We start from the raw sequence: 144179 nt of genomic DNA, 5'->3' as shown, positions 1-144179 counted from the left end.
TTCCTTTTGTTATGAATTGTGATGAATGTGATCCAATGTCTACTATTTGATGATAAGATGGCAATTGTTTTCCATGTGTGCTTATAATTGTTTGGGTTGGTGCAATATCGAAGCTCTTCTCAAGGAAAAAACTGCCAGCATTTTCTTGGTTTTGTGGATCTAACATTATCTGGTATGTGGTACCATATAGAGCATCTTGTTTGACTGTTTTTCGAGGAAACAATTGTGTCTAGTATGCTAGAAACCTTGGGAACGGCACTTGCCTGTGGCCTTCTAAGGATTTTGTTTCATTTTCCCTTTGGGGACTGATCCATATTTAGACCTTCAACCTGATCTCAAAACGTTGGATCTCGACTTTACTCTTAAGAAAACAAGATGAATCAAGTCGTATTAAAAATCCAAATTGGCGTTCTCAAGCTCTATGTTTTTGCTGATAAACTAGAAATTTCCGAGGGCAGTGGCAAACGGTTTGAAATTCAGTGGATAATGGTCCGCCTCTGTCTCAAGCTCTATCTTGAGCTTTGAATGTATGTTGATTTCTCGGCATTATGCATTTTCAGCTTAATCTTTCAAAGTTTGAATGTTTCCTGTGTGATGGCTTACTCCTGTAGTTCTCTTGGTCCTCACTGGAGTTTTTGGTATTGTACTTTTCTGTGGTTCTTACAAATTTTGCAGGTGGATAGACTCTATATTTGTATGCTTCTTTCTGTTAAAGTGCTGATTGTTACTGATGTAGACTAATGCTAGAAACTTTTCCTTAAAGGATTACAACTTGCAACCCTTTTGTGATCATGGATAATTATCTTAGCGGGCTCCATATGCTAGTCGAATGACTGAAGTACCAATATTGCGGAGTAGTTTCAGCTCATACATGTACTCATCCCAGTGCCAGCTTGTCAGCTTTTAGATGGTTGGACTGACAGTTTATATTCGGTTTTCCTAGTGGACTTGTATGCGATGATTAGTTTGTGGTATTCTAGAAATAGTGATGCGCGACCTATTATTTAACCTATGATCCTGTTATTGATGATGTCTCACTATTTTGTCAGGGTTTATCAAACTCAACCAATGGCATGCGCGTGGTCTCTCTGAGGCAGAACCAAGACCGAGTTGTATATAACTGTTATCTTTGAACCTTTGGCTTTAAACCAGCGGATAGGGATTGATCCTGTAGGTAGAAATGGAAACAAAATACGGAAAGGTATTGGATAGGAGCCAAAACATTGTTGTTGACTTGAAGAGAAAACGGGTGGCTCGATGCGAGACCCATCTCTCCGGGGCTACCCACATGATATTTCCAGTCCGATCCTCGCTGAACTCATCCATCCGCCCTCTTGGAAAGCGGAGGAAGCTTAATGGATCAAACAGCACGTGTGGTGGTTGTGCGTTTCACCCAAGAGAATCTTTGCGTAGATATTATCTCAATTTCAGGAAAAGTGGGCTTCCACAACGTTTGATGTACTATCAGAAGGGTCAGTGGACTGATTTCCCTGAGAACATTGTTACAATGGCTAAGAAAAATCTCCGGATAAAGAAATCAGTGACAGAGGTGGAGTTCAATGGTAAAAAATTTGTGCTTGATTTCTTCCATATGTTGCGGTTGGACCTGAAGTCAGGTCTGCAACAACCTATTGCATGGATTGATGAAGCAGGCAATTGCTTTTTCCCGGAATTATTTGCTAATTGTGATGAACTGCATGAGTGTTGTCACAGTGAACACAAGGACTCCATAGAGGTAGATTCTGAGACAGAGGGATCCAATGATCTGGAGATGCAGCTGGAGATTGAAATTAATGGAGCGGATATGTCAAGTTTGAAGGAATCTAGTGGAGAGTCCAATGCTATTGTTAAGCAAGTTAACTTATGTCACAAACCTGCAGCAAAAAATTGCACTGCAGAAGTTGGTGTTAATTGTGTCAGAGTCTCAGATACGAAATCCAAGGATGACTCCGCGGAAAATCATCAATTGGTGGAATATGCTGCGGGCTGCAAGTGGGAATATCTGGACCCAGATGTTGTGGGTGAGATATTTCTCAAGGGTATCAATTCACCTTCTGGTGCAAAGATATTTGAATTACATCGTGTTTCAAGTACTTTCATGGAAGTTCGAAGGGAACTCTTTCAAAAGCAGGTGGAAATTACGAAGAAGCAGCGTGGGGGTGCCAGTCTTAGTTGTGCTTGGCTTCCTTCTTCTAAAGGAATGATTACGAGTATTATGAAATATGGGCTTGCTAATTATGATCTATCCAAATCCAAGTCCAGATATGGCGTTGGTGTTCATCTTTTCCCTGCTAACTGTACTGAGATCAGGTAGTGTTGTTTCCTCTTTTGCTTTTTTCAATCAACTGAATTTTCGAGCAACATGGCCAAAGTTGCAAGAAGACACATACAGGTGCATTTTAGAAATAATGATTTTCGGTCGGTAGAGCATATAGGTTTTCGAGCAACATGGCCAAAGCTGTGAACTTTTTTATGAGAACAGTGGGGTAGTGGCAACATTCAAACCTCAAGGTTTGGGGTAATCTGAATCTTCCCTATAATTTTGCTGGTAAAACAGACTGAATGCTTGTCGTGCTGTATGTCTCTAAAATGCTATACAGATTCAGATCTGGAAAAGTAGGACCAGTCTAATGCATATTGATTTCATTTTTTGTTTACTCAATTTATAATTTTCCCCAGTGTATATCATCAGTGATAGGAATATGAATCAAGTTTGAAAGTGGCAGTTACTGCTTTCTGTTTTTTTCTTCCGGTATGGTACCTGACTGTTTCCTGTAGGATTGTTTGATTGCATTGCCAAGTTGATCTCTATTGCTGGTATCCAGGTTCAAATACTAGATTTTTTTGGGTCTTGTCACAGCTTTTACGACCTTTCACGGTAGTTTCCTAAGAAGCTCCATGAATTGATTCCTTAGTGCTTGTCAAATGAGTAATGACATAAGTCGCTTTTAAAAGATGCAAATATTGACCTGTGTTATGCGTTGATATAACTCTGGGTTTACTAGTTTCATGTTGTTGTAGAGGAATTTCATGTGGAATGTTTGATGATATGCTATGCTAGTCTTGTGTGTTATTATTTTGTGTCTTGAAATTTCACTTGTTCTAGTCGTCTTGTGAGATTTGATAAGATGTCTTTTGATGCGTAAAGGAGCTTGTTATAGTTGGTCGCTTCTCTTTTGATGCTTTGAAGTTTATGCCTTTTGTGGCTGACCTGCCATGATCGTATTTTCCTTTTTGTCGATTTGTTTGTTCTCATTATGAAGCTTATTGATGTTGTTGCTTTCATTTCTTTACAGTGCAAAGTATTGTGATTATGACGAAAATGGTGTACAACACATGATATTGTGCCGTGTAATAATGGGAAACATGGAATTGGTTTATCCTGGATCTAAGCAGTTCCATCCCAGTAGTGAGGATTTCGATAATGGCGTTGATAATCTTGAAAATCCGAAGTGTTATGTGGTCTGGACTATGAATATGAATACTCATATCTTTCCAGAATATGTTGTCAGTTTCAAGTTGTCTCCTGATGCTGAAGGTGATAATTTAAGTCCTTTCCTTTATGGTTACTGTTTGCATAAGTCAAAGGAAAGTTATTCCCCTTAGCTAGCTCGTGTTAAATGTTCATGAATCCGTCTCTTAAATACTCCAACAGTTTATTGGCTGCTCGGGGAGGGACGGATGTTGTTCATTTTTGCAGATAAGGAAGTAAAAGATCCTTCCAGCTTTGTTCGAATATTCGTCCGCCCCTTCCGACTTTTGAAATCATCAAATTCATCCCCATTTCTTAATTTTTGTGGGTGATAGGACAATAAACAATAAATATTTTATACTTGTTAGTGCTTATCAGTGTTATAGCATTTGTATTTGTTATTTTATGTCCATGTTAATCCTGTTTAGACGATTCCTAGGATTGCCTTTACCAACATTATTGTATTTTTCATTTAACGTACTACTTTTGTTCATATTGTACTGAATATTTCATGTAAAGATTGATTCTTAATGTGTTAATCTCTACATGTTGGTTAATGATGGGAATTGAGAGCTGGGTTAATATGACTAATTCTAATGTTCTAAAATTTTGGGAGGGACTGCAAATTTGATTAGTGTTGGATGGAATTTGATTTGTAAAAGTTTGAGGGCAATTGAGTTACGGGATTTTTGGTTTTCAGTGTTCTGCAATTTAGACCTGCCTAGGTTCTTGAATGCCTGTTAATTTTTTTTTTTTTTTTTTTTTGTGTGCCTTTTTTTGTCTGCCTTCCTCTAACTGCAGTTTTTATTGTGTTTGGCGTTGTACAGATAAATTATGCGCCTTTCTCTTTTGACATTTTAAATTTGAGGAATACTTGATAGATATTGTTTTACAAAATAATGTAGCCGTTGAATTATCTTTACCATGTTTGCCCTTACAGGATATCTTGTTGGAAACGAGAGCCCAATTGATGTCTCTGCTGTCAGTACTTGTTGTAATCAGGTACCGGCAGATACACTTCCTACTGACTTGGTAAGTCTATTGACAGCTATAAATAATTTGACTGCTGATTTATGTTTTTGGTCTTTGATTGAACCAAAAGATGGGGTAAGTTGGAGGATTTTATTGGATATGAAGCACATGCGAAATAGTTTGGCAGATGAGGCAGTAAAACTAGGATTTTGAAAAAACTTTGAGAGGAGTCGAGCAACACAGAGGGAGTTCTTCCAACTCAAGGACCACCTCGTGAATTTCTTGGCAAAATAAGCAAATGTATAAGGGCAGCCTCCTACTTTAAGATGTTTGTGCAAATATTAGCACCTCCAATCATCTCCTGTTTATATTCCTCAATTGCATGCTAGTTCTGTAGGGGACACAATTGACTTCATAAGCATTGCCCTAGTGCTACCTTGGATACTTGAGATAGTGTGTGGCGCATGCCACTACAGAATACATGCTGCTACCTTGGATACTTGAGATAGTGTTTGGCGCATGCCACTACAGAATACATGCTGTCACCTGGAATCTGCATAAGCTACTGGAGACGGTTATTATTTCAATGCACATGCTTAAAGAACTCTTATTTATGTTAACAATGTATATAAATAATTGCTGCAGGTTTTTTTGTACATATACTTAGATCTTGAACTCAGTTCCAATAATTGCTGATACTGAAGTTGTTGGTTTCTAAACCCAGCTTCCTGATTCCTATCCTGACAGTTGTTTAGTTGTACTTCATCCAGCAAGCCTTACTTGATCCAAATAGAGGAGAGTGAATGACGTGCTAGTATGGCGATTCTGCTTCTTCAGCAACATTCTCATTTTAGTGGTCATCTTTTCATCAACTTTGTGGAGTTCCTTAAAGCTAACAATTACTGTGTGTTCTTATAGGGAACTGACGGCTATCAGAATTCACTGGGGTTGGCCTCGAAAAAGGCTGCAAGAATGCCAAAGTCCCCTTGGATGCCATTCCCCATGTTGTTTGCAGCAATTTCGAGGAAAGTGCCTCAAGAGGACATGAACCTCGTTAGTAGCAATTATGAGTTATTCAAGGTATATATATTGCATCTGCTGAAAATTGCATATCAGAAAAAAGTAACAATTGCTGAATGTTTTATTTCTCTAATTTGTGCCTGGATTGTTACTGAACTGAAAATTTTTCCTCTTGTTTCATTTATCTGACATCGATAGGACAAGAAGATAAGTCGGGATGAATTTGTCAGAAAGTTGAGGTTGATCGTAGGGGATACTTTGTTAAGGTCCACAATAACGAGTCTTCAGTGCAAGGTATGGTCTTTGCTTTTTCTAAAGAAATAGGTGCAGCTGCTGTGCTAGCTGGTCGATGCTTCATTCATAATATCATACCCTGTCCATTTAAGAATTTTTCTCTATGTTGCTTATCCAAACGTTGAGTTAGATTTTGGTTAGACAGACTTCCACACAATCTTTGGAAAAATGTTCATTTGGGTCCAACTAGTAGCAATTTCAACTGGGTTTGCACATTTTATCTTTTCGTAAGGCGACGTTAAGTGTTTCACATTGGTTAAGGGATAAGTTGTTATCTCCGTGTATGTCTTGCTCAATCCTCACTTTATGGGCTAGCTTGTGGGTTGAGTAAGGCTTAAGGTCCATTTTTTCATTACATGTTATCGGAGTCTTGACGTATCCCTATTCCTGGTTTACCAAATGTTGGGCTTCCAATGTTATATGGTTCATGCACCCTGATGTCTATTATTGGTTGCTGTTAAGGACTGTAGTCTATGTCTAAACCGGCTTCCACAAAATCCTAGGTCGCCACTGGCTCATTATTTAAAACTCTCTTATGTGAATTTTACTGCTTTGAATGTTTACAATAGCATTGGGGTCGTGCGACTCGGGTTCCTCTTAGCAGTCTTTGTGCTAAGGACTGCTTTCATTGTTAATAAAATACCTGTTATCTTGTTCAAAATAAATGTTTACAAAGTATGAAATGGACAACATTAGAAAAACCAACCATTAAATTGAATTTGACATATTATAGTCTATATCTTATAATTATAAGGTACGATTGTTATAATTACATTAGGGGGGCCTAACAATGGAGCATATTTGTTAGTTCGATGTAGTGCATAAAAGTCGAAGGAAATATGCTGCAACATAGTTGCAAAAGATTTATATAATCATAAAATATCGAAAATATATGGGATCATAATTAAGGTCTCACAAGCATATATGATAACAAAATTTTCTTGAATCTAAGTAGCCATTAGGAAGTCAATGTGAACAAAGATATCTTCTGTACTTTTAAGTGGTAGGTTACTCAATATTGGATGTTTTTCCGTCTATAAATAGTTCCTATCGTTGGTCTGATTTGACACTAATGTCGTCGTTGGTCGACTTGCGTACGTGTGTAATTGTTCAGTTCTAATCTTTGTTGGCACAAGTATATGGTGCTTATAAAAGAGTGGATTTCCCTAGGATTCTAAAGAATTGATGGCTTAAGATATTTGATATGCATCATATTGAGATGCGTAATGAGGGACGGTTGCTCATCTCGTAGCATCGGATGCTTTACTAACATTGAACCACAATATATATTATATGATTGCGGAAAATTTAAGAAACTGCATCGGATGTTTGTATGTTTCTTAAAATATGAACATCAGAAACTTTAAAACTGGAAATTTCTAGTTTCCCATACACTCTATGTCCCATAGTGTAAGCAGAATTGCTTGGAGAGCTGGATACGTTACTGAGTGCATTATTTCGGTTTCATTTATTTTTCTTTGAAGACTTCCTTTTGGTGCTATTTCGCAGGTGCCACCTAAATCAATGGAATTGGTCCCCGTAAAGCAAGAGCAGGAGAGTGTCTGCCTGGAGTGAAGGCTTCTAGTGTTTGCTTCTATGAACAGCTGTTTTTTCTTAGCTATATAACAAGTGGATAGAGTAGACGTCGCTGTTGCTTTTTCCTTGAATGTCGGATCGCGTAGCCCCGTTCATCTTCGGCGCAAGAGCGCTCGATTAGACATAATATAGGTTGCTACTTTTTGTGAAAATGTGTTAAGTGCGTTTAGCTTTCACCTATCCAGAATCTACAGAGTTCTGGGATTTGATAGATGAAGTGAGCGCATAAAAACTTGCACATTTCAGGTTTCTATCTCCCTTATATTTTGGCAAGTGGTACGTCTGTGTCAAGTGTGTTGTAGAGTTCATACTGAAGTTGCTTGTTTGTACTCTTAAACGGTTATGACTATGCTTGAAAATTGGGCGTTACCTGGTGTTTCTGTGTTGACTATGCATGAAAAAATTGGATCTGTGAAGAGCTTCGTTTGCGTGTAATTCATTGTTCTTGGTGTGGTGGATGAACTTGATCTTTTACGAAGTGCCTAGTGATCAATGAAGTGGGAGAAGAATTATGAGATCTTAGGTTCAAGTTTCATCGGAGGCAAATTTTGTTTTAGGTATTTTCTTCCCATCTAAGTATTGGTAGGTAGATTTATCCGGTATTTGTGTTTGTGGGAGGCAGGTAGTAGGTAAAGGGTATAATAGTTGAGATGCGTGCAAGTGGGATTAGGCATTAGCAACAAAAAAAACTCAACCACCACCCAGTGGAGTGTATGCAGACCTTACTCATACCCGAAGGTATAGAGATGCTGTTTTCCGGAAGCTCTCAGCTCCGGAAGCTTTCAGCTCAGAGACAATAGATCCGTAATAACAGAAATCAGAAAAATAGTATCACCATCGTAAAATACAGCAAATAAATGGAAAGGCCAAAATGTGAGACAAAAAAATGTGGAACATAATAAAAACCACCGCTAGCAGTCCTGCCGGCGCAGCAAGGAGAAACACTTGACTACCCTTAATCTACAACTGTAATGCTCGACCTCTGCACCTTTCTATCAAGGGTTATGTCCTCGAAAATCTGAAGCCGTGCCCTGTCTGATCACCTTTCACCTCGCCCCAATACTTTTTATGCCGCCCTCTACCTCTTCTCAGATCAGACATGAGCGTCACGGAAAAGAAGTTACACATACTATTGTGATTTCGGTTTATTTGATATGAATGTTAGCTGGGAAGGCCATAAAGCAAAATGGTTGGCTGCAACGTCTTGAGAGGAGTTGCTTACAAGCCTAAGTATTATCACCAAAAAAATATTTGTGCGTCTCGTCGGCATGCAATGTTAGACCTCACATTATTATATATAACAAGTTGCAGTCAACACGATTAACATTTCATAAGGTGAGTTACGAAGTTACTGAAGATTGACTTTGATATTACTTGAAAAAAACACAAGTATTAACCCAAAAAGTTTGATAACAGATGGAACAGCTTAGAACAATTGCAGAAAATCCGAGGAAACACTTCATATGTGAAATCAAACATTTTGGAGCTACTAGGTAAAAACTTTCATCTATATGTTCTGTCTATTTTAAGGTTCATCTTTGATACTATGCGGAAAGATGTAAGCATCTAACCAAAATGAAGACATGGGGTGGAATTGTTGAATAACTTAGAACAATTATGAAAATATTTGGAAACACTTCTATTGATAGTTTATGGACCCATCACTGCTGCTAATGTCATTTCTTGCCCTTTCTTGAAGAGAATACAAGTGAGAGAGGTAAATGTGAGAAACATAGCATGTTAAAAGAAAGCGCGCTTTCTCCATAGTGTTGTCACACAAGATAAGCACGCCGCCCATCTGCTGGCTAGGAGAATTGAAGTTATCTTTCGATCAACTGCCAACTTAGTGGTTGAGAAAAATGCAACACATTATCTTGGTTGCTTTTGTAAAAAGTTATGTTTCTTGTTTAGAATTTTAGTCTTGCATATTGATTGTTCCTATCTCAAAATTGATAAATTTTTAGTTTTAACTTCTTAAAAAGAAAAAAAGTTACTTGGTGTCTGATTAGCTTTCATGTGGAGAAAGTGTTGATTTTTATTCAAAGTGATTAGCAGTCGTTAGGTTATCAACAACTTTTGACCTATTTGTTGTACCTTTGGGTTAGGAGCGTTTCCAATATGATTCATTCCCTATATTTCTTCCATAAGAAATGCGAGTTTGTTTTGTTCACTTCATCCCCCACCATCAAAATGATCAAAAAGGAGGGCGAGCTTTCTTTCTATTCCCGAGTTTGATCTCCTCCATCTCTACTTCGAGACCCCATAGCATAATAAAGTCGTGAAGTGCATAAGCCCTTTTAAAAATAGGGGCGACTATATCGTTAATTGCTATACCTATTTGTCATTGAAATCACTATGATTTTTACAACAAAAAAAAAAATACCCAATGCAATTCCACAAGTGAACTCTGAGAAGGATGGTGTATACGCAGCCTTAGCCCTATCTTGTGAGATAGAGAGACTATTTCCAATAGACCTCAGCTCAATTGAAACACAATCACAATACTATTTAAAAGAAATACAGTAGTTAAAAAGCCATGAAAAAGAGGTAGTAATAACAACAAGATGATAAGATAATTGAAACAAGAGAAACAACAAGAAATAATAAAAGTCAAAGAATAAAAAAATATGAGAATAATACTAAAATTCTGGCATGACAAAGTGATACGCTCCACCGCTATGGGTTTTGTTGGCTTGAAAAACGAATGTCTCCCGCTTGTGTTTTAACGATTGGTAGTAGTCATTAGTCAAGCTACATGTTATACGCCACATTTTAATTATTAACTATTGTAATTATTAGTAAGAATATCAGTCAAAATAATATATGTAATTTCACTTTACTTTTTCTTAAAATAAGTGGTTAGTGAAAAACGAAGAATAATTAGACAAAGGTGTTTTTGGGTTCTCTTGTCGAGTAATCTGAATATTATGTTCATCGAGTTGCTTTCATAAGATATGTAGGTCATTTTCAACGAGGTTAAAAGTCTTTAGAAAGATTCATTATGTTTCCAACTTATTGCTGCTTTATGCTAGTCTTTATAATTAGAGAATGCTATAAGCCCTTTTAGGTTCAAATTCCAAGGGATGAAAAAATACTAGGTCATTTATTTCATATGTTAAAGCTTTGGTGTATATAATTATTCGATATCTGTGCTAATAGGATGTAGCAGGTACCTCTTAAAATTAGGAGGTGCGCATAAGTTGGTACAAGCACCACACATATCAAAAAGGGGGAAAATCGACACAGTATACTCGTTTTCAAAAATAATAGCTGAAAAATATATAAAACGACACAATATATATATTATACATATTTTTTATATATTTCACTAGCGGATATAATTAGTTTTTGGCTGACTCGCCAAATGTTTAACTTGCCCCAAAAAATCAAAATAAGAGGATGCTTTACCTAAGCCTTATATACCTAAGCCTAAGCAAGGTAAAGGACCTCATAAAACGTAAAAAGTGAGAATTACTACTTTAAGTCATGTTTTGTAGTTATGATTGAGGAAATGTTCATACTTTTATTCTTCTTTTATTTAACTTGTTTATCTTTCTTTCTTTCAAATATGGTCAAGTCTTCTTTGAGAATATTTCTTTTTTGCTTTTTAGGAAAGAGACACTTTGCATCAATCCTTTTTGGAAGTGTTTCAAACCTTAGAGAATAGAGAATATTGTGAGAAGAATTTATGTTACTTATTCTTAGTAAGGTTTATTTGTGACCACGAAAGGATGTGATGCAGCGGATGAGCTGCACTTCCTTTAACTAGAGGTTTCAGGTTCGAGCCCTGAGTATAGAAAAATCCTTAGTAGGGAACTCTTCCTCCCGAATGGGGCCGTACGCGGCGCGAATCCGAATATAGTCGGACTCCAATGCATGTGACAGATACCGAACACCGGACACCGCGTGAAAAATAAAAAAAAGGGTTTATTTGTGACTATGTTGATAAGAATATTCCTAATAATCACATAGGTATTGGAAGTTGGAACCATAGATTATTGAGTAGGAATTATATATTGATGATGTACTTGAAAAAATAAAAGTGAAGCTCTAAAATTAAGTAGTTACACAATTAACATGAATCTGTTCCAAAAACTATGACGGTAGTCAATGATCAATATTTAAGAACCCAAACAGACGTATTGTAGCATTAAATAGTGACGAATAACAATAAATGTCATTTATGTAAATAGAACGAATGAGTCACCCGAGAAATGATGAAATCAATAGATGTTCTTTCTGACAATGATGAATGATGGATAAGCCTTTGGATATCCAAGTTATTCTCGGATTCAGTGAAAAAGTATTTACAAGAATCTTAGTGAAAATGTTGTTTTGTAGGCTTGCAATAAGACCAGATTCTCTCTATAAGTCAAAGTATATTTCACAAATGAATATCCCATGTCCCCTATCATTGTGTCTCTTTCTATTTATAGGGAACATGTTCCTAGAAACCCTAATAGTACAAGTACAAAGAATATCCACTAGAATATTTTCTTTAATGTCCTATCTTGAAACTAGTCGTTATAACTCTGTCAAGGGTATTCGACCTCGGTCGCGATCCTTGATGACTCCTCGACTTCAGCCCTTGTTGACTCTTCGACCATGGCCTTCATTGTTTCTTAGATCGCTTCGACACGTGGCGGCCTAGGAATGTTTCACTAATGCCATTTTGACTTAAGTATTCTAGAGATAAATTTTGACCCATACATTTAGTCCCTCCGCTTGTTGAGGCTGGCTTCACGGGAGGTTTTGATGAGCGGATCATGTTGTTAGTAGTCGAGCTGATCAAGCGGACTACACGGGTCGTAGTTATTGCGACGAGCAGGCGACGTGGCCCTCTGTGTGCCGCACATTTCAAATGCTTTGAATTTCCTGGGTGATTTGCTGGAGTTATGTTGTCCACGGGTTAGGATGATGTCGGGATGATGTCGTGATGATGCATATTCCCGATGCGTCGTTTTGTTTTGGGTGTGACCTTTGATTAGACTTGCCGCTTCAGTTCCGGTGCCAATCATGATAAACCGTTTTTGGTTTCGGTGCAAATCATGATAAACCGTTTTCGATTTCGGTGCCATGACCTTCTTAAATAGAGATCCTTGAACCCGATTTTGGAGCTTTAACCTTCTAACGTTTCGAAACACCATACCTTTCTCTTGCTCTCTTCTTCTCCGAATTTCTTTTCTCCGTCTCAGTGATCTATATTGTTCTTCATTCCCTCTCGTTCGTCACTCTCCTTCACTATATTGAATCATGTCTAACGTACCTTCGGATGCTGATGAGGGGAGTCATGTTGCTCCCTTGGCAGTGGTGTTTCCCTCCCATGGGGAGAGCGCTTCTGCCATTGTTGAGGATGAAACCTTCCCGTCGGTGGAGGAAATAATCCCACGTAATCCCAATTCCAGGTCTGATCTTACCAAAGTACTGGACGTTGCGCTTGGAGTTTTTAAATCAATGATGACGCATAAGGAATTGGCGGAACTTAAGGCCAAACTCGGCGTTCCCAATAATGTTGAGCTGATACCAACTGAGGGGGACGTAGTACAGGTCCATCGTCCTAGGTACTGTGCTCTTTATGCTTATCCCTTCCTCATTGGCTATTCTTTCCCCCTCCTCCCTATAGTGATTAAGATGCTGACTAAATTCGCCGAGCTGACCGGGGTGGATCTAACGTTACAACACTTGATATACCTATTCGCCCCTGGCTTTTATAGAGGGACGATGCTGAACATTCGCTATCGAGGAGGCAAATGTTTGGTGGTAAATATGGAAGACAAAGCCAAACGTCTATTCTGGCTTAACTTCTTCTTTGTCAGGACCAAGGACGTCGTGGCCAAGTCAACAGCTTTCCTGAAGCTTGGAACTACACTCGTGAGTGCCCTGTCGCTTTCTGCCTTCGTTTTTGGTTCCGAACTTTGATATTTTTTCTCTTTTGCAGCCGACGGACAGCCTCTTCCTCTGGTCCCTCATATCTCTGACTGGGTCGAGCGACTTCTCCCTCACATCGTAAGGATCTGTGACTGGCTAAGTTTTTTCAAGAAATTCAAGCATGCTCTCCCTTCGACTGGTAATTTCTGATCGTGACTGCTCCATTTGCTATTGTGTATGGATTCTTTTTGGCAACTTAATGTTGTCTTTTTCTTAAGCAAGGGTTCTCGGAGGAGCCGGGCACCAGTGCTCTCTTTACGAAAGGCGGATGCTGCATCGTCGACTTCAGCTCATGTTGCGACTACTATGTCGTCCGTATAGGTCTTAACCTCAGATGTCATAGTTCGGGAACCCGTCTACGTCCCATCTATAACTCCTACTCCCTAGCTCTTCTTGTTAGGTGATGAGGACGATGTCTCTCCTGATGATGGTGGTCTAATGCCTCGTAAGAGGAGAGCCGTGGATACGGGTGAGGGGGGGGGGGGCATTGATATGTGAGGTTGTGGCTTTGTCCTTCAAGAAATGGCTACAGTACATATTGGAGAGAGCTTCGAGGCAAGTCCCGAGGTCCCTCACTTGGAGGAAACGATCATGCGTCCTGTGGGGGACACGGTCGAGGGCGTGGTGCATAATGATGGCCCTGCACTTCCGAGGCACGATGAGGCCTCATCTTCCGGGGTCGCGGAGGATGTGCCTTCTTCGACTGATGATAGAAGGAAGGTCGTTGCTGAGGAGGACGTTAGATCTGACTCCGACATGGATATGAATGAGTTGAGGATGATCGATGAGGGGCTCACTCAACTCGAAAGTGAGGTTGGAAGGGGGTTCAAGGACTATTGCGATCCTGATGGATCGTAACCTACTTGTAAACACCGAGGAAATATTCCCAGCCCTTGGTTCCCTTTGTTCTTAAATTGAGGGTACGACCCTCGAAATGATAGATGACAATAGTTTGTCTAATAACATTCCTGACCTTGCTTTCCGAGTAAGTACAACCACTGTTCGTTCTTTTTCTTTATGTTTTATTTTCTTTCGTAAGCTCTAATTTCTATTCTTTGTTTTGTAGACGGTTACTTTAGAGATCGAGAGTGCTAGCTGGGAACAGAAGTGTAAAGATATTTACGTGAAGTTGAAAGATAAGTATTTCAAATGTCTTGAGAAGTACCGGTAGCTCCGGTGTCGGGTCCGCGAGGGCGGTGATGTGCGACAGCTGATGGAGGATTTGATTGAGCGAGACGAGGAGTTAATGCGGGTCGTGGAGAAATGCAGAGCCTTGGAAGGGGCGTTGAGGGGCAAAGAGGAGGAGCTCGAGCTTAGCAAGGGCGTAGGAGCCTAGTGTTGTGATCTCCAAGCCCAAGTGGTCCTGCTGCGAGGCCAACTCAAAAAATGTTAGTTTAGGGAGGAGGCTCTTAGTGGAGAGGTCACCGAAAAGAAAGATGAGCTAGAGAAGGCAGAGTCCCTTGAAGTGGTGATCCGAACTCTACGTTCTGAGTGGGAAAATGACTTGTCGACGGTAAGGATTAAAGAAGAGTGGCTTAATGAAAGGATTGGAGAGTTGGAGAAGGAGACCTCTGACCTTTATGATCGGGTTGCTGCTCTTGAGGCCGAGAAGGTCAAACTACTTGATCGGCCTTCTTCATCTGTGACTTATGGCTTCCCCAACATTCCTTGTGATTTGTACGAAGAGTGGATTCGCGCCAAAGCCTGACTGGATATGTTTCATGAGTTGCATATAGCGAGCTCCGTTTTTGCCATAGACTTCGAGGGTGCTCGTGTCAAGGCTCACGAGGCTCAGATTGCTTGTGGCTATAATTCGACTACTCCTCGTCCTGGCGAGGAAAATGAAGGCGATGGGGATGATATAGATCGCCTCGAGGACGAGGCCTGGTATTTTTCCATATACCCTCTGGACGAGGATAGAGAGGGCGCTGAGGGTCAGACCGATGAAGGTGTTGCGGGCCGTGATGGTAGTGATCAACAGTAGTTCTTTTTTTGCCTTTTCTGAAGTAGTTATTTTTTTGCCTTTTCTGAAGTTATTGTATATTTTTGCTGGCGTCTTTACGAGCGTTTGCAAGAAACTTTTGTTTATAATATCAGAGTTGGCTTTTACTTTTATTTGCACTTTTCTTATTTGATGTGGTTTATTTCTGTACTTTGCGCATTTTTTCCTTCATGTTTTTATTGTTGTTCTTATATATATCAAGGTTTATCGGAATGAGGCTGAGGATTAATAGGCGTTATTCGAACTTGGTCAAATTTTTACTTCGTTAAATCGTGGCCGAGGGCCGGTGGGCGTTGTTCGTACTTGGTTGAACTTATCTTTTAATAATCTTGATCGAGGGCCGATAGGTGTTGTTCGAGCGGAATATAACATAACCTTTTCATAGTCGTGGCTAAGGCCCGATAGGTGTTGTTCGAGCGGAATCGAACATAACCATTTCATAGTCGTGGTCGAGGGCCGATAGGTGTTGCTCGAACAGAATCGAACATAAACTTTTCATAGTCATGGCCGAGGGCCGATATGTGTTGTTCGAGCAGAGTCGAACATAACCGTTTCGTAGTCGTGGCCAAGGGCCCATAGGTGTTGTTCGAGTGGGGTCGAACATAACCTTTTCGCAGTCGTGGCCGAGGGCCAATAGGTGTTGTTCGAGCAGAGTCGAACATAACCTTTTCATAATCGTGGCCGAGGGCCGATAGGTGTTGTTCGAGCGGGGTCGAACATAACATTAACACAAAAGGTGTCATGATAGACGTAAGTTTCTTATTACTTCGACGTCCTTGTTTTGGTTACATACTTGGATAGAATTACAGAATTTGAGTGTTGGCTGGCGTTCCAGTCCCAATCCCAGTCTACCTTCATTGTTTGACTTGGAGAGTATAGAGGAGTCGAGCAATGAAAGAGTAAAAATAGTCCCTCCCTCGCGTACTTCGACTCGAGGTGTTCCCTTCGCCGTCTCATTAAAAACCTCCTTGAGAAAATCCAAATGGGACAAAACTCAAGTGAGGGAAACAAAGTACGACTTGGGGGACACTTTTGCTCTTAGAAGTTGAAGTATTTGAGGTGGATGATGTTCCAATTATTTTGTAGTTGCTTTCCTTCCAATGTATCTAATTGGAAGGAACCCTTATTTACTTTGGCTGTGATCTTGTACGGACTGTTCCAGTTTGTTCCGAGTTTGCCTTCCTGGGGTATTTGCTCGCTTGAGTTTTGGCTTTTAGCACGTAGTCCCCGACTTTAAGCGGTCGGACATTTGCTTTCTTGTTGTAATAGAGTTCTGCTCACTATTTTTGGGTGATCATTCTTATGTACGCCATATCTCTTTGTTCGTCGATTTCCTGCCTTTTACTCCCATCATTACTCGTACCGCTTTCATGGGAGTACCTTAGGGTGGATTCTCCGACTTCGACCAATATTACTGCCTCGGTCCCATAGACCAAAGAGTAGGGCGTCTCTCCTGTGCTAGTCTTTGGAGTTGTTCGGTACGCCCATAATACTTCTAGCAGTATTTTCGGCCACAGTCCCTTAGCATCTTTAAGCTTTTTTTTTCATGATGTTTAGCTTAGACTTGTTGGAGGATTCTGATTGTCTGTTATCCGCTGGGTGATATGGGATTGAAAGTAGCCTCTTGATATGTCATTTATCGAAGAATCCGACAGTTTTCTTTCCCGTGAACTATGGTCTGTTGTCACAGTTGATCTCCTTGGGTAGGCCGAATCGGCAGATGATGTTCCTCCATATAAAGGTCATTACCTCTTGTTCCCGTATTTGGGAGAATGCTCCTACTTCCACCCACTTAGAGAAATAGTCAGTTAAAACAAAAAGGAATCGTACATTACCTCGCCCCGCTGGGAGGGCGCCCACTGTGTCCATTCCCCATTTGATGAACGGCCACAGGGAGGTGACCGAGTGGAGGTGTTCGCCTGCTTATTGAATCATTGGGGCGTAATTTTGGTATGTTGCACATTTCCTTACTTTACCTCGCCCCGCTGAGTGCTCGATTGCGGGAGTGAGCACCGCAATGGCCTTCATGGACTTCTGCAAGAACGCGCTGGGTCTGGTTGGGGACCAAACATTTCTCCAAAGGGCCGCCATAAGTTCTCTTGTACAGGTCGATGTGGAGGAGACTGTATCTGGCTGTTTGCATTCTTAGTTTCTTGGCTTTGTTTTGTCGTCTGGAAGTATGCCGTCCTACAAATAGGAAATAATACGATTGCGCCAACCCCAAGTTAAGCTTACGGTTCTTACCTCAATTTAGTCTAGTGATGAGTTAAGGAGATGGACTACACTTTTATCCCCAGTCGTGATGCTTCTAGTAGCTGCGGCTAGTTTGGCGAGGCCGTCTACTTCGGCATTTTGCGCACGTGGGATCTGGTCAAGCTGGCATTCGTAGAATTCAGGCAATAGCTTGCAGATCTCGGTCTGATACTTTTGCAACCTTTATTACTTGATTTGGAAAGTCCCTATGACTTGGTTAACTACGAGCTGGGAATCACAACAGAGTTTCAACCGCTTCGCCCCATACTCGAGTGCTAGCCTCAACCCTGCAATTACGGCTTCATACTTGGCCTCATTGTTAGTCATATTCGGAAATCTTATGGACTGGAGAATTACTTCACCTGTGGGGACCTCGAGTACGAGTCCTAGCCTGGATCCTGATGCGTTGGATGTGCTATCGGTGTATAGGACCCATAAGTCTTGTGTTTGGAGGGCAGCTTGGCGGCCTCCTTTTCGATTTCAGGCATTATCTTTGCGCTGAAGTCTGTGACAAAGTCGGTGAGCACCTTCGACTTTATCGTCATTCGCGGCTTGTATGTGATATCGTGCTCGCTTAGCTCGATGGCACATTTGTCCAGCCTCCCCGATAACTCGGGTTTATGCAAAATGCTCCTCAAGGGAAATGTTGTAACGACCGAGATGGGGTGGTATTGGAAGTAGGGTCTAAGATTTTGTGAAGCTACGGCCAATGCCAGAGCCAATATTTCGAGGTGCGGGTACCTCATCTCGGCGTCGATGAGTGTTTTGCTAATGTAATAGATGGGAGATTGCGTATCTTTGTTTTTGCAGATCAGGACTGCACTTACCGCTACTTCAGAGATGGCTAGATTGACGAGGAGATGTTCCCCAGGTTTGGGTTTTGAAAGCAGATGTGGTGACGATAAGTACGCCTTCAGTTCTCGTAGAGCTTGGACATACTCGGGAGTCCATTCGAGGCCGTTGTCCTTTTTGAGTACGCAAAATATTTTATGACATCTATCTGACGACCGTGAGATGAATCTCGATGGGATAGCAATTCGACGGGTTAACCTTTGGACTTGCTTTTTGGTAGTCAAGAGCTCCGGTATCCCCTCGATGGCTTTGATTTGATCTGGGTTGACCTCAATCCCCCATTGTGACACCAAAAAATCCAAGAACTTTCCCGAGGCTACGTATTTCCCGTACTGTCTTAGTATGTCGAAAGCTTCCTTCAGATGATCGATGTGATCCTCTGCCTTTACGTACTTGACCAACATATCATCTATATATACTTTCATGGTCTTGCCGATCTGGTCTTTGAACATCTTTGTGACCAATCTTTGATATGTAGCCCCCGCATTCTTCATCCCAAACGGCTTGACCCTATAACAATACGTTCCTTGGTGGGTGATGAACGTGATCTTCTTCCTCCATAAGTATTTGGTTATAGCCTGAGTATGCGTCCAAGAAACTCAATAGCTTGTGCCCTGCCGTTGCGTCGATGAGTTTATCGATGTGGGGTAATGGGAACGAATCCTTCGGACATGCTTTGTTCAAGTCTGTGAAATCCTCACATATCCACCAATTCCCATTTTTCTTTTGAACCAGTACTACGTTGGCGATCCATTTGGGGTACTATGAATCCTTGATGGAGCCATTTTCTAACAGTTTCTATACCTCCTCGCGGACTGCATCGTTGATGGAGGGTTTGAATTTATGCCTGACCTGCCTTATTGGAGGTAGAACGGGCCGACGTTTAATTTGCGTGTGGCGATTTCCCTGGGGAAGCCCGACATATCTGCATGGCTGAAGGCAAATAAATCTGCATTATTTGTTAAGAATTGACTGAATATATCTGGTTCCCGGAGTTTATAGCCGATGTAGGCCTTTTTGCTACGGTCGTTGAGGTCCAATTGAATGGGGTTGAGGTCTTCTATGGTCGAATCCGCATCCTTTATCATTTCGGGATTCACGATGACGTCCCTGGTTTCTTCTTGCGTCGACCTCAGTCCTGTTGATTGTTATGCCTCTTTTTCCTTGTCTTTTTTCTGTTTGGTCACCGTGCTGTCTAAGGCAATGCGGTGGCACTCCCGGGATGTACGGTGTTCTCCGCGTATGTTGAATATTCCCTATGGTGTTGGGAATTTAATTACTTGGTATAGGCTAGAGGGGATGTCTCTCATGAGATGTATCCATGGTCGTCCCACTATGGAATTGTACGCAATGGCTTGGTCCATGATGTGAAATGTCGTCTCCAGAGTCACGCTGCTGACCAAGACGAGGAATGTAATTTCCCCTAACATTCGCTCAACTGCATTATTAAAACCGGTTAGCGTGATGCAGCGCAACACTATCTTGTCCTCGAGTATCATTTGGGTGAGGACTCGGGGATGGATAATGCACGCTCCACTTCCATCGTCCACCATGATACATTTTACATCAGTATCTAAAATGCGTAAAGTAATGACAAGGGCATCTTTATGAGGGAAAGTCAAACCGTCGGTATCTGACTCATCGAAGATGTTACTTTCTTCGAGTTTGTCGTACCGTTCGTGGGTGATTGATTGCTTGAGCTTGTGAGTGGTGGTGAAATTCACGCCATTGATAGAGGCATCTCCGCCGCCGCCGATGATCTTGTTGATAGTACAAGCTGGTGATGGCGGCTTTTTCGGGCCTTGGTGTTCACGTCCTCTAGCGAAGTTATTTCTCCCCTTGTCGCTTAACAACTCTTTGAGGTTCCCATGACGCAACATGTTTACGACTTGTTACCTTAGGGCGAAGAAATCTTCCGTTTTGCGCCCACGTTCCTGGTGGAACTCACAGAGGGCATCAGATTTTCTGGTGTTCGGATCGGATCAAATCTTTGGCGGCCGCTTTACCTTTGTTCCGAGTTTCTCAAGAGCATAGACTATTTCTGTAGGTGACACACAAAAATTATGAGTTGATAATAAGGGGGCATATATCTCTCATCCGAGGGAGTCCCTAGATGGGCCTTCTTCATACCGGAGGGAAGGTGTGACAGGCGCCCTAACATATGGCCGGTGTCCCCGACTGATGTTGTCTCTTCATTCTTTTCGGGATTCAGTTTGTACCGAGATTAGCCGATGAGTTGGTCCGTTGAGTTCGTCCTCATCTGCTCGGACTTCGGCACAATAAGAATTGTGGATTTCATCCCAAGTGGTTGGAGGATATTTCATCAATCGGCTCAATAGTTTTCTAGTTGCTCTTGAACTATCTCTACTCAACCCATTTTGGAAAGCAGCGACCGCCATCCCTTCAGACATGTTTGGCAAAGTCATCCTTACTCTGTTGAATCGGGTGAGGAAGTCCCTTCCCAAGGACTGCTTGACGGCGAATATGTCGTTTACCCTTGTTTCGGTCTTCTTGGCTCCAGCATGTGCAGTTACAAACTTATCAGCCATTTCCTCGAAAGTTTCTATAGAACGAGTTGATAGCTGTGAATACCATGTTAATGCTCCTCCCGTAAGGGTTTCGCCAAACTTCTTCAACAAAATAGAAGACATTTGTTCCTTGGCGAGGTCGTTGCCTTTCACAACGGTGACATAATGGGTCACGTGATCTTCGAGATCGGTCATTCCGTCGTATATCCTGAGGTAGGGGCGGCATTTTGAAGGTCTTTGGTATGGCATGCGGGGTTGCTTTGTCGCTGTACGGTGGCTCTACAAACCTGCCAGCGTCTTTTTTCGGCAACAGCTTAGGAGCGGCCGGTATCTTGTCGACTTGTTCTTGGTGTTCTTACATCTAGTCACAGAGTACTTTTTTTTCATTCTCCGTTTTATCCATCCTATTTAAAACGACCGCGAGGGCACTGTCACCTGCACTGTTAATAATATTGAGAGTTATAACTGTTGTTGGAGGATTTGGTCGGTTACACTATTCGTCTGCTCGTTGTATCATGCAAGCTCTTGCGGTTTTCTGTGGTCGTGCCTAGAGCGGGCTTATTGAGCACGCTCATTAGCATATCGGTCAGCCATTCTTCGTGAAGCTTTTTCACAGCGGGGGGTCCCTTCTTCTACGGACGTGGAGGCCCCTTTTTCCGCTGGGTTTTGTTATGCTACAATGGGCGGGGGAGGTGATCTCTCGCGCCTAGAGAAAGTGGCATGCGTCACGTCATCGCCTACTGTTTCACAGCTTTCGTTGATAACGTTCATGAGGTTGCTAGGGAAATCACCTGTTAGTTTTATTTTTTCTCCTTGGTTACCTGCCATGTAGGTTTTCGCACGTACAAAGAAAGAAGAAGATCTTGGGGTTTGTAAGGTTAGTGATTTGCATTAGCCGTAGATCTAAAGAAAACTAAAAAATTAACTAAAAAATCCCCACAGATAACGCCAAATTGTTTGACAAAATAATATAGATCTTGGTTCAACTAATTAAATTTACATAAATGAGGGTTAATCTTAGTTAATAATAATATCCCAAATATAAAATTCTCGGTAAAATGATAAATAACATGTAGATCTGTTCCAAAAACTATGACGGTACTCAATGATCAATAATTAAGAATGCAAACAAAAGTATTGTAGCATTAAATAGTGATGAATAGCAATAAATGACATTTATGTAAATAGAAAGAATGAGTCACCCGAGAAAGGATGAAATCAATAGATGTTTTTTCTGACAATGATGAATGATGGATAAGCCTTTGGATCCAGTGGAAAAATGTGTACAAGAATCTTAGTGAAAAAGTTACTTTTGTATGCTTGCAATAAGACCAGATTCTCTCTATAAAGTCAAAGTATATTTCACAAATAAATATCCCATGTCTCCTATCATTGTCTCTTTCTATTTATATGGAACATGTTCCTAGAAATCCTAATAGTACAAGTGCAGAGAATATCCACGAGAATATTCTCTTTAATGTCCTATCTTGAAACTAGCCGTTATAACTCTATCAAGGCTATTCAACCTCGGCCTCGATCCTTGATGATTCATCGACTTCAGCCCTTGCTGACTCTTCGACCGCGGCCTTCATTGTTTCTTAGATCACTTCGACATGTGACGTCCTAGGAACGTTTCGCTAATGCCATTTTGACTTAAGTATTCTAGAGATGGATTTTGACTTATACAGTAATTAAGTAATTAAAGTTCAAAACTGTGTATCTTTGATTATATAACCTGAATATCAGATACAACACTTAAATGATTATGAAACAAATGATAAAGTAAGTCAAAATTATGTGCCAATGAGAAAATATGTCCCTCTATATATAGAGATACCTTTCTCACCTATCATTAATTATGTGCACTGATTATTGTTAAACCTTATCACTTTATTAACAGCATCTTGTCAAGCTGTCAATTCTTACATCTCTTTTATTCCTTTTCACCTTTTGGAATCCACAAGTTCTTTGACTACCAAGGAGAGGCGGAACCATAATTTTATTTTATGGTTCGGTATTTTAATTGTTTTGAGTTATTTGATTCTAAATTAGTAATAATTTTTATATAATCTAGTTTTTAAGACAAATATAAAATTCGAACTAAAGCTACTAGGTTCGTTCGAACCCGCTCTCGACACTCTAGCTCTGTCCCTGCTACTAAGTATGTTAAGAATTTAGTGCTCTTATTGTTATCTTTGTTACTCCCTTCGATCCATAATAAGTGATCTTTTGGCCTTTTTATTTTGGTCCAAAATAAGTGTCCTTTAATTTTGCATAATCAAGAAGGAATTAATTTTTTTTTTTCCAAAATATACCCTTATTACATATCCCAATATGTCAAGGTAACATTATGCAAATTTTAATTAAGGGTAATTTAGTCAATTTTTTTCTCTCTAGGAGTTAGTATTTTCTTAAGGGGTGTGATAAAAACCAAAAAATTACTTATTATGGATCAGATGGAGTATTATTTTTAATAGTAGCCGTTATTATTATTATTGTTATTGATATCATTATATTTATCATAACAATAATTGACATAAAAGGGGAAGATAGTACGTACAAATATTCCTCGATCTTGACTCATGATATATAACATGTCTGGGAGCTTGGTTGATGAAAATAAATACAATAAATTAATGAAAAAAAAGAAACTAGAAACTTCAATCTTGAACTAGCAAACACAATATTTTCAAGCTAAATACAATAATTTTTCCTTGAGTGATCAATAAAATCTAGTCGTTATTGACCTTTAGCAATGACGCCTATGATGACAAGTTCGAGCTCTAAAAATAATTTTTTTTGTATGAAACGCTTCCCTTTAAGATCTTTATGTTCTACGAATTTAACTAATTGGGGCTCCACTATAAGTATCGAACGTCGAGTCGGAAATCAAAAAAAAAAAAAAAGTTCCTTTCAAAGTTTGGAGATCATAAACGGAAGGAATAAAAATCAGAATATTTGTCCTTTTTTGTTATGAAAATATTTGATCTTATAATGATATCCAATTTGTGAGGTAACTATGAGTCCTTTTGGAGATGTGTTATTAGGCTAAGTCTAAGGTAATAACTGGATGTTCCCTTGAAAGTTATTCATGCATTTTATATGAATCCTTTGTACCTGGCACTTGGATTTGGATGTATTTTTGTTTTCAATTGAAAGAATATATACACGTTTCTCTTTCGCGACGCCTAAGATCATTTAAAGGGAAAACGTTTCCTATTATTTTCATTCTTAAGGCTCGAACCCGAATCGCTAATTAAGAGTTCACCTTTACATGTTATCTCTATCCATTCTCTTACTATTCACGGATCCTCTCCTATAAAAAAAAACATTTGGGAAAAGCAAAAAGGATATCTATATATTCCTCAATTTCTAGCAAGAAGGGTGAAAAATAAAAAGACACAGAAAGTCACTCAATGATTTATAAAGCTGAAGTAATATACGTAAAAGTATATATGTACTTGAATTTTTGTAAAACATATGAGGTAATTTTGTAATGAGACTATAAACTTTCTCTAACAATGAATAAATTATATTCCCCTTACAATGAATAAAATGGTCAGACACTCCATCCATGTACCATACAGTGATTTTTCCCTTTTTGGTGGTTACTTGCTAAATATGAAAAAAATGAAAAATTGACCTAAATAGACGTCCACCCAACCGCTTAAACTAAATACAACTGGTGGATGTATAATATATGTATAATTCATGTATAATTTATGTATAACCGTGTATAATCAGCGTATAATCTATGTTTATCGAATAAGAAAAGTAAATAGTGAATCCGACCAACTATTTGTGTAAAGAACCCAAAAAAAGGACAAACATTATAACAATGCAAATTAAAATTGATCATATTTGAGTAATTGAAAGTTTTATTGAAACTATTTGTCATGACCCCAAATTCCCTCCGAAGGATGTCGTGATGACACCTAGTCTCTAAGACTAGGTAAGCCTATCAATGCAAAATAACAATAGAAATCTGAAATAAATAAATCTGCAATTCACATAATTATATGTAACGACCCGGCTGGTCGTTTTGAGTATTATAACCCCGTTCTACCATTTACTGCTAAATTTATACTTTATAGTTATTTTATGACTTACCGGATTAGTGGGTTCGGGTCCGAAAGAAATTCGGAGTGAAATAAGACACTTAGTCTCATAATTAAAAATTTAAGCTAGAAAAGTGGACCGGATATCGACCTATGTATAAACGACCTCGGATTTGAACTTTGATGATTCCAATAGCTCCGTATGGTGATTTTGGGCTTAGGAGCGTGTCCAGAATATTATTTGGAGGTCAGTAGAGGAATTAGGCTTGAAATGCCGAAAGTTAATTTTTTTGGGAAGTTTGACCGGGGGATTGACTTTTTGATATCGGGGTCGGAATTCGATTCTGAAAATTTGAATACCTCTGTTATGTCATTTATGACTTGTGTGCAAAATTTGAGGTCAATTAGACGTGAATTGATAGGTTCCGGAGTCGTTTGTAGAAACTAGAAATTTTAAAGTTCATTAGGCTTGAATTGGGGTGTAATTCATGGTTTTAGCATTGTTTGAGGTGATTTGAGTGTTCGACTAAGTCTGTATGATGTTTTAGGACTTGTTGGTATATTTGGTTGAGGTCCCAAGGGACTCGGGTGAGTTTTGGATGGTTAACAGATTATTTTTGGCCTTGGTGAGATTGTTGATATCTATTAGTGCATTTTTCTGTTTCTTTCTTTCGTGTTCGCGAGTGGGCCCTCGCGTTCGCGAAGAGTGTTTTCTAAATGTGAGGTTTTGTTCTTCGCGTCCGCGAAGGGGAGGATGCGAACGCGAAGGTATGGTCTATGTGTGCATCGCGAACGCGTGAGAGGTGTCGCGTTCGCGAAGAGGAGTGAGGCTATTGGGGACCCCCGAGTCCTTATTCTACGCGTTCACGAGGTGGCGTTCACGAAGGTCTGAGCTGGTAAAGCTGGTAAAGCTTCGCGTTCGCGAAGCTACGGTCGCGTTCGTGAAAAAGAGAAGTCTGGACAGAGAGTTAAAGTTCTGAAAAGTTTTTGACGGATTTGAGCTCGGGAGGAGGCGATTTTCGGGAGTTTTTCAAGAAAAATGATGGGGTAAGTGTTCTTAGCTCAATATTGGTTAAATTACCCGAATCCATGATTGTTTTTATCATTTAATTGGTGAATTAAGTTGGAAAAGTTTGAAAACTCTCTTAGTTTAAATTGAAGATTTGAAGGTCGAGTTGGGATCGGATTTTAATAAAATTGGTATGGTTAGACTCGTGGTTGAATGGGCTTTCAGATTTTATAACTTTTGTTGAGTTCCGAGACGTGGGCCCCACAGGCAATTTTTGAGCTAAAATTCTGATTTTTATGGAAAATTAGCATTTTCTTATGGAGTTAATTCCAATAAATTTTATTGACTGAAACAAACTATTTGTGACTAGATTCGAGGCATTCGGAGGCCGATTTGCCAGGCAAAGGCATAGCAGAGTAAAGAATTTCACGCTCTGAGGTAAGTAACAGTTTTAAATCTGGTCCCGAGGGTATGAAACCACAGATTTTGGTATCATGTGATTATTTTGGAGGTGACGCATATGCTAGGTGACGGGCGTGTGGGTGTGCACTAAGGGGATTGTGACTTGGTCCGTCCCGAAAAACTGTAAAGTTGAATAATTTTTTGTTAGCTATATGCTCTCTATGTGTTGATAAAATTTGACTGTGAATCATGTTAGAAATCATGCTTAGGCTATGTGATAGTACTGTTAGGCCTTTCGCTTCTGTGCGTCCTTCGCTTCTGCGGTGGGTTCAATCGCAGAAGCGACTTCTCTTTTGCGGAGCTCTTTCCGCTTCTGCGGCTCCAACTGGGCAGCCCTTTGTCCACTTCTGCGAGCCACAACTCGCTTGTGCGAGTCCGCACCTGCAGTCAGTCCCTCCGCAGGTGCGATAACACCAGAAGCTACAAATTTCAGAATTTTTCTAAGTCCAAAAATTGATCCGATTTCGATCCGGATCACACTCGGGGTACTCGGGACCACGTCCGAATATACCAACAAGTCCTAAAACATCATACGAACTTAGTCAAAACTTTAAATCACATCAAACAACGCTAAAACCACGAATCATGCTCCAATTGAAACTTAATGAAACTTAGAAATTCCAACTTCTACATTCGATGCCGAAACCTATCAAATCAAGTCCGATTGACCTCAAATTTTTCATACAAGTCATAAATGACATAACGGAGCTATGAAAATTTTCAAAACTGGATTCCGACCTCGATATCAAAAAGTCAACTCCCCGGTCAAACTTCCCAAAATTTCAACTTTAGCCATTTCAAGCTAAATTTCACTACGGATTTCCAAATAATTTTTCGGACATGCTCTTAAATCCAAAATCTCCATATGGAGCTATTAGAATCATCAAAACTCTATTCCGGGATCGTTTACACATAAATCGATATTTGGTTACTATTTCAACTTAAACTTTAAACTTTGGAACTAAGTGTTCCAATTCATTCCTAAAACCTCATCGACCCAAACTAATCACTCCGACAAGTCACATAATAACTGTAAAGCATAAATTGTGCAGTAAATAGGGGAATGGGGCTACAACTCTCAAAACGACTGGCGAGATCGTTACACTATTGTATTGTCAGTTCTAGTGACTGTAAGTTATTTTGAGTTTCACATTGTTTTATGAACCTGTTATGCATAATTCTAACAAGCAGTAGAGGATGGCTTCAATTAAACCTACCATTTTCAACTTAAACTTGATATATATGTTAAAAAATCTCGAAAAGTAATATAAATATTAAGTTTTGAGTATATGTTTTTAAGAAACAATGGTTTTATTGATAATTGTGGTATATCCGGACTAACTCGCGCGAAACTCGACTAATTTCATGAAGTACTACTAATGTTCACTCATATTATTTTACGTTTACGTCCACTGAACTAATTTTATGAAGTACCAACTAACGTCCACGAGTATGAATATCGGATAACTTTGCACACATTCATCACTAAATCTTCAGACTATTTGAGCGGTGCATGCATCACAATATAATTTATGTCTCTTTTCGTTACACAATATTCTATGACAACTCCTTGTTATATTATGAGTGAATGAATGAAAATGAAAGAAGGAAAGAGAAAGAATGACATTTCATTAAGACATCAATCAAAATTACTATTAATTCTTGAAATTGGGTCCATATATGTTTAAATTCACTGCCATTTTGTGGCTCAAAGGTTGGCTAGTGAATGAACATGTTAACCCATTTGTTCACTTATCAATTACAAACCTTGTCAGCTAGAGATAGTGACATCTAATTTTTGTGTCGGTAAATTCATATTTTTTTAAATGGTGTGGTCTGAATCAACTTGTACGACATTGCGATGTACAAAGCGTCCCGCATCCACACAGGATTTGAAAAAAGGTCGCATCCTAAAGGGTGTGATGTAGATAACTTACCATAATGTAAGCATTAGTATTTACGTAGCTCCACGGCTCGAATCCGCAACCACAATTCGAATTAGCTTGCGTATATTTTGACTAATTTAATTACGTATTTGTTATCTTCCATCATTATATATGTCGAATATTTTAGTTATTATTTTTTCTTCTTTACTTGTGATTTACATTTTTGGTTAATTAACTACACTAACATCCCACCCCCTTTTCCACAAAATATTCCAGTCTTTATATTAACGTTATTTGTTTCATTAACACTATCACGTGACCTCAACTCACAAACAGATCCTCCTTATGAATTTAATTTTCAATAATAGAATGAGTTCAAGAGATCTTCAATTCACAAGACATTTGCACCATATATGGGTCTTGTCAGCGTTATTCGAAAAACTCATAAACTATACTATTATAAAGAAATATCCAAAATCAAATTATGTATATAGTACTTCCGGGTGTGATCTGGTGATCAATAAAGTCCACAAAAATTATTGAAGATTAGTGTTCAAATCACAATTGAGAGCAAATATTAGGTGATTTTTTACATCTACTCAAGCCTTGATGATGGGTCAGTTGACACGTGTGAGTGCGAGGAAGAAAATACCCGACGAAATGGTCAGGATGTGTGTAGACTAGCTAGTCTAGACAAAAGAAAAGGGCAGTCCGCCACGGAGTATCTCGCGTTCACGAAGGGTTCGAAAAAGGACCACACCCTTAGGGGTGTGATGTAGGCAACCTACCCTGATACAAGCATCAGTGGCTCATTCCACAACTTGAACCCGTAACCTATAGGTCACACAAAAATAATTTTATCGTTATAAAAGAATATAAGACTATGTGAAAATACTTCTTTCAAACGTCACTTGTGTTTGAGTACATAGTTATCGTATAGTCTAAAACTGAATTTTTATGTCATTTTTTGTCTAATTTTGTGAGGAATAAACGGATCTCATTGTAAAATAATCACATTTAGAATATGATATAATTGCTTGTACATTGAAACAATAACGGTATTAATATAAGATTCCTTCTTGTGTCTCTACCATAATCTATAGCCAAATTTATTGGGAAGCTGAGAATTAATTAGCATTAAAAATAATTAAAAGAATTCTTGATTACAGCCAAGCTTGAATGCTTCCAAGCTACATTTCTTCTTCCTTTTAGAAACCCCTTAAAATTTGGAATATATGATTCTAATTCTCAATATCGAAGACATTAATCCCACTCTCTTTTTTCACCCGATGTTTTATACGCATATTGAGGTCCGATTAAATTTAAATTTGCGACGAAAAGTCCCATAAGCATCCACTAACAAAAGCCACTCCTTATCCTTGATGTCTAAACCAGGACATCTGCTTAAGAATAAAAAAATACTACTCTATCATAACCTTCGGTGATTTTCTTACCTTGAACCATATAGCTAGTAAACTAGATTGAAAAAAAAAACTCACTTATAATCAGTATTTACACTAAATCAATCTATCTTTTACATACATGTTTATAATCATTAAATTATGATTAATTGATGTGTTATTTTTATCTCAATATATTACTTACTCATAATTAACTTATGTTATCGTTAGAATTTAAATAATCAGTTATCATACGAAAGCTAACAAAGCATACGTTCAACGATGATAAATCGTTCAATGATGATAAATCAGACATCAATAGAGAAATATATTAAAAGAGACACAAACATTTAACACAGTTCAATCAATTGACTTACGTCTACATACGAAGATGAGCAATCCACTATATATATATAAAAGTACAAAATATCAAAAAAAAAATAATCTCGCATAAACAAACATAAATGGTAGGATAACACTTGTGTTAATACTTAGAATTCCGTTGCTTGCTGCTACTGATTTCTAATTGAGATCAATTCCATTTGCTGCAGAAACCAATGTTGTCAGTCTTCTAATATTCTATTTTCCCGCATTGATCGGTTCCACGATATTAAGTTAAATATTTAATTTTGAATCAAAAAAATTAATTAAAGATTGATCTTAGGTTAATTTATAAATTTTCTTAATCTGTGTCTTTACGTTGCTTCCAATGCTGTCGGGAACTCTAGGAAATCCAACTTGTAATTACAATCAACATTTTGCTATGTAAAAAAGAGTTTAAGTTTTCTGCATTAATTCTATATAAATATTTTTAAACTATCAGGTTAAATTGATATATAATTAATTAATTAGTAATACTTCGTAGCAAACCTACTATGATAAACATAAAAAATAAAGTAATAACCTATTATATACTCAGTTAAATTGCATTGACATTATAAAAGATTTTATACTCTCAATATATATATAGCATAAACTCATAGGATTTCTTTTTCTCCGGGGATTTTAAAAAGTTGAAATTTAAATCAATAATTTTCCTTGAAATAGAAAGTCTTTTAGAACCTTTGTTTTTCGTGTCTTCTGTTTTAGACATATAATAATATTCTGGGTTGGATTTGATCACTTTGTAATTAAAATTTTCCACGCAAAAGCATTGTGTATTAAATAAATTATTTCATTCTAGTCTACCTTTGAACATGAGCAAGAGACAAATAATACCCTTCCTTAGACTCTATAAAACCATAACCTTAGCTGCATTAAAAGTTTAGAATGTACCTATGTTACGTTGTCTCTGCATTAAATTAAATAAAATATATTTGACTCACAACGTAATGGCCAATACTCGAGCTACTCTTTGCTAATTAAAACATGCAATTTCTCATGTGAAAATTTATTCCATGGATTTACGCGAATTCAAATTAGTCGAGGCTCCATTACACATCGAACATTGAGTGAGAGAAAAAGAAGTTTATTTAATGACAATTTGTAACGAGGTTAACCTTAGACATTAGTTGTTTATTGATTTTTTTTTTATTATTTAAAATATTGTAGAATTCGTAATTTATCTCTTATATAATATCGTTTATGTACTTCCTTATAATCCAATTTTGACACTGCAGTAAAAAATTCCAAATAGCATGGCCTAGCTATCGAAAATGGACATTGAGGGTTTGAATATTGATGCCTAATAAAGGATGTTGGTTGAGAGTTTGACCGTCCTTTAAATGATGGAGAAAAAAGAGGGTTTTGAAGGGCGGGCACGTAAAATTTATATTTTACACTAAATTCACATTAACTTATCATGGTTAGGTTATTTAATAAGGTAAAATTATACATTAATCTACTATAGTTAGATGAAAAAAATACTTATTTGTAAATATGTGTCACACATCTGTTTGTTTGATGTAAACACCCGACACAAATAAGTTTTTATCGAACGGGGGAGGAATGGGGTTAAGGGTAAATGTGTACTAGAAAAAAATTATTCGTGATCTGTCTTTATATCAAACAAATTAATCCAAGATGTGTCATTTTTATCAATTAATCGTGGTTAAGCGAAAGATATACTCTTACTTTAATTTGGTAGGCTGATTTACGCAAATGTCCTATTTTTAGGCCAATATTAAGATTTTATCCCTATTTTAATTTTGTTCATACAAAATTTAAGCTTATACACAAAATATTAGATTGTAGTCTCACGTTTGCCATAACTAACAAAATTTTAGACTAAAGTGAATGTTTTCCCATAAGAATTTTAGTTTGCTTAAAAGAAAATCTTTAGACCATGGTATAAAGGTCCATCAATTGCAAGAGAAATTAAAAAAAGAAAAAAAGAAAGATCATTTATTAAACAATGAATAAATTTTATGGGTGGTCATTTAACTTTGTATTCGTTACCCAAAAATCACTTTTCTTTCTTTTGTTACGTAAAAATCATTCAACTTTATGTTCATTACCCAAAAGTCATGTTTCTTTCTTTTGTTACACAAAAATCATTTTACTATGCTCTAGTTATCACAATGATCATGTTGACCAGATTTTATAAATCATTCACCTGAAAAGTCTATTATGCCCTTGACATTACAAATCATCCCATTTATGTAATACCTTCTATATTATATGGTATATAATATATTTTAACCCAAGTATTATACTTATAATTAAATAACTTTATATTATTTTATTTACTATTTTTATAATATATTTGCACATTTAATTTTTTTCTTAACGTTAATTTTTAAGATGTATAAGTAGCATTATTAAATTTGTCATTAATATTACCGTGAACAAAACTCAAGTCCATGTTCTTAACCAAGCTTAATAAAATATTTTTAACAAAAATTATAAAATCAAAGCTTACTGATTTATTAGCCAAGCCATACTCATTAATCCAATAAATAAAATACCCACATTTAGCACAATGACACATCAGATTAATACTTTCAAATAAATAATATTAACAGATAAAGCTTTAAAAACCTTAATATTAAACACAAATATCTTTGATTTTTTTAAAAATCTTTATTGACTATAAAAAAAAATTATCATTAGTTAAACAAATCTGTTTGTTATTATTTCAAATAAATATTAAAAAATAAATATTGTTTTATTATTTTTATATTTAAAATATGTTCATGTTTAAATACGATTAAACAAAGTGAGTGCCATGAAAAAAAATTAAATACATGAATATATTATAAAAATAATAAATAAAATAATTTAAAGTTATTTTAATTATAAGAAAATACCTAGGTAAAAATATATTATATAGTATAAAGAAGGTATACATAAATGAGAAGATTTATAATGTTAAGGGCATAATAGACTTTTCAAGTAAAAGTATTATAAAATCTGGCCAAAGTACTTTTGTGATAAATAGAACAAAGTACAATGATTTTTGTGTAACAAAAGAAAGAAAAATAATTTTTAGGTAATGAACACAAAGTTTGAATGATTTTTACGTAACAAAAATAAAAAAAATGACTTTTGCGTAATGAACACAAAGTTGAATGATCACCCATAAAATTTACTCCTAAACAATTAAAACAAAAAGGGACAACCGACAAACTCTTTACAATATTTTAGTTCTTTTAAGATTAAATTGCTTGATTTTATATAAATGTCCCGTGATTAAATACGTTTCATCTCAGGAGGGAGGACCTAAGTCTATCCACAAAGAGGGTTCACTGCATTTAAGACTAATTTTAAATATAAAGTTTTTAATTTAAGAATATTTTCCTTATAATTATTCTTAAAAAAAGAATTTATCTACTCCATGTACCATTTTCTTTAATAGATGCATAAAATTGACATTGAGGAGAACAGTATGTGAAAAAGTTAGATTTTAATTATGCAACTAGCGAAACAAGGGGATGATATTAAGAGGGACAATTACCTATTTTACATTCTGTCGACTTGGAAATGTTATATGACCCAAAAAAAGAGGCGCAAATTTAAGATCTAAAGTCAATTGATTAAGAACGAACGTGACCGTATTATATTTAAATTTTGAATGTTTTTTGCACATTCATACATCGTTTATCGCAGTTAAATTAACCCACAATACATGTCCTGAATCCGCCTTTTTGACATCACTTAATTAAGATTGGTTTCTTCTCTTTTATCCATTATTAGGCAATTTTATATCTATTCTTTTAATTTCTCAAGTTTATTCTTCTTTTTTCCAATTGGTTAATAGAATTAATTTAACATGCTTATTGGGAGAAAACGATTGATTCGGACTTACGTTTTCTCCATATAAATTGAATAGTTATAGGACCAGTCATTTATATCTAGTAAATATAATGGACCATTAGTGAAGCACCAAATAAATAGTCATTGCAATAATTATAACTCTAGTTACGTTTACGTTTATTCTTTATCTTTCTGAAGATGACAAAGGGTAGTAAAAGTTTTGCTTTTTGTTTTTTTACTTCAAATCTATTGCTTAAAGAATACTTACATTTCAATTGCTTTGGTTTTAAACATCGATATTTCCTTCTCAAGTTGAAAAGAAACGGTAACAAATACTACTACAATTATTAGTTGCACTTAATTAATATAACAATGAGTTATTGTAAACAGATTAAACTAGTAGTTGACTTCAAAAATAAGAAGTGAAATAGATTTTCAATGTGGATGAATAATTGGATGATAATTATGGAAAATTAAGATTTAAATTTCAACAAAGACAAAATACTATGTGATTCATTTTTATTTGCATAATTATTGGTGGTTAGGGACGGAGCTAGGGGAGCAGAAAGGGTTCATCCGAACCTTCTTTGCTAGAAAACTGCATTATGTATATAAAGTTAAAAGCTATATATATATTAAAAATTAAATTTCTTTGGCTTTTGCACGTGTTTGCTTTTTTTGAATCCCTTCGATAAAAATCATGTCTCTACCATTGTTGGTGGTCAGTATATATTACCCGGTACTTTTGTTAGTAGGAGATAACATATACATAATAAAATAGTCAAGGTGAGTAAAAACTTACCGCGATCGAACACCAATGTTATGTTGAGGGGAAGGAGGGGGGGAGGGGGGGGGGGGGATTACGGTTCTAGCTGAAATATTTGGTATATATTTCAGGAATAATCAAGTTTACACCATTTTTGGTTTGTCACAATAACGTGTTATTCCAATTAAAATGGGATATTTTGCATTTAAAAACAAGGTTTAAGATTGCTAAAGATAAGTTGATGTGTCTCCCTCTCGAAATTGTAAGATTGTTGTAACTCTTTTTGGCAAGTTTTTGAAGCATAATATCGTTTCTTCTTTATCCTATTCTGTATCTGCATACTTATATGTAGTAGTAGTAGTTGTTAGCCAAATACTTTACGAGTAAAATAGGTTTAAAACAAGTTACCAATTTACAAACTAAGGTTGTGTGGGTATGAAGGAAAACATATGCGTTCGAGAAAATAAGTTACTTTTTGGCAACCAAAGTACCAAAAATCTTTTCTGTTAAAATGGGAAAAACGACTTTCTTGGCTTATGTTTTTTGTCTAGTTGAAATATTTTCTAAATTTTAAAGAATGTTGAATAGTGAGATAAAGTTTCTACTAAAAATATTTTTCAGAGAATATTTTTTATGAAATATTTTCCGTCATGCCAAACACACAGAATGGGATTAAAAGTGAAGGTTTTTTTCCCTTTTGAAGTTTAACTTTCCTATATGTTCAAGCTTCTGATGAAACATTTTAACTATTATGTCCTAAATGTTCTGAGCTTTATTGGAAAGAGAACAGATAGCGTAGAAACAGTGAAATAAATATTCTATTTTGGGGTTTATCAGAATGAGGAAGAATTGTTATAATTAGGTGATTTAGCAGTCATTAATACTTGGAAAATTGTGTCTAATCATTACTTTCATGTACATTAACTTGATACAGGCGCTTCAACAACCATTGGTTTCTAATTATAAAATAAAGATTTAACTTATATTCAATGACACTATGGATACTTTTTATACTATCAATTCTTTCAGTTATTACAGGTTATTTAATATATTTTTTAGGTTACCGAATTACAATAATTATATTTAGTTACCGTGTGGTTATATATATAATTTTACCTGATAGTGTAAAAATAAGTTGTAAATTATTGGTGCACTGACTTAAACTCCTAAAGTTATAAATACTAGCTAACTTTTATTAAAAAGGTAAATATGAATATTTGAGGGACAAATGCACACATAAAAGCTTGCACAAAAATATTCCTTTTCTTTCCCAAAAGAATGCTAAGGTTAAAAACCAAAAAAGTAAAAGAGGAAAAAAGAGTAAAAAGGAAACAAAGTCCCAAAACTCATTTTACTTTTTCTTTTTCTCCTCATCTTTTTTCTTCCTTTTCATCTTACCCCTTGTCCACAGAAGAATCACCCCCCCCCCCACGCAAACTACCCCTCCTACCCCCCCCCCCTCCAAAACAGCCCCTCAAGTGTCATTTTCTCAAATATACTTCACACAAAAGAAACAACCATTCACTTCATACACCTTGTCATTTCCTCCTCCCCTTTTTTCTCTCCTTTCTCTCTCAATCTCAAATCCCAACAACTACTCACTCTCCTTCAATTGATCATCATCAAACCCCATTTCAAGAAAATCCCAAATTTTCTCTCTAGTTATCTTTACACTACTCATATATACTATTGATAAATAGTCCTTGTTATAACCTACTTACAAACACAAGAAACAACAACAAGAAAGGTTGAAAAGGGAGAAAGATCATGAGTTATTCGTAATCTGTCTTATTTTTCTGGTTACTAATTCTGTATGTGCTTATTTCTTGAAAAAAGATGGAGTTATTCCCAGCGCAACCGGACTTATCCCTACAAATTAGCCCTCCAAACAACAAACCCTCATCATCATCATCTTGGAAGAGAAGTACAAGTAATAGTACCAATGAAAATCAAGAAATGGATTTAGGTTTTTGGAAAAGAGCTTTGGAATCAAGAAACTCATCCAATAATAATAATAATAATAACAATTCTTCTTGTTTTGAGCTATCTTTATCATCCAATATTAATCCAAGACCTAACTCTAGCCAATATTTCCATCATCTCCAAAACACTAAGACAAATATCATCCACTCTTTACATCAAAATCAAGTACTAAACCCTATAAGAGGAGTTCCAGTTTATAATCAAAACCCTTTTTTCCCATATGATAATGCTAATACTACAACTACATTACCTATACCATCTTCTGTTAGTTCTTTCAATTATAATCATACAATCTCTTCATCAAATAGCCATAGCCATTTTCAATCCCGTCATTATCATCAAAATGGGCTAATTAGATCAAGATTTATGTCAAGATTTCCAGCTAAAAGAAGTATGAGAGCTCCGAGAATGAGGTGGACTAGTACTCTTCATGCTCGTTTTATTCATGCTGTTGAGCTTTTGGGTGGACATGAAAGTAGGTTTTTTTCTACTTAGTGTTTTATTTAATCTTTAATTCACTATTATTGAGAATGGATTTAGCTTATATACACGGTGTTTGATATGGTTTGTGTATTTTAACCTGTTGTACTGAGTAATCTGTTTTATTTTTCAGGTTACATTACTTATCCCAATTTTTATGGAATGCTATATAAGTGATTTGATTGTATAAATTATTTTTCAGATTTTAATATCGGTGTAAAAAAGTTAAACTCACCGAAAAAATAATTTAACTTATATATAATAGTGCTTAAATCTTTGGCGTTATCTGTTTATTTTAAATATTATGGTAAATTTTTTATCTTATTATTCAGATTATTGATCCCAGTCTTTATGGACGGTTATTGGTAGTGTGTAGTAGTTAGATTTTCTGAGAAAAGCTAGTATTATGAGCTTAATTAACTAAATTTCATTTTTGTTTTTGTTTTTTGGGAATGTAGGAGCAACACCCAAGTCAGTTCTTGAGCTTATGGACGTGAAAGATCTCACCTTGGCACATGTTAAATCCCATTTACAGGTAAATTCTTGTACAAAGTCCTCTCATTCATTCTCTCTCTTCATTTGTTTTTGGTTAACAAGAGAATCCGTAGCCGCTTTCCTTCGGATCGCACTGGGTAAATCCCGCTCTTGTGCTGCAGCCGGCAAATTACACAGGAGAGTAAATCGTATTAGGCAAGTTCCGTGCGATAGACTCAAATTCAAGTAGATTTCGAACTTTAGATCAGAACTCCCGTTTGGGAAGTTCCCTGCTCAACCAACTCAGCGACGCCTAAGGGTCTCTCTTCATTTTGATGTCCAAATAATGTGTTTTTGGAGTTTTGACAAAAGGCAATGTTTTCGAATTTCAATAGTAATGTGTTTGAGTAAAATTATCTTTTTGGAGTCTTAACAAAAGGCTATGGTTTTCTTTACTACTTTGGACAATAGCCTACATCATCAGAAAGATGTTTATTTCCACAGACATTTCAAATTCCAATGACTCTTTTTAATACATTTTGTTTTTAGTTTTTTTTTTCTCTATCAAAATTCTCAGAACTTCTTTTTCTACTTAGTAGATCTGATGGTTCTGCAATCTGCAACCCTATTTTTGCAGCTTTTTTTCGCCTGGGAGAACGAACCATAGACTGATGTAGTAGCAGTACGAGTTCTAGTAAGAAAAAGAAAAGAAAAAAGAAGAAAAACTCAGTTCAATAAAAGGAGAGATTTTTGGCGGGGTGTGTGTGTGGGCGGGGGGGGGGGGAGTGGATGGAGAAAGTCCCATTTATAATGATTCATCAATAATAACATCAGACACATCAGTTTAAAGATTATCTTAAACTGCAAAAGTCTCAGGGAATGGAGAAGAGTCATTATGCCTTTTTTGGGGGTTGGGGGGTGTTCAGTCAGGGAGGGAGGTGTGCACTCAGGATTGATATTTGACGGGTTCGACCTCTAAAATTTTTGACATTGAATAAGTTTAATTATAATAATTATTGTAATTTTAATAAATTTTTATATCTATATATATCTATATCATGTCGAAAATATAGATATATGGTAAGATTGCGTACGATAGACTCTTGTAATCCGGTCCTTCTCAGAACCCCGCGTATAATGGGAGCTTAGTATATCGGGTTGTACTTTATCATGTCGAAAATATATGAATCAATAACCAAAAGGCTACATCAGCTTGTGGAGGTGGGAGCTTATAAGACAAATTTAGACACATTATTTTTATAATTGAATTATGTACATCGGTACAGTATGATCTTTTTAGGTTAAATTGATCTACAATAATATAATTCCACAGCATAAGTCAATTTTTGGTAACGTAGAAGATCTAACAAATACTTGTTACAATAAAATATTACTACACTAATAACATTATAATTAAAACAATTACACTATAAACATCATAATATATAACTTAAATCCTTATTTTTACTTTCACTGTAGTAATCAGCATTTAGGACCACTTATAAATGTACTATTCTCCTCTGGATCTTTTACTGAAGGAAAGATATGGCTAATAATAAGAAAGTACAAACAGCTATCATCACATAGTGAAAATTCCCTTTTGTTGGTTTTTTACAATTCCCAAAATCTCCTCTATGATAAGTATATGATTTTTGGCGTTACTTTACAAAATAAAAGAAAAGAGTGTTTATATTTTAAGATTTTAACTTACATAATTTACATTCGCAATATCATTGTACTTTAACATATTATAGCAAATAATTTGAGTTATATTTCATATGTTATACTAATCCCACTTATATAAATTGTTACATATAGTTATTTTTAAATGATATATGATAGTGTAAGAGTTCTATTTTATTATCAGTACATAAAAGTTAAATACTATCCGACGGTGATGGTTTATATATTTGCAGATGTATCGGACGGTGAAGACAACTGATAAAGCAGCAGCAGTAGCAGCTTCTTCAGGTGCAAAATACAGTCTAATTTGTGTATGACTGGTATATAATTTATTTCGTTGAGACTGGTTGTTCATTATAGGGTGTTTTTAAGAATAATATTACTATAAAACATGAGTACTAGCAAGCTACGTAGCACGGACTCCAAAAAATATTGCCGCATACGTATCAAATTCTCCAAAAATAATACTTTTTTGGAGAAACCAATACGATCCGACTATTTTTTTGAAAAATCCGAGTAACATGAGTATTGATTGTTTTTTAATTTCGTTATGACTAATTGTTCACAAGGTATTTTTAAGAATAAATTTTACTATAAAGTATGAGTACTAGCTAGCAGTGCGGATTTAGAGTGTTGGTTACAAGTTCACGTGAATACGATAGTTTTTTCTTGATTCTATATATAAATTAAGATATTCACTAAATACCTACAAATTTTTTATTGCGAACCTGATTATTATTGTAGTATTAGTTTGAGATTATATTGCTGTAGAAACTCATTTCATATACTTCTTAAGTAATATTTTTTGTATGTAAAGCAAAATTGATATGTCGTCCTTTTTTTTCTTTACGTTTGAACGTTTTTAGGCCAATCGGAGGTGTTTGATAATGGATCATCTGGGGATAATAATTCAGAGGAATTAGTGCTTGGCATTCAAAACTCAGGAAAGTCTGAATTATTAGTTCAACAAGATAATTATCGTGGTCTTTGGAGTAACTCTTCAAGGTAAACATTTTTATATTCAAATTAATTAATTATTATATATATATATATATATATATATATATATATATATATATACTTATAGGTAAACATTTCTATATTCAAACATTCCTTGCTTAACTTCTTCTTGTTGTTGTTCTTCTTTCCGAGCCGATGGTCTATTGGAAATAACCTCTCTATTTTCATTAGGTATAGGTAAGGTCTGCTTACAGACTACCCTCCCCAAACCCCACATGTTAGAAATATACTGGTATATATGTTGTTGTTGTTTGTATATATACTCGTACATTCCTGATTAAGACGTAGTAGTTGTTATATACTCGTGGCATTTCTTTTCCACTTTTCTTTTCTAAGTCTATTTATGCTTGAAACCCCCTAGAACTAATGAGAGGATAGCTTTAAAAAAGAATAACAAATGTGAAATGGCTAGTGAAAATTCATATAGACCGCCCTGACTAACTTAAAAGTGAGGCTTAATTGTTGTTGCTGCTGTTATCGTTGTAATAACGAGAGAAAATTAAGAACAACCTACACGTGTCCAGTTAAAACAAAATCACTTTTACACCTCCAAAAATCGGTTGGAACCACAGAGGGAAAAAAAGATGAATTACAAACTCCTATGTTCCCTTTTTAGATATTTCTGCAAAAAAAAAAAAAAAAAGACTAAAAATGTGAAAATTAAATGCTTGTGTTCAAGTTTTAGAAAGATTGAAAATTTGTAGTTTGTTAACAATTATTGGCCTAAGAAGTGAATTTCCTATGCCAAACATATCAAAAAGTTGTATCAGTAACGTAACCTGGAAAACAAAATAAATATAACATGTTACTACTACGTATCAGATAATTTGCATTGGCAGTTTAACAATCTTTATATATGCTGTGTGTATACAACTTAAATCTGTAGAAAGGTACCAAAATGACAAAAATCAACCTAAAAAGATACGCATATATAACTTTCCTATGGATAATGTGGGCTCGGATAAAGCATTTGAAAGAAGACCCTTTACTAGGAAACTTAGCGTCAAAGCTAATTCTGTATGTAAATTATTAAAATTGTTTAATTGTTTTGATAAAGTTGTCTCCGTATAACCTATACGTCACGGATTTGAGCCATGAAAGCAAGTACTAATGCTTGTATTAGGGTAGGATGTCTACATCACACCTCTTTAGGATATGATTCTTCCACGGACCTTGTGCAAATGCAAAATATTTTATGTACCGAGTTATATATATATATATATATATATATATATATATATATATATATATATATATATATATTTCCACGGACCTTGTGCAAATGTAACATATATTATACATAGTTATATATATATATATATATATATATATATATTTGGTGTCAATGGCAAAGGACAATGGCCATATAGGAGTAGAAATTTCCTTCACCTGGGTGTAGTATTTAACTTTTGTTTTAGCCAAAGGGGAAATCATAAGAAGATGAAAAGAGTAGAAAAAGATAAAAGAAGCTATAAATAAGAGATACTAAAAGATAGCTTTTCTGTTTTCTCAGTCTCACTTTTTCTTTCTTTTGCATGCATGGCCTCCACTAATTGAAAATATTCTCTTGAAAATTGGCAATATTTGTGTTATATAGCAGGGAAAGTTGGCAGTTGCATGGCAAACAAGGAGATTATCCAGGAAACATACCTTCTCTAGAGGTACTGTTATTATTATTATTATTATTATTCTAGTTTGCAAACTGTACACTGTCAATATATCAAAATTAAACTTAGAAAACTTTAAGTTCTATGCATTGAATAATATACAAAAAATATTTACACAATCTTATAAAGGTAAGTACTAGTACTAAATTGTCTATGATAAGCATTAGTGGATGACTCGGTAAAACTAGTAATTGACTTGGTATCACATGTTAAACTAATAATGTTAAAATAATTTTTACGGTTTCCGTCAATATATAAAACTTAAATTCTGGAATTAATAGTCAAAATTCTTTCTTTCCTTATTTTTCTTTTGATGAACTTGTTGATTTTGTGGAAAAGATCAAGCTTATCAAACTATAAATGCATATTATGCTTCTAATGCATGGATATATAGGATATAATATTCTTCTAATCTGTCCAAGCTAGTATTGGTGAACAGAGTTATTAGTGAAAGTTAACAGACGTCCCATAAAATAAGTCGAGGTAGGCGCAAACTGACCCGAACACGCTGTTATCCTAAAAAAATATTTTAATTCTTAGATAGAAGTACATACACACATGCAGTGTATCAGTAAGAGGGAAGCAGGCTTCATCATTGTTACATATATTCCTCAAATATAAATCTGTCCTTTTGATTCCTTTATTTACACACACTTCTCTTGTTTCTACTTATTATTATTATACTTCCTTAGTACTAATTCATTTTTTTCTTATTTGAAAAAAAACAATTATACAGCAGAAAGATAATATTGAAGCAAAATGCTTAAGCTATGAGGGAATATCAGCAGAAGTGAGCTCATCAACTATAACAGAAGCAAGTCCAGAGAAGCCTAATTTGGAGTTCACTTTGGGAATAAGGCCTAATATTTCATAGTACTAAAAAAGAAAGCAAAAGTACTACTCATTTTGAAATCATTATATACTTTTTGATTTTGACTAGTGAGAGTAGTAAAAAGAACCAAAAAGAAAAAGAAAAAAGAAAAAAGAAGAGAGAATCAGGTTCCCACTGAGATAAAAATAAAAAGAAAAGGGAAAGAAAGGAAAGGCAAAAGTGAGCTAAAGAACGACAAAAAGAGAAAGAAAAAAAGAAGGGAAAAGTAAAAGTGCATGTAATTATTCCTATTATAATATTCTTGTGACCTCCAAATCAAACAGTATTTTACATTGTTCCTTTCTTTCCCTGCAAAAGAGGGAAAACGAAGAAAGCATATTTGAAATCTAATTGATTTTAGTATTGTTATAGTAGTAAGAGATTAGTTACTATATAGAGAGAGAGTTGAGAGAGGAAGAAGTAAATCTCTTTCCCTTGTTACAATTGTATGATCATTTACCTTTAGCAAGAAATATAATATCTCTTTCTTATATTATCTGTCTTTTAAAGGTTTTCGCACATTTCTTAAAAAAAGATATGTAATGGTCTTTAGCATAAGCATGTGTTTAAATTATTGTTATCTCTGCTTAAATATCTCACTTAATTAACACTTCACTGATAAACTTGAAACAATAAAGGTAAATTTGGATAACAAGTGACGAATGAGTTTTTCTTCTTTTAAAATCTTGAATATTCTGAAAGAAATTCCGTAAGTAAAAATAACTAATATTTAGGCGAGGATATGTTTTGTACGAAGGTAAACATAAAATATTTTCAAAAAATAAGTTATTTTATGGCAATCAAACACTAAAAAAATTGGAAAATATTTTAAGGGGAAAATATTTTTCTTCTCTTATCTTTTCTCTAATAGTCCATTTGAAGTAGTTTCTATTATTTAGAGAGTGTTGTATAATAAAATAATGTTTCTTGAGAGAGTATAATTTTTGGGAGGATTAACTATTTAATTTTTGGGAGGAATGACTATTTATTCCCAGGCATTGTCACATGCTTTACACTTTTCCAACAAAGGAATTGGACAGAAAGGAAAGGAATGGATAACAAGAATTATTGATAAAAGAACTGAAAGAATGCAGACATAGAAAATGAAAAATATCAAGAAGAAAAAGGCAAGAAAATAAGTGAAGGCTATAATCAGTAGTAGTCCCTTTATGCTCTTTGTATGAGTATCTTTTCTCTTTATCAATAACCTGTTCTCCTTCTTAAATATAAAGTTCTAATATTATTATTGTTGTTATTATTACTATATACTACTACCATTATTTATATATTTATTTTTTTACTTGCACTTAATTATATTTTCGTAATAATAATGATATGAATTGATTTTAATGAAAGAATTGAGGATTCATATCGCGAACCCAACATGTTTGGGACTAAGGTATAGTAGTTAGTTGTTGTTATGATAGTGATGCCCGAACCAGCTTAAGACCCCTCGATTAATTCTACCAGATATGTCGACTGTATTGGTAAAAATAAATATTACATGTGGAATTAAATATGTGGCTGATATGACAAGGCACGTAGACCACTAAAAAAATGACACCTGGAGAGATGCATTAAAAGATATACGAGTCATAACAGATACGAGCAAATCACCCACGAGATGAAAGGATATGGTCGCTCGAGTCTAAGTAGTTAATGAAGAGGCATCGGTGGAATGAATCAAGACAATAAAGAGGAAAGATTCATGAATTGTCAATTAATGAGCGTGAATGATCACAAACGTTACGGAATCTTCATGAACAGTTACGATTATCAATTATAACGTCTCATTAATATCATTAATGCTCATAATGATTCGGTCATAAAAGGAAAAAGATATTGTACTTATAGACTCCTATATAAGGGAAAGAGATGTCACTTGTACAGACATGTTCTGATTATTATGGGAATATAATTACTTTCTTGTGCTTTCTATTGATTATTTTGCCATTTCTTATTCTAATTTCCTTTCTTATTTCTGAGAGAATATTGAATTTCTTGATTATCAGTAACCCGAGTACTTCTAAAAATAGGTTTTGACTGAGAGTCTAATTCTTTGGTTAAACATCGACTTTCCAAGATATTCTCATAATATATACTTTTCCTGAATTTTAAGAAGAATTTTCAATTTCCTTCATCTTTCTATTTGTTAATTGTTGTATAAAGACAATGTATATGGTTAAAACATGAGTTGAATTACTTGAATATAGTGTCTTTTTAAAAAACCAAAGTATATACTTTATTTTTTTTGTTTTCCACTACTTTTAAAAAGTTTATGTTGTTATACCTTATTTTCCCCAATCATATTAAACCACTTGAGAAAGAAAATCTTTTTAAGTCTTGGTCAAAATTAACAAACTTTCCCTTCCCCTTCATATAATTATCCTTTTAATTGCTTAGTTCTCTCCAATTATATTTTCAAAGTTTCGTCAACCTACTTGTATACGGGTAAAACCGAGTCTACTGAGCGCTTCGGTTTTTCGGTGAGGCAAGCCGAGCTGGGACGTGACCGTAAGGAATCGAAATCAGAGCGAGGAGCCCCTCGTATCAGGCTCGAGCAAAACACCTACCCTCGGAGGCATCGGGACCACGTCCTCCGGGTCCAAGTCCGGATCGAGTCCCAAGACTTCGGAGAGCATTACCAAACAACCACACGACTAACAAAGGGGCGTGATATCCGTGCCCAACCAGATATCACGACGTTAATCTCGGCCCGTATCGGCAGAAAATCAATAATTCACGAAAAGGAAGATTTTTACCTTTCTTAGAATTGTACTTAAGATAAAACTCTCCTACTATATAAAGGGAAACTTATTATTCGTCAGACATTATAACACGCATACCAAGGCAATATACTTTTGTTCTCCTGTTTCTAAAAGTTATTCAAAGTTCTTGTTTTTGGTTATAAGTTTTTTATAAGTGCAAGCTCGGAACCGAAGGCAGGCTCCCCGTTAAGCCATTAACCGAGCTCGGACTCACTCTTATCATTGGTTTGGCCATTTATTACATCTTTTATTTGCTTAATCTAACATCATTGATCACTTTTATTGAATAATCCACATATCCTTAAAACCGCGTATAAATTCAATTGTTATCTGTTTTTAAAGGTAAACACTACTTTTTAAAGGCAGACATATCGTTCAATCATTTTATTTTATTTTTTACCTGTTGTTCGTATTGGAGCCTCATCTAATTTGATTTCATGTCATGTAAGATCCATTAAAGGTGGCAACGCTTTATATTGGAATTTTTTTATTCTCATGATTCGACCCATGACCTCTGATTATCGGTCAAGAGATCCTATCCATTCCACTACAATTCTTGAGGTTCACATCGCATCATAATCATTCAATACTCTCACCATAGTTTTTGAGAAATTACATTACATCTTTTTTTTTAAAACTTCCTGTGGACTCTAATTTGTTGTATTTTTAGACGTTCATCTTTGGCAGCTGCAAAAAAGGACTTGCCCTTTGGGTGTAAGATTGCTTTTAAATAAAGAGTAGAAATTACTTTTAGACTTTCGTCTTTGGAAAGGCAAAAGTGCTAAAACGTGTAAAATATAACTCATTATACTATTTCCTTTTTATCTATAGTAATAAAACATGAGATAATAAAGCATTGAAATGGGTGGGTATAGAAAACGACATAAAAAAAGAAAAAGAAAATAAGTATAGGTAGGGTTTATAGCAACTAGGAATATGAAATAATTCTTCATTTTTATTCCATTTGTTCAAAGATTTCATAAAGGCTAATATATACCCCACCTAAAGCTACCTTGACCTTAAGAAGGAAAGTTAATAATTGATCATATATAACTCAATTATTAGAGATCAATCTATTATTTTTATTTCCTTTTTATAATATTAGTTGTAGATTGTTTTTTTGCGTAATTAAACTTACCTTTATTTGATGCTTATGAAAAAAATTAAAGTAATTACTATATGAAAACATAAAAACACTACTCTCTGGTCTTTGTATCTGTTACTTTAGTTAAGAAAAATGGTTCAAAATTTTGTCACATACAAAATTAAGAAAGTATTGATCGTTTTCTAATAATTCTTTTAAGAGTGTACTAAAGTTTAAAATGACAGGTTACAAATCGTTAGGGAGTATTCTTTGCGGTCCACTTTAAGTGATTTTTTGGTTCTTTTCATACATATTAAAGATTCACATTTTAGCATTAATTAATGATTATATTAATTTTGATTTACTCATTGAAAATATAACAAACTATTCCTAAGTTCTTTACTCCAATAATAACTTTGGAAAAAAAATGTTGCATAATTCCTTTTTGATAATTAAAAAAATTAAATATTATGGATTATAAAAAATGACAAAAAAATCAATTACAGTGGAGATGAGGAGTAGTAATTAAGTAAACGCATTATATCATTTCCAAGGCATCGAGTCTATCACCGATACACTTTCAATGACATTGGGCAGTGGTCACATAGAATGACCTCCCCCCCCCCCCCCCACAACAACAAAAAAAAACCCAAACCCCCAACTCAGCAACCTTGAAACCAACTGTGTAAGAGCGTGTACGTATAGTTAAGGCATTGACACAAGAAAAAAGCTTGCAGTATAAAGCATATGTTAGGTTAAACCGGAATATATATAATGTGATATTGTCCGCTTTGATTCAAGGACACACGGTTTTTCTTAAAAGATATTACATCATTTAGAGATTAATACACTTTATATGCAGGCTATCAATTCTTTCAGTTATCTGTGAGACTTAATTTGCACATCCAATAATTTATATTATTATATTTTTTCTTATTTTCTATCATGTGCCCGTACTTGCTTTTAGGCCTCGATAAATATGAATTCATGTTGCGTATCGTCGATAAAGGAGGAAGCATTACGTATAAGAATTTTTTCTCGAACCCGAGATCAGCGGTGGAGCTAAGGGGCATAAGGGGGTATCCCTTTGTTGAAAAATTATATATACTGTCTGTCGATTTGTTTACCCTCAAAATCGTATAATAATTGAATTTATTTGTTTACCCTCAAAATCGTATAACAATTGAATTTATTAGTGGTTATAAGGATATGTGGATTAACTTGATACAAAGCGATAAATTAGATTGCAATAAAAATAAATAGCAATAAAATAGCTGCAAACCACAAGAATTGGATGATTTCAATTCTGAGAATGCCAGCCACCCTTGAGTCGAATATACTTTTATTGACAGAAAAATATCAAAGAGTAGGAGCTTGAAGGATATATTGCTTATCAGTATATGTTACAATGCCTTTTATGAATTGTCAAGTCCCCTTTATATATTAGAGGAGATCTACCTTTTAAGATATTATTTTATTATTCTATAAAAGGAAAAAAGGACCGTTAATTCCCTTTCCGTGATTTCTGCCATAATGACTAATTAATGGCGATAATTACAGACCATTGTCGAATGGGTTGGCAAAGCTTTCTTCGAGGCCGTTGGAACAAGACCGGTTATGCCTTCGGTAAACTCGAGGGCATATCTGATAGTTTCTCGATGGCTAGTTTTGATGATACTTTAGGTCCGATCTTGAATATTATATTTCGCCTTCGGCTGATCATGTTGGATGTGAGATCGAACCTCGGACTTCGATTGTTACCCTGTTACAGATGTACTGACCTTGGCCCTCCGTTTCTCAAGCTCGATCGAACATCGAGCTCGATTTTACCCATACACAGATAGTCCTCTTGTTTTTCGAAGAGTAGATGACGAGAAAGGATATAAGCCTAAGATTCTCACTTCGATATATCATGACGCAAGTGAAAAAAATATCACGTCAAAATCCCCTTATTGTTTAGAGGGAAAATGATGGGAAACGATTCGAGCTTCCGCTTCTTAAGATGTGAAGACGAATTCATGACGTAAGTGATAAGAATAGTGGAAACATTCCGTCGGTCCAATCTTCGAGGCATTAAATGTGTGTTAGTCAATGGTCGGCCATCTTGGGATATGAACTGCCGTGATGTGAACTGCCGTTTGGGAACACTATAAATTTTCTTCAACCCATTCATTAGAACCTTTTCCATTTCAACTCTTACTCTTGCGTTTTAAGAGAACTTCATTATCCTCACCTTCTGGTTTTCTGGATTTAAGCTTAAGAACTTCCTTCCTTGCGAGTTTTTTGAAATTTCTTCATAAGTTACATGCTAGTTACAACTCCTCATTTACTAATATCTTCTTCACTCCTCTATTTAGAAGAAATGACAAAGACTTCAGAATCTATTCCTAAAAAAGAAACCCCTTCATGCTCGAAGCCATCGGAAAATATTTCATCTGCTGCTACTAAGGAACCAACACTGGAACCCCCTCTAAAGCCGTTTGTCCCTTCGGGGTGCCCAACTGGGGCCGACTTCAAGATCGAGCAAACCCCCTTGGTACCGGGTCAGTGCGAGCCGGTGTCGAGGTACATATGTACTATTATAGCCTACATCCTCGATAAGGTCAAAAAGGACTGCAAGTGGGAATATAAACTCGTAGTGGTCCCTACCCTCGAGGAATCGATCACCACCTACGTGGAGGTTTTTTTAAGTGTTTACATTTATCCTTTTATGCTGGGTCTTTTAGACCCAGTTATCGTAGCTTTTTGCAAAAGGTATGAGATGACGCTCGGGCAGATCCATCCTTCGTTTTGGAGGATCGTTATTATGCTTCGTTTCTTTGTGAGCAAGCTCGAGGGTGTCCATTTTCCCTCGAACACCTCATGCACCTATATAGCCTTCGACTTTATCGGGGGGGGGGGGGATTAATCAAGATCTCACGTCGAGCCACTAAGGCCTTATTCTCGAGCATCGACGAGGATCGCGACCGGGGCTGGTTGGGCCAATTTGTTCGAGTGAGGACCTCAGACTTAATCCCGGCCGCGTATATGCCATTTCTTGAGAAATGGAATATGAAACGTAAGTGTAATTTTGCCTTTAAGGTTTCTTTTATTGCTTTTCTTTTCCCTCCCTTCTTATTGACGTTATGTAATGATGCAATTGTTGCCCAGATGCTGGATGTCGTTCCTCGACTCAAGAAGTAGGTCGAGGGCATTGTGACACGGAGACCTTATTCCGAGCGCTTATGGCGTGAGCTCTCGAAGGGCCGATGGGAGACCCGTAACTATGGTGAGAATTTCTCCTCTAAGTTATATTTGATCTTACTTCCACATCATCAATCTCTAAATCGTTTTACTTTCTTTTTTGCAGGTATACCAAAAGATGTCGAAATGAGGGCCCCATCAGCCGATGACGATATATACGCCGATCTCCCTACTCCGAAGCAGGTTAAAGAAAAGAAAAGGACAAAGGCTCCGAGTTCCCCGGGCCCTAAGAAGAAAAGGCCAAAGAAAAGATTGGCTCGTAAACCCAAGGGAAGCACCAGTGGTCGAGCATTGTCATCGGATTCACTCCATCGACTGGGGGATGAATCCTAGGGGGAAGGTGAGGCTTTTGATCTTGTGTCCAGTATGCCGTCCCAACTCGAAGGGCAAGGGGCCTCCGAACCAGGGAGAGGCGAGGCCGAATTTCATCACGTCGGGGAGACCGAGGTGGAGGCAGGAGTTGAGGCTCCCCGAAATTCTGGCAAAGCCCCACAGGAAGCACTCGGCCCGATAGAGATTATCGACTCACCCTCTTTCACATAGTCGATGTTTAACGAGGCTCAGGTTGCCAAAGAACGCCCCCTCGAGGAGGTCCATAGATTGAACGATCCTTTCCGTGGTTTTTTCGACGGTGTGGATTCGACGGCTATGGAGGACGCCATTGGTTTTGGCGATCTAGAGATACCGAGGAAGAGCTCTCCCTCAGAAGCAAGCGGGCCTTCCTCCAGCCCGAAATTGGTTGATCGATTCCCTGCCCGAGTGCATATCCTGATCGGAAGCGCACCATTGTTTTTTCACTTTCGGAGGATGCCCGGGTTCTCTCTGCCCCCGTAGCGGTGACTAGCTATCTTTGGTGCTTGGTGACCAAGGATAATCAAGTGAAGATGAACGAGGTGGATGCACCCTTCCTTTTCAATAAAGCGCAACATGTGCTGAATGGGGTAACTTCACATTTTTCTAAGTGAATTTTTGATTTATACTTAGATTATTTCGTAGATGCTTTAGTGTTTCCTTTCTTTCTCATAGGCTTCAGTGCTTCATCACGAGATTTTTTTGAGGTACCAGGATAACCTGAAGAAACTCGAAATTGGAGTTCAAGAGCTTACTGAGAAGAGAGACACCTTTAAACTTCTTAGTGAGCAGCTCGAAGGGGAGACTGAGTACCTCCGTGCCGAGCTGGAAGTGGCCCAGAAGGATCATGCTGACTTGGTCGAGCAGGTAAAAGTTTTCGAATAACTGATGATGAATTTGATTCGGTGACTGATGGTCAAAATTCGCAGGTCCAGCAAAAACTCGATCGGATTACTCAACTCCCAGCTGAAATAGACATAATCAAAGTTGAGACAGATGAATGGAGAGATAAAAATGGATCGCTTGGCCTCGGAAAAATAGGCTTTTTGGGAACAACTATCTTCGGCCGAAATTCAGCTGAGAGCGACAAAGGAAAGGGCCGAGGTTCAGACAAAAAGAGTTGAGGAGCTTCAATCTCGGCTCGGTTCGGCCGTCTCAGATCGAGATAATCTGGTCAAGGAGCTCAAAACGGCCAAGTCGGATATCATCGTGGCCATGTCCGAAGCCGTTGAAATGGTAGCCCAGTACAAGGCTGATACCGAAGCTGCTCAAGACCAATCGGAAAATATAACCGAGCATACATAGTGGGAATCTCGAAGACAGGAAGCTGGCTTATCCCAAGGAGGAGGATTCTGAGGAATCCAGCGGATCCGAGGATGGAGAAGACCCCGAGAATCCAGATGACGAGGCGGGCTCTGTTTGATTTTGTTTCTTTTTGTACTTAGTAAAGACAACACTTTGTAAATATAAATTCTCTATTTTTGATAATTTCTCGAGTTTTTCCTTTGCTTTTCACTTTACATTTTTGCAAAGATTGAAATGCCTTAGCATTAAATAGTCATGTTCGAACAGGCTTTGCCTTTGATTTTATTGTCTCTAGAGCATCATAGGATTTGGTATGTCCGGGAACTCTTCCCAAATACTCATATTTTTTAGGATATGACTCGCCGAGAATGAATTTTGTTCAGGTTTTCGTATGCTTCTGCAACCTACGATTTTGTTAACTCGGAACGACCTTAACCTTTAAATTCGTGCATTGCCAAATTAACTTCATGCCCTCGAGTTTTATTAACTCGGAATAGCCTTAGCCTTTTAATTCGGGCATTGCCAAATAAGCTTCATGCCCTCGAGTTTTATTAACTCGGAACGGCCTTAGCCTTTTAATTTGGGAAATGCTAAATAAGCTTCACGCCCTCGAATTTTATTAACTCGAAACAACCTTAGCCTTTTAATTCGGGCAATGCCAAATATGCTTTATGCCCTTGAGTTTTATTAACTCGGAACGACCTTAGCCTTTTAATTCAGGCAAACACTGCCCAGCCACGATTTCCGCTTATGTGGTTCATCACTTACCTCAATAGAATTAAAAGGTAAGTTGTGATACCATGTCATAACTCCTTTTGACAGGGTCTCCCCAAATTTTTTCAATAGAACCGACTCGATCTCATCGTCTTCCAAGTCGTTCCTTTTGATGGCACGTGTGTAAGAAGTTACATGCTCGTTTGGATCGGTCGTTCCGTTATACTTAGGTATTTCGGACATACGAAATTTTTTGGGGATTAGCTTTGGAGTCGCGCTCGGGGGAAAAGGTTTTTGCACGAACTTCGTGGAATGGAGTACTTTCAATATCGGAGGTGCTCCTGGGATTTGATCCACTCTGGAATTGTAGGTTTCTACCTTTTTGTTGTTTGCCTCGATTTTCTTTTTCCCTGATTCTATCCGCTTTGTCAGCTCCTCGAGCATCTTTATAATATCGGGATTAGTACCTGATTCTTGTTCATTTGACCTTATTATGATTAGTTCATTCTTGCGGGTGACTTCACGGGGCGGATCGAGTTAAAGCCTGCTCGACGTCTGGCTTTAGCTGTGCAACTGAGCTATCGCCACCTGTTGAGCTTTATTGTTTTATGTGTTTCGAGTCGCCGATTGGGCCCACCACATAGGCTATTTTCGAGGTCAGTAGGCAAGTTGGCGTCGATCGCCATATGTGAATTAACATTAATCGTATCTGCTATCGAAATTCCAACGGGGCCAGCGGGTGGCCCTACGTTACCAAGCGCTATGTTGTTATTCTCACCCTAATGACCGAATTCGCTGTCGATATGTATGGGTGCTAATTGAGAGTTTGATATTTTTTACCTGAAATCAAAGATACTTCAAAGAGCAAGTGTAAAGTAGTGTGTGTTATGAAGATTTGTATCAAATAACCACTATTATCCTTGGCCCCATGGTGGGCGCTAAACTGTTTACCCTCAAAATCGGATAACAATTAAATTTGTTAGTGGTTGCAAGGACATATGGATTAACTTGATACAAAGCGATAAATTAGATTGCAATAAAAATAAATAGCGATAAAATAACTGCAAACCACAGGAATTGGATAATTCCAATTCTGAGAATGCCAACCACCATTGAGTCAAATACACTTTTATTGACAGAAAAATATCAAAGAATAGGAGCTCGGAGGATATATTGCTTATAAGTATATGTTACAATGCCCTTTATGAATTGTCATGTCCCCTTTATATATTAGTGGAGATCTACCTTTTAAGATATTATTTTATTATTCTATAAAAGGCAAAAAGGACTTTTGGTTCCCTTTTCCGTGATTTCTGCCATAATGACTGGTTAATGGCTAGAATTACGGACCCCTGTCGGATGAGTTGGCAAAGCTTTCTTCGTGGCCGTTGGAACATGACCGGTTATGCCTTCGGTAAACTCGAGGGCATATCTGATGGTTTCTCGATGGCTAATTTTGATGATATTTTGGGTCCGATCTTGAATATTATATTCCTCACTCGGATGATCATGTTGGATGTCAGATCGAACCTCGGGCTTCGATTTTTACCATGTTACAGATGTACTGACCTGGACCCTCAGTTTCTCAAGCTCGATCGAACATCGAGCTCGATTTTACCCGTACACACGATTCCTTTAGCTTTACCGCATGTTTTGTCTTTATTGATAAAGGAGGAAGCACTATGTATAAGAATATTTTCCTTGAACCCGAGATCCACGGTGGAGCCAGGGGAAAGAATGGGTACTCATTTGTTGAAAAATTATATTTTATGTTGAATTCCTTTAGTTTTATCACGTGTTTACTTTTTTTTTTATTGATAAAGATTTTGCCTCGACCGCGCTATGATTAAAAATGGAGAATCTTATTCATCTTATCGCAATCTGTGTGATATAAAATATACTTTCTCCGGTACACAATAAGTGAGTTTTTAGCGTTTTTTTGTGGTCCAAAATAAGTGATTTTTTCAGATTTCAAGAATGAATTAATTATTATTTTTCCTACATTGCCCTTCGAGTAAATAGTGTTGGAGTATGTGTTAGGAGTGTTTATGTGAAGAATGGTAAAGGTTAATATGGTCAATTTTATTACTAATTAATGTTAAAATATGAATTTCTTAATCCATGTGAAAACAGTGGACCGGAAGGAGTAGAATATTTTAGGTGTAAGATAGATGGATCGAAAAGGCCAAGAAAGTCAAATTATTAAAGCATCATTACACTATCATTCATTTACTTCCCTCGCTCTTACTCGGTCCACGAACAGATTAATGTATAAATACTTGTCATAATCTCACTAGTTTCTTCGATGTTGACCTTCTTAAGTGGAGTTTCACAGTTATATGACTTATATCTGTAGAGTCTCGGAGCTCGAGCCTGTCTTCTTGTTGTTTTTTAAATAAAATGTTTTGTTTTTTCTTTATTTTGCATTGGTTTTTAAATATTCTTGTCAAAACAAGCTTCGTTTTTGTTTTGGAAACCGAACAGAACAAATAACAACAATAACCACAAAAATAGTGTGACATGAGAAAGTTAGTGTGTATGCAGATCTTATCTCTACCTTGTGAAAGTAAAAAAGTTAATTGTAATAAACTTTTGACTCAAGAAAAGATAAAAATGAAATTATAACAAAATCAAGATAAGGTGATAAGAAAATTAACATAAGCGAAAGAAACAATTATAATAATAGAATTATGCGGATAAGAAAATATGAGACTAATGTTAATACTATTGATATTTAACCTCTTCCTAATATTTCTTAGGCCTACCTCTACCTCCCCTCATGCCTGTCATGGTCAACCTTTCACACCCCCTCACTCGGACATATGTGCATCTCCTTTTCACATGCACGTACCATCTCAGACTCGATTCCCGCATCTTGTCCACCATGGAGGCCTCTCGCCTTATCCTGAATATCTGCATTTTTAATTTTATCTTTCCTAGTATGCCCACACATCCATCTTAGCATCCTCATTTTTGCTACTTTCATCTTCTAGACATGAGAGTTCTTGACATGCTAGTACTGTGTCCCATATAATATAATCGGTCTAACGACCATTTTGTAGAACTTATCTTTAAATCTTAGTGGTACATTTTTATCACACAACACACTGAATGTGAGTCTTCATTTGATCCGACCCACTCCATTTCTCTCGACGGAGTCCTAAAACTGAATCTTCTAAAACTAAAACCATGCGCTCACAAAAAAATAAATGAACAAAATAAGTCTAAAATGGAGTCAAAATAAACCAAATTGTTTTCTATTGTTTGATCGCAACCTAAGACTTATGATTTTAATTACTATTTTGCACTTTAACATAGAAAACAATCATATTACTTATAAGTTATAATAAGGTAATCACAAGTAAATCTTTTTGATAAATATTACTCGCTTAGTTTCAATTTATGTAAATTTTATTTTTTAAAATTTAAAAATTTTAGGTCCGATTTTACAGTTAAAATTAATAAGTTTGACTCTCAAAATCCAAACTGTGCCACAAATTTGAACAAATATAGTATTATTTTCCACTTGATGAGTGAGTAAAGTTTCAGGCCCATATACATGAAATTAACATGTTAGAAAAGTTTCTTGATCCAAGATAAAATGAGATTATGAGCAATCATAGATTAGGAACAGACAGTTAACAGTACTGATTAAAATGGCACCATCTTTCCAAGTAGATTTTATAATTATACTACTGATTGACTGTGTTCCAAAATTTTCTTTGTGAATCCAAGAGAAAACACAGTTAATTAGATTTAATTTCCAAGTCTTTTCATGTTAAAATTGTCTCTTACGTTGTTATCAGTGCAAATAATTTAAGTTGACAATTTGATACCTTTACTCGCACAAAGAAAATATGATTATTGTGAACGCTTTTTTAGACTTCGACATTCACTCAATAATTGAAGTGATCATCTAATTACATTGGTTTTATAGTGTTTATTTGTCATAATCATTACTTTAATTACTTTCTAGCTAGTTTTGGTAAAAGAAAATTTTGCCTTTTCATTAATATTGCTCTTAAACTTTTCGAATCATACACTTATATTTTTTATTATACACTTACATTTCTTTTTGTGTCTGTTATTCTTTGAAGTATTAATACACTTTCAACATAATTAATTAACTGTAGTAAACTGCATATGTTTTTGTGTAACTTCATTAAATAGTTAGTCCTATCAAAATGGTAGCTTGAGAAATACAAAACCACACGACTCTTAGTATAACGTAGATTTTCTTATTTTTTGTATATTTTTGCCTCTTAGAGCAACTTGATTACTTTATTTTCTACATTACATAATTATACTTAATATAAACCGTTACATGCTATTACAAGTTAAATTCACATGATAATGTAAACAAATCTCTTACATAAGCATATATATCCTGGGACGGTGGTATAGGTAATGGCGAAATTTGGATTTTTACGAAGGAAATTTAAAATATAAAAAAATAAAAAACATAAAAATTCTTAGATTGTATCGTGAATATTCAACAATATATATATATATATATATATATATATATATATATATATATATATATATATATATATATATATATATATGTATATATATGTATATATATATATGATCGCGTAGCTCCACCGCTAAATGTGGGGGTGGGGAAAAAGAAATTAAGGACCCGTTTGTCCATAGTTTTTTTTTCGATTTTTTTTTTTCAAAAACATGTTTGTCCATAAAATTTTGCAAGTTTTTGAAAAAATTTCGAAAATGAATTTTTCAAACATCAAAAAGTGATTTTGACCACTTTTTCAAAATTTTCAGAAATTTTGTTTCCCCCCTCATAAAACTGCAATATTTTTACAAGTGAAATTCATGTTCAAATATAATTTCAAATTTCAAATACCATTTTTCAACTTAACTTCAAATATTATTTTTTTTTCAAAAATTATAATTTTTATGTCCAAACGCCTATAAAGACCGAGCAAAAGGCATATGAAATGAAATGAATGAAATAGACATAAATAAGAGAATATGAATAGGGCCCACGAATAAGTGTAAGGGACTTGTCAAGGGAGAAACAAAATAATTAAAGGGAAAAAGGCCAAATATACTCCTCTACTTTGGTATATTGTTCATATCTCCCTTCCGTTATACTATAAGGCCATATTTACCCTTACCGTTAGCCAAACTTTTTAAAAATACCCTTCACCTAACGGAAAACCACTATATTAATAAAATAATTATTTTAAAAAAATTCATTAACCCAAACTCGTTAAACCCATTATTTAAAAATACAGAACCTAGATTTATGAGACATCTTAACACATTTTATTCATTTAGAGAGAAACCGGGAATGATGGTGGAAGTAAGATTAGTAAGAATTTATATTTTCGGTTATTAGTTGTTCATGGTGGCATTAGGATGTCATGTTATTACTTTCGTTTTTTTTTTGTGTGTGGTTATAATATGGCATCCCTTTGTCTAATGTAATACACACTTGACAGTTAGTTTGTATGTTGGTAACAACTGATATATACTTTAATAATACTTGTGTTTGGTTAATACAATAAGTTAGTGTACTTAGGTTGTTAAGTTGCTTTTCAACTTGTTGGTATACTTTCTTTCATTCTTGATGAATTCCTCAGACTATAGTTTGATATTAAATTAAATCTTCTCTAATTATTTTCTAATTTTTGTGCATTATAAGTTCAGTTATTACTAAGAATTATGAGTATCTCATCCTATATCTTGGAATCTAACTTTGGTTCTTAAGGGGTGATTTAACGATAGTTACTTGTTGCCCAAATGCTTAAAGCAGAATAAGAAAATTATGGTGCGTGAATACTCATCAATAAAGGCTCACAGTTGAAGGAAGAAATACTTCGGTAGTTGCCTTAAGACTTCAGAACTGCCAACCTAATAAGATGCTATAAACATTCAAGCCATGGTGCAAAGAAAATCATGATGAATACTTGGTATAATCCGACATGGTGGAAACAAATAAAGAGAGAAGCTAGATGGAAAAAAAAGAAATTAAAAAAGGCAGAATATAATAAACATACAATAAGGATATTAAAAGAATTGAGACTCAATGTATAAATGAATATATAGTTGTGGGTATTTTTATGTCTTTCACTTTTTGAGTTCAACAAGTGACTACGAAGGAGATGACTAATACGTAAGGAAGAAGTACAGTAAATAAAAGGGATTTAACGGGTTATTAATGGGTTTTAAAAAAAAGGTATTTTTTTTTTTAATTTGGTGGCTTTCCGTTAGGTGGAGGGCATTTTTAAAAAGTTTGGTTAACGGTAAAAGTAGATATGTCCCGATAGTATAACGGAGGGTAGATGTGAACATTATACTAAAATAGAGGGGTATATTTGATCTTTTTTCCATAATTAAAAGATCAAATACAGTCAAAAGGGGGTCATGTATATTAAATGATAAGTAATGCACATGTATTAGCACATATCACTGCATAGAGGTAGAGTTATAATTTAAAATTTATGAGTTTGAGATTTTAGTCCTTTTAGATTACTGGCTTAAAAATAAATAATTTGTACATAATTCAATAAATTTCTTAAGGCAAATATATGATTTAAGTCAAAGCTAATGAACTCAACCGAATGTGTAACCTGAACTCTAACTCTGCCTTGCAACTCCGGAGTAGAACATGATAATTTTCTCTGATATTGTTAATCAAAAGTATCGAGTTTGAGTTTTAGAAATAAAAAATCTTGAAATTATTGAAATTCATTTACCCTTTTAAATGAATTTATCTTATATGAATCTAAATTAACCAAGTCATTAATTTTGAACAATGAATGGTTAAAGAAAACAACTAATGCACATAGTATGTATACTAGGGGTACATAGGTCGGGTTGGTTCGGATTTTCTAATTACCAAACCAAACCAATTGTATCAGGTTATTAAATCTAAATATCAAACCAAACCAATAAAAGTCGGGATTTTTTAATCTCATTATTTCTCGGATTTTTTGAATTTTCGGGTTGTTTTTCATAAAGTCTTCATAGCACAAAACATAAAATTTGTGCTCCAAATATTTTTTTTAATCCTAGTAAGACAGAACTATGTAACGTATTTTTCAATAAAATTACATAAATATGAGATGTGTCATAACATTGTACTAAAATATTCAACAATAAATATAATAAAATCGCATAAAATAAATATTATTAATAAGTCATAATGAAAACAAACATAATTTAAAATTACGACTAATAAGTACTATTATTTACATGACTAACTATTAAAAGAAAAATAAGTTATGCATTTTATCTAAACCATGAAAAAACTGAAAAATAGATATCCAACACTATTTTCATTCATAGTACAATTGAATTGAATGTCTTTTATTAGCCTTAGTATTGATTTGATTTTGTTTTAGGATTTATTTGAGTTACTAACATTTATGGACTATAAAACTTATTGGAACGTCCAAAAATTATAAGTTCAACCTTGAAATAATACGTTAAAAGATAAAACTATGAAAAAGCTTAAGAAATAATTATAAACTACACTACAATAAATATTTTTATGTATTAAATATATTTAAAACTTCTATACATATAATGTCGGGTTGGTTTGGTTTTGGTTTGACTTTTTAAATTAAAACCAAACCAAACCATAATCGGATTTTTTTTCTCGGTTTAACTCGAATTATCAAGTTGATGCGATTTGTCGGTTTCATTTGTACACCCCTAATGTATACAATCTATGCAAATTGAAGTCCTGTCTACATTATTGCTCATAAGTCTGAATATATACCAAAGAATGGGATTTTGAATATACTGTTAACTCTCTTTGTCTCAATATATCTAATTATTGATTTAAGAGAAGGCTCAGAACTTAGAAGGGCCCAAAAATCATTCAATGATTTAGCAATCTATTGCTTTATCATTGACACCTCTCTCTGTCCACTTTTCACCAAACCTAGCTACCCCTACACCTTCACTGCCCCTTAACCCCACCCCACCCCACACATATTTGTGTATAGCGAAGTGGATTCAAGATATAAATTTGTCTCAGACCCATAGATCGTCTTAGTTACTGGGTTCGTAATTAAATATTTGTACATATTTAATAAATTTCTTAATAGAAATACAGTGTTTAAGCAAAAGTGACTGGGTTCGGCCGAACCCGCACCTATAAGGCTTGCTCCGCCTCTGTCTCTGACCCATTTCATTCATTTTTGTTCATTTGTGTGTATAGTATAGTATATTAAAGGCAGATTTAAGATATAAATTTTATAATCGATTTTTATATTCAATTCATTGTATTTTTTAAAATCTATGTTCATATTTACTGTTTGTGATAATTTTAGTGGATTTTTATATATAGATTTACATTATGCATCGAAAGTACTTAGTTTAGATAAACTCAGTGCCATGATGCTGCATCCATGCCCCTTTGCAGCATATAAACAGTGACGGAGTTAAGGTTTTCACCAAGGAGTACAAAAAACAAAAAAAGCTAATATGTGAAGAAGTCAAAAGGATTAAACATCTTATATATGTACATATAATAAAATAATTAACCTTACATATATGGTGTAACTTCCTGACGAATGAACCCTCTTTTCGTCCCCTAGCTCCGCCACTACATATAGGTATATACTTGTATGTATGTATAAATTAAATTTGCAAGCATTCGTGTGAAGTATTTTAATTTTACATAGATTAGCAGTATAGGGTACGTGGGGCTCAAATTAATTTCCTTGATATGATATAAGAGGAGGATTACTGGTTATTGTTATTGCTTTTTAATCTATTTTCTGTCTTTTACGATGCTGATATTATTTTTCTGACTTCTATTGCTGTCACTGAGTATATTATCCATTTTCGTCTTCTTGAGCCAATGGACTTTCGAAAGCCGTCTCTCCACTCTTTCGAGGTAGGGGTAAGTTCTGCGTACCTTCCACGTACCCCACTTATGAAATTTTAGCGTGTTATCTTTGTTAAAATAAGAGGAGGCAATGGCTCTGGTCTCTGATAGAGACCATACTACTTAATACAACAGCTTCATCTCTGTCCTTTCTCAGAGGGCTGTGCTGTCTTTGTCTGCTCAGCATTCAAGGTGGGCTCTCTCAATTACTATTCCTGTGTGACTATGAATTATGTTACCATATCTTATTTTTAATGATGTTATAAATTGATGTTATAAATTAATTTAACTTGGTTTAATAAAAAAAAAATGAAGAACTTAAGTTAATATATACAAATTTACTAAATATCTAAAAATATTTACTTGTGGACCAAGTTATTAATATATATTAACTTAAGATCGTTACAGAAACGATAAACTTTAAATTCGAAAACTGCGTAAGAGGACCTCTCAAGGAAAAAAAAAAAAAAGCTAGTAAAGAAGTACCGTAATATTTATAGACCAAATATTGGATTAGTTGTTTTTTAAATTTTTATACAAATAAAAGTGCTGCTTCTGATATCTATACTTACGGAAATGCAAATAAATGGAGATGGAGAGGACAGGCCTAGACTAGGTTAAATAGCTCGGTTACTCTTCCATATGCCAGAACGAAAGTCTTGGAGCAACGGTAAAGTTATCTCTGTGTAACTTATAGCCACGGGTTTGCGCCGTGAAAATAACCACTAATATTCGTATTAGGGTAGGTTGTCTACATCACACTCCTTAGGTTGCGGTGTCTTCCCCGAACCTAACATAAATACGAAATGTTTTATGCATCGGGCTGTCATATTTTACCCTTCCTTATGCCATAATATTTTGAATAAGCGTTGGGGTTTACACTTGTATTGGTGAAAGCAAATGAACTTACATTCTAGGCTTGTCCAAAGAGCTAATCCAATTTAGTAAGAGCCCATTTTTGGATTTGGACCAAAATCTAGTTCAGCTAGAATTGGGCCAACATATCTGCTCCAAAAGCCTGGCCTACAATCAAGACTTAGTCAAGATGGGCCAACTCGTCTCACAAATAGCTTGAATTTTTATGAGCAAATATCATTTATAGCCATTCGGGCCAAACCTATAACATCCGGTAGTCCAAAATTATAATACACATTTTATAGCCCAAAAGTAATTCTAGTGGCTAGCCCAAAAGTACTGCTTTCTGCTTCTTTCTTCAGCAATTCGAATTTTTCGTTCTTAGATTCCTCGATTGAGCTCTTCAGTTTCTCGATTCTCTGTTTGTTCGCATCGTTCTCGTGAAGAAGCTAGGATTTCTCTTGCTCCAGTGCCGCTATCTTCTGTTTCAATGCAGAGATTTTCGACGCAGCATCAGATGTTTCGTCGACGGCGATCTCCACCGGCACATCGTCATAAACCTCGACGCTGGTAATGTTTTCATACGCCATAGTCAAACCTGAAAATAGTAAGCAAAATTGTTGAAAATGGAGAATAAATAGAATTTCAGTTTACTTCAGCAGCCAAAAACAGCGTGAAAAAATCAAACAACAAAGAAGAAGAACCTTTGTAATAAGGATTAGGGTTTTTGGTTGTAGAAAGAGAATAATCAGAAAAGATATCTTTTTAATATATACAAAATAGATACAAAAATTATACAAAATAGACCGTCACTATACAATTTGTATACAATAGACTGTCACTATACAAAACATATACAAAAATAAACTGTCATTATACAAAAAATATACTAAATAGAATTTCACTATAGAAAATATATACAAAATAGACTGTCACTATACAAATATATACTAAATATACTGTCACTATACAATATATATATACAATAGACTATCACTATACAAAATATATACTAAAAAGACTGTTATTATACAAAAATATACAAAATAGACTGTCAATATACAAAAAATATATAAAATATACTATCATTATATAAAAAATATACAAAATAGATATTTCAGGCTATTAGATGCAATAAGTTTGGGCCGAAGGGCCATTTTGTGTGAGTGAAAAAAAATATGGGCTATTAAAATTTTGAGGGGCTATAAAGCATAGTTTTCTCAATGTTTTTCACTGCTTGCCCCACATGCAGAACTTCAAATTTAACAAGTATCGCCTCTCGCTTGCCCCATGGCCAAACACAACTTTTAACCTTGAAGTTCTGTCCATAGGGCAAGCGGGGGTCAAAAGTTAAAGATCACCCCAAAAAGGATCATATTTCTATAATTTTTGTCTCACATATAAACAAGATCTTTTAAGCAGAATCAACCGATATAGCCGATATATATATATATATATATATATATATATATATATATATATATATATATATATATATATATATATAATCAATGTATTTCGACAAAAAAAATTAAACAATATGTCCAATCAGATATTTGTGACTCAACCCACGTTGTGGACAGTAGCCCATATCAACCCATAACAAGTATGAATGAATTGAACACATCATCCATTGGAACATCCATACGTGAGAATTTTTTTACCGCAGCACATGATTGGGTGAATGGCTATTGATCATCACTTTGGTAAGTTATTTTCTTACCAACTAGCTAATCAAATGCGAGCACCTGACTAACTATGTATACACACACATATTTACACTTTGAACACTATGAGTGTGGTATAATGATCAATGAAATAAGTGCAAATCTTATCAGAGGAACAATCAAAAAGTATGAACTCATAAGGGACCAGAAAATTATTTTTTATCAAATGATTTTATTCTTTCATGATGACATGGATCATTAAATATTTTCCCAATTTAGCATCTCAACAACTCAATCATATATCAACACACAAGTCGTTCGAAGAAATAAGAAAATATTTAACGATCCATCCCAATGACCTCTCCGGACTACGAAGTCTGAGTAAATTTTGACATACTGGTTTATACCCTTTACTCTTTTTTTGAAATGATCAGAAAATGTTAGCAATGACTAATACAATTTAAAGAAAGTGTCGAAAAAAACCGAAAAAAAATAATTAGAGATTACTCGTAATGATCTTAGACATTCAAAAAAAAAAATCTTTCAATGTTTGTTATTTTCTTTTTGCTTTTTACGAAATGCTACAACTTCACAATATTTTTGCCCTGCCCCTCTCGCTAGGCAGGGGCGGAGCTAGCCTTCTACTTACGGGTTCGGCCAAATCCAGTAACTTTTGTGCAGACTCTGTATTTGTCTTGAAAAATTCATGAAATATGTATAAAATATTATTATAGAACCCAGTAACTTAAACAAAACTAGAATTCCGAACCCATAAACTTCAAATCCTGGCTCCGCCTCTGTCGCTAGGTTACATGGAACCATGTCCGCTGGAAGCAATTGTTACATCGAATGTGGTGGACGGTGCAATCTTACCAAGTTTCCTTTTTGCGTTCTCCCCAACTTCACTAAGTGGTCTGCACACGTATTTTCTTGCTTCAAAGTATGGATTAGAGTTATTCCAAGTTTAGATATGAGGCTCCTACATTCGTCCATCACAACTTGATTGGGGTGACTTTCAACGACATTACCTTCCACAGTTAGCCACATTAGGGCATCACTCAAGTCAGTTTCGATTATTACCTCTTTTCAAGTTGTAATTTTTTGGTAGAGTCAACTCGCCATGTATAGCCCACAACTCTGGTGTAAGACTTGTTATCGCTCTCATGTTAAGTCGCCCACAAAATCCTCATATCTACTTTCCTTTACAGGGGCGGCTCAAAGGCCTTTGCTTTAAGGCCCCCTAAATTTCGGGAGCCCAAAAATATTTTTAGTTATGGATTTTTAATCTTATTTTCGCTTAGATAATATTGAACTTTATAGTAAAATATATAAAATCCTTATAAAAGTAGAAAGAAAGACTATCTATTTTTTAATAATAGCACTATTTTAGAAATTTAAATTAAGATACTCAAATCTTCATATTGGTAAATAATATTTTTACAGCAAGATCCAAGATAACACATTGTAATTAAATACGTGGCTAACATCTAATTAACTTGAATTTCAATGTGATATTAATATTATATTTTATAAGATAACAAAAAGAACGAAAAAAGAAACCTACATAAATATTAATACTATATTTTGTAAGATTACTACATTACAACAACAACAACAACAACAACAACAACAACAACAACAACAATCCATTGAAATCCCACAAAATGAGGTCCGGGGAATAAAGCCCCTTATTAAAATTTACATTAAAGACCCAGAAAAAAAGTCCATTATTAAAATTTGGCTTCAGGCCATAAGTTTTATTGAGACATCTTTATTCTTTAATCTCGAGTAACACCTACAAACTCTGTTAGTCATGAATTAAGCATAAAACTACATAGTATGAGTTGATCTTGATAAACCCTAACGGAAGAAACGACCAACTGATGAAAATAGGTGTAGCACTACTCTATTAAATTTTTGTTGATTGAATATGGCAAATAATTGCACTTCCAGGACCGATTAGAAGATGAATTTGACAGCAAATAGGAGGCACATACAGTGATGCCATTCTTTTTAGATACCATAAGATTGCACTACAAACTCTCTTTTGACTATCAAAGATAGAAAAAGAGATCGTAGAATGAAAGAGAAAATTAGAGCTATTAAAACTGTTATAGCAACATAGATATATATAAAGAGGCAACTAAATCCTAATTTATGTTGGATTCTCCATTTAGGAAACTAATAAAGCAAACCCTAAGGGGTCGAGCTCAAAATGAAGCTTGAAATTTTACAATGGTTCACTTCAAGGGATCGAACTCTTACAAAGTGGTTCAAAAAATTACGAGACATATGAAGCTTATTCTAGAACGTTCTTCCCGGTAGCGAGGAGTGACAATTTTGCTTAAAAACTCGTAACTTGTTTTTCATTTTTTGAGTTGTAATTTTCTTTAAAAAATCTCATTTTTTGTTCTTGGTTTTTACGGTCTAAAAGTTTCTAGTGGGAATCATGCTGCTAATCGTCGTATTGTTCTTGATAGTACACTTTTCTAGGAGGGTGTAGTTTATTGATTACTAATTGGGGAACTTATTCAATTAATATCTTGGAAGTGAATGCAGTTTACAGATTACTAATTAAAGAGCTTATTCAATTCGCTTGTGGATTACTAATTGAAGAGTTTGAAGTTTTACTTGTACTCAGATACTGTTGTACAACTTTATCTGCCTAACTTGTACAGCTTCTTCTCAATTGGTTGCCTGATGCATAATCACTATAAAATCCTAAATGTGCATCTTTCCTATAGTGTGAGAGAGTAATAATGTCCAACAAATAAACTTTCTTTTTAATTCTCCTCATTACTTTGTTGAGCACAATTGCTTCTTGAGGTGTCCCTGTTGGGTACTTTGTGTCAAAGAACGGTGATTCTGTATTCTGCATCTATCAATAAAATATTGAATAAAAATAAATTATGTGTAATAGCAATTGATGTAGAGATAGACACAATGGTCATTTAAATAAAAAGATACTTCATCAAAAAATACAAATGTACTGATAAAGTTAAATTCTAGGAATAAATCCATGCTTAGAAGCACTTTGACCATGTTTATGGGAAAAAACGTTTTTCAACTTCTGCTACTATTCGAAAGTATGTCAAAACACTTCAACTCGTACATTTAAAAAAAGAAATATTTACCTTTGACACAAAATTTCAAGTTCCCAAAGTACCCTCCCCCACCACCCCACACACTCACACTGTCACACATATATGGTATTACACGTAAAAACTTAGCAAAGGTTGTGGCACAATGAACGCATCGCAACCTAGAACAAAAACCACGCTATAGAAATGTATACGGTCAAAATAGATTTCGGCATTTCTACGTTCGATCAAGTTCGAGTGTTAAAGAGTCGGAATGAGTAGGAACGAGATTTTTTTTGGAGTTAGCTCCGAGTTCGGTATTATCGAGCCTCGAGCCCGAAGGTCGCTCAAGGAGTTAGTTTGATAGCTCTATCGAGCCCGTAACCGAATCGATCCGCAAGGCACTGCTTCGAAGTCGGAAATGTACGACGCCTATCTCGAAGGTCGAACTCGAGTCAAGACCGAAGGACCCGACCCAGTAACGAGTTCGAGCCAGTATCGAGCCCACAGACAAAAGTCCCTGCGACCGCACCAAAAGAGAGAATCTTGGCAGGAATCAAGGAAGAGATAAGTCATCATGGGTCTTCCACTACATGCCTTATTTTATTGTCTTTTTTGTAATGACCATTTTCTATAAAAGGGGGAATCCTAGTAAGTTAAAGGCAGACACAAAAAAAATCACTTCTCAGATTGAAAGACATCCCTTTGTGTTACTTTGCTTTATCTCATTCATTCTCATTCCCTACTATTTGCATTCTCATAAGCTAAGAATCTAATTATTTCTACTTCTCTCCACGATTTATGTAAGTTGTATCACATACCCTTAAAATCATACACAAAATCTAACGTTATCCGATTTTTTCGGTAAACAGTTTGGCGCCCACCGTGGGGCTAAGGGCAACAACGATCGTTTGATATAAATCGAAAGTACACGCTAGCTTGCAACTTCAAATCAGCAATGGCTTTACCTATCGACCACGAAGTCGGCCTTCAAGATGAAACCAATAACTTGGCACCCGGTGCCGGAAGGCCACTTAACAATAGTACCGAGGCTCGAATCGAAGTACCCAAAATTCGAGCCTAAGTACCACTGGACGTCAAATCACAAATAGCTTTGGAGGCGAATCAGCGTTCCGAACCGGAAAGAAGCATTCAGGACGGTACTCGATCCCTAGCCCAAGACACCCAAAATGCGGGGAAAATCAGGGCCAGCTTACGTATGATCTTCGAGATGTTACAAGCCCAACAAGTAGCGATAGCTCAGTTGTAGAGCCAAACTCACGCACAAAGAAGGCTGGTTCCCAATCCACTTCGAGAAATCACCCCAGAACAGAGCCCGCCGTAATTAAATCAAATGATCAAGAATCGAGGACTGCTCCCGAAATTACTAAATTGCTCGAGGAACTCACAAAACGAGTCAAAGCCAACGACAAGAAGGTGAAAACATACAATGCCAGGGTCGATCAAATCCCGGAGGCTCCACCAATAATAAAAGGGCTTGATTCGAAAAAATTCACACAAAAGTCTTTTCCCTCAAGTGCAGCACCGAAACCAATCCCCAAAAAATTCTGTATGCCCGAAATTTCCAAATATAACGGTACCACAGATCCTAACGAACATGTCACCTCTTACACATGTGCCATCAAAGGTAGCGATTTGGAGGACGATGAGATCGAATCCATGTTGTTGAAAAAATTCGGGGAGACCCTCTCGAAGGGAGCAATGATATGGTATCACAATTTACCTCCAAATTCCATCGATTCTTTTGTCGTGTTAGCAGATTCGTTCGTAAAGGCACATGCTGGTGCCATAAAGGTTGCAACAAGGAAATCAGACCTCTTCAAAGTAAAGCAAAGGGGGAACGAAATGCTGAGGGAATTCGTATCCCGATTTCAAATGGAACGCATGGAATTACCACCGGTCACAGACAATTGGGCCGTACAAGCTTTCACCCAAGGGTTGAACGAGCTAAGTTCAACATCATCACATCGGCTGAAACAAAATTTGGTCGAGTATCCAGCAATAACGTGGGCTGATGTACACAACCGATACCAATCGAAAATTAGGGTCGAGGATGATCAGCTGGGAGCTCCGTGTGGAACCGAGCTTCGGAACAAGAGAACTACCAAAAATCAAAAGGAGATCGACAGAGAACAAAGTTCAAATAGAGACCGATATCGACCGTACGACGCAGATCGGGTGAACAACGGTTCAGCACGCAATATAGTTCAGAACAATCGAATGATTGATCGAGGGCAAAATTCTCGGGGACTTATGAGTAAGAACGACTTTGATAAATATGTTGATCCCATAGAAGCACCTCGACTATTAGAATATAACTTTAGCGTTGGTACATCCGCTATCGTGTCGGCTATCGAACGCATCAAAGACACTAAATGGCCTCGACCCATGCAGACCGATCCTGCCCAAAGAAATCTCAATCAAACGTGCGAATATCATGGTACCCATGGCCACATAACGGAAGATCGCAGGCAATTAAGAGAGAAAATAACCCGCTTATTTAACAAAGGGCACCTTCGGGAATTTCTGAGTGAGAGGGCGAAGAACCATCTTAAAAACAGGGATTCCAGCAAGCAAAACGAGCAAGAATAACCACAACACGTCATTCACATGATCATCGGCGGCATCGATACCCCTCAGGGACTGGTGCTTAAACGCACTAAAACATCGGTTACGAGGGAAAAACGATCTCGGACTCAAGATTACGCACTCACAGGGACATTGTCCTTCGATGATGAAGATGCAGAAGGGGGGGGGTCATCCAACCTCATAACGATGCACTGGTAATATTCGTACTCACGAATATAATTAAAATTAAGCGTCTGTTAATCGATAAAGGTAGCTCGGCCAACATCATCCGATTGAAGGTCATAGAACAGCTCAGCCTACAGGACCGGATCATACCCGCAACTCTGGTTCTAAACGGGTTCAATATGGTATGTGAAACCACCAAAGGCGAGATAATCCTACCAATAAAGATGGCCGGAACCGTCCAGGAAACAAAGTTTCACGTGATCGAAGGCGATATGAGATACAACGCCATTTTCGGAAGGCCATGGATCCACAACATGAGAGCTGTACCTTCGACCCTACACCAGGCCCTCAAATTCCTGACATCAGGAGGTGTCAAAACGGTGTACGGAGAGCAACCAACCGCGAAGGAAATATTCGTCGTCGAGGAAGCTAAACCAATATCCTCACCTTCACCGATAAAGGGATCGGGCTCAGAAGGAGAACGGGACACCAAATAGCAATCACAGATATCGGCTTCGACCCAGCCAGATAACCAGAAGATCGAAGAGGATGATGATCAAAGGGTTCTTCGATCTTTCATGATTCCCGATGACTCTGACGCCACCAAATCAACAATCAAGGAGCTAGAGAAAGTCATATAATCGAGCACTGGCCCGAGCGAAAGGTATAATAAACAACACATTACCTTCTTTAAGCTTCATTCTTTTGTTATTCTGTTCATACATTAGCAGAATCTTCACTTGTTTCGAGGGTATTGAACTTGAGGGACAAGACTAATTGATTCATTTGGTTAAAGCAAATTGATTCATTTGGTTTGCATTTATCTCTTTTATAGTTAATTTCAGTATTAACATATATAGTTTCTAAGTTTGTACCAAGTTATATCACGTATCCTTAAAGTCGTGTATAAATTCAATTGTTATCCATTTTTCGGATAAATAATAGAACTATCCAAAACCTTGGGCTGATTATCTAAGGACAGAAAATGGTTTTCTAAAACCAGATTTTCTTGAGATGAAGATTTCCTAGCATCAGATATTGGATGCACATCCTTTTTGTGCTTGTCAAACAAAGAAATAGAATCACGGATTTTGTATTTTAGTACCTGCGTGTTTAGATACTTACCTGTCATGGCATCAAAGATTTTGACATTAATACCTGTGTTTGCTTCTGATCTTGATGGTGCTTCCTTTACTTAGGAATTTGACTTGGCGCTCCTTCGCTTGAAGAAAGATAGTGTCGATCTGCCATTGCCATTGTCCTTCCTGAGCTTGACGAATTGAGTTACCCAACCTACCACAAGATTTGCAAAAAAAACTTTCTCCTTCAATTCGTATAGAATTTGTTGTCTGTGGGATCCAATAAGTATATCAGGTTGATCAAGAGGAAGCTCTACGCATAGTCTAGCATAGCATCCCCTTAAAGTAGCAGATGTGCATGCGTCGATCTTTAGCAATCTTCCCACCATATTTCCTATTATTTGCTTTGCTTCGGAGGCCACGAAATTTGGCTCCCATCTTTGTACCGATAGAAAGTATCCAAAAATAAACCAAGGACCATTTTGCAAAGCTTTTACCATATTTTCGTCTTTAGTGAATTTGACTATAAAATAGTATGCTCCAAGATCAATCAGTGGAAAATTCTCTGTAGGTTTCCATAATTCTTGGATTTTCCTTCGTAAATAATGGTGTAGTATTCGTTGGTTGGTAGAGATCCTGTGTGGGAATATTAAAAGTTAATACCTTTTCTTTAAAAGAAAGCTTAGAGTTAGCCATTATTGGATTAGTAGCATCATTGGAGAATGTATGGAGGTTTTGGGGGAATCGCTTCCATGGGGTTCTTTTGAGACATTTGGGGAAGTGACCATGGTTTGAGGATTATGTGTTTGGATAATAAGGAGTTTTTAGAGACAAGTCAGACACTCTCTCACTAACAATCCTATTTTTTTTTGCCTTCAATACATTTGCATAATTAGAATCCATTACAAATAATAATGAACTCTGTAGTAGTGGCGATTTACAAAAATTTTCCTATTACCAACATCTTAATTAATTTTCTAAGTCCTAAATATTCGGACTCTTTAAATAAATGGTTATTTTGTTTAATATAAAATTAATTTTTAAAGGGTAAAAAAAGGTGAATGAAATTTCGATATTATCTCCGTACTTTTTATATAGTATAGATAGATAGATTATTTAAGGGGTTGAATAGACAAGCTTTTGCACTTCCTAAATTAAAAGACAAACTGTTACACTTCAATAAAACGCATGCAGATGCTTTGATAAAACAGTTATAAAATGAAGGAAAATCTTTAAAAAAATAGAAAAAATAAATAGGTTTCTTGGTTCATCAGAGGTGTCAAGTCATTTTTAATGAACCCAACTTTATATTCCTACTTATTAGAAGAAGAGGGAACACAAGCATTCTCGGTCAACTGTGTTTTATCTTGAATTTTCTACTTTGTCTAGGGGTATTTTTGTACTTTCATTTAATTTACACATCAACTGCTGACTTTTTCTTCCATTGGCCAACGCGTGGACTTCCAATTTCTCAAACCTAAAAACGCTCACCGTCAACATGCCGTTTCACAAGGGCATTTAAGTCTTTTAGTATCCTTTGTATTTATGCCTGAAAACTTGATGAGAAAGTGGGGCCTCCACCCACATTTTGCATGCACGTGCTCAATTTATTAGCAAGTCTATCAATTCTCTTATAAGGTGGGCCCCACTTTATTTAGAATTCACATAATCTTATTCATCTATACCTCATAAATTTCACCCCTTTAAACGTGGGCCCACATAAACTTTCCATTATTCTTGTGCTAAGGACTTCCTTAAACTTCAAATATAGTATAAACATGACATACTTTTTAAATTTTCCATATAAGCTTAAAGAATTTAAAACGAAAATAAACTAAGATACATAGAATTCATCGTTTCAATATTTTAAAAAAGGTAGAAAGCTGTATTTTGTTAGAAATATTTTTTGAAATTATAAGTAACTTTAGTTAGGTTTTCTGCCAAATAATTTGGATAATTGTTGACTTAATATTTTGTTTGCACTCTTAAGATTTAGAGTGAAAAAAGTAAAGTGATTTGTACAAATTCAAAAAGTATCCTTTTTTTTTTTTAAAGAAACCAAACTTATCAAAGAATTCTAAATGGGTTCCTTACCAAATATTCGTTATAGTATACACTAGCAATTACGTAAAACTCGAAGACTATAAGTGAAATCAGTTTAACAAGTCAAGAGATTGGTTATAAACATGTCTCAATGCATTTCCTAAGCCATTAATAGGTTTCCTTAGTTTGTAAGGTGAAAAGTGGTAAAATTTCATACGTTAGTACAAGATGAGTTTAGAGATAAATTAATTTGGCTAAAGTAAGTGTTGCGTTAGAAAATAAATATGCATTAATTATATTTTTGAAATCTATCTGTAATTCAATAAATGATCTATGAGGATATATAAAGAGTAATTTGAGAATGTATAAAGTGTAACTTAGTCAAATAACTTTTATTATACTATTAAATAATTTACTTAATCGATGTCCAAAATATTAAAGGACACTTATTTTTTAACGTGAATATAGCATTGCTTGCCTATTTATAATAGTTTTTAGTAACTTGACATTGTAAGTAAAAATTTGTATTATAAGTTGAACGGATAAGTCAAGCGGAAGATTTACCAATGCTAATTAGCGAACCACTATAATGAAGCAAACATTTTTTAAGAAGATTTTCACGTAATTGTTAGAACCAATAAAATTGTGATGTTTATTTTCGTTGGGATTTTTTTGAATATGGACTCTAACACGAGATTTCTTTTATAAAAAAATTGTATTATTATTCTAATATTTAAAGGAAGAATTAACTTATATAGCACCTCACCCAACCACTTAAACTAAAAATAACAGAAAATTTTGTAGTATGTATAATCCATGGATAAAATATGTATAACTATGTACAATTATTACATAAATAATATATACCACCCCAAAAAATAAATAATTAATAAAATCAATAATTTCTGTAAAACCCCAACATAGTTTGATTGGGCTCGTTTGCAAATATCACTTATTGCAGGAGCCGTGAAGGAGGAATTGCGGATCAAAACCCACAATAGTAAATGGATCAGAGTATGTAATTGTATTTGATATAAGAAGTTAGATCCACATTTTGTTTTCTTAATGAATCTCGTAAAAATAATTCTTAAATATGATGTTTTTGCCTTTGGGAAACATTATGATTCTCATAAAATAAACATTGTTTGATTGGCGAGATTAGAAAAAAATAATTCCCTCATAAGCATTGTTTTAATTGGTTGTGCAAAAAAAATAATCACCGCATACACTAATGCAGTGTTTAATACGCAAATCTATATGTTGTTTCAGTAGAAGAGCAAGGATTTTATTAAAGAAATTCAAAACATAAATAAGTAAACGCACGAAAAAGCTTAAATATTCTTTTCTCGTAGGAAATAACATTGTGGTTTTATCAAGTGCATTTGTGTGATCACTTCCCAAACAAATATAGATTTTTTCAAAACAGAATACCCAAAATTACAACTAAAATTATTAACAATTTATATAATTACATTGGAGATCCACAATAAATAAAATATAAAAAATATTAGAAAAAAAAAACTAAATGCAAGGAAGAGAAGATTTTAGCTCATTGGGCGATGAAAATGACTAATTTCATCAAATATAGAATTCATGCTTTACACGATTTACTGAGTAGATAAAGGAAATAAAGAATTTTGAATACTGAAATAAATAAAAAAAGAAAAATCTTCTCCAATTTTAGACCATAACTTAGAAATATTAAGATGAAGACAAGATTAAGAGACTCAATTTAAATTATATAAAGAAGAACTATATATACTAACAACTTTCTGAAAGTTTATTTATTTTTTAGACTCTTGTGTACATCTCACACAAAACTTACATTGCTGATCGAATCATAACTAAAGCTTAAAGATTCTACTCAACTGTTACAACATCTTACACATTCTTCATGAATTTGTTCAAGACTTCTAAACTTATTTGAGATTCTTAGTTATAGACTACTCCAGTATTACCTTGAAAACCTATAGTTGAAACGTATTGTGTTTTTAAAAATTCAAGAGGAATAAATGCGTGAGGATTGCAAACAAGCTATTTCAACAATATTTTTGGAAGTTCAAAATAAATTTTTAGTTATACTTTTATGACAATGAAAATGACGTAATAAAATTTTACCGTCTTAACTATGCAATTGGGCCCGGGCGTAGCTCGGGCTAATCGTACTAGAAAATATAGAAAGTTGGAAGAAGTCTAAAAACACAATCTTCTTTGTATTTATTCATGTAGTTTCAAGCCAAAGAGACCCTTAGCTACAAAAAGAATAATGACCCGTTGAGATGGAGGCAGCAGATGTCACATTAAATCAAAGGCCTAACCTGCATACTAGGCATTGGACCTCACAAGAATCGACCAATTTGTTAATAAAAAATGTACAACAGAAAAGTCCCTACCCCAAATTCTACTTTTTATAACGATAGTGTCTAGGTTATCTTGTGCGTACCTCATACTTCCGCCAAGTACCTGCTATCTCCCCATCATGTCCACCACGACAGAGAGACGTTCTCCTGCCTTTTAAGACTAAAAAACACCCTGGCCCGAGAACCATAAGAATCACCAGTGCACCGTTTGCCCCAATTAGAGGCCTGCACAAAGAATGTACCTCCTTAATCTAAGTTTTGGTTAACTGTTGCATTGTTGTTCCCCCAAATATTTAGCTTTTCATCCTTTTGTTAGATCCCCATTAGAGAAAATGGGAGTTAGAGTAAAGTCAGATTTTATGAGCTATTCAATTCTTCCTCCAAACTTAAAAATTGAAGGGTCTTGACTTTCAGCCTCTTTGGCCCTATCTCTATCGGAGGTGGTTCCCCCACAGTCTTACCCAACCCATACTCGAAACTTTCATCTCTTTTATCTTCGCTTTGCTTGCTCGATGCTTCTTCATTAGCCCCTTTCTTGGACTTAATAGAGATGGGAACTGTACCATTTCTGGCCGATTTGTCTCTTAAAGGATAATCCAAGGCTTCCTTAGAATGGATTGAATTAGCATTGGAACTATGAGTTACATCATCAGCCATGGAACGGTCTGATGAAGATAATGGCCCGAGCCGTCCTTCAGTTTGATGTTTCTTTAATCGTTTGTAGCCCTGGGAAAAAAAATGCCAAGAGTATTCAGTAGCTTGTAGAATTTCACCACAAAAACCTTGAAAAGTAAATGCCAATACCACTCAGTAGCAAATAAGGTGAATGTAACTATAACTGGTCAATGAAAACAGCATTTGAAGAATTAGCTATATAAAATTTGCTTTTAACACACGATATAAGGGTCTCATACTATCCACTCAAACAAAGCAATTAGTTCGACATACTTGTTAACCTGCCAACCAGAAAAAAAAGTTCACAAGCTACCAATCTGGATTAACACAGACCAAATAAAAACTTATGTTGCTCCAGATTTGGTACCAAAAGTTCAAAAGGTTTTACTACCATCAGGATACATATTAGGTAAGTTAAAGGACTAATCCATGCAAAGCATCAAAGGGAGATAGACGTATTCAAAGATCCAAATAGAAACCAACAAAAATTTATTTGACACCGGTTTTCCCCCTTCATAGAAGTATTTAACTTAAAACTTTAGTTTTGAAAACAGAATGAGAAAAGTTGTACTGAACTAAGACCCCAGAATGCAATACCTGGTGCTCAACACTAACTGAAATGGGATCATGTGTACTCCTCCCATGTTCTGTTCTAGAACGTCTCTTCACTCTGAAAATTTCTGTATCAGACTCATCACTGTCTTGATCTACAACAGTTCTAGCATCTGAAACATGAGCTACTTTTTCATGAACCTTTAAATAGTCATCACCAGATGAACAAACTGATCTTTCACTTTCACACCCAGAAATGTCTCTAGAAGGCCTGACAAATACACTATTCCCTAAGTTTGAGTTAGCATTTTCCTGTGCCTACAATGTAAATTGAATTAACTTGAGATCAAATAAAAGCATTTCCACTTCAGCATTACAGAAATCACAAAAGTTGCACAGATATAGTAACTTTATCGATGATCACTTACATTAACATTAGCAGAAAGACAATCTTTTTGGTCCATGGGAGAACCAACACGTGACACAATTCCAATACTAGATGCAGAAGCATTGGAAGCTTGCTCATGAACCATCTGTTCAACCCAGTCCTCAGTTTTCAAGGTTTCCTCAGACCGTTCAAATTTTATTTCACAAAATGGAACATAGCCTTCCTCTTCAGCTCGTGGAAACATGTTCAAAAGGAGACTAAAGTCATCACTTTCTCTATATTGCTCAATTTCATGCAAAATAACATCATCCAGCTCAAACTTCCTTGCTGCAGTTTCAATGTCCGAAAAATCTTCCCTTAAGCAAAGGGTTCTACTGCTTCCACAAGGTAGATCAAGTGACCTAGGATCTGATAAAGAAACAACCATCAAACCGATCATCAGCTCAGCGTCTCCGGTATAATTTCTTTCTTTTTTTATTATACGAAGGAGATTCCCCGTATAATTAACAAATAAACACAAAGAAAAGATTCCATTCAATAACATACCATGGCGAAGGCACATTGTGTGTGAATAACAGTTGCAGTTCAGATATGCTACATAGCAGTCACGCTTGCATATGCTGCAAAGAATAGTGCCATGTGAAAATGATGATACACCAGAAAATGCTTTTGATCTCATGAGGCACCACCTAGCACGATGTTGAAACCGCATCAAATTTACAAAAGAAACTTTAATGCCATGGTGGGTGATCAAAGCTGCAGAGGAATAAGCTTGATTTTGAAGTTCCAAATCCATACGCAAAAGCATTGCTTCTTTGCAGAGAAGTTCCTCATGGGGAAGAAGAGGCACCCTGTTCAGGAGTGCATAACGACGGATAGCAACTGAACCAATTGGGAACCAATCACCAGTTGCAAAGTTAACAGCCTCGCCACAGTTAAAACCTACATATTAGAGAAATAGAATTCACTAATGCTAATTGTCAACTAAGATGAAATCAAAAGAGTAATAAAAAAACATTAGGGCCAAAATTAGAGTAGTGTTGGAGAACTATGTCAGACTAACATGCTTTAAGGTATTACATCCTTAAACTCTAAAGTTTAGGCAAAACTATAGCAGCTTACCGTGGCTAAATCCAGCATGATATGCTCTTGGAAAAGTTACTATAAAATCCCCAGGCTTTTGAACAGCTTTATAGACAGGAACATCATGTTCTGATAGAATGTTAGGAGGAAACAATGTTGTCTTCTGCAAAAGCACATCAAAAGCTCCATCCTCTCCATCAGCGTTTAAGATATCATTGTTATAGACATGCTGGCGGACAACCTTTTCAAAGTCAAGCGCTGCATGACCTGGAACACCATACCAGGTTTTTGCTGCCCCGCAATGATGATAATTGATGCTATACGCACAAAGGAAAAAATGATAAGTCCCCAGATTAACCGGACTAGCATGTACACTTCAAATTAAAGCACACACACCTGTACAAGTAGTGATCTTCAACATGCCAGGCAAACATACTAAATAGCATTCCAATGTATAACATTGGTTCAGTGACTCCCTAGAGAAGAGAAGATACATAAATTAGGAAGTGAGATATCTTCAAGTTGGACTAAAACTTCAACGAAAAAAGGTGCAAAAACTAATCTGTTTACCGGGATTGCTTTTTCGAGGAGTCGAAGTGTTGATTTAGGTAGGCAAGAAAATCTCTGAAACCACAAATAGAGGATTTATTAGAAGAGAAAGGGAATATAAAAGGGCAAATAGACCACCTTTAAGACTACATTTAATGCTGACATGAGCGGGGGAAAGCTGATGCATGGAAAATTATGAGAAAAGTTTTACTTTGTCCTTCGTGTGGTAGGTTCAGAAAGGAAGGAAAAAGGTAAAAACCATAAGAAAGAGTAAAAGAGATCATTGAGCGGAACTCTATCAAACAACATTGACAAGGCTAACACTGATAAAATGTTTCAAAACATGAACGTAGCAGCAATAAATATGCACGCTAGATGCAAGGCACATTGACTCATTTTATACTGACAATAGAACAAATCGCTTAAAACCAAAAAAAGACAAAAAAACTCCATATAGGAACAGCACGATAAAGAGAAACTTTGTTCTGAAATCTACACCTTCATATTCCATTTGCATTTTCCAAGTTCATCATTGGGAGAAGATGAAAATGCACTACCATCAACATCGCATGCATATTCAACACTCTCAGTCTTTCCACAAGCTATTTCATGCCAAAATTCTTTTTCCATATAAGCAGGAGGAAGGCATCCAGCACTACAATACCTACGAGTAAAAACCTTGTTCGCCATTTTCTCGAAATCACGAAATGTGTAGTTTCTGAAAAACCATATTATTCCTCAAAAGCTGACAAATAATCAATTAACAGAATACCAAATACGAATGAAAAACTAACCTTCCGCTCATAAAAAATGTGACCTTGTCATCTGTATCCCATTCAGCTAGACGAAGTGGCTGTACCCTCGTTGTAAATTTAAAACCAGCCTTCTCTTTCATCAACACTACTCCAGCAGGAACAGAAGCCATGATTGGTGAAACAATCTTGCATATTCCTGTTACATTTCAAACATAGTATCAACTCTTATCAAACAAATGAATCTAACAGAACCAAGTCCCTAACAACTATGTTTATACAAGAACACAGTCCAAACAAAGCAAGAAGGATTAATATGTTTTTGAAAATAGTTGGACAATTTTCACCTTCAAAAATCAAAATGGACAGAGGCCTACAGATAATGCTGAAGACTCTAAATAACAAGTAAATCAATGTTCTCAACAGGCAGAGCCCATCAAAGTAAAGTACTCAATAAGGACTAGAAGGTAAAATTCTACCTGAAAACTAATAGAATAGTGTTTGCAGTGAGAAACATAAGACATTAATTTATTTGACACAGAATATTAATGTAGACAATACCATATTTAGAAGCTTCAGGAGCTATCTTCTGGAGATAAACCAGTGGATCCTCAAACTCCTCTTTACTTGGATAATACACTGGACATTCTGGAATTTTATCAGTCCAGTCAAGATTAGACGTATCAAACTTGGCAACCTTGTGCTTTGAGAAAACATCTCTTCTGTTTAAGGAAGTCCCCAACCCTGCATTTACATGAATTCTAACACCACATGAAGCTGAAGAGCTTAGTGCATCTCCTCCACTTCTACTCATCGTATTGCTGACATAAGTCGAATCATTCATAGATTCTGGTTTCTTTCGTTGAAGCCTTTTTCGCTTCAAAAACTCCAACATAGCCTCCCTCGACATCCCGACTCTCCCTTCCAAGTTCCACCTGCCATACAGAAAATGAATTAGTAGTAGATTACGTACTAGTAGCAACCTTCAGATCGAACCATTCAAGAAAAATTTCAAACTCATAGACACAGTTCATAAATATTCAATTACAATTTCTTTTTCTTTTACAGTTTAGGACAAGTACAAAAGGCCTCTACAGGGGTTCGAATATGGACAAAAAAATCACAATTAGCAATACCAAAAACTATCACCTAATCACAATTAGCAATACCAAAAACTATCACCTAAACATGTGATTCAGTAAAATAGACTCAAAATTATGCATAAGAATCATTGATACAACAACAAAAAAACAACTACTATGCAGTACGAACTCTAACTAGGGGATTCAAAAAAAAAAAAAGGCATATTTGGGATTTGAACCTGCATTCTCTTTATGTTACGGGGATTCAAAAGTTTATTTACTTGTAAAAAATTATTTTTACCCTATTTACGCAGTATAATTTTCGGACAAAAGGGGATTGAATCCCCTTCCTTGCATGTGGCTCCGCCACTGCTACTATGCATCAATCCAGAACTAGTTAGTGTTCGCTATATGAATCCTCAGTATCTGTTCTCCCCTATTGGGACTGTTTCGTTCCAATACTACCACTATAACACCATAATGTAAAAGTCATTCAATTTTCACAAAAAACTATAAGAATGATCGAAATCCAAACTTCAAGCCAAAAAAAACTTATACGAAACCTCACACTCTTCTAATTATTACACTGCGCATTCAAATGTTCTAAAAAGCATAGTATTGCAAACCTCTTCTCTACTCCGGCGTCTTCTCTCACACTTCACCAGAAAATTAAATTTAAAAAAAAACAGCAACAACAAAAACAGAGCGCTTGTCAAACCACCAGCTAAGTCCAAGAACACGATCTACAGCAGAATGATTCGTAAACACAGCCTTAGGCTATCCACATTACCTCGACGCGGCACAAAACCGAGTCCAACTCGGAGATCAGAAAGATTTCACCGTCCGAGTTGTTCAACTACTCGAAACCAAAGGATAATAGAGGAGCTATATTCTCTGGTGATACTGTTCACCTGTGAACACGCGGTTTTCCGGCGATACGAAGAGGTTTGCCGGCGAACGGCGACACCGGGTGATTTAACTAACGCGCGAGAAACAAGGAACACTACTACATCAGAGATGCTGAACGCGTGTAACTTCTCCGGCAACAGTTCGCCGGCGAATGAGTGATTTTCCGGCGGGGAATGGAGAAAGTAGAGAGAAAATAGAACAGTAGATCGAGAAGAATATTAGAAAACCGGAAAAGAGAAAAGAGTGGATAATTTAGAGATTTATATATACGCAAAAAGGACAGTTGTTCCGAAAATAAATATAAATATTTTAATTTAAATAGTAAACAAATTGATTAAATTGGGAAATAAAGAATTCGCTTTTAATGGTTTTTGGTATTGGAACGAGAAGTGTGAAGGAAAGTGGTTGATAGGTTGGTTCAACCAAATGCCTGCCGGCCTCGAAACGCAACGTTTTGAAACCATAATCTTTTTTGCTCGAAATACAAAAGTGCCCGTTGCCGAAACTAATTACATCCGCCGGCCAAAAATAACAATAATAATAATAATATAGTCAGTAAAATTTTACGAATGGGATCTGGGGAGGTACTGTATATGCAAACTTTATCCCTACCTTGTGAAGGTAGAAAGACTGTTAACTATTGACTCTCGACCGGAAATTACCAAAAAGTATATAAAATATGGATATTATATATATAATATACATATAAAAAAAGGGCAGCTCGATGCACAAGGCATCGTGCACGCACAAGGCATCCAGTATTCACAAAGGGTCTGGGAAAGGACCGCACCCCAAGGAGTGTGATATAGGCTATTATTTTTGGGAGCGGTAAAAAATATAATTTCTCATCTTTTTTTGTCCTACTCAGTATTCGTACTCATATTTGCCCAACTAAATATTTTTTTATCAAAGACGACTTCATTCTCAAATTTCAAACACAAAACTTTCGATAAAAGATAGAAATATGCTCACTTCACCCCACCGCAACTTCTAATGGTGTATTGAAACCATAATCAAGTCCATTATTTTCCCAGATACCCTAAAGTCTAAATTATGGATTTAATACACTTTTAATAGGAATTTTACCGATATGTTATTTAAATTGTGTTTGGAGATAAATTTCCATTAGAAAATCTTCGGATGCTTTCTTTTGTTTCATATCTGGTGCCTGGTATCCGCATTGGAGTCTGATTATATTCGAATTCGCGTCGCGTAAGGCCATATTTGGGGAGAAGCACTCTTTACCAAAGATTTTTTCATAGTCAGGGCTCGAATCCGAAACCTCCGGTTAAGGGAAGAGCAGCTTCATCCGCTACACCACATCCTTTGGTAGACTTCATAGAAAGTTAAACGGCAATTAATACTTCAGTATTTACAACTTCTCATTGTCAAACTAAAATTAATAAAATCATTATCTATTATCGCTATATTAAATAATAAATAAAACTATTTATCAAGTATGCAGGGTGTTCTAGAAGGCTTCTGTTTCTATAGCGGTTACTAAAAGTATGAAAAAGGAAAGAAGCGGGAAGCCCGGGTCCAGTGCACAAAAGATACAGGAGAAGCACGTGGGTGCTTATATTAGCCGTCGATTTCAATTCGTTACGTTGTTTGAACGGTAGAAGATTAACTTGTGTTAGTTACTTTGGTTAGCCGAAAGGACAGCTATCTCCATGGTAGTTGCCTCTATTTGACTGTAAGGTAAGGGGTGATTATGTCATTTCATATAAAATCATCAGAAAAAGGCAACTCCGTAACGTGAGTTTTAGGTTTTCCCCGATAAAGCGAAATTGTACATAGGGGCCCACCTGAAACGTGGAATAAGTAAATTACATCTTTATTTGTGTGACTTATTTAGATTTGATATTTTTAAGTAAATAATAATATTTAATATATTAATAAGCAAATAACTCACATTATGAAAAATGTAAACATCCACTAATTAGAGTTGCCATCTGATTTAGTGAATAAACTCTTTTCTTTCTGAGTTTGTGGTAAAGGGTTCAAGCTCGATCAGTAACATAATAATTTAGTAAAGGGTTCAAGCTCGTTCAGTTAATTTTATTTTTATATTTCTTTACTTGTTGATGCTTAGATTCTGTATTATTTTGATGTTGTTATTGTTTCTTTTTCTATGATTTCGTCACTACTATATTTCTTTTTCTTTTAAGGTTATAATTTTGCTTGTCTTGAAAAGATGATTTATCGGAAACAACATGAATATATGTACTAAATAAAGGTAAGTTTTGAGTATATATTATTTTTTTCAGATTCTATTTGTGGATTTCATGGGATATGTTGTTGGTGTAACGGAGGAGGAAGGAAAATAGATTGATATTGGTTGAGAGGACTTTTCCTTTTTTAGGAGCTTTTATATTTTGAGGTTGGGCTAATTATTAGGTTTCCACATTCGGCGAAAACGAAACTTTGAAGGGACAAAAGAAAAAGGTCTTTGGTCGGCGGCTCAGTTTTGGACTTTCTTTAAATAGACAGTCAACAATTTTTCACAATTTTGATTTTCGATTATGTGGTCTTAACTCTTAAATACTCCCTCATTTTGCATTTAATTATCTATAATGGACTTATCACACCCCTTAAGAAATGATAAATAAAGTATAAGTATATTTTATCATAGTTCGCATAATGTTGATAACATTTTAAGAAGTCTTGAAAAATAATTTTAAGAATGGATAAGGGTAAAACAGGAAAAAAAAAATTAATTTTCTCTTGATTTGCTAAAAATAACAAATAAAAATAAAAATATATTTTTATTATAGTGAAAAAGAAAAAGTGAATGGAGGGAGTATGTCATAATTTTTGTATGACTCACTATAAAAGTTGTCATTAAAAATAAAATGAGAAATTTAAGTTAAATTATTCTTAAATTTAAAAATACATCAAATTTTTTCAATAGTTAATAAAAAATATTATCATATAAAATGAGACAAATAGGGTATTAAACTTGCACATAGAGTTTCGAAAAGAGTAGTGAATGCAATAATAGTTCATGTTTACCAATTTTATCCTTGTAAATACGTGAAAGAATATACAAGGAAAGATCATGTCTTTGATAATGATAAACAAATTGAGAAAGTGATATATGCCAACTATATGCTTGAATTATTACTAAGTGATTCACATGGAATTTCGATTGACAGACGATATTTAAAATTCCAAATTGGGAATTGTGTAATCGACAAGTGGTAGTTGACTTTCTTTTTTCAATTTATATGTCACGAATTATTAATTAATAACCCATAAAAGCCAATAAAACTCCTATTTATTATACCAGCTGCCACCTCTCAGAGCTCAATAATTATATCAATTCTTTTACATATAATTTCCGAGGCCTGCAATTGGTCAATAATATGGCATTATTTCTTTAATTTGTTCACAAGCATAATCAATCATTAATATTTGTTGAAGATAATGATATTGTCGAGTCAAAATATACAGTTTAATCTCTCTATAACAATATCCTCTTATAACAACACTTTATTATAATGGACAATTTTTTCTTTGAACTAATTTTTCTTGTTATATTTTACCTATCTATAACAACTTTTGACCTATTGATAACAACACGATAGGGGATTCAAGAATTACTACAGAAAAACAAGAAAATCAAGAAATGTGTGGAAGCTAAAAGAAAATATGGAAACGAAAAAGAAGACAGAAATTAAAGATAGATTGAATTCAAGAAAGAGTTTCTTGAATTAAAGAAGTTTATTCTTGAAGTTGAATCCTAGCAACAATAATTAGCTAATGAAAAACTAATCGCCTTTGATAGAGAATTAAAAACAAGAGATAGATTGTGAAATCCGACACTTTAGAATAACAAGAACACCAATAAGCCTAAACTTATCACTTTTCTTGAATACCTATAAGTGATCTAAGATTTCGAAAAGGGTTTAATCTTACCACCTTAAGTTGATTCTAGAAGTTTGAAGAATAAATCCAAGAGTAGCCACACACAAGAGTGTAAGAAAAATCTCACAATTTTTGTTAATATTGTCTATATTAATCTGCCCTAAAAATGAAGAAGACACCCCTTTATATAGAGAGAGAGTCACGAAATTCTACCACAAAAATAAATAAAGAAAGTCCTAACTACTTTAGACAAAAAATCCAAGTACCTTAGGATAGAGAAGACACTCCTTTATATAGAGAGGGAGTCACAAAATTCTACCACAAAAATAAAGAAAGAAAGTCCTAACTACTTTGGACAAAAAGTCCAAGTACCTTAGGATAGGATCTTGAAAGTCCTAAACTAATCTTGAAAATCTTAAAAATCCTGGAAAAGAAAGAAAGTTCTAACTACTTTAGACAAAAAATCCAAGTACAAATACCTTAGGATAGGATCTTGAAAGTCCAAAATCAATCTTGGATAGAATCTTGGAAATCTTGAAAATCTTAAAGGAAATTTGCAAGCAGCTTGGCACCAACTTGCACTCAACTTCTAGCACGACTATTGTACCCTTCTTAGACATCAAGCAAGTCATTTTTATATTATAAAAATGTGACTTCATGTAGGACTAATTGAGCTGCAAGTTTGGACACATTTTAGGTGCCAAAATGAACCAAAAGTGGACTGATTAGGACCTTCTTCAAAGGATGTCTCTTGGGATCCAATACTCCTCTTCTTTGAAATAAATTTGGGCCATAAAACAATTATAACACCTAGCCAATTCATATCCTTAATCCTTGAGCTCTTCTCCCAATTAACAACTTCATTATTTGCACTTGAAATCTAATAACTTTGTTTTGCAACTCTATAGCTTGACATCTTGTTAAAGGCCCTATTTGAGATTCCAAACCTTCGTCCTTGTCTTTGAATATAGTTGAGCTTCCTATGATGCGATCATTCCCCTCTTCTTGAAGAAAATTCGTCCTGCAAGAAAAAGAAGATAGGCACTAGTACATGGCATCCACTAATCTGAAAAAATGGTAGGAATAAAATAAGATAGTGACCATATGTCCACTTAACCCAATTAAGTCTAAGAGGTGTATATACTCCCCTGTAAAGCATATGGACATCATCATCCCAATAAAATTTATGTTTACTTAGATTTATCTAATAAAAACCTCTCTTAAGGTAGTCCAAAAATGTGCCTAACAAAGAAATTACAAATATTGATCACACATCCATTTAAAATAAGTATCTTTAGCACATGTATCAAATAAGACACTTTTATGATATAGCCAAGTATCAATTACAAATCTCATGGATTCTTCTACATATAAGCTATTCAAAGAAGCACATAAATTCTCAAAAAGGGTAGAGAACCCATAATTACCAAAATAAAAGTTTCAATATATTCAAGCTCGTGATTATAACTTTCCCAATAATATTTCTAACATCAACAGATTCTAAATATTTGCTCAAACTGTCATATAAGAGTCATAGATAAGCTCATGAAAGAGTATTTGATCACTAACGTCACAATAATCATGCATAACCTCTATACTAGTAGAAAATACTTTTACCGGCTCACAATCAACATGACTAGAAGAATGAATTCCTATCACACAACAAAAATCACATTCTAGCAATTTATCACATGAAAACTCATTAGCCACTTGAATAAAAGAAGAAGAAATACTTAACTCGTTCGCAAGCCTCTTCTCATAAATTTCATGCCTCTTTCCATAAAGTTGGAATACATAATCATCTATGTCACACTTAATTTTAAAAGGAAGCAAATTATTTTTGCACTTGAACTTAGATATTACAGTTAATGACTTAATATGCATCAAAATATCATCATCCACAAAAATAATAAAGTCACCAACATAAGAAATAAGAGTATAGTTCATTACCTGACGAGCAAAAAAAATACACGTAAATTGTGGTCGCTAGTCAAAGATAGTATAGTATAATATCGTGTCCACAAGGATTGGATTTAAATAGTATTCTCGTAGTTTCTAGCTTGATTGCTATCCAGGAGGATCAACCGTTGAGATTTATATGATTAATAATAAAATTTAACTAAGAATCTAAAGCTAATGACAATTGCAACAAAGGTAAGCGAGGAAGTTATCAATGGAAGAGGATAGGGTTTTGACATAATAAGTGCAAAGATAATTGTTTGGGATCTAACTCTAGATAATTCATTTTCAATGTTCAAGTGAGTCTCTCGAATTCACTCTTTTATTAGTTCAAATATTCAGCAAAAACTCCTATCTCGATTAAGTCTTAACCTCACGAGATGAACCAATTTAAGCACTATGAAGATATGAAAGAATGCGCAGTGGATCGGTCTTTAGGAAAACCTCTTTCGATTATTTTCCTAACTAGATTTAATCAGTGATTCAACTAGCCTCTTTCGATTATTTAGAAGAATCTATGAACTCAACCAACAATATAATGTAAAGACAAGTTATGCCTCTTTCGATTACAAGAACAAGTAAATACAGATACAATAATTAAATCTTCCAAAAATAATTTAAATACATAAAAATAGAGTTATAATCCACAAACAATCATTAATACACCAAATCCATAAAAATCCAAAAGGATCTACTCCATATACATGGAGAAGTTCTTCACAAATGTAACTAAAGTATTGGAAAATATAAAGTCAATCCAAAACCGGATCTTGAGTGAGGAAGGAATGATGAAATCCTTGTGCTTGTGTTCTTCCAACTCCTCCTTAGCCTCCTTATATCGAAAATGTGTCAAAAGTCCCCAAAATTGTGTTTTTCCGTGTGTTTAAGCCATCCCCCAATAATCCCCGGATGAAATTACCCTTTTAGCAGAATTGGAAAGTCATTCTAACATTTTTGGACTACCGCGCCGCATGCTGCGCCGCCCCATGTGGCACGCATGTAGGAAATTCAAATAACATGCCAAAATATGATTCCTGGCCACTTTTTGCACTAGCCCCCCGCGAGGTGGTAGTTCAAATTGTGGCCAGAAATTAGTTTTTAAAATTTTTGACATCCAGACTTGGTTTTCGACTCCGAACGTGATAATTGCTTGGGATTTTACTCATACTTAAAAGCTACAAATTAGGGGTGGGCGTTCGGTATGGTATTTAAAAATTACGGTTCGGTACTTCGGTATTCGTCATATCAATTGTGCATACCAAATACCGTACCCAAGTACTTCGGCACGGTTCAATATCTTCTTGTATAGTTCGGTACGGTTTCGGTATAGTTTCGGTACCGTACCAAGTCTTTGTAAACTAAACAGTGATGAACTACTAAACTCTAATTCATTAGAAAATTTCTAATAACATGATAAATGAGCATAGCAAGAAGAGAATATGAGCAATTCCTTCTAATAATTAAATTAATAATTTGGGATGGGTAGTGAAATAAGGTGCACTTGTATAATTCGGTTTACCGAAATATCGAAACCTTCATATCGAGGACCGTACCGAAATACCGAAATTCATATACCTAAATAGTACTTAAATACCGAATAAACCGATACCGAAATACCGAACTAATTCGGTTCAGTTCGAAATTTAATTTTTCGGATTTTATGCCCACCCTTACTCCAAATAGCTCGAATTAGCTCTACAACATCTACATAACTCGTAATTACCCTTACAAGGCATAAAATACACAATACGTGCAGAAATATTACCAATTAAAGCTCAACACAAGTAAAGTGCAGTGAATTAGAGTGTAATAAGCGACTAAAACTCGAGATTATAGCCTACCATCATTACCTCCCAAAATACCTTAGGTATTCTAGAAAGCCCAAGAAATCGAATAAACCAATTATACATACCACACTTGGACTTATTTACCAATAGAATATCATCACCTTGTATTCTTTTATGCAATGGATCCAACTTAGCAATGTCTTTAGGGAACTCCATGTTATAAAACTGTAAATATGGATCAAAATGGTCAAAAAGTTCAACAACAAAGAAATTAACCAAGATTTTATCTTCCACCATCCAACAAGAATAGATTTCACCAAATTCATGTTGGAATGCAATTGGATCCTTTGTCTCCGTCTCTTGCACCTCACCTCCCCTTTCAAAAGGTATTTTAACACGTGGTTGCACAAAATCACAAGAACTAAAACAAAAAAGAGCTAATAAGTTAGGAAGTAAAGAAACTTTTCTCTTGCCTACACTCTCTTTGGCTTTTATCACAAGACTAACTTTCTCATCACCCTTAGCCTTTTTTTTCTCACTAACGTTTTTTTCTTTTTCTTCACTCAAATCCTGTTGTGTTTCTCTCTTTACCTTATAGACTTGTGTTATCGCATTGCCTTCTCTCTTTTCTTTTTTTATCAAGATCACTCTTTACCTCACTTGACATCCCACTCTTTTCACTCAAGACAACCTCTCATTTTTCCTCTATTGGAATGTCAACATGCACTCCCTTACTCCTCTCATTCTTTTCTCTCTCATATTTTTCCATATTCTCTTTAGCAATCTTTTCATCTTCACAAATTTGTGAGGGAGTCAAAGGCCCAAGAATGAGTTTCTTCCCATTAACTTCAAAAGGGTATCTATTTTTTTCCATACTATATGAAGCACTTCTATAGACATACCATGGCCTTCCCAACAAGATATGAAAAATATTCATGGGAATAACATCACACCAAATTACATCCTCATACCTTCCAATAGAGAATTGAAATGACATTCTTGTATCTACCTTTACTCCTTCAACATGTAGGGTTCAATATGTTCAACACAAGGCAAGTTTAATTTCTCAACCATATAAGTGCTAATTAAGTTATAGCCAAATGCTTTGTCAATTCTAAGGGCATAAATTGCAGACATCACTTTAGCTCTTGTTTGAAAAATAATGTTACCATTGTCTTCCTTCCATTCGGTATACTGTAAGTTTGACTTTTTAAGTTGTTGAGTCATAGATCTCCTCCTTCCAGTGTAACTACCTGTTTGAGACATCTTGACATAGATTAAAGGAAATATGTATCTCTTAAATTTGGTGTTTTCCATATAATGCTCTCACCTTTCTTTCCTTTTTCACTCAAAGCAACTCTTGATCGTTAATCTTTAGATTTATTAATAAATCTTACTTGTCACAACCTTAGTGATAAGAATGTGGAGTTAGACAAAAGGAAAAAGAAAGTGAAGGACCAAACCTACGAAGAATAGGAATTGGTTATTCAGGAAAAAAAGAAAATATTTAAGAAACCTAAAACCCACAAGAATAAGGAAAGGAGTTACCTTAATCTTCAAGAACTAGGATCCCCTCTTCTTGTTTCTTTCTTGTCTTGAAAACCAAATTATACTTGAATCTGAAAATAATAATGAGCAATAACACTTTTTGGGCCGATTTTCATTTTTTTTTTTTGTCTTTTTTTGGTTTTTTTTTTTATCTTTTTTTTTTTTTTGCTCAAGAACCACCCAAGATTAAAATCTTGATTAGCCTATACTCTTATACCACTTGATAACAATACGATAGGAGATTCAAGAATTACTAGAGAAAAACAAGAAAATCAAGAAATGTGCGAAAGCTAAAAGAAAATAGGGAAACAAAAAAGAAGACAAAAATTATAGATAGATTGAATTCAAGAAAGAGTTTCTTGAATTCAAGGAGTGTATTCTTGAAGTTAAATCCTAGCAACAACAATTAGCTAACGAATAACTAATCACCTTTGATAGAGAATTAAAAACAAGAGATATTGTGAAACCCGACCCTTTAGAATAACAAAAACAACAATAAGCCTAAACTTATCACATTTCTTGAATACCTAGAAGTGATCTAAGATTTCGAAAATGGCTTGATCTTACCACCATAAGTTGATTCTTGAAGGTTGAAGAATAAATCCAAGAGTAGCCCTCACACAAGAGTGCAAGAAAAATCTCACAATTTTTGTTGATATTATCTATATTAATCTAACCTAAAAACAAAGAAGACACTGCTTTATATAGAGAGGGGGCCACAAAATTCTACCACAAAAACAAAGAAAGAAAGTCCTACCTATTTTGGACAAAAAGTTCAAGTACCTTAGGATAAGATTTTGAAAGCCCAAAACCAATCTTGGAAATCTTAGAAATCTTGAAAAAGAAAGAAAGTCCTAACTACTTTGAACAAAAAGTTCAAGTACCTTAGGATAGGATCTTGAAAGTCCAAAATCAATATTGGATAGAATCTTGGAAATCTTGAAAATCTTAAAGGAAACTTGCAAGCAACTTGGCACCAACTTGCACTCAACTTCTAGCATGACTATTGTACCCTTCTTAGACATCAAGTAAGTTATTTTTATATTATAAAAATGTGACTTTATGTAGGACTAATTGAGCTGCAAGTTTGAACACATTTTAGGTGCCAAAATGGTGCAAAAGTGGACTGATTAGGACCTTCTTCAAAGGTTGTCTCTTCGGATCCAATACTCCTCTTCTTGGACATAAATTTGGGCCATAAAATAATTGTAACACTTAGCCAATTCACATCCTTAATCCTTAAGCCCTTCCTCCTAATTAACAACTTCATTATTTGCACTTGAAGTTTAATGACCTTGTTTTGTAGCTCTTTAGCTTGACATATAGTTAAAGGCCCTATTTGAGATTCCAAAGCTTCATTCTTGTCTTTGAATATAGTTGAGCTTCCTATGATGCTATCACCTATAACAACAACAATCATTAATATAACAATGTGTTCTTTATAAACTTACCTATTTATAATAGCCATATAAATTTTTTAAGATTACCAATAAAAAGTCTAGAGATTTTGACCAATGATTTTAAAACTTTAAAGTACCACTTATGATAAAGTATATTATGTTAGTACATAGTTCCATAATTAAAGATTTTATTCAATATTCATTAAAAGATATATTTATATATTTTCGGATACCCTTGTGCTAAAAGTTTGGACAAAAACCTTTGCCAATTCAAATATTATATCGGTAGTATGACACTTGAATCTACAAAATAAAACTACAATTACAGAGTTCTTTGAAAAATCTTGAAAGAATTAAATCTTCAAGTAACTTTAAAATGTGTGCCTTAAAGTTTAAATCTTTGTACATTTTGTTATGAATTTAATTATGTATTAGCTTTTTTAATATTTAATTAGTAGAATATGCATATCTTTTGAGATTTTAAATTTGAATAATTTATTACTTTTTATATGAAGGGAAACCTTGACGTAACTGGTAAAGTTGCTGCAATGTGACCATGAGGTCACAAGTTCTAGTCGTGAAAATAATCTCTTGCAAAAATGCAGGAAAAGACTGCATACAATAGACTCTTGTAGTCTGATCCTTTCCCGGATCCCGCGCATAGCGAGAGCTAAGTCCACCGAGCTGCCCTTTTATATGTAACATTTAAAACAAAAGAAAAAAATTAATTCTTGAATATTTTTTAGTCTATAACAACCAATAGTATTTAAACGTCAAATATTATTATTCAAGAAATAAAATTGTTATAAAAAGGTTGACTGTAATTAGTTTATTCACACATCTATTTTGTCTCTTTAAAAAAAGTCTAGGGACAGTACAATAGTAACCATTATTAGAAATCTTATGATTAATAAATGTAAAATTTATTTCACTAATAAGGTAAGACGACGATCGTAACTTTCATGTCTCAAATCCAAATAAGTTAGATACCAATTATACGAATTAACTCAATTTCAAGTTAATTTTACAAAAAAAAAGGTATAGTTGAGATAGCACTAGAATGTCTCTCTATTTCCTACTGAAATTTAAATCTCTAATAATGAAGAAAACAAAAGTGAATCAAATATAATACAAAAAGGCTAAAGGGAAGTATCATATATTTACTTTAGCAAGAGCTATTAGTATTAAATTATTGAGATGGCTAATTATGGAAGAGAAATATATATTAAAAATGGTACAACTTCAATAAGGTGCAATGTAACCAGAAAAGGTAAGAAAGCATTAAACTAAAAGCTGAAGTTAATATAATGTTTTAGAACAAATGATTGGTACATTTCGTACCCAAATTGAAATGGTTGGTACAAGTAATTTATTTTAAAATTTTAAAAGTACGATGACTTATAAAAGAATATTCATTCACACCTAATAATGTACAAAATGCCAAAAGGTTTTTAACTACTTTATTTTGAATCCAAAAGGGATTATTTTTGCATCCGCGCTCTCTCGTTTAGTACTATCATACTCTCGAAATTTAATTTTCTTGCCATCTTAATGTAATTACTTTTAAATTTTTTTACTTGAACTGTCAAGATTCGATTTTTTGTGTAATTACTACCATGGTTACTATCGACCCGAGCATAAAATAAAATTAAAAAAATGGACTAAAAGCATTAGAGTAAAACTAAAATCAATAATGTTTTAAAACAAATGATTGGTACGTTTCGTACTAAAATTGAAAAGGGGTTGGTACTAGAAATTTATTTTATTAAAAAATAAAAAGTGCTAGTATGACTTATAAAAGAATATTCACACCTAATAATGTACAAAATGCCAAAAGGTTCTTAACTGCTTTTCTGAATCCAAAAACCTCCCTTCATATGCAATCTGACAAAATCATATTTTTATAGTATATTGTATATATATGTTATATATATAATTTTTTTATTAAGCATTAAGTAATATATATTTTATTTATTTTAAAGTTTATTTGTTTTGGTATAAACTTCGAATGCAAATAAATATGTATGTTCACTCACTCCCTTCATTACATTTTCGCTTATACATAGTTAATTTGATGGCTTTTCTTTTTAAAATATCAAATTGGATCAATTCATTCTAATAAAATTTAATATGTTTAGAAATTATGCGGAAGTATTTACAATATATTTCATTTCAAAATGGTAAAAGAATTTTTACACGTATTAGCGATTTGAACACCATAAGTAGAGAATAGAGATCGTGAACTCGTGATCTTTATTATATTAATTTTGAGTATCCCTATTCAAATTAAAGATTTTTCTTTTTGTTAAATAAATTATCTATATTTTCTCTTGTTGCAAAAATGTCACATTTGCAGTGGCTGATTCCACAAGGAATCTTTACACGTTTAGCCATATCCCCACCATTAACACACTACAAAAGCAAAATCTATTTAACTATTCAATCATGCAGCCTCATTATCACAATAAATGAATAATATATAGATTTATTGATTCTTTGTATAGTTGTATACAATATGCCAAACAAATTCAACCCATTATATTTTTAGGTTTAACCATAAAATATCTTATAGTATACTAGTCTGTTTGATTTGAATTCACATTGTTATCATTTATTTATTGAAATTGGCAAATATGTTTTTTAATTAAAGGTTCTCCATTCTTATTATTTGAATTCGAAATATTTGGTTAAAAATAAAAGAATTTTAATCTCCAAATTAATCAGACCAATGAATACCGAATGAAATGGTTAAACTCGTGTTCTTTCCAACAGAAACAAAAAAATAATTGATAGCCATAGGAAAGTAAGGGAGCAAATAGACAAATAACAGCAAAAACAGATTTTTGTAGTGCAATTTCTTGGGCAAATTTTCAGGTCCAAGGGACAAAATTAGTAGGAAAGTAGCTTCATAAAGTGATCCATGCTTCATTTGCCCACAACATTAGTTTTTACTTTCCCTTTATATTTACATCATTTTGTCCTCTCCTTTTTCTGTCCTATTTCAACTTTCTACATATATGGAATTACTCGTTTCGATCCTATTTATGTGATAGTGTTTGAGTAGTCGGAATTTAAGAATTTATTTTTTAAAAATTTACGATATAATACAAGTCATATCTATTTGCATAGTTATAAATAATCTCATTAAGAGTAAAATTAATTAAAAAATTAAAAGTTAAATTATTTCTAAATATAGAAAAATGACTTCTTTTTAACAAACTAAAAAAAAAGGAAATTTTAGTGTAGTCTAGTTAGTTGGTTATCTGAGGCCTGAGCTATCACCTTGTGGGTGAAGATTCGATTCCCCGCCTTATTATTTCCTTCCTCATTTTCCCCTCCGCGCCCCTTATGTATAATTAAGAAAAAAATTATGAAAAAAGTGTGTCGCATAAAATGGGTTAAAGAAAGTAATAATTATTCTAATATTTTATTAATGTATATTCAAAAATCTAGTTCCAAGCCCAAGTGATAACCGATGTTTGATTCCCTATGGTTTAATTAGACGATAAAGAGAAACTAAAAGAATAATAGATAAATAGTCGAGTGAAAAAAGAAAAGAATAATAGATAAATAGTACTACAATCATCATAGATTATGACGGAGCGATATGTATTCCTTCATTTTTAATTAGAGACCTCGAATTCAAGCTAGGAGCGTTTTACCCTTCAGAATAAGACTTTCCGATGTGAAATTGAATTAGACGGAATTCCAAAATGAGTACAAGTCATTGAACTAGAAACAAAATAAATAAATAACTAAATAAATAAATAGCACTACACAACAAAACAAATGCAGCAGACACGTAATTCCTTATCCCACTTCCCATTTACCAAACATTACCAACTCTTACTTTACAGCTTCCTTTAGGAATATTTATTATACCACATATACAAAATCTTTTTTTCCATTGACAAAATAAAATACATGTGTTAAAATACAAACAAAGAGTAAACGAGTAGTTAAATATAAAAAAATTTGACCAAGTCAAGCTGATGAACTCTAAAAGTCAGAAAATTAAGTTTGACTAACTTTTTCAAACCTTAGAATTCTCACCATTATTTACTATGTTAGGTAGTACTAATTAACGTAGTAGCTATCAACAATGACATGGAAAATTGAACCCACAAAAAAAGACAACGATATAGAGAAAGGGTCTTTTTAAGCGTATAATCACAAGTTTACGTGTTCTATTAATTCAAAACTTATCGATCCGACTAATTTAATTTTATATCGAGAAAATCTGCTATAGAGAAATCAATTTGGGACTTGATTCCCAAATTTCGAATTTGAAATCTTTCACTAAATAAAAAGGGAATTGTCATCCCGCCACATCTTTTTTTTTTTCTATCATATTTTTCGATAGTGCTGGAAAATTGCTATTGGGTCAGGCCATCCACAAGGGGTGTTGGCGGTAAAAATATCACGAGCTAGCCAGTTTTCGAACTGGTAATTCAAAAATAGTTAACGTTTGCAAATTCATTGAAAAATAATCACTATTTTGCTGCAACACGGACTGGTCCAGCATAATATACTGGAGATTGATGCACGTGTGTATGAACTTCCAGCATATTATGTTGGGACTCCAACACGCGAAAAGTTCCAGCATAATATACTAGAAATTGGAACACTTGTGTATGAACTTCCAACATATTATACTGGACCGGTATATTATACTGGAACTCCAGTATATTTTGCTTGAATGTTTTTCGAATTTTGAAGAGTGTTTTCGTTCAAATTTATCTTTACATGAAAAATGACTAAATTTGAATTACTTTTGAAATTATAACTATTTTTTAATTATCAATTATAAATTCGACTATTTTTAAAATTTTCCCGTTGTGGCGTGCTGCTTTAACTCGTTAATCTATAACTAGTCTTTATCCTAAAAACCTTAGTACTAGCACCTGTATAAACACAACTAAGAGTGTTGAAAAAAAACACGATTTTCATAATAAAAGAACGGCTATGACTTTTCTTAATAAAAATTTTAATCCGTACATTTAGATGATTAGTAGGTTGGGGAAAAAGGAAATTCATCCACCTTATGAGAATTCCTAATAACCAATGACATAAGTCGTGATTACTGTAAATTCGCTTCCGCTAAGGAAAAATTCGTAAATCTCCTAAACTAATTTTTACAAGTTAAATATATCAGATAGAAACTTTCACCTATATGACTTCCAAAGTAGTAGTCTATATATGCAGCTATAACTCCTAAATTAATGCCTTGCCTTGACTTGCGTTAAAATTCTTATTTTTATATCAAAACGTGGAGAGGTAATATTATTTTTATTTGTGACAATCCCAATAGTGTTACATTTTCAGTCAAACAATTTACTTTCCTTCCTCGTATTACCCTTTCGATATAACTAATGTTTATTAATATTCTTCGTACGCAGTACTTTTTGTATGTTGTATTTAAAGATATAAAATAGTACATGAAATACCATTTTTTTTCTGCGTACACACTTCAAACATATTTTTTATTAGTTTTATTCTTCCCGTTAGTTAGGCAGGTAGGATTTAGACGTTAATCCTTGAGTTGTTTCACTTATATTTGCACATAAAATTCTTTCACGTAATCATGGTTAATTATTAATATTATAACTTTATTAAATTACTTAACATAATATGTTGATATGGTTTAGTATAAATATCGTAAAATTTTACCAATTCCCAGTGTATATTTGACTATCTCGGAATTGCACCACTTATGACCCATTGAAAAAGAAAACGCTACGATTAAGTAGTTAATGGATATAAAACAAAAACAAGTTATCAAGAACTTATCGACAAACTTAGGTAAGTTAGGTTTATCTTTTTTAATTGTTATTTCTTTTATGAATCATTGCTAAGAATAATTTTAGATTTTTATACTTATATTTTAAGTTAGCCATTTTCAGATTTTTGTATATACTCCACATGACATTTATATAAGGATCATTCCACGTATAGACGGTCAGATTTACTGCTTTCTTTTTAGATTTACTGCTTTCTTTTTTTAATCACTATACGTAGATTACATATTGATTATACATAATTATACATATATTTTATATTTATCGGTTATTTTATTTTTTATTTAGATGGTTAGGTATGCGCCTATCTAATTTAATTCTTCTAATTATAATGCAAAGCCAATCATGGCTAATAAATGCATGAATATCTTAAAGCATTTAATCCTTAGAGCATTTAATCCTTAGAATTTGACTCAGTATTTTGACAGTGATGTTTCCTGTTAATGGACTATAAGTTCAACTAAACCATCTTTTGGGCGGTGGAATCGGTCTAAATTAAGAACTTATTATTGGCTTGTTAAGTCGTACTTTTCAAGTTTCTTTCTTTTTTTCTAGGAAGTACCCTTCACGCGTATGATATGAGTTGAGTTTAAATAAAACTGTAATAATTCATATAATTGATTTAATTTATTTGGAACTGAAGCATAATAGTAGTAGTTGTTATGTCGTTGAATCTTTCACGAGTCTAATTAAGTAGTTTCTTCTATTGTTACCTTATTTTGCAATTGAAGTTTGAGAATAGAAATTGTCAAGTTCTACCAACCACTTGTACGGCTCTTCGGCCAGTGACAAAGTCAGGAATTCTATCAAAGAAAGTTGAAAAACTTCAAAAATATTATATTTGCGATTCAAACCTCTAACCTAAAGGGATATTTGAGCTAAATTTGGGTTGCATTCGAAGCTACTCGTATGTCAAGAGATTTGGCAATTTATATCCATATAATTTTTTTTATTTTAGTATAATTTTTGACAAAAGGTAGAGACCTCGGAAAAGAAATTAGAATCTTTCTTTTAATAGCGGAAATGGACTAAAAAAAATTAGTCTTTTAGAGCATTGCAAAAGATTGGAGTATTGCCTCTCTCTACTATTTAAACCACATGAACACAATGCATAGTCATAGTAGAAAAAGTTGGCACCTATATAATGAGCAGAACTCAGACTCTAAATCTTAAATATGCTACTACCGATTTGCCACAATTCCAATAGTCATAGTTATTACTTATTATTGAACTGAGTATCTATCGAAAATAACATTTCTATCCTCACGAAGATATATGTAAGGTTGTGTATATCTCACCCTCCCCAGATCCCACTGAATATGTTGTTATTATTGTATAGTTGTAACTGAACTACTCTGTAGAGTTATTCATGCTTCGAAATAAAATTGATAGACTTGTCCAAAAGGACATACAATTCGAATTTCTGGTTTTGACTGGGGTTTAAAATTTAGGACATACGATTCGAACTTCTAGATACAATTTTCGAAGTTTAAGACATGATATCATGAAGTTTGAACTTTGAGGTTTAAACTTCAGGACGTCATGTCCAGAAGTTTGAGTCTAAATTTTAAATACATTGTAAACAGTGAATATATTTTAAACAAGATGCTTAAAAATAGCTACCTGGTATCATTTCGATATTGGATTATTCCGCACATATCCGCTCATTTTTGTCTAACTCGCTATTAACCCGTTCATATCCGATTCAATCCGCCCATTTGCTAACACTAACAACTACTATTACTACCTCGCAAACTTTTCGAACTCGGTACACAGTAGCAAAAATGAATTTATATGTCCCTTGAGAATGAAAATAAGAAGAAAAGGAAAGAAAAATAGCTTTTTGTTATGAAAATAATTATCATGAATGTCCATTTATTATCCCGCTATAGATAATCTTCCTGAAGAAGATTGTCCATTTAGTACTCTGTTGAAATTTATCTACAAGCAGCTGATACAGGCAGGTTGCTCAATAAAATGATTTGCAGCAGCTTTTAGGTTGCAAGCAGCTCATGCAGACAGCTTACAAACAGCTAAAGAAAAGCCTCGCAGCTGCTTCCTGAAAAGCCTCGCAGCTGCTTCTTTTCTTCTATAAATAGAGAAGTTTTCAGTTCATTATGTACAACAGTTTGAAGTTGAATAAAAATATCAATCTCCCTCTATACTTGTCTTCGGTTACTTTACTTTACAGTATTTATTTTATAACACGTTATCAGCACGAGACTCTGCCGTTTTGAGCACTTACTTCGAATTTAATTTCTATTTCAGTGTTCGTCTCCGATGTAAGGCGATACTCTTATGTCTGTGGTTAGATCTTGTTCATAACGAGTATCATAAGGCAGATTATATCCTTGAGGTGGTGAGATTTTCGTCTTGGCAGTAGTGATATAGAAATCATTTACATCTGGTGTGGCCAAATTTGTGTAATTTAATTTGAGCCTTTTGCTTATATTTTAATATCATTATCATCGTTTGCTTGGTTATATGTTACGTATACAGTACCTATTTTGGTATTTGTTTTCATCCTAATTATCTTAATAAAGGATTACAAAGTGGATAACATTGTTAGATCCATTTAAACTCCAGCAGAGTTTGCAAGAAATATACAACCACCAGAAGTGGTTATGTTTCGTATATCTCATTGTAACTAAATTTTATTAACCATCAGAAATGGTATATGCCTATGACCATCAGAAGTGATAATTTAGGCTTTCTATGGTTACAATTAAAGATAAGCTAGAGAAATATTCTCTATATTACATGCACGCCTCGATTTGCTCCTGAAGTAGTAAATATTTTAAAAGAGGTTGAAGCATCACAATTGATGTTATTAATGCGCGTTCGGATAATTATATTCGATTTCCTGAAGAATGAGAATTTTTGATAAATATTAATCCATTCCCTGAAGTGAATGTGATAATATTAATAAAGTCGTAAATATGAACGTGCTCTTGATGTAAATATATTATAATTCACCTCCAGAAGAGGTAATATGATTGAGAGAATATATACTCAATTTTTCGTATTTCAATTTGCTCCTGAAGAAGTAACACAATTAAAATTTTCTCCCGAAGCAGGAAAATATTATGAAACTGTGTCTTTCTGTGCGTAAATAAAATAATGAGCTTTTCAAAGTTATTTTTGAAATATATTTTAATTCCTGTAGTGAATGAAGAAATACCACAACTCACCTCCTGAAGAGGTAGAATAATAGAGGATATAAATATTATTTTTGTGGCATAAAGATCATTGCCGCACGTACTTGTTGTACGTAAAACATCTTGGATATTTTTATTAAGTATCATTCTAAGGCAAAAGTATTCTTGTAGAATGATTTCTACTACAACCACATTAATATATTATGGTTAGTTATTGAGTTCCCCGAACGAAATAACAACTCGTGTATCTTTCCTTAAAAGATGCAATGACTATGTGATTGCCGTATTGATACAAAATATTCAGATGATAATGATATTTCTCCTTGAATGAAATATTTGTCACAAAGTTAGTGGTAGGAATATTAAAATTCTTAATTTTCGTCATTTATAAATTTAGAATTAGCTTTATATTGTTCATTTGATTATAATTTTCTCCCATGACACCAGAAGTGTCTGGGCAATATTTGGTAGTACAACAAAAGCTCCCGAAGAGCTAACAGTTTGTCTAGAAGACACATGACACAAGTAGTGTCTGAATAATATTTGATTGTGGACAATAAATGGAAGGCTCCCGAAGAGCTTATTTGTCATTATTGTGGTCAAAACATATGTTATGATAAATCGAAGTTTACTAATACAAATGGCTATCATATTGAGACTACAAATGATTAAAAGATTGAAAATCTTCATGTTTCCACAATCATATGGGGTAAATATGTATGTGAGAAGTTACCCGTCTTATTCTTCAAATTTGTACTATATCATGTATCACAGTATACCAGAAGTTTACTAATGCAAAAACAGCTACAGTAAATCAAAAATTTACTAATACAAAAGTAGTCACAGTAAATTAGAAGTTTACTGATGCAAAAGTTTATGCCATAGTAAATCGGAAGTTTACTTAGAGATAACACATGCCATGATAAACTTGAAGTTTTCATTTGCTATTTTTAAATGAGCTATTTGAGAATTCAGATAAGCATATACTGAAGAACTAGAAGATTCTTCAAGAATTCTCTTGTGTTGCTTGTTCTCATAATAACTTGATTATACCAACTAAAGTGGGACTAAAATCCCCGAATTCTGAAATATATAAAAGGTGAATATGGGCCCATTCACCTGTCATGTGAACCACTTATAGATGCATATATAAGATGGTTACATGTATGTTTATTGTCAACCTGTAGTTTGACATTTGAAATTGTCTTTCTCAATTAAGAGCATAATTTTCAGATTATGAAATCAAGATAGTTCATCTTGATGATGCTGGTTTGTATCCAAGCTAGTTTAGCATTAAATACCTCATATTAATGGCTAAACTATTGCTTATGAGAACAAAGTCTCATGTATTGGTCTAAGATTTTTTAAATTACATACAACAGCACTTGTATGCATCAGACCAACAAAATATGATAAGTCCTCCCCTCTCAATTGGTTTAGGATCAGAAACCAAATATTTTTATTATCTAATAACTTTTGATGTGTGGTATATGATTAATTTTTCTACTACAATGCACAAAGATATATTTTCCAAAGAAGATTGGATATATGAGTTAGTTTTTCTAACATTTGGGGGATGAAATAAACAGCTAAAAAATATGCTATATAAATCGAATTATCATTAATATGATCCTCGCCTAGAAGATAATTCAAGTCAAATGCCAGAAGTATTTGTTGATCCAAAATTATATACCATATTTCAGCTGCAAATGCTCCTATTAAAATTAAAATCCCTGAAGGGTAAAGTTTACTGCACGCATGAAGCGTAGTAAATCGATCGGTTCAAAAAGTAACAATCCTTGAAAAGGATGGGAGCAAATGATCACAATGAGGAGGAAATGAGCTCTAGAAGAGCCCACGACATAACATTTTATGAAACTCCAGAAGAAGTTCAGGTACCTGAAAATAAAAAAAGTGATGAGATCTCAATAAGTTATGTTGCTTAGGAACCGATACAAAATGATCGTCGGCGATATATTTGATACAATATAGTACACAATATTATAAATGATTGTGAGGATCGGACCTGTAGTCCAGACACCTGAAGATGTCATGCCATCTAAATGCAAGTCATAACCTCTATGACTCATTTGATTAAGTCAAAATGAAGATCCCTGAAGGATTTAAAATGCTTGAAGCATATAATTCAAAGTCTCGAGAAATGTACTCAACCAAATTACAAAAATCTTTGTATGAATTAAAACAATCAGGGCGCATATGGTATAATCGCCTCACTAAATTGATGAATGAAGGTTATATAAATGATGGCATTTGTCCATGCATTTTTACAAAGAAAACAACATCAAAGTTTGTTATACGTGATGTTTATGTTAATGATATAAATCTCACAGGAACTCCAAAAGAGCTCCAAAGGGAAAAACTTTGTCTTAGTCTGCAAATTGAATATTTAGCAGACGGAATCTTTATCCATCAATCTATCTATACAGAAAATATCTTAAAATACTTTTACATGGACAAAGTGCACCAATTAAGTACACCAAATGGGTGTTCGATCACTTGAAGTGAATAAGGATCCGTTCTGACCTCCAGAAGAGGATGGGGAACTCCTTGGTCCTGAAATACTCTATCTCAGTGCAATTGGTGCACTTATGTATCTTGCTAATGCTAACAAAGGTGGCGCATATCATATTGGTTATGCAGATGCAGGTTATTTATCCGATCCCCATAAAGTTCGATCTCAAATCGGGTATGTGTTTATATGTGGAGGTATTGTCATATCATGACGCTTCACAAAACAATCTATTGCTGCTACTTCTTCAAATCATGCTGAGATAATAGTTATTCATGAAGCAAGTAGGGAATGCATATGGTTGAGATTAGTGATTCATTTTATTCGAGAAAAATATGGGTTGGAATGTGATAAAAGACCCATAATTTTATACGAAGATAATGTTGCATGCATAGCCCAATTGAAGGGAGGATTTATAAAAGGAGATAGAACGAAGCACATTTTACCAAAATTATTCTACACACACGATCTTCAGAAAAATAGTGATATTGATGTGCAACAAATCCATTCAAGTGACAATCCGACAGATTTATTCACTAAATCTTTGCCAACTTCAACTTTTGAAAAGATGGTATACAAGATTGGAATGCGGAGACTCAAATATTTGAAACAAAGTTTTCATCAGGGGGAGTAAAATACACGATGTACTCTTTTTTCCTTACTAAGGTTTTTTCCCATAGGGTTTTCCTTATAAGGTTTTTAATGAGGCAGCTAGAAATGCGTATTACTAAATATGTATACTCTTTTTCCTTCACTAGGATTTTCCCACTGGATTTTTCCTAGTAAGGTTTTAACGAGGCACAATACCTTTTAATGAACATCCGGAGGGAGGGGGGGTGTGTTATGAAAATAATTATTGTGGATGTCCATTTATTACCCCACTATAGATAATCTTCCTGAAGAAGATTATCCATTTAGTACTCTATTGAAATTTATCTACAAGCAGCTGATGCAGGAAGGTTGCAAGCAGCTCAATGAAATGATTTGTAGCAGCTTCTTATTAAACAGGCAGGTTTCAAGCAGCTCATGCAGACAGCTTACAAGCAGCTAAAGAAAAGCCTTGCAGCTGCTTCCTGAAAAGCCTCGCAACTGCTTCTTTTCTTCTATAAATAGAGAAGTTTTCAGTTCATTATGTACAACAATTTAAAGTTGAATAAAAATATCAATCTCCAAGCACGGTAGAAACAGGTTATATATTTACCCCTATTTTCGATATTATTACATTAATTGCCATCACACAATTTAGTAAATAAAGGGAACTTTTGAGGCATTTTCAAAGCCTACTTTTTTCTCCACAAATGCATATTTAAAAAACGTGGGACCCACAATTTAGTGAACAAAAGAAATTTTGGGGAATTTTCGACAGATGCATAGTATCTAAATGTGGGACCCATTTGAACACATATTTACCCAAGACTTCTCCACATATGCAAAGTACAAATTGTAAGACCACTATTCCTTGAAAGTTGCATATGTTTATAAGCACATAAATACATAACACAAATACTTCAACCAAATCTTAGATTTTCTAAATCAAGTATATTTGGCAGCTCATTTATTTCAAGCACAGCAATTGAAAAGAAAATTGATTTTGAATATAATTAAATATATAAATTTTATGCAATTAGGACCTAATAGATAACTAATTGCTGAGTTTGAATAGCAAATATGTTAAATCAATAATTAATTTTGAATAAATAAAATTGACAAGTTCAAACGTAACATAATAAATTCACTAAATAAATAAAAATATAGCAGAATAAATCCACTAAATAAAAGAATATAGCAGAAAAAATTCATTAAATAAAGAATAATTTTTACGTATAAATATATGCTAGGTTTAAGTTCAGCTTTTGTCAACAAGTTAATAATTAATGTTTATATTCATCTTAAACTTTAAACATTATAAATTCATGAAAGAAAGTAAATACATAACTATAACGTTTTGCAATTTAAGTAGCTTGTAATGCTTTCAAATAGTAGTACAATTATTTAGGCGCCAGCTCTTTCAATACAAAGGAATGTACATACCTTTTTTTTCTAATAAAAGTAATATTATGTAAATAAAATTTATTGTAAAATTTTACATTAATTTTGTAACTTTAAAATTAGTTTCTAATTTAACTTTTATGACATTATTTCTAACCTATTAACCCTTATATTGTCATGAGTTTATTTATTTTTAAATACTAACATTTAAGCTAATTACTAATTTAGTTATTAATTTAATTTATATTTGTTATTTACCCTAAATAATGGACCAAATCACTAGAATATATATTATGGAAAAAACCACAATTTACAACATTTCAATTTAGTTACTTCTTGAGTTGCAAGTGATATGTCTATTTGCATTACTACCGTTTGAAACTGATTTGACTATCTCGTGAAAATAAGAAATGATGGAAACTTGTGTTAATATTTCGTCGAAAAATATTTCTTACACTCACTTATTATTTATAATTTTTTTAATATCATACACGAAATTTAAATATAATAACTATATCTAAAAGTTTAGTTAAAATTATTGAATTGGATGGTATATAGTGTTCAATCTCGAGAAAGTTGACTCGTTAAGGATATTCAAGTAGTAGATATTTAATAGCTAAGCAGTTAAATATTTTGAAAATTTCCCTTAATACTTGAGAATATTGATTAAAAATTAAAATTACTTACAGGGTTATTCTATGAAAATACCAGTTAAAATATTACTATAATATTAGAATATTCTTCTTTCCTAACAGTTTGAAATTGCAATGTTGGGCTTTCCGCTAATTTTTAAATGTGAGAGAATCCTTTACTTTGGGGGTTACTTGGATTTTAAGGACAAAAGAGGAATAAATCATCATAGGCAAACTACGTCGCTCTTTCTTGAAGTTACCTCAAGTATTGTTTGGAGGATACATGAATTAGTTGATACATCAATTGTCGTTTTTGCTTTAAATGTTGGAATTCTTTTTAATTGCTTTGGCAATATGTTATTTAGATTATACTGTGACTTATTTTTTCTCAGTTGCGGTTACTCTAAACTAAAAAAAAAGTATGTTATAAATTGAGACAAAGTACTAGTATTTAATCAGACATTTTATTTTCAACCTTAGGGCAAGTCGATGAGTCCATAAAAGGACAAGAAAATATGCCTCAACGGCACACTAACGAGAAGCAACAATCATAAAATTCGAGGAACCTTCAGCCCAACAACAACAATAAACCCAATGAATTCCCACCGGTGACGCTTTAGCCCAACAAATAGCGTAAAAAGAAAGGTACATGACGAGGTATGCATATCAAACTAAGATAAAAATCTCTACAAAAATACCTAAAGAAAATAGAATCCTGTTGTGAAGAAACAATAGTTAAGATCTCCAGAGAATTAGATAGTGAAATATGAACAATGTAATATTGTTGTATTCTACCACTTAGGGGTCGTTTGGTAGGGTGTATAAGAATAGTGCGATTAGTAATGCAAACATTAGTCATGCAAATATTATTTCTTATCTATTGTTTGGTGTGGTGTATTAAAATTATAATGCATTGCATAATTTTTAAGAAAAATAATTGTTTACAAAAATGCCCTCCATATTCTCAAGCTTCAAGGGACTTTAAGGATAATTTTGTCTTTAACCAACCTAATGCATGCATTAGTAGCCTTGGTATTACTAATGCCATGGTTTTCTATGCATTACTTATACATAGGATAATACCCAGTATGATGTATAACTAATACTGTATTAGTTATACACAGTTGAAAAAATATACCAAACAAGGTATTAGTAATGCATAAAGCTAATGCTTGTATTATTTTTTCTAATACCTCCTACCAAACCTCCCCTTAGTAGCATGTACTTATCTCAGCATGTACAAATCTTGAGATTTGAATACATTCATTAAGTATACTGGTGAAAACCAGCTATGGTCAACTCTGTATAATATAACCCAAAAGCAATCCAAGTGACCGTCATTCAGCACCTGATAGAGGCCGTCCTGTTAAATCCATAAACAAAAAGATGATCAGAAAAAGTGAAGATTATTGCGGGATAGAGGATATATAAGCATCTTCACCTATATAGGTAACTCCCCAACCACCCCTCCAAAAGAATAAGAAATAGAGCGTGAATGCCCCCATATCTGGGCAGATTTTGTGAAGAGCAAAAGGGAAGTGCTAAAAAAGGATGTTAAAATTGCGGCTACACCATCAACTCAAGGAAAAGAGAGAATGGTGGGGATGGGGCGTTAAACTTAGGAAGAAAGAATTCTGAAACTGAAAATAAATACCTCAATAGGGGCCTAGGTGGCTCTAACAACTTATCAGTACCATCTTGCACAATTTCTGTAATAAATATGCTGTTCATTGCTTGCGGTGAGGAGTCAGCAAGCTCTTTAAGGCCCTGTAACAAGATTATGTGAAGTCAAAAGCAAGAGACATTATACAGGTTACTGATTTTAATCGAAACCATATGAAGTGAGAAGAAATATAAACCATAGAATACTAATAGGTGATGGACAATGGGCAGTAACACGACATATAAACCATGCACGTGGAAATCAATCCTTTTCAATCTGAAATCATAAAGGTTCAACCATATCCACACTGCTTCAAATTTGCAAAACTTGTTATTTCTACTCACAAAAATGATGAAAGGCACATATAATGCATCTGCAATAAAACAATCTATGTAGAGAAAGTAATAGCCTTGTGCTGAAGAGTCTATTCCAATTAAAGGAATGTTTTTGGTTTCACACATATCCAAGAAATCAACATGGGTACCAGCACCCAGGAGTAGTCCATGCAGTTGATGGAATAGGAAATGAATATCTTTCATAAAATGTTAAGAAAGTTATGATAAATTTTAAACAAAAGCTTTCCATTCCATTTTCCACTTGCAAGGAACGTTTCTTAATGGACTCCTTCCTCCGAATAAGAGACGAATACCATTTAACATTCATGAAAATTGAAATATAAACGCAAAATCACAGCAAGTGCATGAAAATGGCAAATACCAAGAAAGATACTTGGAAAAATACATCTAGTAAATCCAAGTTAGCGAAAGTACCATTAGACTAGGAATAGAGTTGCCCACGGTTTTAAGTTGTTCCTGCAGCAGGAAGTTAAGATTAGAAAAGTTATTGATAACCAACATCTAATAATGGTAAACAATCAAAGTGTCATATCACTTAAAAAAGGACAAGGAAGGTACGCTCATAGAGTATAAAATACCTAGGAATTGAAATACCAAGAAAACTTTTACAATTCCAAACTCTCAGGGGTAAGGGCCCCCCCACCCCCCCCACCCCCCCCCCCCAAAAAAAAAGAAGCCCCAGTCTGGGGAATAACACTTTCATCATTTCCTTGTAGAGTGAGTTGCATTATCTTGTTCACTGCACCGCAGCAAAAAGAAATAATTGCTGAATCTTCAACTAGAGATCCTACTTTCAATAATTACTTGCAATTTCCATTTTAAAAGAAGCTTCCAGATCAACCAAAGATATTTCCTTTTTTACATGTCTATAAAAAACTGTACTATTTCCACTATCTTTTGTTCTTTGCTCTCCCAATGATTTCCCATAAAACATCTCATATATCAAAATCTCAATGCTGATTCAACTTTCGCGAAGCGATAAATAGTTTTTGGTCTATATAATGCAAAATTTCCATCTATCCCACCTTCACTCCAGGACCAAAATTAGAATTATAACGACAAACATCCAATTCTGTGGTTCTTTAGATCACAGTATAAATTTCCTAAGAGCATTTCTCTGCACTTCTAATACAAAAAACTTCAAGCAAATCCTATCATTTTCGGAGAATAAGTTTCCAGTCAACAACCAGCTTTGTCTAAATCTGGTTTGCTTTAAGAATAAGGATCCTTAATCCTATTCTGCTTCACTAGACATACCCACACTCTCCCCCATTCTATCCAATGCAGGGAGTGAAATAGAAGCATAAGAAGTCTATCTGTTAAAGCATAAAGCTGAGGAAGCATCATTTTAGTGAAAAAAGTTATTCTCATCAAGAATTCTACGAACCTGCAGTGTTTCAGGCATCTTCACCCTTTTCCCACTGATAAAATCGCACAGGTACATGACACCAGCATTTGTAAGGTTCTGTTATCAACAGTAAGTGCAGTTCTTAGTACTAAATATCTATTATGACACCTTGGAAAGTAGGCATTCATAAGAAGCTCCAGAAACCATACTTCAGACCTTGTTTCTTTTCCATTTTCTGGGCTAATTATAATAAAACAGAGTTAGTAGCCTAAAAGCTGAAATGGAGTTTTTTTTTCTTACCTGCTTGCCTTCCAAGGATAGTAACTTGCCATCCTACAATTCCAGATAGATTTGAGACAAAAGGTTTAGTGGACATAACATTAGGTGACAGATATTATTTATGTAATACACACGTAAATATATGTTAATATAGACGCGCAGAGTGACCAAGTGACCGGAACAGACAGTTACTTTTCCACTGTCTCTCCTCCCATGTGAAAGGCTTGTACTCCGCATAAATTTAAAAAAAAAAAAAAAAAAAAAAAAAAAACCTTGCAATCACGCTATGCCAGAAAGCAGAACTCACCAGACCATAAACCAACCCTTTTAATTCATCCAAATCACAGTCAATCTTGGATAGATCACCACGCACACCATTAACCTGTTCCAGAACAAGGAAAACCTAATCATACCAACACTCCATATTTGTCGTTATAGCAGCAGATTTTGTGATTTTTAACTTTGAAAAGGCAAACTAGCAATATGATTCTCTTATTCTCATATACAATGGAAGGCAGGGATTTGACATTTCCACTATAGGAGAAACATATAAATAAAATAATGGAGCGCGGGCCATGAAATCAGATGACAAGTCTCATAAACAACTAAAGACAACAATTGAGGTGAGTAGATTTGCACCTCATTCCTTAATAGTTTTGACATCTCCATTTGCTCATCCAATTTCCCATCCACGTTCTCAATTCGCTGTGTCAAATGCTTCTTTGTGGCCTGATTAAAGGACAAAAAAGAACAATATGAAATGATTGAATTATCAATACATTATACATAAGTACAAACGCACATCTATAACATTTAGAAACAACTCTGAATGCCAATACAATTTATTCATTTGAAATATGTCAAAGTTGTAGCCTGGAAGAAGCTATGTAATTTCTGACATACATTTATCAAAAGTAAATCTCTATCGGTTTCACAAGATGCGGAAAAGTAGCAGGATCCTTAATAACCAACTGATACTAGCATGAATATGAGGCTTCCCTCAATTTTAGCCCCCTTTCTTGTAAATAAAATCGTCGCCTGGCTCTTAGAAACAAGTCAAGAATAAAAGAGATACATCATCCGTACACTCAAACGCACATCACCCTTGAAGAGGACCATAGACTTGATGACCCAAATCAGCTTAAGAAACTTACACCTGTGTATAGTTGGAATAATCTTCACATTGACCGTACTAAAATTTCATTGCCCACTTCGTAGCCTTGAACTTACTGTTTCCTGCAGACAGCTGCTACGTACTCTCTCTCACAACAAATTCCAACTAATCAGAATAAGCTACAGTGACAGCATCTGTAAGCAAGAACTTCGTACTGCAAGTTTGTCCATACTAAGCTACACAGCAATAACAACAACAACAAACCCCGTGTATTCCGACAGTGTGAAACTAAGCTAATTTGTCCATAATTTATATTATCAATTGAAGCCCAACCATGACAGCTGAAATTAATCACTCCCTGGAGATTCAAAAATCTTGCAGAAAGGGGGTTCCTAGAAGCAGGTACAAGTATCACATATTGCCATGATGCAGAGAAGCAGCAACTAACAAACAACGCATGTGCAAACCCGGATAGGCCAGTCCAATAATCTCCAATATAACTATGTGTACTCTACCTATGATCTGATTTAAATGCCAAAGAATTGAAAGGTTAAGTTTCAGTAATTAGACCTGAAATTGACAGGTCAAACATTTAAGTTGAGATGTAGGGCACATCAATCCAGCTAGGTTACCAGTTACGCCAAAGCTCCCCTTCAAACACTAAACAATTGATATTTTACTTAATCATAAAAGAAATTTCCAATTTTTTTGTCTATATATTTGTTATTCAGGCTTACAATTATAAGTCTTAGACTACATATACATATTTGCATTTTTTCTTCATATGCGCCTTTCTTCATTAAAGCCCACACTTTATTTGCGCTTTACGCTTAAAACCCCTGTTGACCTTAACGATTTTTTGTGCTTTGCGCCTTTGATAACACTGGGGCTTGCTCCCCCTCCTCTCCACCTCCTCCACCCGAAGTCATTTAAATTCAGAAAAACACAAACACACCAATTGAATTTGGGAAAGAGGTTTTCTGGCCAACATCAAGAGTCCTGGGGAAGTAAGGGCTCGTTTGGTATGAGAGATAAGGAATAATTAATCCCGGGACTAAATTTAAGAAGAGTTTATCCCATGTTTGGTTGAGAAAAAATTGCGGTATAATTAATCCCGGGATTAGTTATCCCGGTATTGTAGTGTTTTTTTATCCCCATGGAAAGGTGGAATAATTAATCACGGGATAACTAATGCCGAGATAATTAATCCTGGGATAACTTCTTTCCAACCAAACGACCCCTAAGGGTTTCGGTAAAGCAGTAACAGTACGCTATTTAGACATAAATAGCATCTATCAAGCATCAAGTTAAAAGTTGAATACATGGCAAGGCTTGGATCTGCCAAGAATGCAGAGAAAAAACTCATAAACAAACCATAGGTGTATAAGATAGATACTCACAGCAAGAGCATCTGAGACATGCTCCAGATGTTTTGTCAGATTTGACACAGCAGTTGCCATGTTCTTTTTCGTTACATACATAAGGTCCGAGAATGACAGACCCTGCAAGTATTACAAAAGAAAGAGGGGAAGAAAATGGAATAAAATTAGAGACGATGAGCGAAGGCAAGCATTTCATGAAATATTAAAAGTTAGGCAGAAATTTGGTGTCTCCTGCTTCTGTCTCTTATCTTTTATTCACTTACTTCTTCCTACAAGGCTTGTTATCTAAGATAAACCTGACTCCAGCTTACTGAATACATACAAAAACAAGCATATCGCTCCCCATGCCCCAACTTACTTGAAGCATATTTAAAATCTAATCAAATTTTCTTGAACCCTTCCTGCTTTTGAGAAAAAGAAACTTGAACCCTGGACTTAATGAACTCATACCAAAAGAATCAAAAGAAATACCCGGAAATTGATGTTTTACATACTTTCTAAATCTTTCACTTTTTTTTATCAAGTAAAGAACACTGATTCTCGCACTTAATTAAGTCTAAAAATATATTGTATTTCAATGCGATATTATTCAAACCTCCATGTAGTAATCATCAGGCTAGTGACAATCTCCTTTGAGATGGAGAATTAATAAATAAACAATCTAGAGGTTATTTCACCTTCCACCACATGTATCCATAACCTAAGGCACCCACTGCAGCAGCTGGCACTATCAGAGATGTCCAATTACCTGCCAGGGTAAATGGGATTAGGGAAAATCATTTAATATAAAGCAACTTCTTCCAAGTCAAAGGCAAGATAGACAAAATCTAGCATGAGAAGGCATCAGTTAGAGGATGGTAGAGATACCGCTAGAACTTCCATTTAGAACAGTAATTGGTCGTGCCGAAGCCAACTGCCGAACCTCCATTGCCAACCTACGAACCTGTCAAAGCAACAAAAAAATCAATTTGAATCATGTTACCATGTAATAAATTACAAGCCCATATATAGTTGGTCTATACACAATAGCAGGACAACAGGTGATAACTTTTTTCTTTTGCCAAGTGGACTAGGGGAAACAACTTCATAATCTATTTCTGAAAAGAAGATTCACTGTGGATTTCAAATCTCATCTATACATTGACCGAAAAGATCCCATAGCAGAGGTGGCTGGGACGATGACATGCAGACAATCATCATCCTGCCCCTCACCACTAGCTTATCGTTTCTTGACCCATGAATAAGGGATCTTAAACACTGGTATTTCTTTTCAGCACATTTTACATAAATTTACGGTAAACTTATCTGTACCGTAACACCATAACAAATTACAAAACTACATCTCATGCCTAAGCAACAATGTCTAGATACTGTGTGCACCATCACCTTCCAGAGGGAGAGGCAAAGACCCAAATTAGACAACAAATGTTATTGACCCCTCCCCAAAGATGATAAGCAAAGGCAACTCCAAAAACACTTTAGATATCACTGGTAAAACTACACTTACACAATCATGAGAGGCAAAAGTGCAGAAAATAACCAAATTATTGCCGATTACCAAAGTTCTCATAGAAACTACATTGCAAAGTGATCCTGTCATTCTACTAAAAGAAAATTGAAATATAGAAATGAGAATGTATTCTCTGATGGTTGATTCTACATTGATAGAACAGATCACAGATTGATTGATCATCTAAAAAGTATATTACTACTTACTTAGTAGAACATAAGCAATCTTGACAAGACCAAGCCTTCTTAATTTAAGCTAATTATTATCTGGGTACCTGTGCAGCAATGACATCCGATTCTCCACCATCTGACTCCCCTGATTTTTCATAACTTCTTACCAAATTCTGCCAGAAACGTTGAGAAGAAACGCTTAAGCTCATCACACGTGAAAACAATTAAGAAATGGTTTGCAAATTGACAAATAAATCCACCCTTGTTACAATTTGTCACAGGACTCCTCAGACCTTTATTCAAATAACACCATAGTATGCAACCCAACCTTCAAAACTTATTCCATCATTGCAGTTTTAGTTAATTAAGTAGCTCATGATCATTAGTTGACTGTGGCACCGCTAACTTTCAAAGGCATACTATAGCTTCATCTAGTTTTGTTTTCACTCTCATTGAAACCATCTACTTTGAGATGGGAATTAATGGAACAGAAATTAAATCACTATGTGGTTGAAGCATTTTACCCATCAGCATTAGTGATCCCAATGAGATCATTCATTGCATTATCGTTCACAAAAAAGCTCATACTCACTAGTTGACTAAGGCACCTCTAACTTTCACATGCATACTAAATAACTTGCCTTGGTTTTCACTCTTATTCAACTGTCTGTTTAAAAATTGGTATTACTAGAATATAAATTGAGCCATTACGCGATTAAAGAACTATAACCCTTGGCGATAGTTGATTTCGATTTCAATTACCCGGTCCAAGCTCATTGAACACACAACACACACAGAGGCGGAACCAGGATTTGAAACTTAGGGATTTGGGATACTAGTACTTCTATATTACTGGGTTCTAAACTAATAATTTATACATACAACAACAACAACAAAAAATCCAGTGTAATCCCACAAGTGGGGTTCAATAAAAGCAAAGACAGAGCATTGTTAAAAAGAAATAAAATGATGGATACAATTTCAATGAATTTATACATATTCAATAAATTTCTTAAGACAAGGTTTGGACCAAAGCTACTAGGAGCAACCAAACAGGGCTAGCTCCGCCCCCTGCACACACACACACATACAAGTGCGCACTCGCACAAACAACAATATATACATGTACAATCTCTTAACAGAATTTAATAACACAAAGCAAATCGGAACTAACCTGAAGCTCGCCTATCACATCAGATAATTTACCGTTTTTGAAAAGCAAAGTACCTGTATACCCTAATATGCACACAACACACATATATTATCAGATCAAATTACTAAAATCAATCACAAACAAAATTAGCAAAAGTCTCAACAAAAAACAAATAGCCGAAGAACAAGAGTGTGTGTGTGTGTGTATATACCAGCTCCGACGATAAATACGATCTTAGTTAAGCCTACTCCAGCTTGCATAGCCATGGCCGGCGATGGTCCGGTGATCAACAAATCCTCGGTCTTTTTATGACTCTCCGGCGAGTGATTTCGGAGTTCAAATGCAAAAAAGTGTGAATATGGAGCTATATCTGGTATTTATATGCCTATATTACCCTTTCGCGACTTGTGTGAATTCGTCCACGTCAACCGTGTGGCACGTTAATGTTTTTTTTATTTAAATAATTGCACGTTAATGTTTTACTTCTTCCCTTTTTTGTCTCGTTCTATTTTTGGAGTTTTTAATTTTTTAAAGATTTAATTTTTTTGAGTTATAATTTTTACAAGCAGAGGCTGATTATCTATATATCTCTTCTCTATATATATTAAAGGAATAAAATTACCATATATAATTTGTATTGTGGTTAAGCCAAATAGCATACTAAAAAAAAGGCACTTGGCATTTTAGGATAAAACATTGGGAAAAGCTTAATGAGAATCTATATAAAGAATTCAAATTGATAATCTAAATCTAATCAAATAAGTTTTGTGAGGGAAATAATATAAAAAGAGAGGGTGGGGATAGTGCGAGAAAACTTATACTTTGAGTAATATAAAAATAAAATAAAGATAATAAATAAATAATAATCAAAAATATTATTGATAAATTTAAACATTAATTTGAGCTATAGAATATAAGAACACAATAATATTAGATGAACATTTTTATTACAAGAAAAAGAAAAACCAAAGTCATTGTTATAATAAGAGTAGCGGCAGATAGCAACAATTCTAAATTATGGGTAACTTAATAACATAGACAAGAAACCAAAAAATGGGAGAAAAAAAATATGTAAATGAAAAATTTCAGTGTTGAGATATATAAAAGGATATGACTTATTTGATCTTTGAGATGAGAATTTCTTTTTAAAATAATTCATATGGTTATGCTATAAAGATAAGATCACGTAATTGAAAATGTTATAATGGATAAAACTAAAACAAAAAATATAGACAATTGACATAATTTTAAGAAACAACTAAAAATACAAACAAATAATATAAAATTTAATGTAGTAATTTTAAATCAAAAAGTAAAAGTCAACTTTCATACTAAATACAAAAAGGGAGGAGAATTTAATTTAATTGCTTATTGAAAGTGATACTAAAATAATAATTATAACAGTTATTAGTAGATTTATGACATATAACAAACGAACTTCTTTGTTTAAACTTTGAACTTATTCAACACCAAGCACTTATAAAAATAATATAACAATATTCATATTATAGATAAGTGCTAAATTAAAAAAAGTTAAAATATTATAGAACAAAACTAATGTATAAAGAGAAAAATAGAGATAATATGATTTTATTCATACTTTAAATTTATTTGACAAAAATAGGTAAGTAAATAATACTCAAAATGGCACGACCCAATTTCACCTATAGGTCGTAATGGCGCTAGACATCACTGCTAGGCAAGCCAACTAGTGAATTAACACATGCATTTCTTCTTTTAATAAGTTTCCGAGTAATTTAACTTTCCTCATTTGCAAGATTTAAGAAAATAAAAGGTTTAAATAGATAAAATCAAGTAATGGTTCAAAACCACAATTCTATTAGTCTGTGTGCCAAGACCTAGTGTCACAAGTATATGAGCATCTAGTAGATTATACAAACTTCTAACCACTGTCTGAATATGAAATTGACTGAATACAAAAAAATACAAGAGAGAGAGAGAGAGAGAGAGAGACTCTAGGGTTGCAGATCGACTCTGGAAGCAGCTCACCACTAGGCCTTAGGATATCGGGGGTACGCGCCGGAAGGATCACCTGAAGCACCTGTCTCAGATCCTGCACAAAAGTGCAGCAAGTGTAGCATGAGTACGTAAACAATGTGTACCCACTAAGTATCAAGTCTAATATCGAAAAAGTAGTGACGAGAGGTTGACTTCGTCGCTCACTATGGGTCAATAATATAAAGACAAAGATATTTAAATAAATATGGTTTATGTGAATAACAACAATTTCCTTAACAAGCAGAAATAAATAATTCTTTCATAATTTAATAATTTCCAATAAATTGCTTATCTTCACAAGTTGCAATAAAAATGTCAAAGCATCGTGTAATTGTTATTATTAAGTACGATTTATGTCGAAGTCGTACGGCCCGATCCAGAGTATCGTGTACACTGCCGAGGGACGTGCGACACGATCCATAGATGCATCTATCTACTGCCGAGGCTTTCGGCCTGCTCCACAAGAAGAGAAGGTTATTTTATAAGTATTTGACTTAAACATTATTTATGATTTATATCCAAGATAATACAAATTTCATTAACTACTTTTTAAATTTCTCTAACAAGTTCTAATATAATTTAGGTATTTTAATTTAACAAGTATAGTGTAAAATTCCAAATAGTTCATAAATTGGGTCCTAATACTACCTCGAACAGTAGCATAATAGTAGCTACGAACGGACTCTCGTCACCTCGTACGTACGTAGCCCCCACAATGAGAAACAAATATTTATTTAAAATACCTATAGGGTAAATTCCCTCTTACAAGGTTAGACAAGAAACTTACCTCGTCTCAAAGTTCACTTCCCGATCACAATTCCGCGTTAAAGCCTCAATTGGTGCCGAAAAATTCGAAACTAGCCAAATGTTATATAATTTAATCAATAAATACTCAAAATTTTATAATTTATCTATTTGAGTAATTACTCGACCCAAATTGGTAAAATTCTTAAAATTCACCCTGGGCCTACGTGCCCGGATTCTGGAAAATTTCAGAGAAAATTATCACCCATAACCTCAAGAACTCAAATATAAAATTTTCATCCCATTCCATAACCATTTTCGTGATTAAAATCTCATTTTTATCAAAACATAGGTTTTTCATCTAAACCCTTTTTTTTTAAATTTACATATTATAATCTACTTATAATCTATGTATTTAACTCATAATAGGTAGAATTAACTTACCTCCAAATTGCTAGGTGAACACCCCTCTCAAGAAGCTCCAAAATCACCCAAGAATGAAAAAATGGGCTCAAAAATGGCTGAGCCCCATTTTTAAGACATTTTATCCGTCACAATAAAATCCTTCTTCGCGAACGCGGTAAGTACCTCGCATTCACGAAGGCAAAATTTCCCAGGCCATGAAAATGCCCTTCGTGAACGCGACAGGGGTCTCGCGAATGCAAAGGCTTACTTGGCCTACCCTTCGCGAACGCGTGAGATCCTCCGCAAACGCGAAGGGTAAAATATGCTGCCCCTCCCAAGCCTCGTCCTTCTATGTGAACGCGTATGCCTGGGATCCCCAAGCTTCGCAAATACGACCCCCTTCCCGCAAACGTGAAGGGTAACTACACAGCTCCCCAAATCCTTCATCACGAACGCGAGAGTCCTTCCGCGTTCGCGAAGAAGGAAACCAGAACTGGAAAATTTGGTTTTTCCAACATTGCTTCGGGCGGTCTGAAACTCACCCGAGCCACTCGGGACCCCGTCCAAATGCACCAACAAGTCTGTAAACATAATACGGACCTGCTCGAACTCTCGAAACTCGTAAATCAACAATGAAACCAAGAATCGCACCCCAAAACCGAATTGAATCAAAATATGAACTTCAAGTTTCCAATTTGCTCCGAAAGCGCCGAATAATACTTAGACTACTCGGAATGATACCAAAATTTACGTGCAAGTCTTAAATCACCATACGAAACTATTTCCAGACTCCGAATTCCAAACGGCCCTCAATTACTTCAAAACCTACTCCAAACCAAATTTAAAGAACTTTAAAACCTTCAAAGAGCTAACTTTCACTATTAGGCGCTGAAACGCTTCCGGGTCATCCAAAAGCCGATCCGAACATACACCCAAATCCAAAATTACCATACGAACCTATTGGAACCGTCAAATCCTGATTCCGAGGTCGTTTACTCAAAATATTGACCGAAGTCAAACTTACTCCTTTTTAAAGCCAACTAAGGAACCAAGTGTTCCGATTTCAACCCGAACCCTTCCAATTCCTGAACTAACTATCCTTGCAAGTCATAAAAGAGTAAAAGCACATATGGGGAGTCTTATTTAGGGGAACAAGATTCTAGATGCAAAATGACAGATTGGGTCGTTACATTCTCCACCTCTTAAATAAACATTCGTCCTCGAACGGGTTTAGAATCATACCTGGAGTGCTGAATAAGTATGGATATCTGTTCCGCATGTCCTCCTCGGTATCCCAAGTCACTTTCTCGCCCGGTTGGCCCCTCCACTGAACTTTTACCGTAGAAATCTTCTTGGATCTCAACTAGTGAACCTGCCTATCAACAATGGCAACTGGTTCTTCTTCATAACCCAAGCTCTCATCTAACTGAATTGTGCTGAAGTCTAACACATGTGACAGGTCGGCATGGTACCTCCGGAGCATAGATACATGGAAAACCAGATGAACTTTCGATAGATTGGGAGGTAAAGCAAGCTCGTAAGCAACCTCTTAAACTCGTCTCAATACCTCAAATGGGCCTATAAACCTTGGACTCAACTTGCCTTTCTTCCCGAATCTCATGATTCCCTTTATCGACGAAACCTTCAAGAGAACTTTCTCACCCACCATAAATGATAAATCACGCGCTTTCTATTCTGCGTAACTCTTCTATCTAGACTGTGTTGTACGAAGTCACTCCTAAATCATCTTTACCTTGTCCAAGACATTCTTCACCAAATCAGTAATATATAACTTAGGCTCGCCGGGCTCAAAGCATCCGATGGGCGAACGACATCGCCGACCATATAAAGCCTCAAATGGAGCCATCTCGATGCTGGATTGGTAACTGTTATTATAAGCAAACTCGTCCAAAGGCAAGAAACGATCCCACTGACCCCCGAAGTCAATCACACATGCTCTGAGCATGTCCTCCAAGATCTGAACTGTCCGCTCCGACTGCCCGTCGGTCTGCGGGTGGAAAGTTGTGCTGAGCTCTATACTGGTCCCCAACTCACTTTGTACTACTCTCCAGAAATGCGAAGTAAACTGAGGGCCTCTATCTGATATAATAGAAATTGGCACACCATACAACCGAACTATCTCCTGATATAACTTTAGGCCAACCTCTCTGAAGTATACGTAGTCACAATCGGAATGAAGTGTGCCGACTTGGTCAACCTGTCGACAATGACCCAAACTGCATCAAATTTTTGCAAGGTCCCCGGCATCCCAACTACGAAGTTCATAGTAATGCGCTCCCATTTCCACTCCGGTATAGTCATCTGCTGAAGTAGGCCACCGGCCTCTGGTTCTCATATTTAACTTGTTGGAAGTTTAGTCACCTAACTACATACTCAACTATGTCTTTCTTCATCCGTCACCACCAATAATGTTGCTTCAGGTCGCGATACATCTTCATAGCACCTGGATGAATAGAATACCGAGAACTGTGTGCTTCTTCTAGGATCTTTTCCCTCAGCCCATATACGTTAGGAACATATAGACGACCCTGGAGTCGCAGAGCACCATCTTCGCCGATAGTAACTTCCTTGTCACCACCCCATAGTACCGTCTCTCGAAGAACCAACAAGTGTGGATCATCAAACTATCGAGCCTTGATCCGCTCAAATAGTGAAGACTGGGCAACAATACATGCAAGAACTCGACTGGGCTCTGGCATATCCAGCCTTACAAGTCTGTTAGCCAAGGACTGAATGTCCAAAGCTAATGGCCTCTCCTCTGCTGAAATGAAGACTAAACTATCCATACTCTCCACTTTTCTGCTCAAGGCGTCTGCAACTACCTTTTCTTTGCCCGAATGATAAAGGATAGTAATATCATAATCTTTTAGTAACTCAAGCCACCCGCGCTGCCTCAAATTTAGATCCCTTTGATTAAACAAATGTTGTAAGCTGCGATGATCAATGTAAACCTCACAGGACACTCCATAAAGATAATGCCTCCAAAGTTTTAGAGCGTGAACAATCGCATCCAACTCCAAATCATGCACCAGATAATTCTTCTCGTGGGGCTTCAGCTGACGCGAAGCATATGCAATAACTCGCCCCTCATGCATCAACCTAGGCCAACACGCGAATCGACGTAATACACTGCATACATCTCCGAACCGGAAGGCAACACTAGCACCAATGCTGAAGTCAATGTTTTCTTGAGCTTCTTAAAGCTCACCTCACAATCATCGGACCATCGGAATGGAGCACCCTTCTAGGTCAATTTGGTCAAAGGTGCTGCAATAGATGAAAAGCCCTTCACAAATCGATGACAATAACCGGCTAACCCTAGAAAACTCCTGATCTCAGTCGCCGAGGTGGGACGATGCCAATTCTAAACTGCCTCGATCTTTTTGGGGTCGACTTTAATACCCTCGCCCGATACAATATATCCCAAAAATGCTATAGAGTCTAGCCAAAACTCACACTTGGAGAACTTAACATATAGCTTTTGTCCCCGCAAGGTCTGAAGCACCCCTCTAAAATGTTGTTCGTGCTTCTCCATACTATGCGAGTAGATCAAGATATCATCAATGAAGACAATGACAAACAAATCAATATATGGCCTGAACACCCGGTTCATCAAATCCATAAACGCCATCGGGGCGTTAGTTAAACCGAAGGACATTACCAGAAACTCATAATGACCATACCTTGTCCGGAAAGCAGTCTTCGAAACATCCAAATCCCAAATCTTCAACTGATGGTACCATGATCTCAAGTCGATCTTAGAGAACACCCTGACACCCTGCAACTGGTCAAACAAATCATCAATATGCGGCAATGGGTACTTGTTCTTAATGGAAACTTTGTTCAATTGGCGATAATCAATACATATCCACATAGTCCCATCCTTCTTCTTCACAAATAATACCAGTGCGCCCCAAGGCGACACACTCGGCCTGACGAACCCCTTTGATAACAACTCCTAAAGTTGTTCCTTCAACTGCTTCAACTCTTTTAGAGCCATACTGTACGATGGGATAGATATAGGCTGGGTACCTGGAGCCAAATCAATGCAGAAATCAATATCACGATTTGGCGGCATGCCTGGAAGGTCAGAAGAAAATACATTAGAGAACTCCCAGACTACGGGGACTGAATCAATCGTCGGAGTCTCTGCAGTAGTGTCCCGAACATAGGCCAAATAAGCCAAACAACCCTTCTCGACCATGTGTCGAGCCTTCAGAAAGGAAACTACTCGACTAGATGCACTGACAGACGAACCCTTCCATTCCAATCTAGGCAACTGTGGCATCGCCAAGGTAACAATCTTGGCATGGAAATCTAGGATGACATGATATGGAGATAATCAATCCATGTCCAGGATGATCTCAAAGTCGATCATATCAAGCAGCAAAAGATTTGCTCTAGTTTCGTAACCATATAATGTAACAATGCAGGACCGGTAGATCCGATCCACAACAACAGAATTGCCTACAGGAGTGGACACATAAATATGAGTGCCCTAGGACTCACGAGAAAAACCAAGGAAATGAGAAAACAGAGATACCACGTATGAATATGTAGACCCTGGATCAAATAATATTAAGGCATCTCTACCTCTTATATAAATAATACATGTGATTACAGCATCTAAGGCCACTGCATCTTTTCTGGCCAAAAAAGCATAAAATCGAGCTGGAGCGCCACCTGACTGGCCTCCACCTAGCTGGCCTCCATCTCTAGGATGACCCCTACCTACCTTCCCTCCGCCTCTAGGCGGTCGGATGACTGGTGGAATAATTAGTGCTGTAATCATGGGTTGCTGACCCTACTGCACTGGCCTAACCCGAAGCCTAGGGCAGAATCTCCGCATATGACTGAAATCCTCGCACTCCAAATAACCCCTCGGTACGATTGACTGCTGGCTTGAAGTCTGACCCTGATGACCTAAATACCCACTGGAGGAACCCTAAATAGCTGGAGGACGGTAAGAACTCTCTGTCATAACACTGAAATAAGGTCACACTGGAGTACCCCGAGGAGGCGGTGGTTCTGGGTATGGGGCCCTGCTTGAATGACCTCTCACGAACTGACCTCTACCCTCAGACGGGGCACCTATGAACTCTCCCGAATATCGAAACCGCTTATCTCTCATAGCATGCTTTCAACTACGTTGATGCACACCCTTAATCCTCCGGGCTATCTCCACAACCAGCTCATAAGAAGTCCCTATCTCAACCTCTCGGGCCATAGTGGCTTGAATACCAGTGTGAAAACCCGCAACAAACTTCTGTACTCTCTCTGTATCAGTAGGTAATATCATAAGCGCATGGCGAGACAACTCAGAGAACCTCGCCTCATAATCGGTCACTGACATAGGACCATGCTGGAGCTGCTCGAACGGAAACCGCAACTCTTCCCTCTGGGAAGGTAGAATATACCTATCTAGGGAGACACGGGTGAACCTGTCCCAAGTCATGGGAGGAGAATCTGCTAGTCTGCCAAGAAGATAGGACTGCCACCATCTATGGGCCATGCCCTCCAGCTTAAAGGTAGCAAAGTCTACCCCATGGGACTCCAATATCCTTATGTTGTGCAGTCTGTCCTTGCACCGATCAACGAAGTCCCGAGGATCCTCATGTCGCTCACCCTCAAAGACAAGAGGATATAGCCTGGTCTATCTGTTCAATAGCTTCTGCGGCTCGCCATCCGTAGCTGGTCTGGGCTCATGGGTAGTTGCTGCCACTGGTTGGGCTCCGCCTACAGGTAGTGCATCCTGGGTCTGATATACTGCAGTTGTATGCCCATGAGCCTGCGGGGTAGAGGTCTGCGCTCCCCCTCCCGCCTGAGATGTGGCTGGGTCTGCCGAAAATAAACCGGCATGAGTCATAGTATCCATGAACCGCATCATACGACCCATGACCTCCTGAAATCCCGGTGCGGACGTGAAATCCATAGGCTGGCTCTGCTGCAGGCACCTTGCCTTGCTCCTCAATAATAGGATCCTCTGCTGGACCCATTGGTGGCATAACTGGAGTAATCCTGGGATGCCTCGTCCCCTACCATAGGATGGATCCCTTTCTCGGCCTCTGCCTCGGCCTTTAACAATAGGGGGATCAGCTCTTCCCTGGTCTGGAACCTCCGTAGAGCGCGTTCTCACCATCTGTGAGAGAATAAGAGAAAGATACTTAGTACTACATCAACTACACGATAGGAGATGAAGAAAGGTGGTTTCCTAACATCCTATATCCCGTCGAAGATAAGTACAGACGTCTCCGTACCGATCCGCAACACTCTATTAGGCCTGCTCATAACTTGTGAGACCTACGTAAACCTAGTGCTCTGATACCATGTTGTCACGACCCAATTTCACCTATAGATCGTGATGGCGCCCGACATCACCGCTAGGCAAGCTAACTAGTGAATTAAACATGCATTTCTTCTTTTAATAAGTTTTCGAGTAATTAAACTTTCCTCATTTGCAAGATTTAAGAAAATAAAAGGTTTAAATAGATAAAACCAAGTAATGGTTCAAAACCACAATTCTACTAGTGTGTGTGCCAAGACCCGGTGTCACAAGTATATGAGCATCTAGTAGATTATACAAACTTCTAACCACTATTTGAATATGAAATTGATAGAATACAAAAAAATACAAAAGAGAGGGAGACTCTAGGGATGCAGAACGACTCAGGAAGCAGCTCACCACTAGGCCTCGGGATATCGGGGGTACGCGCCGGAAGGACCACCTAAAGCACCTCTCTCAGATCCTGCACAAAAGTGCAGCAAATATAACATGAGTACGTAAACAATGTGTACTCAGTAAGTATCAAGTCTAATCTCGAAAAAATATTGACGAGAGGTTAACTTCGACACTCACTATGGGTCAATAATATAAAGACAAAGATATTTAAATAAACATGGTTTATGAAAATAACAATAATTTCCTTAACAAGTAGAAATAAATAATTCTTTCATAATTTAATAATTTCCAATAAATCGCTTATCTTCACAAGTTGCAATAAAATGTCAAAGCATCGTGTAATTGCTATTATTAAGCACGATTTATGCCGAGGTCGTACGGCCCGATCCAGAGTGACGTGTACACTGCCGAGGGACGTGCGACACGATCCATAGATGCATCTATCTACTGCCAAGGCGTTCAGCCCGCTCCACAAGAAGATAAAGATATTTTATAAGAATTTGACTTAAACATTATTAATGATTTATACCCAAGGTAATACAAATTTCATTAAATACTTTTTAAATTTCTCTAACAAGTTCTAATATAATTTAGGCATTTTAATTTAACAAGTATAGTGAAAAATTCTAAAAAGTTCATGAATTGGGTCCTAATACTACCCGGACAATTGCATAATAGTAGCTACGAACGGACTCTCGTCACCTCGTACGTACGTAGCTATCACAATTAGAAACAAATATGTATTTAAAACACTTATGGGGTAAATTATCTCTTACAAGGTTAGACAAGAGACTTAACTCGTCTCAAAGTTCACTTCCCGATCACAATCGTTAAAGCCTCAATTGGTGCCAAAAAATCCAAAACTAGCCAAATGTTGTATAATTTAATCAATAAATACTCAAAATTTCATAATTTATTTATTAGAGTAATTACCCGGCCCAAATTGGTAAAATTTCTAAAATTCACCCCAGACCCACGTGCCCGATTTCCGTAAATTTTTGGAGGAAATCATCACCCATAACCTCAAGAACTCAAATAAAAAATTTCCATCCCATTCCATAACCATTTTCGTGGTTAAAATCTTATTTTTATCAAAACCTAAGTTTTTCATCTAAACCCTTGATTTCCATAATTTACATGTTATAATCTACCCATAATCTATGTATTTAACTCACAATAGGTAGAATTAACTTACCTCCAAGTTGCTATGTAGATTCCAACTTGTCACGACCCAAAATCCTAACCTGTCGTGATGGCGCCTATCTCAATACTAAGCAAGCCGACAACCTCAATAAACTGCAATTTCCATTAAGTTTGAAAACATAATATTGAATTTCATAGAAAATCTCACAATTTCTAACATAAAAATACATTCCCAAAACCCAGTGTCACTGAGTACATGAGCATCTAATATGAATATAAAGTCTGACTGATAAAACACTATTTGAAAGTATAGAACAATACAATAACTGAAGGAAAGAGAGACAAGGTCAGCGGATACCGAGCAACTACCTTGATAGTCTCCAACAGTTAAATCCTCAAATCTTGCAACCGCCGTATCCGGAAGTACCTGGATCTGTACACGAAGTGCAGAGTGTAGTATGAGTACAACCAACTCAATAAGTAACAAAACTAACCTCTGGGCTGAAAGTAGTGACGAACTCCGCAGGTACAATCCAGTATAAATAATATCAATAGATAAATGTAGGCATGCTTTCAAGTTGAACAGTTGCTTTCAGTACAAATAAAACAGATCAATTACGACAATACGAGGAATATGACATCTCTGTATCTACATGCCAATGTACATACTAAATGTGATGCACCTTAATGAAAACTCTGTGTACTCACAATCTAAAATACTCAATCACTCAGTACTGTATATGGCCAATCCAGCCCAGGGAAGATCCATCCCAAAATATATATGTATGTCCATCAACTGACAGTCAGTCACTCAGTACTGTATAAGGCCAATCTAGCCCAGGGGAAGATCCATCCCCAATCATCAATGATTCAGACAAGATCCATGTTCAGGGAAAATCCATCCCTCAATATAAATGCTTCGGGCAAGATCCATGCCCAAGGAAGATCCATCCCTCAATATAAATGCTTCGGGAAAGATCCATGCCCAGGGAAGAATCCATCCACATATATATATATATATATATATATATATATATATATATATATATATATATATATATATATATATATATATAACTACGCTCACTGTGGGGGTGCAGAATCCGGAGGGGCTCATTCAGCCCAAGTGCTATAATAAGCCAGATCCAGACATAAGTAAATAAACCTTGTTGCGTCATGCATCTCGATCCCATAATAATAACCTCACAATCAGGCCCTCGGCCTCACTGAACCATCACTCTCTCTAGTCTCTTGGGCTCATAATGTCATGAAACTAGCCCAAAATGATGATATGGTGTATCAATAAATAATAACAGAGATTGAGATATGATATGCAATGAAGGAATATGACTGAGTATGCAATTTCAATTTAAATAAATAATTCGACAACAATATGACCTCCGTGGGTCTCAATAATACTGGCATATAGCCTCAGCATGATTTTTAACATGATTCCCAGCTCAATTTCTTTAACAAAACTATATGGATAATGCCAAAATTATATGTCTACACAATTCCACCGAACCAATTACGTCATAATTTCTATGGTGCACGCCCACACGCCCATCACCTAGCATGTGTGTCACCTCCAAACAATTCACACAACATGTAATTAAGGGATTCATACCCTCAGAACCAAGTTTAGAAGTATTACTTACTTCAAACAGTGTAATTCCTTACTCCGCTATGCCCTTGCCTCGTGAATTGGTCTCCAAAATCCTCGTATCTAGCCATAATTAATTCGATTCAGTCAATACGAATTATAGGAAATTAATTCCATATGAAAATATAAATTTTCCAACAAAATCCAAAATTGCACTCAAAAATCGCCAGTGGGCCTCACGTCTCGGAACCCGACAAAAGTTATAAAATATGAACGCACATTCAACCACGAGTCCAACCATACAAATTTCACCAAATTCCGACATCAACTCGACCCTCAAATCTTCAATTAAAATTTATGAAAATTTCTACCATTTTCAACCAAATCTTTCCACAACCTTATTGGTATATGTTACATGATACTCTTACACCCAAGAATCATACTCTTAATCTCCCATCTTTTACCCCCAAAATCGAAATTGAGGAATTGGGGGAAGAAATTCTTACCTCTTTGAAGCCCTAGCAAGATCCTTGTGAAATCTTCAAGCCTTGAACAAGAATTGACAAACAATTGACTATTACCATACCATTACCATATCGGTCTATCCTACTACCCAGTTGCTCTATTTTCTTCGAGTTTCTTCTGAATTACCCTCAAGTTGACACTTCTCCTTGTTAGAACACTACGATCCTTACCCAAATCTCACTACAAGATATCCTAACATAAAACCACATAGCCCTAAGTCCCATAAGTCACTGCATTCTTCTTAAGCACCTCTATATATACCACAACCAAGACACCCACTTTTAAGGTCCTTACATGAATTTAAAATTGTTCCTCTTTCCTCTCTTATACTGAAATGTTAAATCCGTAGTCAAACAGAATTATCGCACTTCCTGATACCATCCAGTGTAAGTAACCGATTCTAGTGATATATAAATTTGAAAAAATTTCAATTGCCACATATACATTTTGAATTCATTAGAACCCTCTCGAGAGTCATCCACTCTGCTCAAATCTAATTTGCTCTGCCCAAATGGGCCGAAAGACACGTGCTCCTTTAACACACTCAACACTCAAAGAAGTAACCTTGCCTTAACATGACCAATCAAATTCATACTTCGTGTGCACTACATCCTTCAAAGTAACAACTTAATCATTACATAATTTATATATTTTCATAAAGTGAAATTTAACCCGTATCCAGGAATTTTCTTACACGAGTCATCCTCGATCTTTACCTCTGCAAGTCATAACTAACCCACAAATATGCCTCAGACCAAAACTAAAATTTAACATATATCCATGAAATTGAATTGTCAATAGCAGGCTCATCCACGTGGCTCAAAGCCATACAACAAAACACTCCATAACTCACAAATACCCATACTTTATTACTGCCATAATACTGTAGTCGGTTCAACGAAAATTCTTCTTAAGCTTACGCAACACCCACCATAAAATACCTCAATCATCCGCTAAGTTCGCATTTATTCTCATGACAGTCAAGTCAACTTTCTCAACAGGATTCAAATTCAAATCTCAACATATACGCCTAGCTGGTACAAAAGAAACTCTCCACTCAACATTATAAAGAACACACCTACGTAGATTACTCTGCAAGAGATAACCCACCCGCTTAGCCTCAAATTGGCATATTGCTATAACCTTTCGCAACCATAATTACCACAGAATCACTTAATATTTCTGAGTTTGAACTCATCAACACGACATGAAAATCTACTTCGCTCCATAATTAAACAGCATGACAGATCCCTCAACGCACTCACAACTCAAGATTGTACATCACATCAAAATAGGAATCAAGTACCCAATAGCAAACTCTTGAGTCATAAGTAAAATTTATTTGTCTCATTCAACCCATCTGAACACATGTCGCATTCACATCATACTTATCATATATTCATTCAACCGCTCATCGAGCCACAAATTCCACTCATAGGAATACTACCGAATGCATAAGTCCAATTGCACATGTTCTCATAACTAAAACTACCGAGCTTAATCTGCGGTCTAACTCCGGCCTCAAGTCCTCCAGACTGGCCCATCAACAAAACACAGAATACTTATCTCGAACCTCATTCATCACAAGCCAGCACACAATTTGGAAGTTTGATCGAAGAGTTTGAATTTTTTTTATATCGGGACTGGAATCTGATTCTAAAAATTTGAATAGGTCTGTTATGTCATATATGGATTATGTGCAAAATTGGAGGTCAATCAGACTTGATTTGATAGGTTTCGGCGTTGAATGTAGAAGTTGAAAGTTCTTAGTCTCATTAAGCTTGCATTGGGGTATGGTTAGTGGTTTTAGCATTGTATGTTATGATTTGAGGCTTCGACTAAGTTCGTATGATGTTTTAGGACTTGTTGGTATATTTGGTTGAAATCCCGGGGGCCTTGGGTGAGTTTCGGATGGTTAAACGGACCAAATTTGGAATTGAAGCAATTATGGAATTTTTCCAGTTCTGGTGCCATCGCACTTGCGATGGAAATGGTCGCAGGTGCATGACCGGAAAAGCGACAAAATGATCGCAGATGTGGCCTGGACTAGGAAGGGCAGTGGCCGCAAATGCACACTCCTTACCACAGAAGCGGAGTCGCACTTGCGGCTTCGTGATCATAGAAGCGGAAAAGGGAAGGGCCAAGCCTCATCGCAGAAGCGGATTGTTGTCCGCAGAAGTGCCTCAGACCACAGAATCGTGAAGGCCCTTGCATCTATGAGACCGCAGATGTGGCTAAGTGCATCGCATATGCAAAAAATGTCTGGGCAGAATATAAACGAAGGGTCTGAGAGTTTTTCTCATTTTTGGACTTTCAAGCATGATTTTGGGGCGATTTTCAGAGAGGATTCACGAGAAAACTTGAGGTAAGTCACTTGTGATCATTTTTAGTCGATAATATTGGATTATCATTGAGTATTTCGACTAGATTACATGTTTTTGAGGTGAAATTAGAGGATTTGGGCCTAGGAATTTCAAAATAAGAAATTGAGATTTGGAGGTCGAGTTGATGTTGGAATTCGGTTAAATTGGTATGGCTGGATTCGTGGTTAAATGGGCGTTCATATTTTGTAACTTTTGTCGGATTTCGAGACATGGTCCCCACGAGCGATTTTTGAGTTAGATTTCGGATTTTTATTGAAAAATCTGTATTTTCATATGGAATTAATTCCTATAATTTATATTGACTGAATCAAATTAATTGTAACTAGATTTGAGCCGATCGGAGTCGAAAAATCGAGGGAAAGACATCCTTATTGACTGATTAATCTTGGCTTGAGGTAAGTGACTTGTCTAACCTTGTGTGGGAGAAATCCTCTTAGAATTTGATATTGTTGTAATATTTTGTGATATGTGAGCGCCGTGTATGCGAGGTGACAAGTGCGTATACGGTCTAAATTTGGAAATATCGGTTCTTGCTGAGTAGTCTTCTTTTTAATTCTTTAACTGAGTTACTTTAGTATATGTAGTGATAATGTTTAGTCTAGTATCACATGTCTACGTACCCTAAATCTTACTTGAAATATGTGCAACATGCTTTGCTAAATTACCTGCTTATTTGATTTGAATTAAAACTTTAACTGTCAGATTCTTACTGTAAATTTGTTTTTTCCTTAGGATAACTGTTGCATATTTACTTTTGGGACTACGAGGCGGTTCCTTGGGAGATCCTCTTTTATTGCATATTTACTTTTGGGACTATGAGGCGGTTTCTCGGGAGATCCTCCTGTATTGTATATTTACTTTTGGAACTACGAGGCGGTTCCTCGGGAGATCCCCCTGCACTGCATATTTACTTTTGGGATTACGAGGCGGTACCTTAGGAGCGCCCTGTTGTTTACCTCTATTTGCTGTGTTGTTCACTTCTTTGTCATTTCGTTATATTATTATATCCTCTGTCTTACTCTTCTATTATTTCCAGTAGGGCCTGACATGACCTCGTCACTACTCTACTGAGGTTAGGCTTGGCACTTACTGGATACCGCTGTGGTGTACTCATACTACAGTTCTGCACATATTTTTGTGCAGATTCAGATACTTCTTACCAACCCAGATATCAGTGATCTACCTGTGTGCGGAGACTTCAAGGTACATCTGCCAGTGTTCGCAGACCTCGGAGTCCCCCCTTTATCCTTATCATGTTGTTTTCCTTATTTTAGTAGACTCTGATGTATAAAGACATTAATATTACTCTTAGAAACTTGTGACTTATTTCTACCAGGTTTTGGGAGATTGTAGTTCTTTGACTTGCAATTTTTATTTATCACAATTATTGAGGTTTGAGTTTCAAACTCTTATTATGTTATTCCGTAATTTGTTAGGCTTACCTAGTCTTAGAGACTAGGTGCCATCACGACATCCTGCGGAGGGTGAATTGGGGTCGTGACAAGTTGGTATCAGAGCTCTAGGTTCATAGGTGTTATGAGTCATAAGCAGGTTTAGTATAGTCTCGCGGATTGGTACAGAGACGTCTGTACTTATTTTTGGGAGGTTGTGGAGCTGTTAGGAAAATGTTCTGTTCTTTGATTCCTTATCGTGCGCATTTGTTGACTTCGAAATTCTAAACCCTTGTCTTTTTATTCTTTCACAGATGGCGAGGACACGCACAACTGGATCCAATGATCAGACACCCATGCTCCCTGTTGGAGCCGCAAGAGGCCGGGGCCGGGCCAATGGCCTAGCCAGAGGCCAAGGAAGACCACATGGTGCAGCCAGAGCACTTGTACGAGCTGCTGTAGTAGAGCCACCAATAGCTCTAGTTGGAGAGCAGGCACCTGAGATGCCTGTTACTACCCCTGCACTTCAGGAGATTCTTGCCCAGTTGTTGAGCATGTTTGGCACTCTAGCTCAGGCAGGGATTCCACTTGCTCCTGCCACATATCAGGCCGGGGGAGGAGCACGGACTCCCGCCGTCCGTACCCCAGAGCTATGGGCCCAGGTTGACCATGCCTCAGAGTTTATACCAGTGCATCCAATTATCCCAGTTCGGTCCGAGGTTAGGGCAGTAGTTTCGGAGGGGGAGCAGCTCAGGCTCGAGGGTACAAAAAGTACCACCCTCCCACTTTCAAAGGTTTGGCTTCAGAAGATGTTCAGGGTTTTCTTGAGGAATGTCACTGTATACTTCGTACTATGGGTATTATGGATTCTAGTGGGGTTTCTTTCACGACATTCCAGTTTAGAGAAGTGGCCTAACAGTGGTGGCGGGCATACGAGTTGGATAGTCCGGTTGAGGCAACTTCACTCACTTGGACTCAGTTTTCAGATATGTTCTTGCGGGAATATGTTTCTCAGAGTCTTAAAAATGCATGGCGTGTAGAGTTTGACCAGTTGTTCTAGGGTTCTATGACCGTGTCAGAGTATGCGGTCCGATTCAGTGATTTGGCTAGGCATGAACCAGCCTTGGTTGCTACTGTTCGAGAGTGGGTTCATTGATTTATTGAGGGGCTCCACCCTAGTATCAGATTCATTATGGCCCAGGAGCTGGAGAAGGATATCGCATACCCGCATGTGGTATCAATTGCCAGGAGATTGGAGGGTATGCAGATCCGGGAGAGAGAAGAGAGAGAATCTTAGAGACCTCGAGATTCTGGCACGTATAACAGTTATCGTGCCCCAGTGGCCAGTTCAGTCGATCAGGCCTGAGCTAGTCACAACAGACACGTCCTCCGAGAGCTTGTTTTGAGTGTGGTGACACTCGTTATATGGTGAGGGATTTCCCCAGATTCAGAGGGGTGCACCTCTACAGATTTTGCAGGCTCCACCTATTTTACAGGGCCCTCAGGCCATGGTTACTACACCAGTTGCCACTCCACCTGCTCAGCCAGTTAGAGGTGGAGGTTAGACAGGTAGAGGTCGCCCTAGAGAGGGAGGCTAGGCCAGATATTATGCCCTTCCTACTAGGACGGAGGCAATTGCATCTGATTCTGTTATCATATGTATTGTTCTGGTCTGTCATAGTGATGCATCAGTCTTATTTGATCTAGGATCCACTTATTCTTATATGTCATCTTATTTTTCCCCGTATTTGGGCGTACCCCATGATTCTTTGAGTTCTTCTGTTTATGTATCTACACCCGGTGGGTGAATTTATTATTGTTGACCACGTGTATCGATCGTGCTTGAATTTATTTGAGACTAGAGATGCTTTATTATTGCTCAGTATGGTAGATTTTGATATTAGTTTGGGCATGGACTGGTTGTCGCCCTATCATGCTATCCTTGATTATCACGCCAAGATAGTAATGTTGGCTATGCCAGGTCTACTGCGACTAGAGTGGAGAGGTACCTTGGATCATTTTCCTAGCAGGGTTATTTCATTTCTTAAGGCTCAATGAATGGTGGAGAAGGGGTGTGATACATATCTGGCCTGTGTGAGAGATGTTAGTGTTGATACTCCTACCATGGAGTCAGTTCCTATAGTAAGGGATTTTCCTAATGTATTTCTAGCAGATTTTCCAAATATGCCACCCGACATAGATATTGACTTTGGCATTGAATTTGTTACCGGGCACTCAGCCTATTTCTATTTCACCATATCGTATGGCCCCAACAGAATTGAAATATTTAAAAGAGCAGTTACATGAGCTGGTTAGTAAGGGTTTTGTTCAGCCCAGTGTATCGCCTTGGGGTGCTCCTATCTTATTTGTGAAAAAGAAGGATAGTTCTATGAGGATGTGTATTGATTACCTCCAGTTGAACAAGTTTACAGTGAAGAATAGGTATCCATTGCCACATATTTATGACTTATTTGAACAGCTTCGGGGTGCCAGGGTGTTCTCTAAAATTGACTTGCGTTCATACTATCACCAGTTGAATATTCGGGAGCCAAATATTCTGAAGACTACTTTCAGGACTCGGTATGGTCATTATGAGTTCCTTGTAATGTCATTTGGGCTGACCAACGCTCCAGCAGCATTTATACACTTGATGAATAGTGTATTTCAAACCTATCTTGACTCAGTCATCATTGTGTTTATTGATGACATTCTGGTGTACTCCCGGAGCCGGGAGGATCATGAATATCACCTTAGCACTGTGCTTCAGACTTTGAGAGAAAAAAAGTTGTATGCAAAATTTTCAAAGTGTGAATTTTGGCTTGATTTAGTGGGATTGTTGGGTCATATAGTTTCGTGCGAAGGGATTAAGGTAGATCCGAAGAAGATTGAGGCAGTGCATAGTTGGTCCAGACCATCCTCAGCTACGGAGATCCAGAGTTTCCTTGGTTTGACAGGGTATTATTGCCGATTTGTAGAGGGTTTCACTTCTATTGCTGCACCTATGACCAAATTGACCTAGAAGGGTGCTCCGTTCAGGTGGACCGAGGAATGTGAGGAGAGCTTTCAAAAGCTCAAGACATCTTTGACTACAACCCCAGTGTTGGTGTTGCCTACAGGCTCAAGGTCTTATACTCTGTATTATGATGCGTCGCGTATTGGTCTCGGTGCAGTTTTGATACAAGACAATATGATGATTACCTATGCGTCCAGACAATTGAAGGTACATGAAAAGAACTATCCTGTTTACGACCTTGAGTTAGTAGCTATTGTTCATACTTTGAAGATTTGGTGGCATTATTTGTACGATGTCCATTGTGAGGTCTACACCGATCACCGGAGTCTATAACATATGTTTAAACAGAAGGATCTTAATTTGCGGCAACGAAGGTGGTTGGAGTTGCTTAAGGATTATGATATCACGATTCTTTATCATCCTGGGAAGGCCAATGTAGTGGCCGATGCCTTGAGTCATAAGACGGAGAGTTTGGGCACTTACCAGTAGCAGAAAGGCATTTAGCCTTAGATGTTCAGGCCTTGGCCAACCAGTTTGTTAGATTGGATGTTTCCGAGCCGAGCCAAGTTTTGGTTTGTGTGGTTTCTTAGTCTTCTATTTATGTTTATATTAGAGAGCGTTAGTATGATGCCCCCCATTTGCTTGTCCTTAAGGACACAGTTTAGCACATTGATGCCAAGGAAGTCACTCTTGGAGATGACGGTGTATTACAAATGCAGGGTAGGCTATGTGTGCCCAATGTAGATTGTTTGTGTGAGTTGATTCGACAAGAGGCTTACAGTTCGCGGTACTCCATTCATCCGAGTGCTACAAAGATATATCATGACTTGATACAACACTATTGGTGGAGGCAGATGAAGAAAGACATAGTTGAGTATGTAGCTCGGTGCCTAAATTGTCAGCAGGTGAAGTATGAGCATCAGCGACTGGGTGGATTACTTCAGAAGTTAGAGATTCCAGAATGGAAATGGGACTGGATCACTATGGATTTCGTTGTTGGGCTCCCACAGACTGAAAGGAAGTTCGATGCAGTTTGGGTGATTATGGATAGATTGACCAAGTCAGCTCATTTCATTCCTGTGGTTACTACTTACTCTTCGGAGTAGCTGGCTCAGGTTTATATTCGTGAGATTTTCAAGCTTCATGGCATACCGGTATCTATCATCTCTGACCGGGGTACACAGTTTACATCACGGTTCTGGAGAGTCGTACAATGAAAGTTGGGTACTCGTGTGGAGTTGAGTATAACATTTCACTCTCAGACGGATGGACAGTCCGAGCGCACTATTCAGATATTGGAGGATATGCTTCATACGTGTATGATAGATTTTGGGGGTGCTTGGGATCGGTTCTTTCCACTTGCGAAGTTTACTTACAACAACAGCTACCCTTCGAGCATTCAGATGGCTCCGTATGAGGCCTTATATGGGAGGCGGTGTCAGTCCCTAGTGGGTTGGTTTGAGCCGGGCGAGGCTAGGATATTGGGTACATACCTGGTTCAGGATGCTTTGGAAAAGGTTAAGTTGATTCAGGATTGACTTCGTACAACCCAATCTAGATAGAAAAGTTATGCAGATCGGAAGGTTTGTGATGTTGCATTCATGGATGATGAGCGGGTCTTTCTCCGGTTTTCGCCTATGAAGGGTGTTATGAGGTTCGGAAAGAAAGGAAAGTTGAGCCCGAGGTATATTGGACCTTTTGAGATTCTTGAGAGAGTTGGAGAGGTGGCTTACCTAGTCTCTCTGCAGATCATCCAGTGTTCCATGTTTTCATGCTCCGGAAGTATCAGGGTGATCCGTCTTACGTATTAGACTTCAGCTCAGTCTAGTTGGACAAGGATCTATCTTATGTCAAGGAACTAGTGGCCATTTTGGACAGACAAGTTATAAAGCTAAGATCGAAGAGCATTGCTTTAGTATAAGTACAGTGGAGGGGTCATCCGGCCGAGGAGGCAACTTGGGAGACCGAGTATGATATGCGTAGATACTATCCTCATATTTTCACCACTACAAGTATAATTCTAAACTCATTTGAGGACGAACGTTTATTTAAGAGGGGAGGATGTAACGGCCCGGCCGGCCATTTTGAGATTTGTAGCCCCATTACCCCATTTACTGCTCATTCTGTACTTTGTAGCTGTATTATGACTTGCCGGGGTAGTCAGTTCGAACCTAGAAAGATTTCAGAATGAATTGAGACACTTAGTCTCAAGGTTGAAAACATAAGTTGAAAAGGTTGACCGGATATCGACTTATGTGTAAACGACCCCAGAATAGAGTTTTGATTCCGTATGGTGATTTTGGATTTAGGAGAGTGTCCGAAAAATTATTTGGAAGCCCGTAGCTAAATTAGGTTTGAAATGACGAAAATAGAAATTTAAGTTTGGAAGTTTGACCTCAAAGTTGACTTTTTTTATATCGGGGCCGGAATACGATTCTGAAAATTTGAATAGGTTCGTTATGTCATTTATGGCTTGTGTGCAAAATTGGAGGTCAATCGAACTTGATTTGATAGGTTTCAGCGTTGAATGTAGAAGTTGAAAGTTCTTAGTTTTATTAAGCTTGAATTGGGGTATGATTTGTGATTTTAGAGTTGTTTGTTATGATTTGAGGCTTCGACTAAGTTCGTATGATGTTTTAGGACTTGTTGGTATATTTGGTTGAGGTCCCGGGGGCCTCGGGTGAGTTTCGGATAGTTAAACGGACCAAATTTGGACTTGGAGTAGTTTTGGAATTCTTCTAGTTCTAGTGCAATCACACTTGTGATGGAAATGGTCGCAGGTGCGCGACTACAAAAGAGACAAAATAGTCGTAGATGTGGCCTAGAATAGGAAGGGCAATGGCCGTAGATGCGCACTTCTTACCGCAGAAGCGAAGTCGCACCTGTGGCTTCGCGATCGCAGAAGAGGAAAAGGGAAGGGCCAAGCCTCATAGCAGAAGCGGGCAGCTTCTTCGTTGAAGCGAATCCGCAGAAGCGGACTGCTGTCCGCAGAAGCGCCTCAGACCGTAGAAGCGTGAAGGCCCTCGCATCTGCGAGACCACAAATGTGGCTAAGTGCATCGCAAATGCGAAAAATGCCTGGGCAGAATATAAATGAAGGGTCCGAGAGTTTTTCTCGTTTTTGGACTTTCAAGCATGGTTTTGGGGCGATTTTCAGAGAGAATTCACGAAAAAACTTGAGGTAAGTCACTTGTGGTCATTGTTAGTCAATAATATTGGATTATCATTGAGTATTTCGACTAGATTACATATTTTTAGGTGAAATTAGAGGATTTGGGCCTATGGATTTCAAAATAAGAAATTGAGATTTGTAGGTCGAGTTGATGTCGGAATTGGGTAAAATTGGTATGGTTGGACTCGTGGTTGAATGAGCGTTCATATTTTGTAACTTTTGTTGGGTTCTGATATGTGGACCCCACGGGCAATTTTTGAGTTAAATTTTGGGTTTTTATTGAAAAATAAGTATTTTCATATAGAATTAATTCTTATAATTTGTATTGTCTGAATCGAATTAATTATGATTAGATTTGAGCCGATCGGAGTCAAAAAATCGAGGGAAAGGCATTCTTATTGACTGATTGAGCTTGGCTTGAGGTAAGTGACTTGTCTAATCATGTGTGAGGGAAATCCCCTTAGAATTTGATATTGTTGTAACATTTTGTGATATGTGAGCGCCGTGTACGCGAGGTGACGAGTGCGTACACAAGCTAAAATTGGAAATATCGGTTCTTGCTGAGTAGTCTTCTTTTAAATTCTTTAACTGAATTGCTTTAGTATATGTAGTGATTATGTTTAGTCTAGTATCACATGTCTACGTGCCCTAACTCTTACTTGAAATATGTGCAACATGCTTAGCTGAATTACCTGCTTATTTGATTTGATTTAAATCTTTAACTGTGAGATTCTTGCTGTAAATTCGTTGTTTCCTTCGGATAACTGTTACATATTTACTTTTGGGACTACGAGGCGGTTCCTTAGGAGATCCCCCTGTACTGCATATTTACTTTTGGGACTACGAGGCGGTTCCTCGGGAGATCCTCCTGTATTGTATATTTACTTTTGGGACTACGAGGCGGTACCTCGGGAGCGCCCCTGTTGTTTACCTCTATTTGATGTGTTGTTCACTTCTCAGTCATTTCGTTATATTATTATATCCTTTGTCTTACTCTTCTATTATTTCCAGTAGGGTCTGACCTGACCTCGTCACTACTCTACCGAGGTTAGGCTTGGCACTTACTGGGTACTGCTGTGGTGTACTCATACTACGCTTCCGCACATCTTTTTATGTAGATCCAGGTACTTCTTACCAGCCAAGATATCAATGATCTACCTGTGTGAGGAGACTTCAAGGTACATCTGCCAGCGTTCGCAGACCTCGGAGTCCCCCCTCTATCCTTATTATGTTGTTTTCCTTATTTTAGTAGACTCTGATGTATAAAGACATTAGTATTACTCTTAGAAACTTGTGACTTGTTTCTACCAGGTTTTGGGAGATTGTAGTTCTTTGACTTGCAATTTTTATTTATCACAATTATTGAGGTTTGAGTTTCAGACTCTTATTATGTTATTCCGTAATTTGTTAGGCTTACCTAGTCTTAGAGACTAGGTGCCATCACGACATCCTACGGAGGGTGAATTGGGGTCGTGACAAGTTGGTATCAGAGCTCTAGGTTCATAGGTGTTATGAGTCATAAGCAGGTTTAATATAGTCTCGTGGATTGGTACAGAGATGTCTGTACTTATTTTCGGGAGGTTGTGGAGCTATTAGGAAAATGTTCAGTTCTTTGATTCCTTATCGTGCGCATTTGTTGACTTCGAAATTCTAAACCCTTGTCTTTTTATTCTCTCATAGATGGTGAGGACACGCACAACTGGATCCAATGATCAGACACCAACGCTCCCTGTTAGAGCCGCAAGAGGCCGGGGCCGAGCCAGAGGCCTAGCCAGAGGCCAAGGAAGACCATGTGGTGTAGCCAGAGCACCTGCACGAGCTGCTGCAGTAGAGCCACCAATAGCTCCAGTTGGAGAGCAGGCACCTGAGATGCCTGTTACTACCCCTGCACTTCAGGAGATTCTTGCCCAGTGTTTGAGCATGTATGGCACTCTAGCTCGGGCAGGGTTGATTCCACTTGCTCCTGCCATATATCAGGCTGGGGGAGGAGCACAGACTTCTGCCGTCCGTACCCCAGAGCCATGGGCCTAGGTTGACCATTCCCCAGAGTTTATACCAGTGTATCCAGTTGTCCCAGTTCGGCCCGAGGTTATGGCAGTAGTTTCGGAGGGGGAACAACTCAAGAGTACCTAAGGACTCATGTGAATCACCCAGGAAATGAGCAAATAGAGATGAAACGTATGAATATGTTGACCCTGGATCAAATAATACTAAGGCATCTTTACCGTAAATAGAAATAATACATGTGATCACGGCATCTGAGGCCACTGCATCTGGTCTGGCCGAAAAAGCATAAAACCGAGCTGGAGCGCCACCTGACTGGCCTTCACCTCTAGGACGACACCTACCCACCTTCGCTCTGCCTCTGGGCGGTCGGACGACTGGTGGAATAACTGGTGATGTAATCATGTGTTGCTGACCCTGCTGCACTGGCCTACCCCGAAGCCTGGGGCAGAACCTCCGCATATGACTGAAATCCCCGCACTCGAAACAACCCCTCAGTATGGTGGACTGCTGACCTGAAGTCTGACCCTGATGACCTAATACCCACTGGAGGAACCCTGAATAGCAGGTGGGCGATAAGAACTCTTTGGCATAGCACTGAAATAAGGTCGCACTGGAGCACCCCAAGGAGGTGGTGGTGCTGGGTATGGGGGCCTGCTGGACTAACCTCTCACGAACTGACCTCTACCCCCAATCGGGGCATTTCTGAACTCTCCCAAATATCGAAACTGCTTGTCTCTCATAACCTTCTCTCGTCTAGGCTGGCGCACACCCTTAATCCTCTGGGCTATCTCCACAATAACTCATAAGAAGTCCCCATCTCAACCTCTCAGGCCATAGTGGCTTGAATACCAGTGTGCAAACCCGCAACCAACTTCTGTACTCTCTCTGCATCAGTAGGTAATATCATAAGCGCATGGAGAGACAACTCAGAGAAGCTCGCCTCATAATTGGTCACTGATATCTGACCCTACTGGAGCTGCGCGAACTAAAACCGCAACTCCTCCCTCTGAGAGGGTGGAATATACCTATCCAGGAAGATATGGGTGAACCTGTCCCAAGTCATGGGAGGAGAATCTGCTGGTCTGCCAAGAAGATAGGACTGCCACCATCTACCGGCCATGCCCTCCAGCTGAAAGGTAGCAAAGTCTACCCCATGAGACTCCAATATCCTCATGTTGTGCAGTTTGTCCCTACACCGATCAACGAAGTCCTGGGGATCCTCATGCCGCTCACCCCCAAAGACAGGAGGATGTAGCCTAGTCCATTTTTCCAATAGCTTATGTGGATTGATGGCCGCAACTGGTCTAGGCTCAGGGGTAGCTGCTGCCACTGACTGGGCTCCGCCTACGGGTAGTGCACCCTGGGTCTGATATACCACAGCTGTATGCCCACGAGTCTTCGCGGTAGGGGTCTGTGCTCCCCTTCCCTCTTGAGATGTGGCTGGGTCTGCCGAAAATAAACCGGCCTGAGTCATAGTATCAACGAACCGCAACATACAACTAATGACCTCCTGAAATCCTAGTGCAGACGTCAAATCCACCGGGGCTGGCTCTGCTGCAGGCACCTCGCCTTGATCCTCAATAATAGGATCCTCTACTGGACCCATTGGTGGCATAGCTGGAGTATTCCTAGGATGCCTCGTCCCCTACCACGGGCTGGAGCCCTCCCTCAGCCTCTGCCTCGGCCTCTAACAACAGGGGGAAAAGCTCTTCCTTGGTCTAGAACCTCCGTAGAGCGCGTTCTCACCATCTGTGAGAGAATAAGAGAAAGATACTTAGTACTACATCAACTGCACTATAGGAGATGAAGAAAGGTAGTTTTCTAACACCATATATCCCCTCGAAGATAAGTACAGACGTCTCCATACCGATCCGCAATACTTTATTAGGCATGCTCATTACTTGTGAGACCTATGTGAACCTAGTGCTCTGATACCATATTGTCACAACCCAATTTCACCTATTGGTTGTGATGGCGCCCGACATCACCGCTAGGCAAGCCAACTAGTAAATTAAACATGCATTTATTCTTTTAATAAGTTTCTGAGTAATTAAACTTTCCTCATTTGCAAGATTTAAGAAAACAAAAGGTTTAAATAGATAAAACCAAGTAATGGTTCAAAACCACAATTCTACTAGTGTGTGTGCCAAGACCTGGTGTCACAAGTATATGAGCATCTAGTAGATTATACAAACATCTAACCACTGTCTGAATATGAAATTGACAGAATACAAAAAAAATACAAAAGAGAGAGAGAGAGAGACTCTAGGGCTGCAGAACGACTCAGGAAGAAGCTCACCACTAGGCCTCGGATATCGGGGGTACGCGCCGGAAGGACCACATGAAGCACCTCTCTCAGATCCTGCACAAAAGTGCAGTAAATGTAGCATGAGTACGTAAACAACGTGTACTCAATAAGTATCAAGTCTAATCTCGAAGAAGTATTGACGAGAGGTCGACTTCGACACTCACTATGGGTCAATAATATAAAGACAAAGATATTTAAATAAACATGGTTTATGTTAATAACAATAATTTCCTTAACAAGTAGAAATAAATAATTCTTTCATAATTTAATAATTTCCAATAAATCGCTTTTCTTCACAAGTTGCAATAAAATATCAAAGCATCGTGTAATTGTTATTATTAAGCACGATAGATGCTGAGGTCGTACGACCCGATCCATAGTAACGTGTACACTGGCGAGGGACGTGCATCACGATCCATAGATGCATATATCTACTGCCGAAACATTCGGCCCGCTCCACAAAAATAGATGGATATTTTATAAGCATTTGACTTAAACATTATTAATGATTTATATCCAAGGTAATACAAATTTCATTAAATACTTTTTAAATTTCTCTAACAAGTTATAATATAATATAGACATTTTAATTTAACAAGTATAGTGCAAAATTCCAAATAGTTCTTGAATTGGGTCCTAATGCTACCCCGACAATAGCATAATAGTAGCTACGAACGGATTCCCGTCACCTTGTACATACGTAACCCCCACAATTAGAAACAAATATTTATTTAAAATACCTATGGGGTAAATTCCCTCTTATAAGGTTAGACAAGAGACTTGCCTCGTCTCAAATTTTACTCCCCGATCACAATTCCGCGTTAAAGCCTCAATTGGTGCCGAAAAATCCGAAACTAGAAAAATGTTATATAATTTAATCAATAAATACTCAAAATTTCATAATTTATCTATCAGAGTAATTATCCGACCCAAATTGGTAAAATTCCTAAAATTCACCCCGGGCCCACGTGCCCGGATTCCGAAAATGTTCAGCGGAAATTGTCACCAATAACCTCAAGAACTCAAATATAAAATTTTTATCCCATTCCATAACTATTTTCGTGATTAAAATCTCATTTTTATCAAAACCTAGGTTTTTCATCTAAACCCTTGATTTTCACAATTTACATATTATAATCTACCTATAATCTATGTTTTTAACTCACAATAGGTAGAATTAACTTACCTCCAAGTTTCTAGGTGAACACCCCTCTCAAGAAGCTCCAAAATCGCCCAAGAGTGGAGAAAATGGGCTCAAAAATGGTTGAGCCCCGTTTTTAAGACATTCTGTCCGGCACAGTAAAATCCTTCTTCGCAAAATTCCCGAGGCCCTGAAAATTCCCTTTGCGAACACGACATGGGTCCCGCGAACGCGAAGGCTTACTTGGCCTACCCTTTGCAAACGCGTGAGATCCTTCGCGAACGCGAGAAGGCTTTCGTGAACACGTAGGCCTAGGATCCCCAAGCTTCGCGAATGCGACCCCCTTCCCGTGAACGCGGAGGGTAACTGCCCAGCTCCCCAAATCCTTCATCGCGGACGCGAGAGTCCTTCCGTGTTCGCGAAGAAAGAAACAAGAATTGGAAAATCAGGTTTTTCCAACATTGCTCCGGGCGGTCCGAAACTCACCCGAGTCACTCGGGACCCAGAACAAATGCACCAACAAGTCTGTAAACATAATACGGACCTGTTCGAATTTTTGAAACTTGTAAATCAACAACAAAACCAAGAATCACACCCCAAAACCGAATTGAATCAAAATATGAACTTCAAGTTTCCAATTTGCTCCGAACGCGAGACTACTCGGAATGACATCAAATTTTGCATGCAAGTCTTAAATTACCATACGGAACTATTCCCAGGCTCTAAATTCCAAACGAATCTCAATTACTCCAAAACCTACTCCAAACCAAATTTAAAGAACTTTAAAGCCTTCAAAGAGCCAACTTTCACTATTAGGTGCTGAAACGCTCCCGGGTCATCCAAAACCTGATCCGAACATATGTCCAAGTTTAAAATCGTCATACGAACCTATTGGAACCGTCAAATCCCGATTTCGAGGTCGT

The 144179-nt window shown here is 36.1% G+C and overlaps 6 protein-coding genes and 1 long non-coding RNA gene across 12 annotated transcripts in view; 2 read left to right on the top strand and 5 right to left on the bottom strand.

The window, feature by feature from the left end:
• LOC104116760 (inactive poly [ADP-ribose] polymerase RCD1) overlaps nucleotides 1-7723 on the top strand; it is a 15976-nt gene extending 8253 nt beyond the window's left edge. For both annotated transcript variants that reach the window (XM_009627692.4, XM_009627693.4), the window contains 6 exons: nucleotides 1050-2310; nucleotides 3297-3538; nucleotides 4413-4504; nucleotides 5363-5524; nucleotides 5663-5758; nucleotides 7268-7723. In XM_009627692.4, the coding sequence (XP_009625987.1) occupies nucleotides 1181-2310; nucleotides 3297-3538; nucleotides 4413-4504; nucleotides 5363-5524; nucleotides 5663-5758; nucleotides 7268-7333 (1788 nt within the window). In that variant the 5' untranslated portion in view covers nucleotides 1050-1180 and the 3' untranslated portion in view covers nucleotides 7334-7723. The remainder of the gene's footprint in view (nucleotides 1-1049; nucleotides 2311-3296; nucleotides 3539-4412; nucleotides 4505-5362; nucleotides 5525-5662; nucleotides 5759-7267) is intronic.
• An 11922-nt stretch (nucleotides 7724-19645) lies between these two features.
• LOC138902231 (uncharacterized) lies at nucleotides 19646-20269 on the bottom strand. The gene has a single exon (XM_070190079.1). The coding sequence runs from the start codon at nucleotides 20267-20269 to the stop codon at nucleotides 19646-19648; it is 624 nt and encodes a 207-aa protein (XP_070046180.1).
• A 15943-nt stretch (nucleotides 20270-36212) lies between these two features.
• On the top strand, nucleotides 36213-43363 carry LOC104116761 (probable transcription factor KAN2). 4 transcript variants are annotated; one of them, XM_009627698.4, is made up of 6 exons: nucleotides 36213-37150; nucleotides 37614-37690; nucleotides 39546-39600; nucleotides 40179-40317; nucleotides 41933-41993; nucleotides 42739-43363. In XM_009627698.4, exons 1-6 carry the CDS (start codon nucleotides 36529-36531, stop codon nucleotides 42871-42873), a joined length of 1089 nt encoding a protein of 362 aa, XP_009625993.1. In that variant the 5' UTR covers nucleotides 36213-36528; the 3' UTR covers nucleotides 42874-43363. The 4 variants fall into 4 exon arrangements, with proteins under 4 accessions (XP_009625993.1, XP_009625992.1, XP_009625991.1 ...); XM_009627697.4 differs by having other exon boundaries at nucleotides 42736-43363; XM_009627696.4 differs by having other exon boundaries at nucleotides 41930-41993.
• An 18700-nt stretch (nucleotides 43364-62063) lies between these two features.
• Nucleotides 62064-71485, bottom strand: LOC117281597 (uncharacterized). Its single transcript, XR_004512233.2, has 2 exons — nucleotides 70743-71485; nucleotides 62064-62660 (listed from the first exon to the last, which is right to left on the bottom strand). It is a non-coding gene; the product is annotated as an uncharacterized lncRNA (long non-coding RNA).
• Nucleotides 71486-74900: 3415 nt separating this feature from the next.
• On the bottom strand, nucleotides 74901-81295 carry LOC104116762 (lysine-specific demethylase JMJ13-like). Of its 2 annotated transcripts, none has more exons than XM_009627699.4 (11): nucleotides 80938-81295; nucleotides 79627-80000; nucleotides 79108-79264; nucleotides 78812-79031; nucleotides 78335-78388; nucleotides 78161-78240; nucleotides 77804-78081; nucleotides 77228-77623; nucleotides 76722-77089; nucleotides 76339-76611; nucleotides 74901-75792 (listed from the first exon to the last, which is right to left on the bottom strand). In XM_009627699.4, exons 2-11 carry the CDS (start codon nucleotides 79973-79975, stop codon nucleotides 75424-75426), a joined length of 2544 nt encoding a protein of 847 aa, XP_009625994.1. In that variant the 5' UTR covers nucleotides 79976-80000; nucleotides 80938-81295; the 3' UTR covers nucleotides 74901-75423. The 2 variants fall into 2 exon arrangements, with proteins under 2 accessions (XP_009625994.1, XP_018633372.1); XM_018777856.3 differs by lacking the exon at nucleotides 80938-81295 and adding an exon at nucleotides 80774-80919.
• Nucleotides 81296-106718: 25423 nt separating this feature from the next.
• LOC104108089 (uncharacterized) lies at nucleotides 106719-115067 on the bottom strand. The gene is made up of 13 exons (XM_009617066.4): nucleotides 114914-115067; nucleotides 114724-114785; nucleotides 113654-113722; nucleotides 112737-112812; nucleotides 112547-112617; nucleotides 111888-111989; nucleotides 110013-110102; nucleotides 109681-109755; nucleotides 109395-109427; nucleotides 109134-109211; nucleotides 108161-108202; nucleotides 107382-107494; nucleotides 106719-107090 (listed from the first exon to the last, which is right to left on the bottom strand). The coding sequence occupies exons 1-13, from the start codon at nucleotides 114966-114968 to the stop codon at nucleotides 107069-107071; spliced, it is 888 nt and encodes a 295-aa protein (XP_009615361.1). The 5' UTR covers nucleotides 114969-115067; the 3' UTR covers nucleotides 106719-107068.
• Nucleotides 115068-121849: 6782 nt separating this feature from the next.
• Nucleotides 121850-123403, bottom strand: LOC138902230 (uncharacterized). The gene is made up of 2 exons (XM_070190078.1): nucleotides 123052-123403; nucleotides 121850-122208 (listed from the first exon to the last, which is right to left on the bottom strand). The coding sequence occupies exons 1-2, from the start codon at nucleotides 123401-123403 to the stop codon at nucleotides 121850-121852; spliced, it is 711 nt and encodes a 236-aa protein (XP_070046179.1).
• Between the last annotated feature and the right edge of the window lie 20776 nt (nucleotides 123404-144179).

The sequence above is a fragment of the Nicotiana tomentosiformis genome, chromosome 12, assembly GCF_000390325.3.
Source record: "Nicotiana tomentosiformis chromosome 12, ASM39032v3, whole genome shotgun sequence".
NCBI classification, from domain to species: Eukaryota; Viridiplantae; Streptophyta; class Magnoliopsida; order Solanales; family Solanaceae; genus Nicotiana; species Nicotiana tomentosiformis.
This window is presented reverse-complemented; position numbering and strand designations above follow the sequence as displayed.

Excerpts from the sequence above, each read along its gene's own strand:
- LOC104116762 (XM_009627699.4), bottom strand. The coding sequence starts at position 79,975 with ATGTCGAGGGAGGCTATGTTGGAGTTTTTGAAGCGAAAAAGGCTTCAA. Across the intron at positions 78,389-78,811 it reads AATGCAAATGGAATATGAAG|AGATTTTCTTGCCTACCTAA; the intron begins GTGTAGATTTCA and ends TTGTGGTTTCAG. Across the intron at positions 75,793-76,338 it reads CAGTTAGTGTTGAGCACCAG|GGCTACAAACGATTAAAGAA; the intron begins GTATTGCATTCT and ends TTTTTTTCCCAG.
- LOC138902230 (XM_070190078.1), bottom strand. The coding sequence starts at position 123,403 with ATGGCCCATAGATGGTGGCAGTCCTATCTTCTTGGCAGACTAGCAGAT. Across the intron at positions 122,209-123,051 it reads GATAGCCCGGAGGATTAAGG|ATTTCCATGCCAAGATTGTT; the intron begins GTGTGCATCAAC and ends ATGTCATCCTAG.
- LOC104116761 (XM_009627695.4), top strand. The coding sequence starts at position 36,529 with ATGGAGTTATTCCCAGCGCAACCGGACTTATCCCTACAAATTAGCCCT. Across the intron at positions 37,151-37,613 it reads GCTTTTGGGTGGACATGAAA|GAGCAACACCCAAGTCAGTT; the intron begins GTAGGTTTTTTT and ends TTGGGAATGTAG. Across the intron at positions 41,994-42,735 it reads GAAACATACCTTCTCTAGAG|CAGAAAGATAATATTGAAGC; the intron begins GTACTGTTATTA and ends ACAATTATACAG.
- LOC104108089 (XM_009617066.4), bottom strand. The coding sequence starts at position 114,968 with ATGGCTATGCAAGCTGGAGTAGGCTTAACTAAGATCGTATTTATCGTC. Across the intron at positions 114,786-114,913 it reads CGTATTTATCGTCGGAGCTG|GGTATACAGGTACTTTGCTT; the intron begins GTATATACACAC and ends TGTGCATATTAG. Across the intron at positions 108,203-109,133 it reads AGATGCCTGAAACACTGCAG|GAACAACTTAAAACCGTGGG; the intron begins GTTCGTAGAATT and ends TTCCTGCTGCAG.
- LOC138902231 (XM_070190079.1), bottom strand. The coding sequence starts at position 20,269 with ATGTTGCGTCATGGGAACCTCAAAGAGTTGTTAAGCGACAAGGGGAGA.